General features: G+C 37.1%; 4 protein-coding genes and 1 long non-coding RNA gene across 8 annotated transcripts; 1 reads left to right on the top strand and 4 right to left on the bottom strand.

Annotated features, from left to right (window-relative positions):
- Window positions 1-5182: 5182 nt before the first annotated feature.
- tac1 (tachykinin precursor 1) lies at window positions 5183-7837 on the top strand. 2 transcript variants are annotated; one of them, XM_065294503.1, is made up of 5 exons: window positions 5183-5668; window positions 6323-6425; window positions 6567-6590; window positions 6844-6941; window positions 7317-7837. In XM_065294503.1, exons 1-4 carry the CDS (start codon window positions 5555-5557, stop codon window positions 6939-6941), a joined length of 339 nt encoding a protein of 112 aa, XP_065150575.1. In that variant the 5' UTR covers window positions 5183-5554; the 3' UTR covers window positions 7317-7837. The 2 variants fall into 2 exon arrangements, with proteins under 2 accessions (XP_065150575.1, XP_065150574.1); XM_065294502.1 differs by having other exon boundaries at window positions 5188-5668; window positions 6844-6900.
- A 232-nt stretch (window positions 7838-8069) lies between these two features.
- Window positions 8070-17117, bottom strand: asns (asparagine synthetase). 3 transcript variants are annotated; one of them, XM_065293954.1, is made up of 12 exons: window positions 17005-17117; window positions 15974-16229; window positions 14878-15115; window positions 14600-14785; window positions 14392-14493; window positions 14183-14310; window positions 13969-14095; window positions 12753-12859; window positions 11018-11118; window positions 10862-10943; window positions 10568-10723; window positions 8070-10484 (listed from the first exon to the last, which is right to left on the bottom strand). In XM_065293954.1, the coding sequence occupies exons 2-12, from the start codon at window positions 16220-16222 to the stop codon at window positions 10275-10277; spliced, it is 1686 nt and encodes a 561-aa protein (XP_065150026.1). In that variant the 5' UTR covers window positions 16223-16229; window positions 17005-17117; the 3' UTR covers window positions 8070-10274. The 3 variants fall into 3 exon arrangements, with proteins under 3 accessions (XP_065150026.1, XP_065150008.1, XP_065150017.1); XM_065293936.1 differs by having other exon boundaries at window positions 14392-14511; XM_065293945.1 differs by having other exon boundaries at window positions 14392-14511; window positions 15974-16226; window positions 17005-17101.
- Window positions 17118-18200: 1083 nt separating this feature from the next.
- Window positions 18201-22190, bottom strand: bloc1s4 (biogenesis of lysosomal organelles complex-1, subunit 4, cappuccino). Its single transcript, XM_065294423.1, has 5 exons — window positions 21824-22190; window positions 19969-20040; window positions 19287-19388; window positions 19072-19206; window positions 18201-18982 (listed from the first exon to the last, which is right to left on the bottom strand). Exons 1-5 carry the CDS (start codon window positions 22127-22129, stop codon window positions 18887-18889), a joined length of 711 nt encoding a protein of 236 aa, XP_065150495.1. The 5' UTR covers window positions 22130-22190; the 3' UTR covers window positions 18201-18886.
- A 224-nt stretch (window positions 22191-22414) lies between these two features.
- pard6gb (par-6 family cell polarity regulator gamma b) lies at window positions 22415-72884 on the bottom strand. Its single transcript, XM_065294135.2, has 3 exons — window positions 72586-72884; window positions 64021-64243; window positions 22415-25062 (listed from the first exon to the last, which is right to left on the bottom strand). Exons 1-3 carry the CDS (start codon window positions 72658-72660, stop codon window positions 24053-24055), a joined length of 1308 nt encoding a protein of 435 aa, XP_065150207.1. The 5' UTR covers window positions 72661-72884; the 3' UTR covers window positions 22415-24052.
- Window positions 36815-38141, bottom strand: LOC135784020 (uncharacterized). The gene is made up of 3 exons (XR_010545968.1): window positions 38066-38141; window positions 37870-37985; window positions 36815-37731 (listed from the first exon to the last, which is right to left on the bottom strand). It is a non-coding gene; the product is annotated as an uncharacterized lncRNA (long non-coding RNA).
- Window positions 72885-144179: the final 71295 nt, after the last annotated feature.

Below are 144179 nucleotides of genomic sequence, written 5' to 3' on the forward strand. Positions count from 1 at the left end.
TGGTGTTTTTTCTGCGCTGAGTGCCGAGAGTTTCTGTGAAAAGCTCAGCTTGTCAATGTCACTTGTCACTCTGCTGTCCAATCACAGTGGAGGAGGGGCGGGGCAAATATCACAACAACCAACCAGCGCATCGTTCAACGACTGATAAACAAAGCAGAAGTATCATAGCAACAAAAGCTCTTAGCTGATTAAAAACTGGCAAGCACCAGCAGTCGGCGTCCACCTGGCATTTTTCAGCCGGGTTTAACCGTTTTGGTGTACATCTGGTACTAATATACTTCTTTCGGGTACCAATAAGATCTCCGTTGTACCAATTTGTAGCTCCGAGGAACTAATATTAACTCTTTAGGTGCAAAGCTATTTTGTAAGACATATTTTGTAATCTTGACAAATAGAAACCTTGAATTGTTTTATAGCAATTGACTGCACTATACAGACTGACAGCCATAACCTGAACATCACGATCTCATCTAAAATACTCTGCATTTCATTTTAAAACTTAACATAGATAAGTGGCGATGGGCTGAAATGACTATAAGTAAGCCACTCACAGGGAAATTTCTCCAGAAAGTGTCTGTATTGTGTTTCTGTGATTCTGTCGAACAATCAGCCCGACATAGCAACCATGACTGAACCGATAGTATGAGTTTGGGACAGTAGCCTAAATTTCATTTATACAGTAAAAAATTGTCAATAAAGGGTCCCAAGCTGTCACTGGGGCCGTTCCCTTCAAAAGGTCCTAATATGAACTATTTAGGTACAGATATTTTGTACCATACGTACCTTAAAGGTACTAATGCTGTATGTACCTGCGATGTGTACTTGTACTTAAGCATATGTAAATTAATTACAATGTAGTTAAACGGTATGTTATTGTGGCTTTGTTTTTTTAAATGAACGAACAAAAAACGAACTAATGAATGAATAGTCCACCTATACACAAGCTCTTGTCATTTGCTTGTAAAAGCACTGAGGAAGGTGCTGATGTTGACAGTGCTTAACATTAAACTGCTTTCAAAACATGCTGCGCATTATGAGACCTTTTAAAGTGTTCTTTTTACTGTATGACAATAGCAATATAACAGAACACAAGACCTAATAATCGATGCCAAACTCTGTAAGCTCACAAATAAAAGCATACGACCTTTCCACACGCCCACTTTCCACACGCTCCATTATAACCAATAACGTGGACACCTGCAATAACGCAAGCTGGACAAACAGATGATCCACAGCGCCCATGCTTTACTATTGTCATAACAATTAAAAATGTATGATGTGGGGCTTGTCAAATATTATACAGTTATATTATTTTGGTCTATAACTTTTGCAATAAACTTATTTTATGGGCTTCACTTGTCAGGGTGCTCAGTGTACTGAACTGTACAAAACATATAAAGTGCAGAATTGTTTGGGTTTGTTTCATTTTCAGTGTCAAATACATTCAAAATACCGTATAATAATTATGCCTGGTTAATATTCATAAGATGATTCAACAGATCTGTCTTTATTTCAGAAAGAAAGTAACATTTGTGAATATAAAGCACTTCATTTACTGACTAATAACATTTTCTTTGCTATTAAAGTGAATTTACTTCATTTACTTTTATGTTAAAGCATAACAGACACACTTACAGAGTTATGCATCTGAACTCTTCAATTTCTTTCTTACATTTTCATCGCCTTGAACTTTTTTTTCACTACAAAGGATCTTTCTGCAACAAGGGTTATGTGGTTGTTAAAGCATAACACAAACTGTTTAGTAACCTTTCTTTAACCCATTTTTAAGAGTGAAGGGTCTCTCTCTTCCTGTTTTCCTCTGACACTCAGGCAGCAACAAATCGAGGTCATTTGTCAACTAAAGCTGGGTGATGACTTAGAATGCATTTCCAAAAAATCACCTGCACTATGTGGATTTGAGTGGATTTTGCCCTTTTGTATTTTAAATAGGTTTTTCATGATGACTGTACAGGTACATTCACAATGTTAAAATGACACATGAGAGTAGTCATGTAGGAAAATAAACAAGGCTGCTCTCATTCAAAACAACTTAAACAGAGTAATTTAACCTGCAATCTTCTGAAACATATTTTGTAAGCAGGCATAAAAGTAAAATTGAGTCTATGACTAAAACAACCTGCCAATTGTTTAAAGAAAATAGGCCATACTTATTCTCTTTGGGTAAGGGGAACACTGACCGTATTATTATTTTCCCTTTGAACATATCTTTTTATGAAAGAGAAAGAGAAAATTGTATTGTGGGGGTCAAACCACGAAGCTCTGTGTTCTCGAAAATAGAAGAAAATTGAGACAAATGGCAGTTCGGCAATTTTAGAAATAATAAACACGCATCACGTTTCTCCGTCTCTCTTCATCCTCTCCATGTAAGTAATGGAGTGTCATGTTTCTGAATAGACAATTTCGGGATAAAACGAAGAGTTTGTGATAAAGAGCCTCTTCAACCTACACTCATTTTAACTTCTCATAATGTATGATCTGTGTGCAACATCTCTGCTGTACGCTAAAAGAGATGTCAGAAAATAGGTTCATATCCATGACAGCTCAATCTCAAGTGATTTTTAAATATTTGCAGTCTTTAAAATCAGTGAAATATCAGACAGTCAAAGGCTACAAGTCTTCATCATACGCTTCATTCAGTCCTCCACCATGTTGAATCCAAAACGAGGCTGTGATGGGTGAACGTCCATAGCGTGCACTTTAAACTTATTGTTTTGTAACGGGATGCTATTCATTCAGCCATCAAAAGACAGAAAATGCTAAAATTTTCCAATTTCTTTCCACAGGACAACGAACATCAGAAATCATGGATTGTTTAAATGAGAAGGGACATATGACTTAATTTTGAGATAAGGGCAGCACAATGTGTACATACAATCTGTTGGCTAATCATTAATTTCTAATGTTGTGTGCATGTTTACTTTTCTTTAAAACCCTAATATTATAGTACCATAACTAAGTACATAACTTCAATTCATACAGATTACAAAAACGCAAGGCATGAATACGTTAAAAACTTTCTTTGGTAAGTTTTTAAGCAAATTGATTAGAATCAACAAAAGCAGGATTCATTTCCAACTAATTACACTGTAAAAAAATTCCGTAGAAATCGCAGCTGGGTTGCCGGTAATTTACCGTAGATTTACATTTATGTTATTTACTGGCAAGAGTTTGTTCAAAGTTAAATGAACATTAAACATTTACAAGTCTTTGTCTTTACAGAGTAAAACTAAAAAAACAGCATCAAGCAAAACATTCTGGGAAACAAAATCTGAAGCAAAAAACAGAAAAAGGTTGATGATGATTTCTGGTTCCCAGAATGCTTTGCATTAAGCTGTAATTGTATAGTTTTATTCTGTAAAGATAAAGACTTGTTAATATTTAAAATTTATTTAACTTTGAAAAAACTCTTGCCAGTAAATAACATAAATGTAAATCTACGGTAAATTACCGGCAACCCAGCTGCAATAACATTGTAAATTCTACGGATTTTTTTTACAGTGTAACATTTGGACACAACTTTGATGGTTCACATGAGGTTTTACCTCTAACAATACTTGAACAAAAAACTATCACGTAAACAGTTTGAAATCAAGTCAATCACACGTTATTAAGTCAATGTTCATGTCTTGAAAAAACATAACAGAGGAAATACATGGGACATACTCATATGATCAATACAAACTGGAGATGTATACTTAGTTGTAGTCATAAAATATTATACTGCTGGACTATATTGGTGTTTTAAAGAAAAGTAAACATGCTTATATCCAAAACAGATATTATGTACACAATCTCAAATTAGGTCATATGTCCCTTCTAATTTTAACAATCCCCATTTTCTGAGTTCGTTTGTCCTGTGAAAATGTGTAAAATGATGTATTTTCTGTGTTTTGATGACTGAATGAGCATTATCCTGATACAAAACAGTAGGTTGAAAGCGCACGCTCTGGACGTCCATCCCTTACAACCTCGGTTTGAAATCAACATGGCGGCGGACTGAATGAGGCTATTAAAAAAAACTGCAAATTTAAAACCTATTGTCTTGGTTGCTCTGTTTGTGTTGGACAGTCTCAGTGAGAAATAACATTTGCATATGATATTAACACATGATTAAATAAAGAGACATCATTGTCGCTAATAAAGGCACTTGAGCTATGAAGTGTTATTTGGACATCTTTGTGCTGCAACAAGAGTCCTTTCTCATGGAAATCAGTTCTGTTCGCACTTCCTCCGTGGGTCATCCACCTCCGAGCCTCCTCTCCCTGCTTCTCATCCAAAACACACATTTAACCCTGTGCATATGACTACAGTCTCTTCAGAGATTCAGTGGGGTAAAAATGACACATCTGATAAACAATACTTATCTGAATAACCTATAATGTAAGTAGGCCTATATCCCAGAGCTTTGTATTTTTATTCTTTAAACAACCATTCTTAACGATGCTATTTATCCAAGAATGGTTCTTTACCTTTTTGAATTTGGCAGAAACTTTGGTTCAAATAACTTTAAATATGATTACTAAGAATCTAACCCATTACCGTAAAAAAGCAATGCTGTAGCTACATTATTGTACATTATTATAGCTAAGATAAAAAATAACCTTTTTTGTATTAAATGAACAATGTCATGTTATGTTATGTATAACATTTACATTGATGTATTTGGCAGACTCTTTTATCCTACCCAAAAGCAACTTACAGTGCATTCAATCTATACATTTACATGTGTATGGGGATCAAATCCTTAACCTTGCACTGCCAGTTGAGTTTCAGAATACAAAAAGTTGTTTAAATTAATCTAAAACACTCAGGTTATTTTACTCAAATGAATGAATCATGTTTCCATATTAAACTCAACCATGGGTTGAAACCCAACGTCTTTAGAATGAGTCTGACATGTCTATTTTATTTTATCGCATGCTTGTACACGAAATGTGATGCGTTTTGTAAGTCTAGGGAGAGTTTTTAGATTTTGGGAACACACAAAAAATATTCTGTTGCATTTTTATGTTATAAGCCCTGAAGTTCCCGTCCTTTGACGCAAAAGTAGTCATCTGCATTCATGAGTTTGCTCAAAAAGAGCTAACTTCGTAATACTTGCGTCGTATTAGTCGATTACAACGTCACCAGTGTCTGCAGTCTACATACAGCACAGATCGTCAGAGGTCCAGAAAATGACATTTCAACTCCAGACACGCTGTAGCAATGCCAGCACAATATTAAAGCGCAGTATTAGTCACTGTGGGTTCTTAAGGCAATCTTACTAATAAAAAATAAGTTTTATTGATTTTAAACGTCGGAAGGAAGCTGTCACCTCCCTGTTGCTTTGCTATAAAGCCGTGCGCTCCACTCTTTGGGTTTGACACGGAGACGCGCAGCGGAAGCGCGCATTGAAGAACTGTATTATATGTGGAGGATAGTGTTCACATACACACACAGCTGAGACAGAACACACACACATACGATTTTAAACCAGATTTATTCGACGTTATATTTTCAAGTGCTTTGGGGAAAGGAAGTTACTGGTTGCAACATGAAATTTTTCCTACCGGTTGTAGTTGTTTTTCTTGTTTTGTGCCAAGTTTTTGGTGAGGAATTTGGTCCGAAAGAAGACCACGATTATTGGACAAGCAGCAATCAAATTCAGGTGAGATCTGAATATTGTCTTTCAGAACAAATGTAACTTATTTTAACAAAGATCATTTGAACATTTGAATTGCAATATAATCTTACTTATTTAACTATGGTTAATGTTATATTTATGCTACTTTTGTCATTGTAACGAAGCTTGATATAGAGTTTAGAGCAGAAACTTTATTGGTGTATATAAAATTATAAACGTAATTGCGTGGAGCCGCTAAATGTTGTATTTGGTATGGTTGTTTTAATTATTCATATTATAAGTAAAAAATAAACTGCAGTAATATGCAATATGATGTTACAAGTTAAGTGTACTAAATGTGTTAAACAGACCACACAGACTAGTTAGGATAAATAAAAGCATGAAGTGGTCGCTGTCCAGTGCTGAATCAGTACACGATCCTGTTGCTTCTTTTGAATGGAGCTCACGTTTCTCATTTGACATTGCGTGTTGGAAAACAGCCAGACGGCTCTTTTTCATCATAGATTAACGCATTTGTGTTTGTTTTATATATAAGTCCTGTTGTCTCTTGCAACTGTGATTTTTTGAAGAAGTGTAAACTGGTGGTTTAATAACTATTAGAGAAAGTTGTATTTATCTTATGCAGTGAGTGATTATCCTGGAAGTCTAATGCTTCACTAATCGAATCATGTGTTGCAGGATGAGTGGCTTCAGACGGATCCATTCAGAGAGATCCTTAGACGCATGACAAGGAAACCCAGACCACATCAGTTCATCGGTCTGATGGGGAAACGGTCTGCTGGTAAGAGCACCATTCCAGTTTCATTGTCTTGCATGATGTGAAATATAAGATGTGTTTTTGATATTGGATTACAGAATGCAACAAGATAAAGCATATGATTATGATTAATAACACATCTCTTGCACCCTTCCACCCCCACAGCCAATGCACAGATTACAAGAAAAAGTAAGTTGTAGCAGCTATAACAGTTTTTTTAAGACTTGGAAATGCAATTTTACAAACATTTGCAATAATATAGCTTTCAAGTACTTTAGAGTTTTATGCATATGTGATGCAGTGTATGTGCTGCAGTGAAAGATATAATTAACAGATACAATTTTTTTTCCCTATGGATAGATAAATAGTAGATAAAATAGTTGACCTGCATAGCACATGTGAAATGTTTCAAAATTAATTTTTGTTCTGAATTATATTTCAGGGCATAAAATAAACTCTTTTGTTGGGCTGATGGGTAAAAGAAGCCAAGAGGAACCAGGTGAGAGCTCCACAACCTTTCCTATAGGTTTAGGATCATAGGTGAATTTCTTAATTATTGACTGAAATAACAGTACTTTAAAATTATATCATGACAGCCCTAATTTTTTAACATTTCTACACTCTTAAAAATAAAGGTGCTTAAAAGGTTCTTCACAGCGATGCCATAGAAGAACCTTTTTTGGTTCCTAAAAGAACCATTTAGTCAAAGAACCATTTCTTTCTTTTGAAGAACCATTTTATTGCCATAAAGAACCTTTTGTGAATCAGAAAGGTTCTTTAGATGTTAAAGGTGCTTTAAAGAACCAAAAGCATCTTTTCTGGCATCGTGAAGCACCTTTATTTTTAAGAGTGTAGCAGGTTTCACGGCTTGTGCTGTAAATGTGACAATCTCTAAAGCTGACCTTTTCTCTCCAGACTCGTATGAATGGGGAACAGTACAGATCTACGACAAAAGGCGTTAACAGCTCAAATGGATCACCGTCACATCTGCTTCCGAAAGGACCATTTCATTCTGTGATTCTCATTTCCCCTTTTTTCAGGTCGGAATTCCAATAAAGAATAATAATTTCACATTGTGGTGATATGGCAGAGCCGCACCTGTGCCGGTTTATTTACGGATCAAACATCTTTAATTTACTGTGATCAAATGTGTTCATGTCAACAGTTTCCAGGTGTGGTGGAGCATTAAAGCAAAGCTGTGTTCTCTCAAAAGTTTACCCAGAGATTTGAATCAACAATGTCACGACATAGTGCCTCATAGTGTTTGCACCATGACTGATGATGTGCTACAAATACCGATGTACTACACATACTAACAGTCTGGGTGTGTTCTGATCCTCATAGACTGTGCATGTTTTGTCACTGCAGTGAGTAAGGGTTTTGGTATCTTGATATCTCTGTGTGATTGTAGCTTGATATTAAAACTATTTTCTTTATTGGTGGAACTTTTAATTCCTTGTTGCATCGTTGATGGTTTCATTGGCAAGCTACTGTAGTGCACCCACTCCCCCTGGTGGCCATGCATAATACACACACACACACACACACACACACACACACACACACACACACACACACACACACACACACACACACACATATCTATCATTTGAAATATTTGCAATTCTAAGCTAAAGATTATTCAAATGAATCTTAAACACACAGCTCTGGGTGATGGAAAAAGCTTTATCAGTCTTTAACAGTATTTCAATATCCAGTGCAATAAAGGCATTAGTGGTTTCTTTTAACATTGAATTGGAACTGAAATGTTACATTGGTTTAACATTCTTTGTTTTATTAGATACAGTGTTGGCCAGTGTTCGAATGACTATCAAACAGCATACAAACAAACATTATCACCACATGTTATTTCTGAGCACCTTCTACTTAAATAATCAATGCAATTGTATTATATGAAGATTTTAAGGCAAAATGATCATTCTGTTTTTTACAAGTGCCAGTCATTCAGACTGCCTTGGTATCGTGTATGGCACTTTTTAAGAAATTATTACAGTAGTTTAAACTAATAATTACACCTATTAAATGGACAGACAGTTCTCCACTAAAGAAATTTGGTCTGTTTAAGTGTAATAGGTAATCGATTATAAACCCAATCTCTCAGTAACCAGTCCAGATCTTAAAAAAAACAAATACTTAAGTATGGTTTGTAAATGCTTAATAAAGACTTTTTAAAGTTAAGCTGCGTGCACACCGCCAGCGACTACCAACAGCGTAATGACGCAATTTTGTTAATTTTAATGGAAGCTTGGCAACTTCAGAGCAAAGTGACCATTGGTGACCGGAACAGCCAAGTTTAACTTTATGCAAATGATGAATGATTTTAAGGAGCGACTGCCAATGGGAGCAAAGCAGTGGAGTTCAGGTCATCCTTCTCTCGTCAGTCCTGCAGTGGACGATACTTCTTTGTACTTATTAGAAACGCCTCATTGAAAAAGACTGGTGACACACAGCGAGAAAGTCACTGGTGGTCTGAACAAGGATTTAATGGAAGCTTGGCGACTTCTGGCAACACGATCAACAGTGACCATTGGTGACAGGAAGTGGGTGTGTCCAGCTACGCGACAAAGCTGAGAACAGTTTAACTTTATGCAAATGACGAGTGACGTTCAAGAAAAACTACCAATTAGAGTAAAGCAGTGGAGTTCATATCATCTGTCTTTCGTCATGTACTGAGAGGACGGTTACTCATGGGCATCAAACCCACTTTTTAAGACCAATGATATTGGACCAGCTCACTTTTTCTCTAATTTAGCGCATATGTCATAGTGCCATCAGTGAAATCCATTCTACTGGAGGAACACCTTAACTCTTTCCAGCCAGCACCAGCATAGCATTTTGTATGATTTTTACAAAAGTAAAATATATATATATATATAAACATACAATATATTTAATGAAAGAACAGACCCTCTGCTTTCAACAAAAAAAAAATAATAATAATCCTACCTTCTACCATTTGTTCTCTTTTTATCACCTTTTAAATATGGGTCGGTTTCTTAAAAAAACAAAATTTGAGATAATAAAAGCTGAGATAATTCAATTTTTGTGAAGGACTTCACTTTTGATAGAGATCAGATTCAGAGTGCGCCTCAAAACATACAGGGAGTTCTTACTGTTTGACCTAAAGGGTTGCTTCTGGGTTTTATAAGTTGGGTAAGAGTGCCACCTGGTGGATAACAGCGAAAATACGGATTGCCGTAAAAACTTGTCATTGGCAGGGAAGCGTTTTCTCTTAATTGACGAGTTAATTTGTCAATGGCAGGAAAAGAGTTAATAAATTAAACTCCATGTCGTGTTTTCACTACTTTCACCTGCTGCAATTCCGCCACTAATAATGCAATAAAAGGAAACAGAACACAAGAAATTGGCATCTACTTTAGTACCCACCTAATTTTTTTGTTTCCAATGCCCATGCGGTTACATTTGTTTATTTTTGTTATGAGGACAACCAGAATTAGGAACGCCTCCAAATGATCATTGTTGGGCATCACACAATGACAAAATCGCTGGCAGTGTATACACAGCATTAGTCGACAGGAATTTAAGTGGACGGGGTTACCAGTTTTATCTTCCCTATTCTTGAGAACTTTTAATTTGTGAAAAACTGACTCATATTTTTTTTTCTTTTTAGCAAAGAAAATTATCACCTAAAACTCAAGTGAATTTTACAGACAAAGTTGAAACACTAAAACATAGCACAATAATGTAACACTAGCAGCAGCTTATCACCAATTTACATTATGTTAACAGCCATCTTTAAGTTTATCTAGAAAACATTAAAGACGAATGTATACAGTATGTGCGGTGTTACAGTGAACATGATGTTTAGCTGAGCTCTGCCGGTCGGTTAGATTACTGGTCTTTATCTGGCTTGTATATGGACAGCGTTCTGGCCGAGGGATCCGTGGCATCGATCCATTGTGGCATCCAGTAATGCGGTGTCCACTCGCAGCGGCTGGGGTAACTCTTATCAAATATCTGCCGTATGTAAAAGCCCTCTTTGGTTGTTGGGGGGTTTATAGGAAACAGTTTAGCAGCCGTTTCTAACTGAGAATCGCTCACCTGATGAAGACAGGAATGAAATAATAAAGATATAAAATAGAAGATAAAACGATTTTTAGTTTGTGGGAAAGCATGTGTAGTACCTCAGACTCAATGTGCTCTTGCAGGCTCGTGTACCAGGATTTCTTTATGGAGGTAATGCCATCACTGAAGGCCTCTTTTCTCCTCCAGAGGATCTCATGTGGGAGCAGGTTCATGTCTCTGAACGCGTCCCTCAGCAGGTACTTCTCAACTCCATCCTGATCCGATTAAACAAATTAAACAGGACACTTACATATTTTAAGCTATTAAGCATCTGATGTGGAGGTATCACATGCAGTTAAGACTGATGTGAATAAGAAAGAATTATGGGAGTGTAAGGTTTGAGGAAAGCCCACCTTTGGTCCTCTCATCTCTTCAGGTAGTGAGAGGTAATATGCAGTGAACCTGTGGTCCAGGAAAGGCGCTCTTAACTCCAGTCTGGAGAGAAAGAAGATTCAGTATCACAGATGAACAGATATGTGGAGCTGAAGGCAAATGTGTGGCTATCTCACCCATGTGCTGCCGTGGTTCTGTCGGCTCTCAGTACGTCAAACAGATACAGCTCTTTCAGCAGACGCACACTCTCCTCACAAGCGGCTTTAGGTGATGGAGCCTGCGTCAAATATAGGGTAAATCATATTCATTTGAGCTTTAAAAGGACACGGAATGAATGAATTACTTTTTTTGGTCATTGCACAGCATTGCAATTCAAATGCATTTCCTTTTGGTAAAAATTACACACTTTAATAGGATACAAAAAAGTAACACACAACAACAAGCTTGAAATAGCGGCAAGAACAGATAAATAACTAAGCAGTGTATTGCACACATACGTTATTATAGCATAAAAGAATCCTATATGTATTAATGTATACAGTTTAGTTCAGTATTTATTTTTATTATTAATTATTTATTATATAATAATTAATACACTGAAAAAAAAATATTCATTGAATTTAATCAATTTTTTTAGGTAAGTGGTTGCAATCAATTTATTTAAGCTACATTTAAACAAAAGTTTTATATTTCATTTTACTTTACTAATCTTTTTTGTTTAAATGTAGCTTAAATTGATTGCAACCACTTACCTAAAAAATTTATTAAATTCAATGATTTATTTTTTTCAGTGTTGTTAACTCGTCAATTAAGAGAAAACCCTTCCCTGCCAATGATGAGTTTTTCCGGCAATCCATATTTTCGCTATTATCTACCAGGTGGCGCTCTTACCCAACTTGTTAAACCTAAAAGTATAAGGGCAAACAGTTCAAACTCTGTGTATGATTTGATCATCGCTCTGAATCTGATCTCTAACAAAAGTTCTTCACAAAAATACAATTATCTCAGCTTTTTGCTCAAAATTTTGTATTTTTAAAGAAACCTACCCATATCTGAGAGATGATAAAAAGAGAACAAATGAATGTACGATGAAACTTTTTAGTTTGAAAGCAGCTGTTCCTTCATCTGATATATTGTATGTTTATATATTGAAAGAAAAGCATTTTCTGGAAGGCATTTAACTCAAATCAATCAAAATAACTTAAAATCATTTTAAAAAATGCTGGCGCTATGTTATGTTGACAACTTAAAAAAAAAAAAGACGCTGTGGGGTAAGAGTTCAAATATAATATTATTTAGAGGTTTAATAAACCTTTAATAAATGGACATTGAACCAATAATATTTGACCATTATAAAGTATCTAATTACTTGAATTTTTAACAGCATGTCTTTTGTTTTATTATTTTGAAATCAAACATTTGTTTTGTAAAATGTATTTTTTAAAACGTCTGCATGAGCTTTCTTTCTTAAACCTTTTAATAAATGGTGTCCACTACATTGGGCAGATAAAAAAGCTACTGTAATATAAGGGCTGGGCATAGATTAATCTAGATTAATCTCACACAAAATAAAAGTATTTTTTGCATAATATATGAGTTTGTGATGTGTGAATATTATGTATATTTAAACACACACACATACATATGTTTTATTTAAATATCGTTTTTATTTATATAGAATATATAAAAATATAAATAAATATATATACACATGTAAATGTTTCTTAAATACATACATGAATGTGTGTGTATTTATATATACATAATAATTGCACACAGCAAAACTCATATGTTATGCAAAAAATCTAGATTAATCTATCCCCAGCTCTATGTACTATACATCATATATTATTTCTAAGTATTGAATTATCAGATGAATCATGGCTAAAATGAAAATACAATGACACAAACCTTATGAAAGTAGATGTATCCTTGTGTCAATTCATCCGAACCTTCACCCGAAAAAATCACAACGCTGTCTGTCTTCTCACGAATGTACTTTGATATCAGGTACATACCTGCACACAAAGACAAAACTGATCTGTTTTTGAATGTTCTTGTTCTTGCTACGCGCTGCTGCCATCTACAGGCCATGATGACTTTTAACACTAAAGGGATATAATTCAGCCAAAAAGGAAAATTCTGTCATCATTTCCTCACTCCCATGTTTTTACAAACCTGTATTAAGTTCTTTGTTCTGCTGAACACAAATGAAGATATTTCGAGCAATGTTTGTAACCAAACTGTTTTTGAGCACTATTGACTTTCATAATAATATTTTTCCTACTATGGAAGTCAAAGGTGCTTCTGTTTCCTGCTTGATTACAAATATCTTCCTTTGTATTCAGCAAAGAAATTCACATAGGTTTGTAACAACATAAGGCTAAGTAAATGATGACAGTATTTTAATTTGTGGCTGAACTATCCCTTTAAGACTTTACTAGTTCTTTTAGTACCATTTCTAATTAAATGTAAAAATCAAGTTTTTGTCATATGACTTTGGTAGACATTGTGTTATTTCCATAACCCATTTAGTTAAGCAAGCTGAAATTTGAGTAAGACCAAGAACAATAATAAACAGACTTGATTTGTCAGATAAAGTGCAATAACACACCAACATCATGTGGCAACGTACAGTGAGAAAGTGACTATTTAATGGGAGAGATTTTTGTTCAGCCCTATGGAGAACCTTTTGTGTTTCGGACAAACTTTCTAGACAGCATAATGCCATTTATAAAGTTAGCCAGACCACCATCATCCCTAATTCAATGCATTCACATCAATCCACACGGACAAATAAGCAGAATGGATTAATACTGAAGTAATTGAACCCACTTGTTTGGGTTCAGTAACTTTACAAATGTAATAGAAACTCAGTAATGAAATATCCAAACACATTTGGCTTACCTCTGTCTGTTAGCAGCATAAAAGGTTGTGGGTTTGATCCCAGGCAGCTTACATACTGTACAGTACAGCTACACTGTATAGCTAGTAAATGCAATGCAAGTCGCTTTGGATAAAAGTGTCTTTCATACATTTTATGTAAATTCTCCGTTTGTATTCCACCGAAGGGTAAATGTCTTGTGTAAAGATATGTGAGCAAACACACATTTAGGTGAACACTCACCAACAGAGGCACGCACAGTAGTGATGTCATAACTTTCCAAGTGAAAGATGACTTCCTCTAGTGCATGGATGCCCTCCTCAGGAGTGAAGCTCACCTCATGATGCTCACTGCCTATGTGAGCTGCCACCTGAGACCAAAATGTGTTAAAACCCAACTGATCCACTTACAGGTGTGTGTGCCATTACAAAAAGTGTGCTTAAATAATGTCACTTGCCTTGCGAGCAGCTATTATATCTGGGCTGTCTTCAGTGCCTATGGCAAACGTCTGAATGGGATACTGGAGCTGCTCTTCTTTGGCCAGTTTCACAAGAAATGCAGCAACCAGACTAGAATCGAGACCGCCTGGACAAATACAAATTGTGGACGGGTTGAATACAATCCCCTAAATCAAAACATATGAGCAAATACGCACAGGTAGAGTACCTGAAAGGAGGCAGCCGATCCTTCTGTGGGCCATCAATCGTTTCCTTACAGCATTTTCAAACAGGATCCTAATGTTGTTCTTGACGGTCTTCAATTCAAAGTCTGAAACAAATAACAAAACTACTTTGACAGAAAAATTAAGCTTCACCAAACTGTATATGTTTAAATAAAGATTTTTGGAGATCATGTGTCTGCATTCCACATCTACCTGTGCCAAGTTTTTCCACGCCACCATAGGTGGCATGTCTGGGTTCATCTGTGCAGTTGTGAAAACAATCCACCTGAACAGACTCCACTTTTCCTGTAAGCTTCAAGTCAAACACCTCAAAGTGTCCCGGTGGAAAGGGGGTGATCTTTGCCGGGGTGGACATGGAGTGTTTAACTTGTGTCAAACCTGTTTACATTCAAATGATATGATGCTGTTAAATAAGAGGTGTTGCACCTGGTGAGCTGATATTTTAAAGAGAATAACATTACTGATTGTACCTTTTCCCTCAGAGCAGACAGCTAGAAAGCCATCATCGGTAATCATCTTGAATAAAGGTCTTACACCGTAGGTATCTCTGCCCAGAAAGACTTTTCTGTTAGCAGTGTCCAGCAAGATGAAGGCAAATACGCCATCTAGCAGAGAGGCCATCTCCTTAATCCCGAACCGATCATACAGGTGCAGAAGGATCTCTCCATCAACTTTGGTCTGATACTCAAACTGAAAGTGCTCCTTTAGCTAAAGAGGAAAAAATCCATGAAGTACTACTACTGTTAAATCTGTTAATTAAAAACTTATGACTTCTAACTTACAAATCCATGAAAAAGCACATAAGGAACTGAAATATTAGTTATTATGAGTTATATTAGTGGGTGTAATAAAAGTAAAGGAAAACACCACCGTTTTTTAATATTTTACTATGTTCTTACCTCAACTTAGATAAATGAATACATACCTATCTTTTTTCAATGCGTGCCCTTAATCTTTGTACAACGCATTGTGAATGTGTTAGCATTTAGCCTAGCCCCATTCATTCCTTAGGATCCAAACAGGAATGAATTAAGAAGCCAGCAAACACTTCCATTTTGTCCCTATTTAAAGACTGTTACGTGAGTAGTTACAAGAGTAAGTATGGTGGCACAAAATAAAATGTGGTGATTTTTTAAGCGGATAAAAAATGAGAACTAGTTTGCAGCACTTCAACCTCGTCGCGCAGTAGCATCATCCCTCCTGACTACTTCCCCTCTCGCTCAAACTTCTGTCAATATTACTGCGCCCGAGGTCGAAGTGCTGCAAACTCGTGTAACTACTCATGTAACAGTCTTTAAATAGGGAAAACATGGAAGTGTTTAGTGGCTTCTAAATTCATCCCTGTTTGGATCCTAAGGAATGAATGGGGCTAGGCTAAATGCTAACACATTAATGACGCGATATACAGTGATTAAGTGCACGCATTGAAAAAAGAAAGGTATGTATTGATTCATCAAAGTTGAGGTAAAAAAATTGTAAAAGATTGAAAAACGTTGGTGTTTTCCTTTAACGAAACTTTAAAGAAACGTGGAAAAAATGGCTGCCAAACTTTGGGTGCTTGCTTACCCTGAGGTAGTTGTAGATCTCACCATTATAACACAACCAGAGGTAGGGAAACTTCTTGATACGAAGAGGCTGCATGCCGTACAGCTGGTCCACAATGGCCAGACGGTGAAAACCAAAGCAGCAGTTGGTGAAACCGTTGACATTCTCAAATCGGAAAGCATCTGGACCGCGATGAGCGATCTTCATGGCATTACAGCACTGAACCGCCAGGCAATCATCGCTGCCAAACAAAGCCCATATACCACACATCCTGCTGCTGGAGATGAATAAAAGAGAATATTACAAGTGAACAAAATTATTTATATGTGACCATGTCTATAAAAACCCACAATAATTCCACTGTATCCCAAAGACCACACAATAAAAGCGTGGTATTAGCATCTAATGCAACACTACACTACACAGTACTTAAAAAGTAAAGCAACACATTCCATCATAAATAAAAAAAGTGTCATGTTAATTTCACATGCACAAATGTGAACACAAATTTTATTGCCCATGATAAAAAAGTACATATGCATGCATTTTGCTCAAAGAGTGACAGACATAATGCAATACATTAGACAAATGTGTAATGTCTAATATGTGCTGTATTTTACCATAAATCACATCATCTGACACTGTGCAACCCGTCTGAGGGGTTCAGCAACTCAAATAGCCCTGAGTGAACTATTATCATTAAGTGTCTTTAGCCTTTAAATGCCAGTTTATTTAACCAGTTAAACTCGTCTTGTAAAACATCATGGACCTCTTAACAGGAAGTAACCTTACAGTTTAACTGATGTAACAGCAGCATGACAGAATTACATTTTCAAGCAATTCATTTATGACACTAATATATACAAGCTAATATATATATATATCGACTAAGGAAATACGGTATTTTGTGGTTCATCATGTGGAAAAGAAAGCACGCTATACTCTTAACATTACACTATTATGACTTCTAAACATAATCTGTGAATCATAATAAACGCAGTTCGTTTAAAAGATTTGTAATAAATCGAAAGGCATAACTTGTTTTACAGTACCTTAAAATTGACCTGGTCTGCTTCTTTTGCTAAGGTCTGGGTAAGGTTTGGCTGATGAAACGCATGTCCGCTGTTTCAAAGTGTTGTCATCGCTTACGAGACGTAGAAATAATAATGGGCGGAGTCAACAGCTTTCATGTATTCATGAAGTAAGGTCACGTGACTGTTAAGTGAAAACGAAGAGCGTGTACATAGTTTGACTTTTAATAATTTTTAGGATTACGATTTATTGATAAAAATTACATTTAGTTTATAAATTCTTTATTTATATCATTCGTATTATTTATATAGTTCTTCTATTATCTAACACCTAAGAAATGCACTAATTCAAAACAGACTATGTTCGTGTGCTTTAAAGGAGGCATTTCCCAAGACTTTTTTAAGATTTCAGTAAGTCTTTGGTGTCCCTAGAGTGCGTATGTGAAGTTTTAGCTCAAAATTTCATATAGATAATTTATTATACAGTAGTATGTTAAAATTGCCACTTTGTAGGTGTGAGCAAAAATGTGCCGTTTTGGGGTGTGTCCTTTAAAATGCAAATGAGCTGATCTCTGCACTAAATGGCAGTGTCGTGGTTGGATAGTGCAGATTAAGAGGCGGTGTTATCCCCTTCTGACATCACAGGGGGAGCCGAATTTCAATTACCTATTCAATTTCAACATGCTTGCAGAGAATGGTTTACCAAAACTAAGTTACTGGGTTGATCTTTGTCACATTTTCTAGGTTGATAAAAGCACTGGTGACCCAATTATAGTACTTAAACATGGAAAAAGTCAGATTTTATGTCCCCTTTAACACTGTTGGCTTTAAGTTAAACTTAACTTGATAGAAAATTTTTTTCCCCAAGTTCAATGATTAGTTTTTAGAAACATTTTTTTCCCAAGTTCAAGGATTAGTTTTAACAAAAGGAAAACCTAAAATGAGTATTCTACAAAGTAGAGATGCCACCGATATAAAATGTCAGTAACATACATATACTGATAGTTTTGCTTTTTACTTCTTTTCAAAGTGTTGTGTTGTTGTTTTGCTGATCATGTAATGCTGTTTTTAAACAATGCTTTAATTTGCCAATACCGATTACAGGCCTACACCATAGACTGGCCTACACACTGTAAGATCCTTTCTATAACCTATATACAGTAGATGCATAAAATGCATCAGACACACACAAAGACTTTAATATTAGTACTGTTCAGCCACTTTATGAAATTTATTACAAACAATCAATCATTTGTCACAAATATCATCATCATGTATCATCATCATATAGTTGTCAGTGGACATTAGGTATAAAAGTAAATTGTCCACGGCCAACAAGATTTGTTGTGATGACATTGTTTGGCTGAGAAGTGTCACTAAATGCTATACTGTAATAATAACCCAGAGTAGTTTACACAGGTTATATTAATAATTAAATATCATGTGCCAGACACTGATATTAGACCTTATTAAGATAAATAGATCATTAAAGCAACAGTGAAAGTAGTGCAAAAAGATATCAAGCATTGGAAGAAAAGATCAAGGGCAAAAAATTATAACGTTTTAAATCTATATACAAGTTTGTGTAAAAAAAACATCAAAACATTTCAACTAATGTTCTGACATTCACAAGCATGCTTTCTCATTTTAGAAACATTGTCAGACTTCTTGGAGGCACTTTGAACAAAATAAAATAAAAACCAAAGCTTCTGTTGGTTATAAAACTAGCTGCCATTAAACAGACTACTAAAATAACACTTGGCATTGATCAGGATTCATTTGAATAATCTGACGATAAAGTGACTGTGAAATGTTTGTGTTTGTGATCCCAGCTGGGTGCATCTGAAAGCAGGCAGCACTGCTGATGTTGGCGTTGATAAGTGCTTTATAAAGAGTCTCTCTTTTACTGCTCAGACTGAGGTTTAAAATAATCTTCCGTCCTAAATACACTAGGAAGCTCTTGTTGCCTTTGTGATTGCCGCTTTGGACTAGCAGGTTTCTGAAAAAAAAAAGGAAAATAATTTGTTCAGTTCAGTTTGCTATTTTAGTAATATTACTGAAAAAACAGCAGGTAATGTGTTTGCTTACATTTAAAAATCCTGGCATGCTCATTGTGCGAAAGATCTTTTTGAAGGCACCGGGTAACGTTCCAACTTCACCTTCAACTTGGGTTACTTGTTCTTCCATCGCATTAACATTGACTCCAACCATTTTGACAAATGCCTGGAAATACAGTACAGTAGTAAAGTTAAGAAATTTAACAAATGAATCACTTAGATTCAGACACTGTTAAAATTAAGTACCTCAAGTTTGTCGATTTTTCTGTAAATCTCTCTCATCTCTTCAGATTTTCTTTGAATCTGTGGTAGGTTCTCATTTACGACCTGAGAGGTGTCATTTCGAATCTGTTCAAAGGTTTAAGATATAAACATAATAATGTTACTCATGCTTTATAAATGTGACACAACTTTGCATTTGTGATTTAAATGTAAAGAACACTGTTAAAATATAAGCTTGATATCTTTTTTATTGACTGAGTAAGGTCATGTCAAAGATGTGAAATCAAACTTTGATGCTCCTTATCTCAAAATTAGATTATGAGACTTTAGCCTGAATTTCACAGACAGGATCAAATAAAATAAAATATTTGCTGATCTTTTATATGAACACCTTAAAATGCATAAAGTTGAAGAGAGAAGGATGTTAAAAACTTTTTATAACATGAATTATTTAAGATCCAATATAATGGGCGGAGCATTTATCTGGTTTAAAAAATGTTTTGTACTAAATCAAATACTTGTTGTTCACTGCATATATAAGCAGCACGTGTGTGTGATGTATCTTTCTTCATTATTTCCTATATTAACATGTCATTTTGATGCTAAGCCTATTTGTCCTGTGCATAGCTATGTGAAACTTGGCAATGAATACAATGAACAAAAAAAAATCACAAGTGGTCATCATTGGAGACTCTATTGATCTTACCATATCAAGCATCCCAACAAACTCATCAACTCTCGTTAGCATTTCCTCCAGACTTTTCTCCAAGCATAGCGCCTGTAATATAAATAATGACACACCATCAAACACCCCACATGAAACAATTATGTAGTACAATATACTTTAGTATTTACAATAGGAAACTTGTCATATATTATAGTAATTACAACATTTTGTTAATGTACAATTAACCCCGCGTTAGTTTGTGTCCCGCTTTCCCCTACTACTGTATAAGTGACCCTGGACCACAAAACCATTTACATTATATGGGTCAAAAAATTATTAGAATATGAGTAAAGATTATATGTTGGGCTCAACATAAAGGACTGCCCGGTGGCCTGGGGCCAGCGTGTGAGATGCTCGGGCCAGTAAAAAGTATTGTCACTTGCCTGATAGGGCCAGTGCTTCGCCCTCAGTCATTAAAATATATTTTCTGCCTGTGGCCTTCGTATGTCTGTATGTGTTCTTATGCAATGTTACCATCGAGACACATTTAAGTGTTGCAAAAGGTAACTTCTCAGCAATGTCATGGGGTTTCTTCTATATTATTATTTTTTGTGGACAATGTTGCGTTTTACGTCAGCTGGTAGAGCAAAACGTTGTTAAAGCGGCGGTGACCTCTAATTACGAGGCTAAACCAAAACATATTTTTTACATCTTGGAAGACATTTATTTAGGGAAAACACGAAAAATAAATTATTAAATGTTTTGCAGTTTGCTGTCAGTTTCCAGGTGACAAGTCGCAAGCCTTTTTTTGTTGAAAAAGTTTTGAAATTTAAGAATTTACATTTTAAATGGACAATTATCTTAAAAAAATGACGAATAAAAGTCATATTTATATAATTATATTTGACAGTTGAATAACTATTTTAAATATGTTACCTAAAATCTGTTTATTTATTTTTTTGGTGGGGCCAGTGAAAATTTTGGCAGGGCAAGTGAAAACCAGAACCACTGGCCCGAAACATTTGTTTTTATGTTGAGCCCTGAAAATGTTCTTATTTCCCACCGTAAATATATAAAAATGTATTTATCATTGTTAATATGTGTTGCAAAGGACTTCATTTGGACCATATTAAAGGTGATTTTCTCAATATTTAGATTTTTTGCACCCTCAGATTGCAGATTTTCAAATACTCGTATCTCGAGCAAATATTGTCATATCCCAACAAACCATACATCAATTATTTATTCAGTTTTCAGATGATGTATAAACCTTTAAAAAAATGACCCTTGTGACAGGTTTTGTGGTCCAAGGTCACATATATAGGGGTGGTTTCCTGGTGAGGGATTATCTTAAACCAGGACTAGGCCTCAGTTTCATGATGAAATATATATAGTTTTATCAAACATGCCTTACTAACATTACTTGTGTAAATATTGAGGTAAAACAAAGGGCACTGATGTATTTTAAGATATGTCAGTGCAAGTTGTTTTCAGTTTGGACAGCTCTTATTTTAGTCTACGATAAATCTAATCCCTGTCCGGGAAACTGCCCCATAGTAAACTATATTGAATTAATCAACTCTGTAGTATACCTGATAATGTAGTATACTTTAATAGTTACCAATGTTTGGTTTATTTTGCTACAGTTAAGCATAGCAAATACAGAAGTATAGCATACTGCAGGATATTTTCATGTGCACATCATGTTAAGGGGCAAAATATGACTCCTGACAGAAAATCATAAGCTTTCATAAAGCTGTATGTGTTCTGTTAACTCTTTCAAACACCAGTGTAGTAGAGACAACAGGGTCTTTACATGAGCCTTGTCACGCTTAAAGAGTTAAGCTCGGGTGCACAGACAATACCGCATGACTATAAACGACTGAAACTTTACCTCCTCTTCAGCATTGGCTCTGATATACGAGGAGTAGGCGATGGCTGTGTGTCTCAGGAGCTCGTCGTCCTGTGCTTGCTCCGGCTCGCTCTGATCCCGACCTTCTCCCGCGGCTGAGCTCGGGCTCTGGGCCACCGCAGCTCCGAAGCTCGGGCTCTGTGACACTGTACCGCTGCTCAGGGCTTCACTTAGCATAGACAAGCTGCTGGCGCTCTGCGACACGATACCGCTGTCTCTGCTCACCTCCGCACTGGACTCCTCCAGCGGTGACAGCACCACCGCTGGCCTGTCAAAACGATACTCCATGTTTCTCTCCTCCTCAGCGACTGCAAAGACTTTTCTTGTTTATATGGAAGTAAACGCAGGCATACGTGCGCGCATGCGCGGGTTGATAAGCCAATCAGAAAAGACTTGGTCATGTGACATTACAGAACGAATAAAAGTCCTTTATTTTAAAAACTTAATACAATATAAAACGTATTTATTACATTAACTCTTCAAATAAATTCGCATTTAATATAATATGCATATTCAATATAATTTCATAAACTTATAAGCGAACGCAACATGGAAATAAAACAAAGTGCTGTGTCCATTTCAAATTTTTATTATATTTTCTTAAAAAGTTTGACATCAGTGTAAAAAAAACATATAGACAATATTCACATGTTCCACTTATTTTTGTATTGAAAGGGCTAAAAACTTATGTTGAACCCTCAAGAGGATTTTCACACACTGAACATGATAGATTTAATCTTACCAAATAAAAATCCAAGCATACATTTTACAGTCGGCATGAAATAAGAACACAGCGTGAGACATTATCAAAACACAAAATTGACCCTGAAAATGTCCTTGATGCCATATCACGACTCACGATAAAACACTGTCGTACCTATTGCTTTAGTAATCCGGTTCATTTTGGGTGGAATTTTTATCACATGTATGCAATTTTAAAACAAAGACGTACAAATAAACACAAAAATGTAATACAATAAAGCAAAACTTGATTACAGAGAAAGAGACGCGTTTCAAAAAGCGTCCAGCAGATGGCGACTCTAACGTGCACGTGTTCCTCCATTCCCTTGCTTTACTTACATTAAACGTAATAAAGATTAGATTTCCAGTGGTCACATCCAAACAGAGAGGGGCAATAAGGCACAAAAATGCTGGATATAGGTACGTCATTGTTTGACAACCCAATAACAATGCAGTCAACATAAAAGCAAAGGTATGTCCACAGTGGTATCAATTATACACAAAAGCATTCCACAGATTTGTGAGAAAACAAAAAATGAGCATCTTTAAAACAAAACAAAACTTTAAAACATAGTTGTTCCCAATTCAAAGAGGATGACTTAAGACTGCCCATTTAATACATTAGGTTTGACTGGGCATATAAATGGTCAATGCCTGCATTACCAGAGAGCTGCAAAGATCTTCAGTGGGTTTAGCTGTGTGGACATCAGAGGTCAGAGGTGGGGGTTCATTAACAGTGAGGTGACAGAAAAAATGTGTGCGGCCTACAAACGGGGCAAAGCGCATGCCTCGCATTCCACTGGATACCGGAGGTCTTTATGAAGAGATCAAAGTGTCAAATGCCTATATGTGGTGACTTAAACCTACCAAAAGTCAACATTTAATTACATATATGATTACAGCAGATGATAAAGACATCTTTTATGATCTCCCAAGATCTGAAAATCTCAGTAATATTCCATAATGTGGATTTAATAGTAGATATTTAAGGGAATCTGTTGTATTATACAGCAGAAATAATAATTGTAGGAAATTCATAATAGTCACCATCTTACAGCTCAGGCAGGACAAACTAAAAGATCAGGTGTTAATTCATTTTTGCATTTATGAATATACCAGGGTACTGTTTAAGTATTGTAAACAAAATATGACATCACACACACAGGACTAAACCTAATGGTCCCACGAGACATTTAGATAACATGATTAAAATTAAACAAATAAACAAGAACTTAAAGACATAAAACAAGTGGCGTGGAAAAAAGAAGGTCGCCACTAATCCGGATGCGTTTTTGACATCATAACACATTGATAGCAAACATTTAAAAAGAGTAAAATTTCCAGATAGCGTTTCTGTTAAATTATTCATTTTACAAAACCCTTAAAGTTCGGTGAGGTTCAAAGTCGAGTCTGATGTCCCAGGCTGAAAAATGTCAAGTCTCTGGGATGCCAGATTTTACGGTGTGTGTATTATAGAGTGATGACCGTGCCATCCTCCTCCACCCCCCCTTTGGGTAAAGCCAGGCTGTGACGGGGGTCTGTCCTCAGGCTGCTGAGGATTTTGTGTAGGCTGCCGTTGCTATCTCGCATGGTGGGGTTGCTGATGTGGTAGGGGTGGTGCTGGAGGTTAAGGTCCTTGTGAAGCTTATAACTCAAACTGTTATGCGGCGTGCCATTATAGCTCTGCTGAGAGTGGAAAGAAGCTGTAGACACGGTGGACGGGGGTCTCGTTTGGGGCCGTGTAGGGGGACTGGGCGGAGCCAGCGTGGCTGTTTGAGCGTGGGTCCGGGATGCTGTCGATGCTACCGAGGCATTGGAGCGTCGGGATGGCCGCTTGATGTTGCTCTCGATTACAATGTCCGACTCCTCGTCGCTCTCCAGATCTTCTGGGCCGTAACCGTGACTGAGGGCGGTGGCACCGGTGGGTACGGTCATGGCAGGGTAGCCCACTGAACCGCTGCTGTCGGACGACTGACCCGAGCTGCCCGAGATTCGGCTGCTCCGCACCACGTTGTTGCGCTGGTTTACTGGCTTCACGGTCACGATAAGGTTATGACTGTTTGCGATCATCATGTCCGTGACCTGGTCCAGCGTTTTCCCGGTCACTTCGATGCCGTTGACCTCCAGGACCTCATCGTTGACAGCCAGGAGCCCTGTGCTCTCAGCCAGGCCTCCAGGTACCATACGGGATATGAAAATACCCGGGACCTTTTCCAAGCCGTGGGGTGTTACACGGACGCTAGTGCCGTCACGGATGTAGAAGCCAAGAGGTTTGTCCGAGCCGTGTCGATAGAGCCGGACTCTCCGATGGGATTCAGGAAGGATGTCCACGTCGATAATGGATGACACAGGGCGGAAGTCCTGAGGCATGCCAATGCGGATGTGAGGACGCTTGCGGTTCAGGTCGTTGCGAAGAGTAACCACAGGCTTCTTTTTGCGGGTCAGAGTGCTGGTGCCAAAGTCGCTGTAGTCAACCTCTTCTGCAGGAGTAATAAACAAAAATGATGACCGTTAGTACTTTATGCATTTGAAGGGCGGATTAAAGGAGAACATTATAATTTATTTCAATTGAAAGCTTCATCCTCTAATGACACAGCATGACTCATAAGAACAAACAAGGGTTTATTTCCTAGACTTTCTTGCATGGCAAAGAAATTGATAAATTTAAACCTTTACATAAAATTTATGGATGAGGATAAGCACACAAATGTAATAAGGTGTTTCATACCCCTAGCAGATGCTCAGCAGACTATAATGCAAGATGTTTTATCAGGCATCTTGTTGCATTACAAAAACATAACCTCAACTAATGCAACACAACAGTTTTTGTTGAAAGTATGTAGTAGAGATTCATGTACAGGTAGCTACGTGTTTGATAAGTACTGGTAGAAGTTCATGCTACTGGTAACACACAGATTAAGAGATCAAGTACCTTACGACTATCCAAACCGCACCCGAGCGTGTTTGCCCCCAAAAGCCTGGGGAGGGAGGACAATCGTGTTTGTGCACGGTTCAAGGCAACAGTGCCTTGGGGGGCACTCACATTAGGGATGGTTGCCTTGAACCGTGCCCGAGTGCAATTGTATCCCCATCCCCATAGGTTTGCACTCACACTGGTCTTTTATCAATCCGTGCCAGAGCACGTTTTCACCACTAGGATGGGATTGTTTTGAAGAATACAAAAAGTAAAGCCCTCTCTCAACACTGGAGCCCATGGTAATTTTACATTTGTGGCTTTGTTTGGGACCCAATGACACACAGCCCTCTCACCACCATATTGCTTAGTCGATACAATGCTTATGCCACTTCAAATAAACATGCTGCTTGCATCCTAAGGTTTTTATGAAAGTTTTTATGATGGTGCACAGTGCTCTGGCATGATTTGCGCCACATTGTGCCCACCTCTGCAAGCGGGCCAAGCGCGATTAACCAAACCGTGCCCAGGTTTGGTACAGAGCGATCAAACTAGTCAAACGAACCAGGCTTTGGGGGTTAAACGCACTTAGGCGTGGTTTGGATAGTGAGTGCGCCCCAATATGAGTGCGCCCTATACATGGTATTGCAGTGCAGAGGCATACATTTCTCCCAAAATAGATAATGGATGGCAAGTGCCACAGTGAAATGCCCCATATGAACGACAATGGATGCAACCTTAAAATGATAATGAATGGATAAAGTGGTTTAAACTTTGACTTACACAACTATGTCCTGAATCTGTGAACTACAAACCATAGCCAGGCCATTCGCTGCAGATACAAGATGCAGATCTTGGTACAAGTTCAAGCCCCTACCCACTGTGCCCAGCATGGGTTCTCAAGAAGTAACACTCAAAAAACACCACCTTCTGTTCAATTACTCTCCATTCTACTTTAAAAATGCATTTACAAAGCTCCTGAATTGTCATCAAAGCAGTTGTTCGTAGTTTAACTCTCTGGCAGCCTGATTATTTTCATCAAGTCCAGACAGACTTTTATTATGTACTGGAATTTCAGCCACAACTGCAAGTCTCTTGATAGAAAACACATTGAAGTGTTCCTGCTTCTGGTCTTTATTAGGAGTGAAGTTTCTCTCCAAATGTCCACCCTCCTCAATCCTTCTCATGAGAGGAATTTGAACACCTAACAGAACACTTTCGGTTCAAAATCTTAGGTACTAGGAGGACATTAATTTAAGTTGATCCAAAACTTGGAAAGGATGGAAGCTAGAAAAATAGATTTTTTTTAGGGTGCTTGGCAGAAACCAGTGGATTTTCCAGTCATTCTGGCTGCCAGTGACCAGTCCAGACTGGTATCGGCATGGACCCAGCATATCCAGACAAATCTGTTGAAGTAGATTCTGAAAGTGTAAGGGCTCAAGAGTAAGAAAGCTACTTAGTCACTGAACTCAATCTACTACTGACAGAGTAATACAGCACTGAGGCATGATGGGGAAAAACATTCAGCTCACTGATCAAAGAGCAGCTCAGCTGCCTGTTCCAGACATTTCTAGTGGAAAGTAAATGGCTCAGTGCCAACCAGACAACGTCTACAGGTTAAATAAAGGCAACAATTGTGTTCCGGTATGTTTTTAATGTTAGAGTATTCGTATAAGAGAAGCATATGATAATACATACAATACCGTGGGTCGCACACCAGACGAGAAGTGCTGCGTTGTGGACAACTCGGAGGTATCACCAGAAGTGCACATTAAATAGTGCGAGCTTAGTCAGATAGCGTCTACTTTAAAATGCTAAATATGCGTTAGCAGCCAATGTTAATCGCTACCGATTTGGGTCAAATATGATGTTATTTAATGATAAACTATGTGAGAGGGATTTGAACAATGTCCAGAGTCACAGTGGACAAACGGCGACAGTCATTGCCATTGTGTGTACACTCATAGAAAATAATGTGTTCTGTTTTTAGATTCATGGCGCGATGCTTCTAGTCCGATGTGCGACCCCCTTAAGGCTGCATTTACACTTTAAATCTTAATGCACAGATCCGATCTTTTGACCATATCAGATTTTTTTGTCCTGCCTGTTTACACATACGCCTCATATTCGATGTTCGTGTTTACATTAAACTCCCACCCAGACAGAATGCTAGCTTAACTGGGTATAGTGTTAGCTGTCTAACGTTAATATGATCATCACTTATTTAAAGTAAAGGCCATTGTTAATGATTGCCTTCAGAAAAACTGTTGAGAACTTTGAGGGGTCGGCAGCTAGGTTTATCGCCCAAAATTCACTCCAGTTGCTCATAAAATGGGCAAGTCGTTCTGTCCTGAATACTGCAGTTGTTGTGATCCTTAACTTCCTAATATTTGGCTTTAATGCTCTTTATTTTGCGCTGTCATTGCAGCCAATGATGACGTTCAGCGCAATCCATCATGTAACACTGATGTCATAATCAAGCTGAATCGGATATATGTGTTTAGACGCAATTCGGATGTCTGCAATATCCGATACGTATCCGAAAATCCCCATTTGGAAGTGACTAAGATCGTATAGGAAAAACAGATCTCAGTAAGTTTTTTGTGTTTACACAAATGCAGCAATATCCGATCTGAGTCAGGTGTGAGCACTAAATCCAATTTTTTGTGACAGTGTAAATGCAGCCTAAATTATAAAGTTCATACAATATTGAAGAGCACAGCAACATACGATAACTTGCTAAATAATGTGACATACAATATGCAATGCAATAAAGTGCTTACATGCCCACTTATTGCAAATTACATCATCATACTTCACATGTTTTGATATGATTATATGCTTGCTACGATTATGAGCTTAATCACATTTTTATCAAAGTTTTGTGTTTACATGATGTGTAGTCATAATATTGTCGAAATCTAATTATAATCACATTATTTTTTAATACCTTTTGGAGTATTAAAATAATTCGGTTACTGCAAGCTGTTGCAATACACATTGCAATATGCATATGCAATATTTTGATATTGTGCAGCCCTAACCAACATCAAATAAAGCAACAAAAGCATGCAATTATTTGCAAACAATAGCCAACAATACATGGTATAAATCAAAATGATATTTTTTAGGCCAAAAATCATTAGGATATTACGGTAAGTAAAGATCATGTTTCATAAAGATATTTTGTGCATTTACTACTGTAAATATATATAAAAAAATATTTATCATTAGTAAGATGTGTTGCTAAGGGCTTCATTTGGACAACTTTAAATGTTTTTTGCACCCTCAGATTCCAGATGTTCAAATAGTCGTATCTCGGCCAAATATTGTCCTATTCTAACAAACCATACATCAATGGAAAGCTTATTTATTCAGTATAAATCTCAATTTAAGAAATAATTGTACAACTATTGTACAGCTAAACCAAACAACTATTACAAGTCTTCAAAGTCTGGTACAAACCTATCAGTAATATACAGAAATAAAGTTGAATAGTATGTCTCAATCTTGTGCCTGGCCCTACAGTCACCTGATTGAGGGGTCAGAGGTCACTAGAGATGAGACCCTACATTCTTTCAAATAGATGCCTCAAGTAAGAGTGCAGAAACTGCCTCACATCTTTACACGAGATGACCAGCACATGTTTGAAGCATAACTCATCAGTTGACCGTAACGTATTTTCCCCTTCAGTTGCCCGCAGGCGGGTGTGGGAAAGAGCACTGGGCGAGGACCGGGTCCTTTGTTCATTGCGTCCCACCTCTCGTTAACTTTCGCACTGAATGGGACCCTTTTCAAGTTCTGGTGGATTTTTACAAACGCTCATAAAACGCGGTCCTCAAAAGAGTTTTACAACCAATCATTATACCTCCCGACAGAGTTTATTTTCCCATTTTCTCCTGCATCTCCTCCTGTGTTCTTGGGAAGCTACCGGTATGATTCACTCTTAACCTTTCTATTTGCACGACACCCACACTAGATTCCCGTCTGGGATATTATTTGCTCATTTTTGTCACTGGTTTGCTGGGATTCATGTACTAGTGCCAAAAGCGGTGACACACAGCACTGAGAGGCAGATAGTGCAAACGTAATTCTGCATGACAAAACCCTGCACCGTGGCAGAATAGGGCACCCATCTCATGCAGAATACAGACAAACAGAAGATTTCATTTACATAAGCTAAACACGCCTGGCGACATAAGGGAAACTTTGCACTGAACTGCATAGATTATCATATTATTCACGTTTAAAGCAGACACTGGTATTTTGAGGTTCACTAAAGCCCTTAGTAGAGTTCGTCTGTATTTGCTTTAAACCATTGCACTCGAATTTCCCTGAATGAGTGGTGTGATGGATTTTGGCTTCTCTCTGTAGCCCTGAGTAAGATTAAAGAAGAAAGCCCCTCCTAGGTAGTGCATACTCAGCAGAGCTCTATTCAGGCTGCTGCACACCCGTTTAAATTTAACTCGTGCTACCCATGGTGCATTGACATACACATCTGGGAAAAGTTAGTGGGCTGCGAATGGAGTGGGTGGAGGATAGTAAGCTCAATTACCATCTTTTTGCAATGTTGCATAAGGACGGCTTTAAACATACAAATTACAAAAAGTTGTTCTTTCCGTTTTTGTAAAGACTTTTTTTCCTCAAACGCACACAATTCAGTTTCTGATTTCAGTTTGCATGCTTAAAAACTCAGCTCTACACAAACCAACATGTGCTTAGTATTTAATTTTGTGCTCCACCCCCCATATGTTCTGCAAGCGTGGCCAAGTTTAGGACGTGGCTGTCTGTGGTCCTTAGGTCCAACACATAACCAAGCATGAGCCATCATGATATAAACACTGTAGCTGGCAAAAAGAAGTAAATAAAGGTTATTAAAAGCAACTACAAGGAGCCCAGAGGCTAAAGGTAAATATTTGGTTATGAAGTATGTGCGGAGCTGACACCAGCCATAGGAAGGAAAAGATTTGTGTTACTGAGGATGACTGTCAGGAAACAGGACATGGGTTAGGGTGCACTGGTTGCTCTCTTCACTTTGTGGCGTTTTAAGGGTCCAATGCACATCATTAAGATCAGTTTTTGTTGCACAAAAATATCCCAGGTTTAAGACTTGTCACTTTTTATAAGACAGTTTTTAGCTTTTGTTAGGGTTTCTGGGCATGAAGGCTTAAGGTGGAAGTACGGTCCATTTTTTACACCTACGCGGGGGTCCGTGTGCCACTATTTTCGCACACTGTATGCGCATTGCGCAACATCAGGTACATTAAATGCGTAGGTGGCATATACGCCTACAGGAGAGATGCATAGCGCATGCATCGAATGTCGGTGTACACGTACGAGTCAAATAAACTATACTTTGCACGTACATGTAAAAACCAGGCTATACTCCAGGGTTTATGGGTAAAGCTTGGGATCAATTGTGAGAGATTGGCATCACTATTAGGGATGCACCGAATCCAGGATTCAGACGAATACTGGGCTTTTTAACGGGGTTCGGGTGAATCCTAGATTTTTTTTCCACCGAACCCTAGGCTTGCGTTACGCTGGTAACAAGTTTTTTCTTCCGGTGAGCCATAGGGGCGGTTCACATTTCGCGGACGCACCTGGAAAAACGAGCATGTCACACCGCATCGCTTTCATTATGCATAGGCTTATGGTAATTGTCAAAATAGTTTTTCCCACTTGTCATCGTGGGATAATCCTTTTTTTACAGTTAAAATTAAATCAAATTAAAAATACACTGCTGTGGACGTTGTTTACTTCATTAATTGTTTTTTACTGTGTTAATGGAATAAGGATGTGGGTAGGATTCGGTATTCAGTTTCGGCCGAATCTTAAACAGTGGATTCGGTATTCGGCCGAACCCAAAAAATCTGGATTCGGTGCATCTCTAATCATTATGCTTGGTGACGTTAACCTTGTGTTTGTTGCCACCTGTCACTATCTGTACGGTTAAAAATCCCTTTCTAGCCTGGAGCAAAGCAATGAAAAAGTTGAAATTAGTAAATAATCATAAAAGTAATAAAAATCTTAGGAACATAGATCTGGTAATACTGAAAGAAGGCAACCAAATACATGGGAACTCAGTACAATTTAAAAAACCTACAATATATAATTTACATTCTTACAATTTTGTTTCATTGTAATGTTAGTTGCATTGAAATACAGTATAGGACTGTTCAGAGACTAGTAGCAAAAGTGCCAACACTAGTCTGACTTTAAGCGCAAACGTGGCGTAATGATGGGGTCACAAATATGCTAAATTAGTACATTGCGAATTGATTCTGAATCAAATCGGCACGCTTAGAATCGATTCTGAATCGAATCATGAGGGTTCAAATGATTCCTACCCCTATTACCTGGAGTGGTCCACCAGATGAGGAATGACAAATAAATGTGAACTTCTCAGTCCTGGTGACTAGGGCTGCAACGATTAATCGCATCTCCCATTAAAAATGCCTCTGAAATCGATTCAGAATTGATTTTGCACAGCTTGTCGGAGTCATTAAAACGTGCATTTAAAAAAGCAACACTTGTTGTTGGGCGGCAGTGGCTCAGTGGTTCATGTAGGTTGTCTACAAACCGGAAGGTTGGTGGTTCGATCCCCGGCTCCACCGGACCAAGTGTCGAGGTGTCCTTGAGCAAGGCACCTAACCCCAGCTGCTCCCGACGAGCTGGATGGCGCCTTGCATGGCTGACACCGCCGTCGGTGTATGAATGTGTGCGTGAATGGGTGAATGTGAGGCAACATGTACAGCGCTTTGGATGGCCATAGGTCTGTTAAAAGCGCTATATAAATGCAGTCCATTTTACCATTTTTTTTTTTTTTTTTAAACAAAATCATTCAAAATATTCTTTATTATCATGAAAATACCTGAAACAATCTGAAGAACAGCGATTATAAATATTCTTATAGACATTTCCTGGAATAGTGTTTGTAATGCTACTTCTTCTGTGGCACAAAGGGAGTTTCTGCATGAGAGCGCCCCCTGGCTTTGGGGTGTGCTGGGATTTCACTGTAATTCATTAAAATGAATTAATTAAGAAAATGCGCATTTGCACGATTAATCGTTACAGCCCTACTGGTGTAACACAGTGAAACTACAGACTACTAGGATGTACTACCGAGAATTCATTACCAACTAGGTAATATGGGATGAAAACTGGCACACTTACAATTTGCTAACTTTGTTTGGTTATTCATGCACTGTTAAAATATTTCAGAATGGAAGACAACACAGCATTAATAAAGTCATGTGGAAATGCGAAAAAAAACATCAGTTTAATCCACTGATTGGCTACACTGTCCTCCTGCAGTGTAAACATAGAGGTCACACAATGTGTGTTTGAATCATCAGCGATGGGGGGTGTCCCAATCAGGCTCTGACCTCATCTTGTGTTTTAGATGATAACAACCCCCTCAACAAGCTGCTAAGTGAGACGTTCCAGATCTGCTCTCTAATCTCTCACTGTCATGGATGACACCAAACAGCACTGGATTTAGGGGGAGTGCACGACTGAGGGAGGATTAAGGTGTTATTGACACCCACAATCTTTCCCTTTAAAGCTGTTTGTGGAGGAAAGAAAAAATAGACTAAGCAGATAACATGGGTGAAAAAGATATCTTGCATGCAATGCAAGCTAACGAACAATTGGGGATGTTCACTTTGTTTAAAATGGTGAGAAGGTAGGAGATACAGGGTAATTGACTCCACATTGTAACCACTGACTTCCATAGTAGGAAAACAAATATTATAGAATAATGAAGAAGATATTTTGATAAATGATGTTAAGCACACAGTAATGGTACCCATTAAAATCCATCGTGTTTGTTTTATTCCTACTATGGAAGTCAGTGGTTACCATCAGCTGTGTGCTTACCATCATTTATCAAAATATCTTTGTGTTCATTAGTAAAAAGGTTTGGAACAACAGGTTTCAGCTGGTGTCAGAAAGCTCTCTAATTTTCAACCCCTCCCCTCTCATCGAGTCACAATTGAAAAAAATTGAACTCTAAACTCTATATATTCGTCAGGCCCATATCATATGACCATTACACTAGCCGCAATGACTGTGTAAACAATAACATGGAGATGGAGCGTGCAGGCTTTGGTTGCTTTTCAGCTGTTCAAACGCTGTTTTTAAGCACATTGTTTGTTTATAAAATGACACAAACACCCAAAACAAGTGCATAAGTACTACAACAAACGGTTTCATCACTAATGCGAACATATAACAAGATAAACGTCTTTAACATGATAGTGCATCCTTTTTAAAGTGAAAGTTTGAACTAGAGGTCTTTTTGGGTCCAAAGAAACGTACTCGACCTGAAATGACCTGAATCACTTTATACCCGAACTCGATGTGCATTTTTAAAGAAAAACCTGACCCGAGACAGACCTGAGAAAATTAGACCCGAGTCCGACCCGAACCAGTGGCATTTTTTTTTTACCAGACTGGACCCGAATGTAAACAGCACCGATGTGTGTGCAGTCTGCAGCCTTTAATGCATCAGTCAGACAGAAAGTAACCCCAGTGGTCTCACAACCCATTTGGCCTGCTGCTGCTCCATTTATTTTCCTTTGTTATCTGATGATGACACCGCTAAAAATGAACATTTTAAATTGATTGACCGGTGTGTTTTTAACGAAAAATGTACCTACCCCCTTTGCAAACAGAGGAGGGGTTGAAAAGAGACATTACAGCACACAAGCTTTGGGTCGTCTCGGGTCCGTTCGGCAAAAACACATTCATTTTAAATTACCCGAGACCCGTGGTGCTATTATTGTACCAGACCCGTGTCCGAGGCACACGTGAAACTTTTAAACCCGAACCCGCTCGTGTCCCGGGTTTTCGCATCTAAGTGGACCCGTGAAGACCCCTAGATGAGGTCCTTAGATGAGGATCGTTTTCATTTATAAAACAAAAATGCTTTAATGTAAACATGTAAAAATGTCGCATTTCATTTCATTGAATTGATCGGTCATTGCTTATCACTTTCGAATATTCAAGTACACGTCCTTATAAACTATCCCAATGTTAAACATTCAAAATAAGATATTTGCTGAAACAGTGGTAAACAGAAGAAAAGGATTCCAAACCACAGTAAGAAATGCTTTCACAGCAGTTTGCTCTTCTGGAGACTGTAAGCCTCGAGTTAAACTGTGGTCTGTGAGAAAACAGCACTGCAGTCTATACATAAATAATAAGAAAATACTGCATCCATGACATGTTAAAACTTATTCGGATGAATCAGTGTCGCATTTCTGTTTACTTTTGGAGTCGTATTTCCACACAAAAATGCAGGGCTGCAAGTAAATGTATTAAGTGTCTTCAACTAGAAATAAAATACACATGACAACTTCTGGACACAAACAACTTCTGTAAAGACATGTATAACAGATTTATAGCCGACCCCAGGAGCGCTGGCCGCATGAGGCAGTCACGTCTCGTGTCAGGACGAACTCTTTCGCCCCGCAGTTATTGAGAAAGACTGAAGGTCGGGGCAGGTTCAGGCTGGTCTTCCACACCTGTACTCATCACACACCTTTTCACAACCCACTTCCTGAATGACAGCTGCTGAAAAACGTGTGCCAAGATCTCAGATTGCACCTCGCTCCACTGCCTCTGTTTGGTGAAATGACCCTCACGTGTCTACACATATAGCGTGTACGTGTGGAAACACACACCCGATCACTCACGCAGATGTCAAACAGCTTCTCAACTGGAATTAAAACCAATAGCCAAATCGAAATTTTGGAATTCTTTTACCCCGTGCTGGGTTAAAATGACCCAATGTTGGGTAATAACCCAGCAGTTGGGTTAAAACGAATGGAAGATCCCTCCACAGATCCTGCAGTTTGTAAAAGATCCTGCATTATGGAGAAGGATCTAACAATATGTTTTTTCTTTCATTTATCCAACAGTATAGGATGTTAGAAATGATGGTCACATGATTTGAAAGCATCACTGCATTCAAAATTTTAATTAGAATGAGTTAGTCCCAAATAATTTTACGTTACTTAGTTAATTGTGTATTAGTTAATTGTGTATTATTGCAATGATGCGCGAACAAAAACATGAAATTTGGCAATAAACTGAGCTATATACATTAGTGATGCACCGATGTATCGGCCGCCGATATTTATCGGCCGATTTTTGATGAATTTGAAAACATCGGCATATCGGCAATAGCACGAGAAAGGCCGATACCGATTGTTTGTTAATTAACTGCATAAAGAAATCCATTATATGTAAAAAAAACATTTAATGTTGTTAATAAAATAAATGCTGAACAGCAAAAACCACCTTTGAAGGTTGTCATGCTTTCTTATTATATTAGTTTTACCTTAATTTGTGTCTCTCTTATTATGTTGGTCAGTTGAATGTTAATTAGATCAAATCCATGTTCAGTAAAAATAATTTGATGCAGAAATAAACTAGCAAATAGACCAACTGTATAGTATTGTATACAAGTGTTTAATATCGGTATCGGCATCGGTATCGGCCAGAAGTTGTCTGTTTAAATCGGTATCGGCCTAAAAAATCCTATCGGTGCATCCCTAATATACATGCAACTGCAACAAAAATGACTCCACAGACAACAAACCATGTGTTATCAAAATAGAAACTGTAGTACAAGCGTCAAAGCAGAAAGCTCACTTTTGATTGTGAGCTGTGATTTGAACAAGAACAAGACCAATCCGATCATCCTAAATGACAGGTCACCGGCCTCCCAGCAACCAATGAGATTCGAGCAGAGCTCCGGTGCCTTTATTTCTCATTTGCCCTCACAGCGTGGGGGGGAGCTCATTGTTTTAAACATCTCTGACCCATATACGCGCCCTTCATTGGTGTCCCGCCATTCACAGGAGTCTAATTGTTTGTTTAAATGAACGTCCACAATGCGTCCATCCCCAACCCCCCTTGCAGTCCTAAGCCAAATTGGCTTACAGATAATCCAACAGCAAATCACTAACAAGACCTGTATAAATTCAACATTACATCTTGTAGGAAGGTTTAAACAATAGACTGCAAAGAGAGAGAGACAAAAAGTATAAGGAATGTGGTCCGTCGAACCACTACAGATGAAAGGATTAGAGAAGGATTTCCTAAAAGCCATTTCCCAACCCCCTCATACACAGAGACAAACCAAACAAAACAATAAGTTTAGATTCATTTCCCATGTTTGCTCACATGGGGGCCACTGTCTGTGGAGCATAAAACGTGGAGACAATGCTACATCAAAGTACTTTAAGACATTTTATTTATAAGACATTATATGTTTCTATAAATGTGAAAGTACACAGCAAAATCACTGGTGTTAAAATAACACCCAGGGTGTCAAATTTAACACTGGAAAAGTGTGTATATGTGTCCACACTACACTGTGTTAATTTAGTCAAAAGTGTAGTGTTAATTTAACAACACTCATTATATGTTAATTTAACACTCAATATTGTTAAATTTTACACTTTGTTCAACACTATTCATTGTTGTTTCCACACTACACTGGTGTTGGCACAGAAATACAGTGTTAAAAATTAACACTCCTAATTTAAAGTCAACACCGGTGTAATGTGAATTCAACAATGTTAAGTGTTAAAATACTGATTAATAGCCACTTTTGTTGCTAATGGGTTGTTTCTATAAAAGACAAATGACAAGAAATATTGCAAAACCTCTTTTTATTAAAGTACATCACATTTAATATTTACATTGATACACACAACACTTTGCATTTAACACTGCTTATTTAAATACCTCAGCTACAATTAGAAACAGAATACAGTATGGAATAATGAAAGTTATCTTATACCACAGCGCAGTGACATGAAAACCACTTATTATAAGGTCTTTAATAAATCAAATGAGAGTTTAAAAAAAATTTGCCACCCTACTCAAAACTTGAACATTAAAATACACTGCAATTACCTTACTGGCAGGCAGAAATGCTTATCCTTCACAATACTAAAGATTTTTCCATAACAAAACAGACATTTCAATTCAAAAGACATTTCATTTTTCTTAAATACGTTCCAACCTGGTATTTAGTTCTGTAGTTGTTTTACTCATGATGTAGCGGAAGGCTGCATCAGTGGTCTTCATCATGGAGGGAATGGCTTTTTGGTCCAGAATGATGCAAAAAATTCTGGATGCAACTTCTGTTCCCAACGCAGTGCAGGCAGGGCTGTGCTGATCCATCCCCCTCAAAGCATGGATTGATGCTCATCACCTAAGTGTTTTAAAAGAGTGTATTTGATGAATGTATTTGATGTGTATTTATGAACTTGTATGCATTTATAATGGGGTGAACAATGCAAGCAAACTAACTGCTGAATAAATAACTAGAACAAAATACTAAAAAACTTACACAGCACAATCAGTAGCTTCAGTTGCACATTGACCCTCTTTCTTCTTTCTTCCTTTCACAAATGAAAGGCAAGAGGTGAATGAGCCAGGGAAGAGCTGCCACATCACTGTCCCGTCCTAGCAAAACAGAATTTAAACACCATGAGTATACAGTTAAACTTTAAAACCGTAAAAGTAGCAAACCCATGTACACTTACCATATTTAAACTCCTGTTGACCAGACAGAGGGTCATCCATATTGATTTATGTTGGCTATTTTGCAATACATCACCTTAGCATATTTCTGCAGATTTTCAAAGACAAAAAGAGTCAAGAAAATACCAAAAAGGGTCCAGTTTTAACCATTATTTGAATCAAAATCATCTCAGTATAATAAATCATGTTAGAGACAGTGTACAGTACAAATGTACTGTGTGTACTCACATAACTAGTTGGTAAGCTCTGATCCTCCAAACTGGGTTAAGGAATAACAGTTCCAGAATTCATGGGTATGCCGTATTCAAATATAGTCTGGTAGGGTCCTATCACAAAAATGACAATAAAGACTCTGAAAACTCAACATTCTTTTTATATTAAAAACAGCACTCAAGACAATATGAATCTTCATTTATACATTTTCAAAATAGTAATCAATTTGATTGCTATTTAATATGACATCAATAGCAAAACGATGTATGAGAAGATAATATATTTTTATTAAAGTTGGCATCAGGTCATGTTAGATTCTTTCCAGATTAATAATAATAATAATAATATGTACAAAACTACATATACTAAAAAGATTGGTTAACTGTTCAGTTATGTCAAATAAAATGATTTATATGTATAAATATATAAACTTACCTTCTGTAATGAATTTATATAAGTATTAGCAGTCGTTTCTCATTGGAAGTCATCCATGTCAGGTCTTCTTTAATAAACTGCCCTAAAAACAGCATCTCTTTTGAATGATTTGAAGCACTCAGTGTGAACTTTCACCAAACTAGCATCTATAATGACAGAAAAAACAAATGTTCGCCATACACGTTTTACACTTTCGTATGTATTTGCCATTTGCATCTGTCTGACATCTAGCGCCACGAAAAGCTTACAACACACAATGCATCCAATCTGTGCATACAAATGATGATATATTGTGAGGTTTTGGTCAAATTAATTGTTGGTTTGGCGATATTTCCCCTGTTTGCATACATCTTAGAAAAACACATGACGATGCGGTTGCGGTTTTCTCCGCGTTTTTCAGTAATTTGAATAATTAACCGATATCCGTGCACTCACGTGCATGTAAACGACCTCGTTAACTCACGGTATCTAGCCTATATGATTACCTTATAATGAGCATCATATGGTGAATAAACGAGCTTTCATTTAACTTAATTTCATACCTTCAATTTGTAGTGCATGTCGCGTTTTATCATGGTTCAATTCTTTCGTTCATATCTCCTGTTAATATTATCCTTCTTGGTTTTAAACTTTTAGCTAGCAGTTTAACTTTATACTAAACTAACAAGGGAACAACGTAACACAAGGTAGCTCTGATTAAACTGAACCAAATAACGAACAAAGGGGAAATAAAATGGGAAAAATATCTTATTTAGGTTTTTTGGCATATGGCTGCGTAGAGTCAGACAGAGAAATAACAGTTTAATTTAGCCAAACCATGTGAATATTATGAGACTGATTTACCTGATCTCTTCAGTCCTCCTGTGAAAGAAAATGGCGGTAAAATCCCTGACAGGATATGTTTAGTGGAGGCATGGCTTGATTTACACCGCTCAGAGTGAAATCTGATAACACCCTTGTTTTACACTGACACTGTCATGAATATAACACTGGCCTAGCAATGGCAGTGTTATTTTATTACCAGATAGTGTTAAAACAGCATCAACACTGTGTATTTAACACCATCCCTGAAAATTTAACACTGGTGATTTTGCTGTGTACACATCGGAAAATACACGGAAAATGCATCCCTGGATTTGTCCGGGATTGTTTGATTTTGGTTCATTCACAGTGCCAATGATGTTCCATAATCTGTGCATGCTTTGCACACATGCAATAAAAATACCATAAAGTCCTGCAGTTGGTAGAATGATAATCTTCATTTAAATCCTCCAGTATCAAAGAGCTGATGATAACTTCTTGTTGCGATCACACGCACGTCCTCACTACGGCAGGCTCTTACGGCCTTGTTTTGCCTTTTGTTCACACAGAATGCTTATCGTAAAATGTTACGGCAACGTTACTTTACGGGAGTGAACCACAAAGCTAATATGGAACATATTTGACAATTTTACAGGATCAAAGTGCCGTGTGAATGAAGTTTTCAGTTGACAAAGTGACAAAATCACTTTTCTTCCGAGTCAAGAGTTCATGCCTCCCAGATGACAGCTGAAGGCTGCTGTCAATCAATCTATAGCAGGGGTTTTCAAACTGTGGGTCAAGACCCACTTGTGGGTCACACAGTGGGATGAGGTGGGTCACGCAAAGTTACTTGTCTGTTGTGATGAATGACACAAGAAACAGTTAAGTCTAATTAATGACAATGCAATGACAATAGTTTTTATATATTACTGTAAGATAGTCAACTAACTTAATTCATACAATCATAAAAAAAATTAGTAAAGAGATTAAAACTATGCTTAACTAAAAGAGTATCAATTTGTTTTGTTTAACCTAAATTTTACATATTTGCATGCAAGTATTTTGGTGAGTCTTAAGAAAGATTATACATGTCCAGGTGGGTTTATAGTATGGATCTATAGTATGTTAATCTAAAGTGGGAAAATTAAAAGGGATAGTTTACCCAAAAATAAATTTCCTGTTGAACACAAAACTTATTGACGCTTCCCATTCACTTCCATAAAAGGGAACCAAATACTATGGAAGTCAATGGGTACCGTCAAATGTGTGCTTACCATCATTTATTAAAATATCTTCTTTTGTGTGTTCAACAAAAGAAAAAAATCATACAAGTTTAAAACAACATGAGGGTGAGTAAATGATGAGAGAAATTTCATTTTCAGGTGAACTATCACTTTAAAACTCAACATGGCCATTTGTACATTATACTGAATTCATTCTGTGTAAATAAACAGGCAGATTTAACTACTACATGTGTACTGTATGTGTAGGTTAGCTGATGTTGCATGTCAGATAGGGGTGCGCGATATAATGATATTTGATCGTGAACGATTAAAATGTCTCCATGATCAACTTTTTCGGAAACGTATCATGATTCGTGCGGACATCAAGTACGCAACAAGCGGCGCGCTACATGAAGCCGAGATACCCTTTTTCCACGTCTGGCTTGCGCGTGCACGCGTCCAAGAAGCTTTCAAAGTATACTCACTGCGGCTACGCGTGGATGGCCGTTTTCGACACATACGCAATACAAATGATTCTTTTTCAAATTATAACTCTACCAGGCCGTCAGGGCAGCACTGATTTGCAACATTAACAGTACTTTAAAAAATTTAGGATAAGTGAAGAAAAGTAGCCGATCCATCATTGCAAACAAAGTTTCGAACAAACATCAAGAAAACAAAGAACAGGAATCAAACATTACGGTGACGAAAATGCTTCACAGCTTTCTGTTCTTGGAAGTACTGAAAATAAAAGAAGAGAAAACAATAGTGTGTGTGCAAATGCTGTCTATTTCCTTTGTGTAATTTTTTTAGTGGAGTGACCGGTCTCAATATTTTTTTTGCACATGCGCTGAAAGTCCGTGCACTTTCCGCGCATATATTTGTTACCTTGTAGGACTGCATTCTTAAATGGGGGCATTAGTATGGCTGTATTAAGACTCAGTAATGGCAAAAATAGTATTTAAAAAACAACACGAAAAAGAATCATGATAAAACCGCGACTTTGCCCAAACCAATCGTGATATGATATTTTCCCATATCGCCCACCCCTAATGTCAGGGTGGGCCAAGCTTCAAAGTACCAAATTTGGCTTCACATGTAAACATAGGCCTAGTTTTGACATCAATACCATAACTTTTCACATCTTTGAAGCTTATTTTCTATTAATGGTCTTGGACGGCCAAGCCTTTGGGTTGTAAACATCGAAGTAAACATAAAACTTTAAACATCTGTGAAGTCGCTTGCATGTCATGGCTGCGCTTTAATGCAGATGTTAGGAGGATGAGGAGGATTCCAGCGATTTCATACTGGAATGATGAAGGGAGGGGGGTGGACTGAGGCAACTGCTGTGGTTGGGATGTGAAGCCAGACTTTGCTGTCAGCAATTAATACTTTTCAGCCTCCCAAAAAAACAGGATGCAGGAGGACAGGGTGAGCCGAATGGTCCACGAACCGTCCATAAACACCCCTCTCACTGTCTGGGTGTGTCTGAGTAAATGTGGGGGTGTAGAGTTTTCTTTGTAATTAAGTCTTCTTGAATGAGTTTGGTGGCAGAGGCGGAGGCAGGGTCCCTCCTGCAGTTCTCACGACCTCATGTGCACCGCAGACTCCAAGATTCAGACTTTAGAGTTATTAGAGAGAAATAGAGATTAGGAAATAGACATAAGTCATCCTAAGCACTATAAACTATGACAGCAGATTGCAGATCTCGAGCGGCAAATCTACAATGTGTAATAGAAATCATGATGAACACTGCAGAAATCAGAGGTTGATATGAATGACTATGAAAATGTAATATTTGTTGTGTGCCATCCTTATCCCACACTCCTATCTTAAAACAAGAAAGATTTATGATAAATGCATAAACCAAAACTGCATAATTTAACAAAATATCTGCATAACAAAACTCTAAAATTGGGACAAAACACAGAACCAAGGTGTTCCCTGCAAACATGTAAAGCGCAGCCAATGAATAGTCAGTGGTGCTGGAGCCAAGTAGGCAAAGAGTGGGCGGTCTTTTGTGGCTATTCAAACACACTGGACTACATGAGCATCTACACCACAAAAGCAATCCGTTCAAATGCGCTTTCAACTACCACTGAATATGGTTGCTCATACTTCTATACTATATAGTAGGCAAAAAGCAGTAGGCGAGTAGTATATCCAAATTCATAGTATTCCAAAAACAGTAGGGCGAAAACCCGGATTACCTACTACTTCTGGTAAGATCCAGAAGTAGGGATGCTCATATCAGTTAATTTTCCCGACCGACAACCGTAGCTTCTAAACCGAACATTAACCGTTAACTGATAAGATTTTAATATGAAATTGTCATTGAGTAAAAATACAGCTGACGGTTGTCTGTGAACTAGTAAAAACAAAACATTTAATTTGAACGTGCAAACAGCAGCCACAGATCAACAACAGAACCAGGATTCATACATTATCAGATATTCACGCAACATTACTTTATTAAAAAGCACGCGATCGGTCCAGTAGATTAATATCCAAAGGACAGATTGTCTCCGTTTCATCTACCACAGTGGTCATTTCTAAAGCAGGACGCTTTTCAGAAAGTTTTGGTTTTGCGTCGTCTTTGGTTTTACGTCGTGCAAACAGCAGCCACAGATCAAAAACAGAACCAGGATTCATACATTATCAGATATTCACGCAACATACCTTGTTAAAAAGCACGCGATCGGTCCAGTGGATTAATATCCAAATGGCAGATTGTCTCCGTTTCATCTACCACAGTGGTCATTTCTAAAGCAGGACGCTTTTCAGAAAGTTTTGGTTTTGCGTCGTCTTTCTCCGTTTGTCCAAAAAGAGCTAGATGTTTATGGTTAGGGTCAGAGGCCATCAGCGAACGTCTGTCCGGATGTGCGCAGACGGACCGCGTCATCTTGCGGACACGCGCGCGTCTCCGTTCAGCTTCCAAACACGCATACAAATGATTTCTCATACAAATGATTACTTTATCAGACCGTCAGGGCAGCAATCATTTGTGTCATTTACAGGACATTCACAAATTAAAGATAGAAAAGTGGCGAAATGTCTGTCGGCTCATGACAACACACACCATGTATTAACAAATATTTTTTATTTTAACTGATAATGTTAATCGGTCATAATTTCTTACCTTCGGTTAACGGTTAAACGGTTAATGTGAACATCCCTATCCAGAAGTGTTTATTCAATGGACCGTTTACGATCCAGTGAGCCCCCAGGAGAGGAGTTATCCAACAAAGAAATAGGAGATAAGTTGTTTTAGTAAAAAATGTCAGAAAGCGGTAACGCTGCTCTATTCAAATGTAAATACATGAATTGAACAGCTGTTCAATGTCATTCAAGTTAACGGCTAACTTGTTGTTATGATGATGTACTGTATGTCACATGATGTATCAACATGGCAGATGAAGTACGTGCAAATTCATTCATACAAGCCATTCCTACTAAATAGTAACTATTGTTTTAACGATCGATGAGTAGTTACTTCATCTAATTCAGTACCTGGGTCAGTGACAAATACGGTTTTGAAGATGAGAAATTAGGGGTGTAACGATTTACCGTGCAAATGCACGTTTTCTAAATAAATGAATTTGAATGAATTACGGTGAAATCCCGGCAAATCCGAACTCCAGGGGGCGCTCTCGTGCAGAAACTCCCTTTGTGCAACAGAAGAAGAAGCATTACAAACGCTATACCAGGAAATGTCTACAGGAATATTTATATGCTGTTCTTCAGATTGTTTCAGGTATTTTCATAATAATAAAGAATATTTTGAATTATTTTTATTTAACAAGTGTTGCTTTTTTTAAATGCATGTTATATAGACTCTGACTCATAATGATTTTAGATGAATAAGGACTTCCTACTGACCAAATGCAGTAGTACACACACAAGCTGTGCATAAAACAAAGAATCACAGCCTTGCAATTCAGAATCGATTGCAGACAGGCATTTTTAATTTTTAATAAGGCAATAATTTAATTGTATGCCATAAAATAATTACATTTGCACCATTTTTATGAAAGTTAAGACTGAAAAGACCTGAAAATGTCAAATGGTGTAACCGCCAATTGCGCCAAAGAATGAGAAATATTACATTTTTCATCCACATTGATGGCATGTAAGCGTAATCATAAAAGATTACTTCTTTTTTTCTGTTATTTCTAAATGCAAATTTAAAGCGTTTTTGTAATATTTAACTTGACATATGCTGAAAACAGCTCTGTTTTCTACATAATCTTTGACAAATGATGTAAAAAAATATATATATAAAAAATTATATTACATTAAACTAGATTAATATATTTATTCCACATTTTTTATAAATATATTTATATTTTCATTATAAAAAAATACTAGTTACACCAATTGACACAGACCAGATACACCACATTGACATTTTTGCAATTATCCCCCAAATATTCTGTCAAAATGAAAAAAAAAAATGTAAAAATAATTTTTAAACTTGGTCCTCAATGCAAGTGGAATGTATGCAAGTAATCAGCAAATTTATTTAGAAATGTTTTGACCCTTTTACATTTAATTGGACCATATGGACTAAGGGTGTCATTGAAATTAAGTCACAACCTCGAACTTCGAATTAAAAAATGGGATCGTCGATGCTGCCACGCCCCCATGTCACGTCCGGTCGGCTTGTCAAGCGGGGGAAAATAAACTTTTCAGAGGTGCCTTTAAAAACATTGGTCCAGCGGAACGCGATTTATATTTTAAACACAAGGGATGTATTGCTACAACTCATTGTTATGCATATCATAAACAGGATTACTACCTAGTGATCTGCCTTTGGACAGAGCCCAGCTCTCTGCACGTGCGCGAGGGAGCCGCCAAGATGCAGCAGGTTATATTTTAAACAAAAGGGATAGTTTGCCTCAGCTCGCATGAAACGCATAAAACTGAACAAATACGTAAGGATTACTACTTTAGTTTATGTTTAGACTTTGGACAGATGCGAGAGCGCGTGCACGTGAGACAGAGAGAAGCGCAGCTGCTTATGACGCACCGGCAGTCCAAGACGCGCGCATTAAGTCCATGTGCGTGCAAGAAGAAATCCTCTCTCTACAAGCTCTCTCGCGTAAGTAAAGCCCACAAACCCCCATGCGAGGAAAAGCATGCAATGTGCATGTTAATGTGAAACTATAATAATAATAATAATAATAATAATAACATATCATTTTTGTCTTTCAAAAATCTAATCAAATCGTGGCCTTGAATAAAAAAAATGTAATCGAATCGAGGATTTGGAAAATCTTGACACCCCTAATATGGACACACGAAAAAATTAATATCACGTCATTGACCCACCTACTGTCACAGTATGCAATTTTGGACACTGCCCAAACCAGAGATCGAGGGCCAAACACTATCGGTCCCCCTTTTTAGTGGTATAAACAGTAAACACTAGGAAAGCCACAATTCTCAATATAATATTGAGTTCGGTATTGCAATTAAAACCATCTCACTGTTCCTGTCGCCTAAGCATAGACAAAAGTAAAAACACTTCAATGGGCTATGCCATCAGAACCAAACCGAAAAACCGCTGTGTAAAAACACAGATATGTATTGAACCATAAATTAACTGTATTGTTGCATCTCTAGTAAACACCATTATGTAGCAAAGTAGCACTGCATATCAACAGTCGAGTGTGGCCTTTAAAATGTTGTCTTTCTTGAATCAATAATGAATAGCGTTAGTAAACCTCTTACGTAGCTTGGCAGAAAAGACATAAGGGCAGAAAGGCAGCAGCTGTCAGGTTTTTCCAAAAATAGGCAGTAATGGCCCAGACTCCCCATCTACGAAATAAAAATGCTAAGAATTTCCTTCAGGTATGGTCAAGTCCCTAAACCTTTTTTTATTTTTAAATAATGCAAAACATCCTTATAATATAGGTGCTATTAGTCAGGAATTTTGTGATTGATAAGAATCACAAAGCGATACAAAGACACCTTTGTGAAGGTAAATGAATTCCATGTTAGTCATATGTCTAAAAGGTGCTTTAGACAGACAAAAGTTAAACGGATCTGATCACGCTGCCAGTTTAAGAAAACACATCAGGTATGTTTTTCAATTCGCCCGATTTAAAACTGACCCAGTTGTTTGTTAAATGGCATAGTCGTAATCCCAGATAAGCAAGCAGGCACATGCCTTTAAAACTCTGAATCAAAGTGAGCAGATCCCTTGTAGAGCAGCGCTGTGTTAGGATAAACAGCTCATGTGCTCCGCATGTCTGGTCTAGTCCAGAAGAGCAGACGTAATTAGCAGGGAACTGGATTTAGCTTTGCCAAAACCAGCTACTCTTGCTCTGCAAGGCGCCTCCAGTAAAAATTCTGTAGAGTGGTTAAACCACCTTCACCCAGAATGCACCTCTTCGGATCAACACACCCTTGAATGGGGCTGTGGCTTTAAATCTCAGTCCAACCGCACAGTACTGGGCCGACTCCAGAGGCCACAAAGTTCTGCTTCAGGCTATAAACAAGTATAGCCTCCAGAAATTACGGAAGGCCACTTCCTCCCGCTATACAAAAATACACACGCAGAGAACGCTGGACATTCGTGAGATTCATTCTTTCTGAGTCAGTTTCTTTTTTGAGGAATGGGCTCCGGAGATATGTATTGTACGTCTCCAGTCGGGTGGTGTCGAATGATCCGTATGCAAGGGAATTAGCACAATGTAAGGTCACTGGTTCAAGTTCTCAGGAGGCTGCACTTAACTATACATGGTTTCGTTTCGTGTACACTACCAATTTCTTCCTAAAGCAAATGAATCCCTTGACCAAACGGACTTCAAGATGGGCCAAAAACAGCAATCTTTTGAAAGCTGGCAAAATTTCTTTCCGCCAGTATGCAAAGGGAAAAAAGACATTATAGACCCCATGGCTGGAAGATTTTGATGTTGGAAGTAACGTAGGCGGTAGAACAAAGGCCCTTTATATAAAAAATCAAAGTATTATTTAAAATGCAAGTCCAAAAGGTGAATCTGAAATCTCATCCATGCTTGTGACTGTTCAAAAACTCCACAAGGAAAATGTGTGTCAAACTTTCCGCTGAGATCCACCTGTATGACACAAAAAACTCACACAGCTTGTGCTCCGCCTCCCACCCTCTCTCTTTTACTGCATCCTTTACTGTACCACACACGCTGGACCACACAACACAGACACATTTTACAGCAGTCATCCAAAGGCTTGAGCAAAGCCTAAGCTTGGCAGAAGAACACAGAAAAAATCTCAGTGGCAACCAGCACAGTATATCAACCTGATTCAGCACGGCTAAATCTGTCCATTACAGTACAAAAAAAGGTGGAAAAGAATTGTGCATATATGTAAGCATAAATTAAGGGTCAACCAATGTCACATCAAGAAGAAGGCACCAACAAAGTCAATTTTATGATAATTATGATGAGATTTCGATGAAAGACCTGTTAGTTTCTGTTTTAGTGGCTTGTAGTGAAAGTAAAAGTGTGACACATTTTCTCAAGAATGGTAACCCATACTTGAAATGTGACCTTTGCATTTAACCCATCCCAGTGAGTAGTGAACACACGTCGTAAACACATACACTCGGAGCAGTTGGCAGCTATCACTACACCCCCTGGGGTGCAATTGGGGTTAAGGTGCCTTGCTCAAGGGTACCACAGTCGCAAACCTGTCAGGCGTGAAACTTGGTGACCTTTGGATAACTAGCCTGACTCTCAAACCACTAGGCTGAGTTAGAAGCAGAACTACTTGTTAAGTTAACCAACAGAAGATGGGGGTGGACAGGGAGGTGCCTTAAATAATGACCAAATCAAGAATGAAAGCCTACAATGTAGGTATAATGACAAAATTTTCAAAAACCCCAAAACTCTAAATTTATCACATGACTAGACAGAGCAGACATTCCCATTTGCAAAGAAACAAGGATTGTAAAAATCTATTGAGTATTGAGAAAGTTATGATATTTTTAATATTAGAAATCAGGGGAAAAAGTTATATATGGATGTCTATGGAATGTGTGTGACCGAAATGCTGCTTTTTTACAAGTTTTTGCTTGTAACTTTCTCATTTTATCAGATATTTGCATGAAATTTTAACAGAAGGTAGAATTTTGTTAGTACTTTCAAAATAAATTATAAACATTTACTGTTTTAGTTGGAATGGGCATCAAACTTTAGTTGGAATGTGCATCAGACCCATGGTAACCATGGTTTTAAGAACGATACCTGCAGTGGACGTTCTGACAGAACGTTCACTGTAGTCTATTTATAGATACGCGACTACGAAATTTCCGCGGTTTATTTAAATACCTTCTCCACCATAGACTATGAGTAAAATGTTTCAGGACCAAGATAAAAGATATTTATTTGGGTCCATCTACCTTTCATTAGAGACCAGAGCTTAGTGGAAGCACACCGCCCAGTTGAAACTGACACAAATGTTTAAACAGTTGCTGTGAATTAAAAACACCTCCGAGTTGAAAGTTAAAAATATCAAACGCTTCCGGTGGTCGGACTTGACCTATTTATTGTCGTATTTAGTAAAAACATACTACAACCTTGCGGCGAGAAGTGGATATTGCATGACACACATTTAAAAGTACTGCATGGGCTGAAACAGATTCTTCGACCCAGAAATTCGACGCGCGTGCCCGCGATGTCAGCATTGCTATACAATGGCCCAGAGGATAGTTTTTTTACGTGTATGCGAAAGTACGCCGGGTGTGCCTCATACGTCTAATGCTGTGTTCACACCAGCCGCAGTAGAGGCGTCAAGCACGAGTGATTTCAATGTTAACACTCTGGGGTCGGCTGCGGCGCGGGCGCCGCAAACTCTTTATTTTTCGATCACTCCCCAAAGAGACTTAGATAACTCTGCTGATTTTTGACATACAGATATGATTTATACATCATTTAAAACGTTAAATTGTGTAGTTTTTTTCTGTCCACTCCCAATAAAAACACCATGTTGTGCTTTTCGCAAAATTAAGAAAATAAACATGATGCGCGTTTTGTTCTCTCTCCCTCAGTGAAGTCCTTTCAGAAACACGTCAGAAAAATTAACTCTAACTTAACGAATATTTGTCATATAAACAAAAGATAAATGTCTACATAATGCTTGGAATGTCTGCTTTTGGAAGATGTAAGTGAAATCGAAAACAAATATTGTAATTCGTTGTTAACTGTATTAGAAGAGAGAGATGTACCGTCTTTCTTCTGTTGCTTCATTATCTATAATGAGCCACGCCCCGCTCCATTGAAGAAAAGAGCAGAGATCATCCATATTCATTAGTCAACCCCACAGTCAATGGACATTCCATTCCGTCTCTGCAGCCAGCCATTCACTGCTGTGTTGAGTTTTAATCCGAGTGCTGGAAACATGACATCTACTTGTTTACTCGTGACTGTAACTAAAGTTATCTCCAGACGCGAGTGTGACTCGATCGACGTCCAAACGCACACACAAACACACAATGCCTCATATTTGAAGCGCTTTGTGGTATCATTATAAAAGATGCGATTACACACATCACATACTTGTTTACTCGCGCCTAAATCTCCAGACAGACGCGAGTGTGTGTGCTTCGTCAGTGTGACGGGATCGATGTCCGACATATAAATCCTTATTTACTTGCGGATGTGTGTCAGTATCTCCAGACGCGAGTGTTTTCTTTGTCTTCCGTCAAACAGCTGAGGTGACGGGAACGCACATACACAAACACGCGAGTCAGGAATCTCGACGCGCTTTTTGGTATTCTTATAAAATACGCGATTGCAAACAGTACAATCCTTATTTAGTTGCGTCTAAGCGCATATCTCCGCACAGCAAGTTTATTAAACACAGGATCACTCGCATGTGCACACATTCACTGCTTTCATGATCAACACGTGAGGTAATGGCGGCGGCTGTAAACAAACATTGATAAGTTTATCACGCGTGTCCCTGGTTGTGTTTCTACTATAATGATTACAAAAACACAAATAGGAGTCCAGACAACGATAGGCAGTTGTTCTTTTGAGCTTTTTACTGCACAAAAGTAAACCTCTCGCTGGCCAACCAAGCACTAACCCTGGGTTGAAGTGTGTTCATTTTACGATGGCCAAACAGTATCTTTACCAGGATTAGGCTACCATGGATTTTAAAAGGTAACTTATACTTGTGAAATGAATAGAAAATATTTCAATAGAAATATATATATATATATATATATATATATATATATATATATATATATATATATATATATATATATATATATATATATATATATATATTGAAAAGTAAACCTTATGATGGTTTTACTACAGAGGTAGTTACATTCCTGTTGAACATCCCCACAAGGCTCATTATTCAATTCTTTTGTCTCTCAGCTGTCAATCACTGATTATTCAGGAGCTTTCCCGCCTCCACGCATACAGCCTCTGTCAAGCAAAAGTGTCTTAGAAATTGTAAATCAATATCTTGCTTTATGTGATTGAGTAGGCCATATGATTTTCACATCATTTTGAAGAAAAAACTCTAGACCACTAGATCCAGTTTGGAAAGTCTTGGGAAAACATGTTTAGAATGAGTTTTGTGGAGTTATATCAGTGACTTAAAAATTTTGCTTTTTCAAAAACCACGCATAAACATTTTTCTCTCAAAAATACAAACATGTACATACATGTTGATTATATGATATTGTAGCCCAGTTTGTGATGAACACAGTGTTATGAGACTTTTGCCATTAATATGTTTTTAAGCAACTGAAAAAAGCACAAATGTCAGTGCATGTCAAAACTTCCCCAGGGCCCTAAAAACCCCTTAGACCCCAGAGGGTTAAGTCAATGTAAAGATGCGTTGGGGCGCGTCTGGAGGTGTTGCGGCGCGAATGAGGCATTTAGTGGGGCTTGGTAGACGCGTTTCCGCCTCATTCGCGCATCTAGTTCACGCAAATTGATCGTAGCCCGGGGAATCGAGTGAGTTGAAAAATCTGAACTTTGGCGGAAAAACGCACCGCGTTATCCAATCAGGAGCTTTCTCTATTCGTGACGTGATTACAGGAAGCAAGAGGAGTCGCAGAAGCCCATTCCATTTCGTGAATTTCCGCGTGAATGTCTCAATGACGAGAATTTCATGCGTAGCTTTCACGCACGAATGAAGCGAGTACACTCAAAAATTTCAAGCGTCCAACTACACGCGGTAGACGCGAATTTGACGACTCAAACGCGTCTGGTGTGAACCCACAGTTAAAAAATGTGAAGCCTCTGGCTTTTGATCGCCCCCTGGTGGCTAGCTTCAGTACAAGTCATAAACCCCGCCCTCTCCATGCAAAAGAATGGGACTCTGCTCTAAATAAAAAAATTTACACTTCCAATTTAAAAAAATTTTAAAAGGTGGTTTTGGTCCTTTAAGGTAGTTGTTATTACGCTTATATATATATATATATATATATATATATATATATATATGTTCAATTGTTAATTTTTGTGATATGTTTTATTTTAGGTAGTTATTTGATGCTATAGAAACGGGGTGTGTCATTATGATTGGCGTGGTTGAATAGTGCGTGCGAGCGTTTGGGCGGAAGTTTGATACCGCGGCTCAGCCTCTGGCTCAACAGACGATTCCTTTTGCGCATGCCTTGGCTCCAAACAGACGTTTTTATGTAACATGGCGATGACCATGGTCCGACATTTTTGGCTTTAATTCATTACAATGGATGGATCGTCCATCTTTTTTACAGTATGACGTACACGCGTGGTTGTTTATTTTACTTGACGTTCGACGCATGCGCATTGCAACAAAATGTAATTCATTTCCTGGGCTACATGCTACATTCTCCTGTACGCGCGGGTTTAAAAAATCTGCACTATTCTGATGACAAAAATTGCGTCAAATGCACAGTACCTGGACACACTCGCATACGCATAAAAATGGACCATACTTCGGCCTTTAGAATATTTGAAATGGGCACTCAGAGTAAATGGATTAATCTGGAAAACATGTCAGTCTGAAGTTTTGTGGAAGCCTTGCTAATCCAAAAAATTCAAAAGCAGCAAGACAAAGATGGTTTAGCATAGAACAGAGCAGGGACCCCCATTTAAAAAAGTCAGCCCATTACTGAAAAGACACAGCTGTATCAAAAAGAGGCCTGACAGCTGCTGTTTCCCTTTAAAAAATAAATAAATAAATAACAGCAATCCATGAATAACATTTATTGTACGATGTTTCCGAGAATCATTGCTGCTAATGGCAGTGCCTCGAGCTCTACTTGCTATGCACACAAAAGGGGCATGTTATTCAAAGTAAGCGCTGACAAAAGAGAATGAAGCCATGCTACTGTGAATACAACTTTAAACTCAGTCAGAATAAAAGGAACACAACCTCTAGTGATGTTTTTCATCCTTCATTTTTCCCCTTATGAAAGAAGCAACACATGGTCCGGCTAGTACCACACATGCCAAAAATAATCTCAGCAAGATCCCGGGGCCCAACCGAATGCATATCTGCTCGCCAGCGGCACGTGAATTGCATAATCCACAGACGTCGTTACGTAAGAAGACAGCACAGAGAGAGAACTCGGAATCAAAACAATCAGGCATGTAACATAAGCGAAAGGGGATTAGTTTCTGCTTTAGATCCTAATAGCAAAAATAGATTTTTTAGGCCTGCTTTCGGTGGCAACACGGTGAGAACAAACAGCTGTGGGTGAGGTGTGTGTGTTGAAGGCCAGGCATTCTCTCATTACCGAGTTCCCAGAAGCCCCTGGGCTCTGCATCGTCCAGCCAGATGTGCGAACGCTTCCCTGCGGTTGGCTGAGGCAGCAGACAGACGAAGAAGCCGAAGAAATAACAAAGCAGAACTTTCTAGAAGTATTAAATGCCCCTTGCGCTATAGAAAGCACAGCTATAGAAGTGATTAACTTATGAACCACCATAAAGCCTAATTTAAGGGCACATGCATTTAAAAAGTACTTAAAACAAACATTTTGTAGCTAAGATGCGTGAACAATTAAACCTTAATACTACAGAGATTAGTTTATGCGATTGGATGCTTGCCGGCTCTTAAAATAACACACCCGAGCAAAGAAGGGAGGAAAATTGGGACCTTATTAAGGATTCACACCCACTCAAATGAAAATCTAAACAGTTGTTGTCATATTTCTTTCATTATAGCTATGTGAAATGCTTAATATAAATAATAAGGCGAAAACACATCAGAGGCATCTTCTGGCGCTTTTCCATTGCATAGTACCCCACGGTTTGATTTAGGTCGGGTCAGCTTACTTTTGGGGGCTTTTCCACTGGGTACAATACATAGTACCCGATACTTTTTTAAGTACCACCTCAGTCGGGGTTCCAAGCGACCCGAGCTGATACCAAAACGTGAAGTAAAAACACAGTAGATCACTGATTGGTCTGAGATATTCGTCACTACCAGCATCATCGCTATAATGTAAAGATTAGCTTTACCTTCATGCTAGCTTGCGCTGTCTCGAGTAAACCTGTTGTCATTTTTGCTTTGCTATAAATAAACTCCCTTTTAGCGATGAAAAACATCCACAGGTTGAGAATCAGGAACACTATAACAGTTTTTTTCCAGACTTGCAGTTTGTGGTGGCACATTCGCGACACGCACGTCCGCATATGCTTAAATGCAACTTCAATGAGGCTCAGTTGAGCGCGTCGACCGACACCACGGGTGTTTGTACAGAAACTGTCATGTGAGACAGATGTAGTGATAAACGCGATGTGCAAACATCTATATTGTGGCGGACTGAAAAATATATAAATGTATGGAAATGTACAACGACGCTCTAACTTGTATGATGTCACAGCAGTAGAGCATTAATCAAAATGTAAAAGTAAAAAATTGAAAAACAACAGGAAGTGCTTCTGGACCAGTGTTGTTTACATCTTGCAAAGACAAAAACCCACATAGTTCTCCATTCCCGGTCATCTCTCTAGACTTAACTTATATCATAGACTGCTGTCAGGCTTTTATTTTTCTCTTCTCCCTGTGGAAGAAACTTTCAGAGTTCTCTTCTAAAATTAGCCTTGCAAAGTGCATAGAACCGGCAATGCCAGAAAATTCCATGAAAAACTATTTCCTGCAGTTTCAGCAGAACCATATAGATTAAAAGGCACAATTACAAGTGCATGCAAAGACATTTCTGTCAAATTCCATTCATTTTTGAGCATGAAAGGACACCACAATGTGCTCATTGTTTTATATTTTTATGTTTGTTTTTATTAAGTCAAAATGCTTTACAATTTATTGAGGTGTGATTGCTTTGGCAACACACAATGTAAGTGTATATGAAGAGTTTGCTTCCAAAACGCGATAAACTGCATTTTTATTTTTTATTATTTACCACCAAAATAAATATTGTATCAGGTCAGTATTAAAAATGTAATTCTTTATTTTACGCAAAATCCGATATCCACCGTGTTATTCTGTCATCTTTTCTCTTTTTTTCAAACAACGACAAACAACGGTCCTCCCTCTCTGCAGAATGCAATAAATCCGTTCTATTATAAATTCCAATATTTTACTCAAAGCCAACGAAAATGGAGCAAGACCAAAACATTTTACAGCTGATCGCTGTCAAAAAAGTTCAGCGACGATGTCCCAAGGATGACAGCAGCAATGACAGTGTTCTTTATATGACAAAGTAAGTGTTTTGATTAATGCCATTAATGTTAAATCAGTGTATACCACTAGTCAACTAAATGAATATAAAATGGCAAAGATGAATGCACATTTATGTATCAACTCAATAGATTTATAGCATTTGGGGGGAAACGTAATCGATATATTGCATTTTGCAGGGGGAAAAAACTGTTTTTATAATAAATCTTTGAAAATCAAATTATGGATTTGAATTTTTTATGTAACCTAAAGATGCTATGTGAAAGTTTGTAACAGAAAATAGTGGTTTTCATCTTTTCTTGGTAGAGAAAACACGTTTTTACAGAAATTAGTCAAAATGGATTTATTGCATTTTGAAACCAAACTCTTCTATATATATATATATATTGTGTGATTTCACCTTTGAAGAACATGTTTTTCTAGTTTAGTATATAATGTAGTTTTATTTTCTTTGGTTCAGCCTGTCTGTCTCCAAAAACAACAGAAACACAAATAGGAAACCTTCATGTTTGTTGATGTTCTGTATGTCCTCTACTTAGCCTCAACCCCATTTATACAAATCTCCAGGACTGTTAACAACTATAAAAGAAAAAAAAATGCATCATTTCAGATAAAGTTAGTTTAACTACTTTGCATTTTTATGCCGTTTTGAATGTTCCTCATCATTTTCATATAAATTTGAATAACAATTCGAAACTGTACAATAATATTTAAATAAACTGTTAGCAAACCGATCTGCCTGACCTGACACTTCAGTTCATTTCCAATCACATATAAGAGTCTGAAACTTTAACTAATTTTCAGCATCAGTCACATTACATCTATAAAACGTTATTCTCCATATTGGTAGCTGATATGAAAAGGAAACGCCTCTATTTTGTGCCCATTTTGGCACCATGTGAATTTTGATTTTACCTTATTTCACAAAGTAACAACACCTGAGATGAAGTATGCGTACATGTGTTTATGTACTCGCATAACGTTTCAGCCATAAAAGTGGTAGCCGCCCTTCTGGCACACTAGAACTTCAGACGGGACATGTGTTCTCCATCAACTTCATTTCTAATTTGGGCTTGAAAAACAAAGAACATGTGTCTGTGTTTTATCCTTGAAACTTTCACTGTAACAACAAAATACAAAAGCACTCCTGAATCAAATCAACAGATGTTGCATGACAAAGCTTAAGAAGTCAAGAGCTTCACAACAGGGCGGCGGTGTTTTCCTACAGCTGATTATTGTGTCACAAACAGAGACATGATAGCGGTGAATTATGCAAGGAAAACAAAACTAATTCCCAGACTCTCAATACGCTGTATTCACATCTAATTTGGAATAATTATCATATATGCAAACTGGATGGAGAGAGGAAGCAGAATAAGACAGTTGTAGTATTTTAAATATTACGGATGCTCCGATCGATCGGCTGTAGATTGGTATCGGTCGATCATTGCATTAAATGGCTCGATTGGTACCCGCTAATTTTGCAGATCTCATGGCCTATCTTTTTATTTACTTTTGTCATCATATGGCTCCTAAACGTGGCTGCAATTTGCACACAGTGGGTGCAAGCATTTTTACAACCCGTTACTCATGTGCGACCTTCAAATTCGGATTTCTCTCTTTGCCTTTACAGAGATAAGTGTATTTTCTGTGAGGACACGCACCGGTTTTAACAGTGCGATGCGTCTTCACATCCCAATGAAACATATATATCTATCGCGGACAATGACATGGCATATTTATGCTGAAAGTTGGTTAATTGCATGCGTTTTCAGTACAGAGTACATGGAAAAGATCTCTTTCACTTCTTAAAGCTACAGTAACCTTATTTATGTGTCAATAATATTAAAGAGAAAATCGCTCTCTGCATCCTGACTGAAGAACTGTTTTACTTTATAAGAATGCATCTATATTTTATTCATACACTGAAGACTGTGCAGTGTTTTATGTTCATTACTTTTAAATAGACATTTTAGCAGATTAAATAGCTCCGTGTAGAATGCATATTTGTTATACTTATGTATTTGATTCTCTTATAAAACAATAATATACCTAATTAAATAATATAACAAAGGTGACATCCGTGATATTACTTTACCTAGAAAAGTCATCAAAGAGCTTACATAGTAGCTTGAAGAGGCATTGGTATCGGCCAATCATGAAAAAAACTGTACTCTGCATTGGCTGCGGTAATCCTGAATGAAGCATCCCTATTATATATGTATATGTAACATCTATATGTAACATCTACCGCAACATTTGGGATGTATCTTAAAAAAAGTCTCAGATTCTGATATTAGTTTACTTTTGTTTACGGCAGAACGACATCTGCAGATACCGATAGATACCGATAGTTTTGCATTTGACTCCTTATTTTACTTCAATTCAAAATAGTCACGCAGTATGATGCGTTTTTTTGCCAACTTTGAAACTTTAAAAATAATTTACAACTTTATTTGCCGATACAGATTAGGGATGCTTAACGATTAATCGCAATTAATCGATAGCAGAATAAAAGTTTTTGTTTACATCATATATATATATATATATATGTGTGAACTGTATATAATAACTTTGTATAAATAAATGCACAAACATGCATGTATATATTTAAGAAATGTTTACATGTGTATATACATTTGTATATTTATTTATAATTTATATTATATATAAATATTAATACCTAATATATAAATATTTTTTTTTCTTATAATTATACATGCATGTGTGCATATTTATATGTACATAATTATTATACACAGTTCACACACTTATATGATGTAAACAAAAACTTTTATTCTGCTATCGATTAATCGCGATTCATCGTTAAGCATCCCTAATACAGATTATATTTCGATATATCGTGGGATGTCTAATGTTTACATATTGCTCAAGTTCACACTGATGAGAGCCTGTGAATGAAGCACATTGTGAAAATAAAAAGTTGCAATGTTTCTCATTGTTCTACTTTTACTTGGACAAATATAGCTTCTTGTTAACATAAAATTGTTTTGAAAAGAACCAAGCTGCAAGAATTCACTGCATTTATTTGTTCTGATCATTACACAGAGATCTACAGAACATTACTGTGCCTTTGGCCAATGACAGGTCAGGGCAGGTGCACATCAGGTGGGTCTTTCCCACAATGGGCAATTTAATGTGGAACGTGGAAGTCCCCGGTGTCTATCTCTACAGGGCATAGGTCTGAGTCTGGGTCTTAACCGAGTATAGGAATCCCATGAGTCAGTGTCTTGTGAATAACATGAAGTCTACATCTGACTGAATCCAAGAAAGGAAATTAAGGCAGACTGCCTTTTCTTCTGTTCTTTATGGAGTATTTAAATAAAGGAAGTCTCAACTGGTGACCTCTCAGAAAAAGAGAAAGGAGGAGGAGAATGAGTTTTAAGAGAAATATAAAGTTTTAGGGCTTTGTTGACTCCAGGGGTTATAAAATTATTGTTTTGTCTGCATTTGTTAAAACCATTTCATTAAAACCGAAGAAAAACCTTTGGGCTGTATCCGGTCTGTCAAGATTTATTGTGTGACTAGTTATAAATGTTTAGTTATGATAAGCACACAAAGTTACATTAAAGAAAAACTGTAGAGTCTTTCATTTTGTTTCTAATGTAATAAAATATAAAAGGTAATTGGCTTTTTTAACCATAAAGGTGGCACGTCAATATTGATGCCATATAAAATGCAATTCAAGATTTAAGGGTTTTATCGTCATATATATATTAAACTCACAAATAACATATAAACATATACATATATGTTTAAAAAACGCATCATACTTGAATTGAAGTAAAATAAGGAGTAAAATGCAAAACTATCGGTATATATCGGTATTGGCAGACGTCGTTCTGCCGTAAACCAAAGTTTGCATTTCATCAGCTTATATATATATATATAACATTTGGGATGCTCAGTATCTTAAAAAAAGTCTCTGATTCTGATATTCGTTTACTTTGGTTTACGGCAGAACGACGTCTGCCAATACCGATATATACCGATAGTTTTGCATTTTACTCCTTATTTTACTTCAATTCAAGTATGATGCGTTTTTTTTAAACATATATATATATATATATATATATATATATATATATATATATATATATATATATATGTTATTTGTGAGTTTTATGTTATTGTCATATATAGGTTTTCCTCCAAAGTTCACATGGTCTCCAAAATGGCTTTTCTGTGCGTGTACACCACTTTCATTAACCTATTTCTGACTCAGTGTCTATCTCTGCAAGTGTGTCTATATATCAGGACCTCATGAGTGACGGGAATGCTGAGACTCTCCGGTACCGCCCACCGAGCGCTGCTTGTTACGGGCTTACTCACGCTCAGGTTAAGAGAAGCCAAACCGTGAGAAAGCACCTCATTGTTCCACGTTCACAATGGTCACTATGAGCGCTGAATGGCACCCACAGCCACAAGCAAAGAAATGAATTAGCATAATAGTACAAATCCCACTGACCACTTAAAAGCTTGTGCTGTCGCAAGAAAACACGTCTTACGTAATCCACGACTGAAGCCAGGAGCACAACATTACGTGCTTGAACGGTCTGACTGCATTCCACTCATTTCACCTAAGCGTCGCTAAAACGCATTGACATCAAGAAAATCCCAGAAAAACTTAAGGCAAAACTCAGTAACATCATTTTAAGGGTTTCATGAGTGTGATCTGGGTCCTGCTATGAGGTTGCTAGACTGGTGGTTGCTTTGACCAAAGGGGCATAAGGAGTAAGCATCTAGTCTATTGATTTTTTCACGTAACATATGAAAAACATAATGCAATCACAGCTTAGCTCTCCTTAACAAACTGCATTATATAAGGTATCATGTGTGACCCTGGACCACAAAACCAGCCATAAGTGGCACAGGTATATTTGTAGCAATAGCCAAAAATACATTGTTTGGGTCAAAATTATGCCAAAAATTATGACTGGTTTTGTCTGTAGCACAAACGCACAGGAGGATTTATGCACCAAAGTCTGACACACCAAGTTAGTAGTTTGCTCAAATCCGTAATCCTGAGTATAAGCGAATGTTTGCCTTATGAATGCTCAAAAGAGCCTGAAGGCTGTTCACGGAAGTTTGACTTTGCATTGCGTCTTCCTCAAGGCATTAGTGGACTGCAGTTTTGTAACTGCAGAGATGCAAAGTATGCAAATATCGCAGAGTAGTCTTCATACCTTAAATGTGTGGTGACAGAATTTCCTTGAGATGAGTACAACTCAGCCTGATGAGGTCTGTTTTTCTCTCTTTTCACGTGGCTCTTTTGTTAGCATGAAATGCCTACCATGCCGGTAGTCTTGTGACCTGGTTTCTATAGGCGAAAGATCCTTTAAGAACAGAAAGATCTGAACCCACAAATGAACAGCCACCTGTATCAATAACATTCACACAACAATTTCTAATCAACTAATAACGTTTTTTAATAGCCTGATGTAAGCATTATCACAATAGCAGGAATGCTGCTGTATTGAGGCACACTGCTGCCTTTAAAGTGAACATATCATGAAAATCTGACTTTTTCCATGTTTAAGTGCTATAATTGGGTCCCAAGTGCTTCTATCAACCAAGAAAACATGAAAAAAAAAATAACCCAGTAACTTTGTTTTGGTAAACCATTCTCTGGAAGCATGTGAAAGATAAGGTTATTCTGATTTCGCTCCTTTTGTGACGTAGAAAGCGGGTCTTATTACAATAATACCGTCCCTTAATATGCACCATCCAACCACAGCACTGCCACTTAATACAGATAATTGACTGAGTTTCAATTTCACCAAAGTACAATTATGGTGATCAATGTTTGCATTTCATCAGCTTATTTGCATATTAAAGGATACACCCCCAAAAATGGCACATTTTTGCTCATACCTACAAAGTAGGGCTGGGTATTGGCAAGGTCCTCACGATACAATACATATCACGATATATGATACAATGCATCACAATACGTTGCGCTTTGCGATACATTGCAATACTTTCCTTTTTTTTATCAAAAATTTTAAAAAATAGAGCTGATTTTTTTTTTCTTAAAGGCACATGTCGGCTTTGAAAGCTGCAGGCGTTTTTACATTTTCTGTCATTTTCTCACTCTCGCTAACTTCTGAGACATTGGCTGAATGGTCGTATATGACAGACAAATGGACAGCGACAACTACAGCAGCGGCGGAGGAGGTCGTTTGACGCACACAGAGTTTTTTTTATTTTTTTTTTAAATATCGATATTAGAGATTGAAATATCGATACACCATTGTGGAAAAATGTATCACTGTAGTTAGCTGTACCGATATTTTTGCACAGCCCTACTACAAAGTGGCAATCTTTAAAAAGTCTTGTGAAATATCCCCTTTAAATGGTAGTTAAATATACCACGTCAATGTCTATTAACTAACACTTGTACACAATGTGGCTATTTGTTTTTCCACAAACAGTGTGGTCCATTCAGTAAACACTGATAAACAAGTACGATACAAACTTTATGATACAAAAGTAAAATGTTTCAATGCTGTTATACAAAATATCATCACTATATTACACTTAAAGTCACAATGAAATTGAAATGAAAAACTTTATTTTTTTTTTGGGGGGGGGGGGGGTATTTTGCTGAGTTTTTTTACAAATGACTTATCTGTGAGCTTCATAATTTTTTTTTAATGATGTGCCCTCATAATCTTCAAATCAAAAACAGTAATCTCCTTTCTTCCACGTAACAATCTCTATTTACTTCCGGTCACGAGGAATGCTGAGAGGGCGGGGCCCACAAAAATATCGCAGCGATTAGCAAATAGCAACATAACCCAACTTTCAACGATTCTCGATAGAGGAGTTCAAGTCCAGCTTTACCTTTTTGACGTTTCACTCAGACATACTTCACGACGAGGAAAATACGACAATCGCTACTTCCATTTCATTGTGACTTTAAGCAAAAATATGCATTAGCCATTGACAGAAGAAATATTTATAAAATATATAAAAATGTGACCCTGTCTGTAACATCCAGGGTAAAGTCTCAATCTAATAATGAGATTTGGAGATCAAAGTTTGATTTCAATCATTGATTTCACTTTAATTTCAATCTTTGGTATGATCTTACTCAGTCAATATTAAAGCTCCCATAACACACGCTGTTTCTGCATATCTCATGCTAATCTTGAGTACCTAGAGAATAGTATTACATCCTTCATATTTCCGAAGAGTCTTTAGTTTTATCAGATTTATAAAAAACAGATCTGTACCGATTCTTTCCCATAATGTACGAAAAAAATTGTAAGGGGGAGTTACGAGCTGCGGGAGGAGCGAGTTACACTGGATAACTTATGATTCACTACATTTTTGTGTCGTTTATATTATATGCACTTACGTGACTATTTCCAACATAACACAGAATTATTACTTACTACATGCATCTCATGACCCGGTTGAGACTTTCAAAGAAATCCAGCGTTAAAAAAACACACGCAAAACTCTGCTGCGACCCTGGATAAACAAACTATATCCATTGTTGCCTATGACTTAGCGTCCTCATTTCTCACTCTCTCTGTGATTGACATGTGAGCGTGGTTTTCCAGGGGAAGTGCCCATAAAAAGAAATGATACGTATGGCTTACCCCAGATATGTCAGCTGAACACGTAATCAAAAAAAAAAAAACTTTCAGATACTTGTACGAACCCTGGCGCTGTGCATTCGTCACAGAAATACAGAAAAAGCATGAGGAAACAACTCTTAAACTGTGTTAATAAGTCAGAACGGATAAAATACCATTGAACTTCTTTAAAGATATCAATGTAATATTTTCACAAAATGATCTTTACATTATATAATGAATTTATGTAAGAACAGTAAATCACAAAATATTACTTTAGCTGGGCTTTTACATACTGGGTCACAAATGCATTAGTCTATCAGCCATGACTAAAAAGCAATGAGAAAGGAAATTAAAGCATCACCTGACATCTGAACAGACTGTCAGACGACTGAACTGGTCAAACATTATCTAACAGCACACAGACATTGTAACAGTTTGGCTACAGGATGCCGATTTGTCTTTAAGGGTGCACTGGGATTTACAGGAAGAGTCTGAGTCTCTTTACAGGAAAGAACTGTCACTCTCTTCCCTACCATCAAAACCAGCAGCCTTCCTGTAGAAAGTTATCTACAGACCCCAGGCGATCTATCACGTACACATGAATGTGTGCTGGGCCATGAAAGAAACAACATGTGACAGCATAATAGCTGCACTTTAGGATGGCGTGTTTGTATACGTGTGCATTTGGATGCTTGAAAAAACACAGCACACAATCAGAGGTCACATGACTGTGTTTACCCTGTATTTTTGCCTGACCACAGGAGGCAAAAATGTAGGCTAAATCGGACTGGATCGCTTTGCAAATATGTACTTCACTCTGCATTCTGTTACATTTTAACCCCTGACAACCCAGCATGATTAACTTTCATGGCCAATTCTCCAGTTTCTTCCGACTACTACAAAGCAGAAACAACAAACAATGCTGCAAATAAAGGTGGGACATCCACCTCGAACAAAAAACAGCTGAAAGAAAAACTAGACGCAAACGGAGAACAAAGGGACGTGGGTGGGAAGGATATGAAGGGAGAGAGGTCATACCTTGTCTCTGTATAAAGATTCGCAGTAGGGGGTGTGCGGTGGACACGGCCTTGCTGAAGTTCTCGTCATTATTGATAGGGAGAAGGTCTCCGTGGATGTCAGCGTATCCGATCATCACCTCCATGTTTGCGATCTTGTGGATGGTCATGATGAGACTGTAGAATTCCTGAAACTTGCCAGGTTTTAGCCGATCGACGGAAAACCTCCGGAACTCTGCTCCATACTGCAAAATTTAAACAGGAATCAGTATGTTCATACAAACAAGTGACATGATAGTGTATTTAAGTGGTTTACGGACTACCAAACATTAGAAAACGAATGCTCGATAGGATTGTAAAATAAATCAAACTCAAGCCAATCCGAACGATCCGCACAGTAGATGCGGTAATTCGCTAAAAAGATTCAATTCAAAGAGCGATTTGCTTACACAATGGACATTATTATGCTAGCTATGACAATGTTGTACCCTACACAAAATCATTATGAACTCAACTACATTTTTTAGAGCGCAGTTTAACGGAAATGGAAAGACGTGCTAAAATCCCTCGGTATGTCAAGCGTTTAGCAACTAAATGTCAAATCTTCCTTTGGCACAGTTTAAACTAAATAGACATAATATAGTCTCGATTATGTCTGGATGTGACACTGCTTTATCAAAACAAAAGCTATCTTGTTTTTCATTCTCTGGTTGATCTATTTAGTCTTTAAACACACGAGGAATCAGAAAACAAAGACTTTGAAAGATAAAGACAGGCCTCCAACAGGTTTTACCAGGCAGATGGAGAATAACCACTCGGCTCTGCTGTCATGAACTTGGCTGCTGTGCTGTTTGTAATGAGGAAACGGAGGCAAAGGGGGTCTGAGAGACAATAGCATGAAACACAATGTAGACCGATGAGTAAGCAGAATAAATCTCGACAACGACGGAAATCACCCCATTACGTTCGTAACGTTCACATCTGCAGCTGAGATGTGACAAACCAAACAAATCTCTAAAACACACTATAAGAGCCATCCGTGCCACATGCGCTCTTACGTAAAAATAACAAATGACTAGGCCGCAGCATGTTGTAAGCATTGTTATGATGATATAGTACAACATGCAATATTACCGGTGACTTTTTTTCGAGGGCGCACGATGTGAAACACATCACATCATGTATTTAGCAGCTTGTCATGTCAAAATATGTGTTTGGCACGTCATGTAAACCTATGTGCATCATGCATTTGACAAAATGGTGAATAAGCATATTTCACAAAAAAAGTGGAGTGTCCCTTTAAGTGTCTTGCGAATTTTGTGAACGTGCGCAGCAGGCACGTATTTTGACATGATGCACGATGCACAGGTTCACATGACACAAGAACACATATTTTGACATGTTGAGCAACACACATGACACTCAGAATTTTTTTTTTTAAATTCGCTCCCCTCATAAGAGAAGTCACCGGCCGCCACTGTTATAGGCATCTAACAGCAGCATGCATGAGGTCAGCTTGAGGTTATATCTCTGATCACGTGACTGCATTGCAGATGCATGTCTTGACTGTTCCCATCCAGTCTGAAAACACAAACCTCGCATTGTGCTCCGCAATAGCGGTAACGTCTGCAGCTTCCCAGCAGTCATTTGTGGACAGGGTTGCTGTACTTCTGTAATTATGCCCTAAGAATGAAAGTCCTAAATTAGCCAATGGCAACCTGTTATTAGCATGGATCTGAAGCAACGGAAATATACTCCGAGGGTCTCCGGGATGGCAGGCATGTGATCAAACTGACTACGTGTGAAAATGTGCAAAATTTCACTTAAGCAAAAACCTCATAAGCATAAAAATGTAATCTATTCATAGTTATAGAATACAGTTTACAGAATAACGGCAGAGTGATTTGTAAAACCATATTTCTGTATTTAGTGATGAAACAGAAACTCTGGGCCAAAATTGAAACGAAAATTCTGGATGCACTTAAACAAAAACGAAACCGAAAATTACTTTAAAAAATATAAATATAAATATAAAATAAAATATAAAATATATTTTGTATAATTGTGTTAATATTATACATTTTAATCATTCATTTAATAAATCCAAGTTAAACTACTACACACCAATAACTAGAAACCAATAAAATAATCAAACTTTTTTTAAAGTAACCAAAATTACTTTTGGATTGGATTAAAAATATATATATTCTTCTTTTAGTATGCAACAGAATCAAATTTAACAGAGTTTTATCTAAATGATGTAACTTTCAAGAAAACTATTACAGTATATGCAAAACAGTAGTAAAGTAATGCAGCAACTTAGCACCATTGTTAATACTAGGTTTAATTAAGATACACAATCATTTTAATGAAAACAACAGACAAGACACAGCATGACAGTGAGCCTCTGTTCTGCTCATGTCAATGGGTTTAAATGAGCTTCAATGACATCAGCACCTGACATAATAATCCAGCATGAGCTACTGAAAACTGTGCACTTCATCATCAGTTACTGACAGATTTGGTCAACATTAACAATTATATTTGATAGCCTGTTGCGTTTCAGAGTCAATGTGTGTGATCTCCGATACTTGAGACACATTAAAGGGATAGTTCGGCCAAAAATGATATTAAACCCACAATTTACTCACCCCCAAGCTGTCCGAGATGCATATGTCCATCTTTTTTTCAGACAAACACATTTTCAGTTATTTTAGAAAATGTTTTAGATCTTTCAGTTAATCAAAGTGAAGTTATGGGGTCCAGTCCTTCAAGTCCAAAAAATGTGCATTAATCCTTCCCCAAAGAAATCCAAATGGCTCCACGGTGATAAGCAAAGGCCTTCTGAGGGTAAACCGCACCGTTTTGTTGTCGAAATATCCAAATTTAAAATTTTATAAACGAAAATAACTAGCTTCCTGTAACACTGCCCTCTTAGTCGCGTCCGCATTCAGCTTAGGGGTGAGTAAATCATGGGTTCAATATAATTTTTGGCCGAACTATCCCTAAACTATCCCGAACTAAAAAGCGAAGGGGCATCACACACAGAACTCGTGTCATTTTAAATATTTGCACACTTCTGGCATGGTCATGCTTTGCTGTGTTTTTCTGTGATACATGGTATTGTGTGCGTGAGAGGTGGGATGCCATTTATTTTTCGGTGTACACCACTGGTCTGTTGAATGCTTTATTCTGATTGGCTGAGAAATGTTCCATGGGTGTTGATTATTTTTCTGTAAACCACACACATAATTTGTCAAATGTCTTAAAAATAGAGAAGCTTTGCGTCGTGCCACATAAGTAACCACCTTGGGTGTGCATTATTTTCTTATAATTCAATTTCCCGTCATCAATTATTCCTTACTTATATTATCGTTAATTGTTTTCTTTCAGCCAAAAAACTGATAATGCCATTTTCGGCAAAAAAAATTGGCAGCCGAAATTTATGTGCATCCCTATCTGTAATATGACTAGGGGTGTAAATCGGACAGTTCTTTACGATGTGATACAATATCAATTTTCTGTCAGTGACACGAAACATCAAATTATTGTTCAATGCAATTACGATTTAGACAAGGTAGTTTTTCTTAAAAAAAAAAAATTATCCAACATGTTCAGGAGAGAGGACACTGTGTTTTGCCTGGACAATATCACCTGCAGTGCTAAACACACGCTCGTCTTCTGTGTCTTTTGCTGTGTTTTCGCTGCTACAACCGATTTGTTGCTGCATCGCAATCACTTGCCGACACTAGCAGACGAAATAAACGAAAATGCACGCTTTGGCAGAACTGCGTAGACAGGCGTTACGTCAAGGAATGAGGACACTGAGAGTGTCAAAATAAAGGTACCTCAAATCATTATTTTATGTGTGCCATCGAATCCTTATGAATATCAATTAGGGGTGTGACGGTCATTATATAACCGTGAGACCGACGGTTATAGTTGAACACCGTCATTAGAACTCTATAACCGCCAAAACCGTGTTATTAAAATATTTTTTAAAACATTTTTTATCATAAAGAATTTTTAAATACTATTTAAAACAATTGTTAACAGTCTGTGTTACACGCCCCCTCACGTTCTCACGCAGTGAAAAATACAGAGCGGAGCAGACACTGACAACGCGCTGACATACAGGACAGACCAGGTTACTTTTCGGTTACTTTTGAGATTTAACATATTAAACAAAGTCTCACCTTTCCAATCATCTCTTCCTTCTAGTTAATTTATAGCATCAAATAAACATGAATGACCATGAGAAGGAATGTTGTTTTAACCGCGGAAAGGCGTCAGTACACTCCGCTTTTCAAGTTCAAATCCTCCCATGCTAATCTACTAACTCTCTTGAACGCAGATTCACTGCTAGTTGTCTTGCTGTTAATTTTAAAGAAACGTAGAGCAAGTAGCTAATCAGTGTCTAGTTTATTCAAACGCCGGGTGAGCACTGTGCAGCGCGTCTGCGGAGAGCGTTTGCTGCGCGTGGCCATTGTGCTTTTACACCGGCTGCGTTTAATAACAATCTCAAGTTCACATTACTTTCTTTTACCTGCGCATTTATGAGCAAAACCTCTTCAATACGCTTTTAATCCACATTGTTTTCGTGCTGTTCTGGTCCATGTAATGACAGATATAGACACAATTACAGACATAAAAAGCCCAATGCACAAATCTGTTTCTCTGAAGATTATTAAAATAGATGATAGATAGAGGATTAATTTATGCTGGGCAGAGAGTGACAGCGCAGTCTTCTGGCAACAGTGTGTTTTTTTTAATATTTCATTGCTTTCTGTTAAATTGTTCAAAGTTATTACTGTTTAAAACACACTTGGCATCACATTCATGATTTTATGGTAAAATGACACTTTCCCGTCAATCCACGAGCATTTAAACGAGCAAAACGCCCCCCACCGACGGTTATGTGATGAACCGTCACATTTGACTCACGTCATAACCGTCATCACCAATTCTGAAACCGGCACACCCCTAATATCAATGTATCGTTACACCCCTAAACCATGTTTTGTTTTGTTTTTTGAGCACTGAGCTGCATTATGTCAGCTATTTTCCAGTATAATCTTTAAAACTATATTATATTCTTCTTTTATCCATTGACAATGATAGTCATATTTTAGTTCTAGAACAGTCCATGCTCGCTTTCTTTGCATATTGCATACATATGCATTCAAATCTCTCACATGGTTATTCATGCACTTAATCATGCTGTGCGTATCAGAAGCTTTTATTGTGACAGCTGAAGTTGAAAGAGGATATAATGTTTATGTTTAACAAGGTCCCTGATCATTTCAGTTTGACCTTAACAGTTTCACTGGGGCACTTATTGAAGGATGGAGCAGTGCATCGGCACAGTTTGCTCTCACACCATTGCGCCTAGTCAAATGAACCCAACTTTAACGTACTTGGGCACGGTAAAGTTCGCATAGTACACAATTACCTTTACAACTGTTGCTATTTTTAAAACAGCGCTGACTTTCAACTGAAAAGTTTGCACTGCTTTTTCCTTCAATAAGTGCACCAGTGAAACTGTTAAGGTCAAACTGAAATTATCAGGGACCTTGTTAAGCATAAACATTAGTCACTTGTTTTTAACGCTGGGTGTCAGAAACAGCTGTGGACTGTGGAGACTTCCCCATATCCTACTCTTATCTTTAGATAGAAAGTCAGAGCCATAGCACTGCATTTCTGGTCATTTCAACCAGCTTGTATACAGTGAAACAAAACAATGTTTCTCTAGGACCAAGGTGCTACATAAGGGCGCACTCACATTATCCAAACCAAACCGCGCTCGGGCGCGTTTGACCCCCAAAGCCTGGTTTGTTTGACTAGTGTGATCGCTTCGTTCCGCGCCCGGGCGCGGATTGTTTAATCGCGCCGCGGCCGGGTTGCAGAGGTGGGCCGGAGCGCGGTTCACTTGGGCTCAGGCGCGGAAGGCTGTGGTGTGAGCGCAATCGCGCCTGAGCGCGATTCAAAAGGTGAAGACGTCAGTTGCGCGACCACTCACCTTCATCTGCCTCCGTAAAAACCTTTTGATGCGCGCAGCGGGGTTACGTGAATGTCCGAGCTGCGCACGTGACAGATGAACTAAGCAATATGATGACATGTGAGAGGGCTGTCTGTAATCGCGTACCAAACGACTCCGAATAAAAAAACACAGACTTATCATTACGGTGGGTTCCAGTGTTAAGAGAGCGCTTTACTTCCTGCTTTTTCAAAACAATCGCATCTTAATGACGAAAGCGCGCCCGGACTCGGATCGATAAAAGTACAGTGTGAGTGCGTGCACCTGGGGGAGTAGGGAGGGGTGGCAATCGCGCCCAGGCATGGTTTGGTTTGGTTGGGATAATGTGAGTGCGCCCTAAGACAATACAAGACAGACACTTAACTATTATCTTAAATAGACTTAAAAGATTAAGTAGAAAGAACTAAAATGAGAACGAAGCATTTAACAGCACAAGACTACATAGTGCAAGGTGTACATTTTCAAGTAAAATTGAGAAAGGGACTGGAAATTCGAATGTTATACACTTTCAACTGGACTTAAATCTTCAGCACATGTGCAAACTCACGTGACATTACTGTTTGCACCACCTGTTATCACTGCTGCCTTAACCCCACGACACAAACCCGGCTAATTTGAAAGTACAAGCCTACGCAGAGCCTAACCTGGCCCAATTTCCAACATGAAATCCGGAGTAATCTGAGAACAACTAAAAACTTTTCATCAATCGACAAACCCCGGCAGGTCCGGGCAAGCTGAAACAAAGCGCTACAGCCAAATACACACTACAGATCTTCTGTTAAAATACCTGTACGACATTAGGCAGTACCCTAAACCTTATCTTATCAAGTGTCAGCATAGCGCACCATCAGAGTACTGAAATCCAGATAGATCAGGGAAGAATCTGGCAGGGATTGAGCAGTCGGGGGAGTGTTTCTGGAAGACGTACAAAGCCCTAGACACATCAGCGTGCTTTCTTTAGATGTAAAGTGTTTGGAGACAAAACCAGCTCTTCACAAAGAACATTGCGACATGGTTCACTTGGGAAACACTCTCTTCTCCCACACTCTTATCGCCAACAGAGTTCCTCTAAGAACAACCCTTCCTTGATTGGGATATACTGTACAGGAACCGAGTGACGACAATATAAAAACACAACAACATGTGATACAGATGAGTGACATCACAGCGATGACTCATGCACAACACATCCTTTGATACGATGTACTACTAAACATCATAGTTGGGAGATCATGAAGACCCACCCGTCAGCATTTAGACCAGAATTCTTGACTCACAGGTTTTGGTTTCACGCATTCACCTATTGATACTTTAGTTGGGGATTTCTAACAACAAGTATCGGGTCTTTAGGGGTTTAATGGGAAAGCGGGTTGATCCGCATCACTCCAACATTCATATGGAAGTTTCTGCCTTTTCCAAAAATGGGGGCCTCTTGTCTTTAAAGACCCCAAACAGTGGATCCTTTCATTAACAACAGTAGCGCGGCCTTTCAGTCGCTGTTATGAATTAGAGCATGGCTAAATAACAGAGACGAATAATAAGACAATGGCAACGTAGTCTGGATCCGGGAATGTCGCCCAAACATTCCAGCAATCAGGACCACCACATCCACATTATAGAAACTGTCTAGCCCAAGATTTCACAAAACGTTTCTCCAGCCACTCCATTTTGAATATTTTTTCAAGTTTTTATGATTTCTGAGTTTACAAGTGATGTCAGTCAGATATAAAGTGATTTCTGTTTTAACATTTTTGGTTGGAAGTTTGTCAGTCAAGCATTTCCCCATAAAAACGTAGTTATATGAAAGTTCTCGCTTTGATGAGGAATAAAAATATATAATTTGGTTTAAAATTAAACTCATGCTATTCTTAATAGGAACTACTAAATGAAACATGCACACGTGACTATAGACAGACATACAGATACTTTACCAATACCATATCCTATATGAGATACTAGGTAACCTTATATTAGTATATAGTATCAATTTCAAACAGTTATCTTCTAATTGTGAACCTTATGAGGTGTAAATGTGGTATTTAATCTGAATTTGAACTGATATGAAAAGTACACATTTCAGATACTATGCAATGCACAAGCAAAATCAGATAAGTAACGTTAAGGTCGCATCTGAAAGCCACATGCTGCATCCAAATGTACAAAATCACATTTTAAAACGTTTGTCTGTAGTTTAACAACAAAGACTACTTATAGCATGTATAGTTAAAACAAACTGATTGCAAATTATTCAAAGTTTTGAGTTCAGTGACAGTTCAGGCGCCGAAACGGTTATTGCACGACTCTATCTACTAGACTTAAGTTAAAGTGAACAAAAACGCAAATGCAACAGGATATCCTCATAAAAAATGTTTAAATGCATGTATTACTAGGTATTATGATCAGATCAGACTACGCGTTCGTGTTGAATAATATTAACTTGACATGATGGGCTAACCACAGTTAGCCATCCATACTTTTCCCAACTGCAAACATCGTACAACTATGCAACAAAGCGAAATATACCGTGCACGTCTTTTAGATAAAACTCACCTTGCTTTTCACTTCCACGGCAGTCATGTTCAAGCTACGCAAAGATTGCGATTTATTATTGAAGCTCCGGTTCATTTTGCTCGGTTTAAAGTTTTTAGCCCGTCCAGGATGAGGGGCTCAGTTTATAAATCCGTTCCGTTATTAAACTCCAATGTATGATTTCAAGATGTGGTAAAGTCTGTCTTCCAAGTGTCACTTTTTCTCAAGTCGGGGTCGCGATGTGTCTCGATCACTTCGTAAACTTCTGGTGAAAAATATGTGAAAGACAAATCAGCGCCTCTCACTAGGGGGAGTGGGGTAAGTTTTCGCATATGACATCATCCTTTCCTCGCGCTTAATCCTGAAAGCCCAGTTTAGGAATTGTACTATGGTGAAGGCTTGCCCTGTGAATATTCAATACGCAAAATGACGTTGGTCTGGTAGGCGTAACTGATTGGCTAAAAAGTAAACATTGGTAAGTAGGCGTTAAATAAATGAACAAATATTGAAAAATTATTTAAGGTACGGAAGATTTCCTTATTAAAGCACCCACGTTTTATTTCCCATTTTTTATTCTAATTATATTTTAGTTTCATCCCACATGTGGGCGTATCTTCAGGTGCTGACTCGTTCAGAAGGCGTGACTTGTGTATGAACCAAAAGTATCGTAGACTGGACGCTACAGGTTACCCAGCAACCAAAGAGCGATTCAATGCGTCCCGTCTTCGCCATAGTATGATTTGTACATTCCCTCCCAAAAAAAAATCATACCATATGTAAACGAATTATGACATTATATTTTAAGACAGACAGAGTAAGTATAAATGCACTTGTCTTTTAAGATTGTGATTTTTGGACACGTTCATACGGAATGCGTAGCATTGCAGGGAAGCGGCTGACAGGCGCCAAAACCCGACAGCTGCTCTGTCCAGGAATGTTTTTTTCAGTAACTTGTCGGGTAAACATACTACGTTTATATTTGTACGCGATCTCACAACTACCTTAAACTATTTAGAAAATTCAAGATGCTACTTAGTAAAGACCAAAATTCTCCCAACTAAACTTATAGATTGTTATTAATTAAAAATAAACGTTTCAGAAAACATTTGATTTACCTTTGAAGGTGTAACAGGAAGGAAAAGTCTTATATGGGCAATTCATCAATAATCACAGACATGCATGTAGTCTGATTGTTGTTTTTACCGCGACCGCTAGATATCGCTGTTACTCTATAAAACGAAGCCCCACGCTGTTAAAGTTTATTGCACTTATGGAGTTAAAGGAGACCCCAAACGTCACACATTAGTGTACTGTGCAAATAGTTTTACACCATCCCCACAGGACGAGCATTTCTTTCTTTAACAGGCTAAATCACTCAAGTTTTGGATTAACTTGGTTTATTTAGTTTTTGGGGACTAATACTAGCCGTGCCACACGTTATATTGACGCATGTGTTCCTGTAGCTCAGCTGATAGAGCATTGGGGTAGGAACTCAATCCCTATGGATCACACATATACATGTATACCCTATGTTGGATAAAAGCGTCTGCCAAACGTGTAAATGTAAAAAGTTTTAACAGATAAAGTATGAATAAATATGTTTACAATTATAGACACCAACACAGAGGTCTTCAACCTTTTTAGGACCCCTTAATTGATAGAGAGGACAAACAGGGACCCCCAATACATGTATCTGTTAAGACTGGATTTACTTTGTTATGAAGGTGGTTACATTACAAAGATATTAAAATAATATTTTTTAGCAGAACAGTTCAATTTAACTGAACAGATTTTATGTTTTTTTTCTTTTATTAGCATATTATTAATGCCTAATTAAAAAAAAATGTATTCCAACAATATTTGGAAGAGCCGCCAAGAACATCCTGTTAAAAGGGACATTTCACAATGTGTCAAATAAATCTTTGGTGAGCAAAAATGTGTCCTTTTAAGTGCAAATGAGCTGATCTCTGTACTAAATGGCAGTGCCGTGATTGGATAGTGCAGATTAAGGGGCGGTATTATCCCCTTCTGACATCACAAGGGGAGCAAAATTTCAATGAGCTATTTTTTCACATGCTTGCAGAGAATGGTTTACTAAAACTAAGTTACTGGGTTGATCTTTTTCACATTTTCTAGATTGATAAAAGCACTGGGGACACAATTATAGCACTTAAACATGGAAAAAGTCAGATTTTCATGATAAAAATCTGCACTAACCCATGCACTAACATGCAGTAGGTCAACTCCTCATGCTTGCCATCTTTTGGTTGACCAACCAAATGAACCTATTACCTGCGGACACCATAAAATCATAAAAAGCAGTATTACTGGCATTCTTGCCATTAGCCATTGCCAGCCAGAATTTATTTTCATGAAGCTACACATTTAGTCACATGGCATTTTTTGGCTCAGATAAAAATACTTTTAGTTCTTTTCTGTTAAACGGTATCGACAGCTGGACATACGCCTAGGAGTCTGTTTCAATGCACCCTCAAATATGCACTTTACATGAAACATTACATATGACATGCATTAAAAACATGAGCCGGATGATGCCCAGAACTAAGTAAAGAAAAGAACATGAGCCGTTTTCTTTGAGCGATAACTTTGCAAGGCCCCTTATAACTCCAAAAGCCTGTTTAAAATCGAATCCAGTCTAGGGTCTTGCACGTAGACCCTTTATGTGTAACCCGAGTCAAAATACACAGGGATCAGAGAGCAGTGCTCTGGTTGCCATTAGTGATGCACTGTGCCAGGATCAGTCATGCTTGTTGATGAGTAATGTCAGAGCATGTGGAATAAAAGAGAATGACTGATCTGGGATCTGCAGCACTGAGCGTAAATGTGTTTTGATTGCTTTCAAAGAGTAATTAAGTAGAGTTAGGGGCTTTAACCCCTGCAGTCATGCCTCTCTGCTGTCACTAATAGGCATATGCTGGGCTGCGTGAGCAGTGATGGGAAGCTCATCATTAGGTATATCAGCATTTAAAAGCTCGTTTCGAAGCCTACAAATACATGCAAATGTGCAATTGTATTATTTTTGGGATGTTAGTGCGAGAACTATTCACTTTACATTTTTTATATGTTGGACAGCACACAACGCATGCCTGAGCATTGGAAAAGTGTAACTTAAAGGTTTTTAAATTGTGAAATTAAAGTACAGTTTTAAATATTAAGATTTATTTGCTGAGAAATTCACCACTACCCTTTTTACACCTCTAGGGGGAGACATATCCCATAAAATAGAGCACAGCCAAACAAATCTTATGCCACAGCATGTATTTAGCCCATCGTGTGTGGCTCGTCATGTCAAAATCATGTAAACTTATATGCATCATGTCAAAATACATGTCTGCTGCAGATGCTTCGAAGGAGTTTATGAAAAAATAAACGCTTATGTTTGCCAGATCCTCGCTTAATCTCGTGTGTAATTACAGTTTAGTGTTAAGTTAGTGTTTTGCGAGGATTCTGTGAACTTGAGCGTCTCTTTTATCATAAATCCTTTCAATTATTCTGCAGCAGGCACGTATTTTGACATGACGCATGATGCACATAGGTTCAAATGATGCAACAAACACATGTTTTGACATGATGAGCAACACATTCTCCCAACAGACTTTACGCCCCTCGGAAGAGAAGTCACCGCCCGCCACTGCTTGTTGATTTGTTTTATCATTGTTTAAAATGTTGACATACATAAAAGAAGCCAAGCTTATATACAAATATGTAGTGAATATTTTGGAGACCACTGGCCTATGCTAACCATATGGAGACTTTTGATCCGGCTTACCCGTGGAATCTCACTTATGTCTCCACTGGACTTTCAGATATCTCACAAACTGAGATCAAGTCTTAAATCAAATAAAATCATATACTTTTCTTCTGCACTAGGGCAGATATTGTCTTCTTTGGATCTGTTGAAGACAATATTTGAGTGCCTCTTATACCAAAATGATCCTCGCCAGGGTCTGGACATCATGAGCTATTTATAAAAATGACTTTGGTTCATATAAATTATATTCCTATTCAGTAACTCCCGGACAAACGTTGCCTAAATTACAGTATGCATGCAACACCTAACTCATAATGAATCATATTTTGATAACTGGTTCTGTAAGCAGACTTCAGTTTGATTTTTATGATGTGCTGCAGTATACAGGATGAATATTAGGTTTGTGTGCACGTATCCGTCTTCCTTTTCATCTAGCTGTGCGAGTTGATAGATGACACTTTCAGCTTTAAAGGAATTGGTGGCCAGCTGCCCTGAGCTGCCACACATGAATGCATATCAAATGGAGAAGAATGAGGTGAAATTTTAAGTGAGTGAAGTTCCTGGAGATCTGACACTGCTCTTTCAGATTTTCAAAGGTATATATCGCCCAAACACTCGTACACATTCCCGTTGGAATTGAAAGTCAGCACAAAGATATAAAAGGAGTGAGTCACTGACTGCAAGAGAACGATTACAATCGAAAGAGAAAAGGGAAGAATTATTCTTTGAAAACGGCCCAAATCGAGTCCTTTTCTTCCTTTCATACCCTGATTAAAACCTTGAGAGAGTGTGTGGGGCATATGGATCATCTCAACATCTTTCTGCTGGAGGACTTCTCATCTGTAAGCACAGATATACTCTTACACAGGCTGTTGTGATTGGGAACACATTTGAGCAGATGCTTCGCTGACTTTGATTCTTCTTTATCCTGGTGCTTGTTCCCTGTCCTGACAGAGAGATGAAGCGGGCGAGGATGATGTCAGAAGGCTGTCGAATTACTCTCCTTTCTGTCCCCTCCCTTATAAAATGCTGTCTTTGTCTGAACATGCATATAAGTGAAGAAACAAACTAAACAAATGAGCAGTGATTGTATTTGTTTTGACATTTACATCCTTGGTAGACTCAGAAGAAGAGGAAGTTAAGGTCAGTTGGTGACGTGTGTCTGTATCCGATGTTATTACCTCCCTCTGATTGTGACATGGCAAGGGTTAAATAATCTCGGACAGAGAAAAGTTTTTTCCAAGGAAGCTGTGGCCCTTCTGTTTCTTATCACCCGTGCATAAGTGTGTGAACAACGCCCTCCAATGGGCGAAATCGGTTATTACAACAGATACAAGACTTTGGATTGACTTCTGTTTATTTTAATAATAATAATAATAATAATCTATAATTTATAATAATGAGAAAAATAATAATTTTAAAAATAATGTGACTAGTACATAGTACATTTTTTAGGCCTGACAAGTATATATAAAATAAAGTATATTAGTATATGCTAATCCAATTTTAGGTTGTGTTTGGATGGTTACTTCTGGCTCCAACTTACTGTTTGAAACCAATGAGACTTTTCCACAATCTAAAATGCAGCATTAAGTTAAAACAACTTGGTTTTTCAAGTCAATTCAACTTATTATTTTAAGTTTTGGTTTGTGAAAAGTTGACATAACTTATAAAATCAAGAGGAAATTGTTTAACTTAATTTTTTATGTTGATTTGAAAAAAAAGATGCATATTTTTTACATTGTACCTATTTTATCATCCACCACACAAAAACATTAGTCAGCTTAAAAATAAAATAGCATTCCTCTTTTCAGCAAGCCACACAAAATCGTATAATTTTGGTATGCAACACAAATAGTTTGGGGTGTTTAAGTGATGAATTTTAATGCACATGGTTAGGCGTTTCTTTAAAGGGGACATATCATAAAAATCAGACTTTTTTTCCATGTTTAAGTGCTATAATTGTGTCACCAGTGCTTCTATCAACCTAGAAAATGTGAATAAGATCAACCCAGTAACTTAGTTTTGATAAACCATTCTCCACAAGCATGTGAAAACATAGGTCATTGAAAATTGGCTCCCCTTGTGATGTCAGAAGGGGATAATACCGCCCCTTAATCTGCACTATCCAACATACATTGCCATTTAGTGCAAAGATCAGCTCATTTGCATGTTAAAGGACACACCCAAAATGGCATTTTTGCACACACCTACAAAGTGGCAATTTAAACATGTTATAATAAATGATCTATATGATATTTTGAGCTAAAACTTCACATACGTACTCTGGGGACACCAAAGATTTATTTGACACCTTAAAAAGTCTTGTGAAATGTCCCCTTTAATAACAAACCCCAAGTGTGAGCAGTAATAGTTGTGATGTTTGCCTAAGCAAGCATTAATAATATTTATATAGCACCTTTCCCAAGCTCAAGGTTGTTTATGAATATTTTCCCACTATACATGATATAATCTGCCTACAAATAAACAGCATGTAGATGTTTTTCTAATGAACGCTATGCACATACTCAAGCTGGAGAGACACAGTGTGTCTAGAAACGGCATCTAGGGTTTGTTCCCGTGCCTTAAGCTTGACGGTGTCAAAACACTCTTCAGTTTTTGCCGAAGAATGAAAACACAAGCCATCTGGAGCAGGGGTCAGAGGGTAATTTCAGGCATGATAATGAGGATGCTTGTAGCTTCAGGATGTGTGGAGCCTGTTTGCTTCTGGAGTGAACATTAAACATTAACAAATCTCTCTCTCTCTCTCTCTCTCTCTCTCTCTCTCTCTCTCTCATAGAAGGTTGTGCTAAAGGTTAGGCTGTGCCCCGCTCTCCCTTACATTCAAAGCATATTCATTTGATTCCACCCTAGACAATCAAAACCATTTCTCTTTGTTATTTATGCTCATTCTTGAAATTCAAATGAGTTGTTTTTATGTGAACATCCTCTGTTTTTTCCTAAATGTAGTTTAATTTGCTGAAGACGACGGTTTCGTCTTGTTTGGCACTTTTGGGACATGTGACACGGTTAGAAAGCAGGGTTAATTGGCTCTTTTTTGCCCTCTTGTAAATGACAAACAGACTGGCGAGATTCCTCCCATTCGCTCTCTGAATATTTCACTCCCTCATTCTCCGAGGAGCTCCGTCTGGCTCTTCCAGATTATCTTCTTCTCGGTGCGGCCTGCTTTCATTATCTTCACGACAAGCTCCCAGTCTCCAGACGCTCTCGTGGAGGCCGAAGCAGGCGCTGTTTTCGAGCGTAGCTTACTGTTGAGAGAGAAGACTTCAAAGCGTTCGCAGGGAATGTGTGCTGTATCACGAGTCAGTGTGTGGGTCAATATGTTAGATGAGAGGCGACAAACATCTCAAGGGGTGATTGTTACAAACAAGCAGCCAAGCCTGCAAACCATTTTCAAGATGCAACAGTATGGAATTGAATGATGAGATATAATGGGCTCTGTTGGTGCCCTCTTCAATTTTATTACAGGACATACACCGGAGAGAAATGTTGTCGCTTGTTCAAAGCTTGAGGGCCTTCAGATATCAGTTGTTGTTATTTATGTGTCAAATTTGATGTCTCTCTTAAAATTCCTTGGGGGAAATAAAAACATTTTAATTTTAAATGGTTGCAATGTATTGAGTTCAAAAAGCGCATCCCCTGTTCTTTTCTAGCCTATAAGAAAGAAAAATCATTGGTGAGATTTCTGTAATATCTCATTTTTTTTCCTAGACATCAAAAAGAATAAAAGGAGAACAAATGTAAGCAAACAGAAATCTTACAGAGGAGGTTCAGAAGAGATTTAACAAGAGCCCAAGTCTGCAAGGAAAAGTCTTTATTATAAATATTATTGAAGATTTCAATATGAACACAAACATTTCAAATTAAATGTACCCAAATTATTTTACTTACTGAAAAAAAGATTAATTCAATTTACTAAATTTTTTAAGGTTGCAATCAATTAATTTAAGCTACATTTAAACAAAACAAAAAAAAAATTATATATATATATATATATATATATATATATATATATATATATATATATATATATATGTATAATAAAAATAAAATAAAAACCTTTTGTTTAAATGTAGCTTAAATAAATTGATTGCACCCACTTACCTTAAAAAATTTAGTGAATTGAATGAATATTTTTTTTCAGTGTACAATGTACATTAATTGTATGCACTTAATGCATTTTTTTAAAAAATATCTCATTTGTTTTTATTTTTATTTCTTCTAACTAGTTTTAGGTACACTAGAAAAAACTGTCAAAATATTGAGGCTTCCCCAGCTATTACTGGTGCTGTACCCTTTCAAAAAAGTACAGCATTGCATCTAAATAGTTCATATTATTTCAAATGTATACATATTGGTACCTAATAGTGCATTTTAGGACTTTTATAAATGTTAATATAAAAATGTTGGTCATAAATATTTACCATTTAAGGAAAGACCAATACCATTATAAATAAGACAGTACTGGTGCACTTTTTTGGCATCCACCAATACTGCTTTGCTTTCACTATCTAACGATACTATTGACTTTTAACCCCTCCCCTTTCACATCGATACTTAATTATCCATTATCACCGCCATAAATACTCAGCACTGTTCTGCAATCAGTAATCAATACTGAATATTCATTATTCTTAATTAAATAATACAGTACTAACCAGTCCAGCAGTGGTCCGAGCTGAGGGCTGGCATCTATTAGAAATGATATAGGAGTCCTCGCCGTCCTTCACGCACACACAGACACACACACACACACACACCTCCAGTAATCTTCTCCCTAAAGCAGCTCAGATTCTACTGGTAGATTTATAGGACCAATAAAGATTTCAAGGAATGAGCTCGCGTTGGGCAAGCGCTCCAGGTAAGCACGGGAGACGTCATTGCGCCCACTTGGCAGGACAAGGGTGCGGCTGGCACATGCATTAATACTTACCCTAGTGTGTGGGACTTTGGGATACGCTGGGGCCAACTGTCAATGTCGAACGAAGGACGACAGGGTATACAGCCCGTGTTTTTGGAGAGGTAGTGAATGAAAGGACTCCTGTGCTTGAATTTATTGTTGAAAGAATGTGTCCGAAAATGTGTGTGTGTGTGTGTTAGCAGACTGGAGTGCGTCCCACACCGCCAGCCTGATTGAAATAAAACAACATCAATCTCAAGAAGCTCAGAGCTTTAAACAAGTACCCTGCTACTTTATGAGGGAAAGAAAGAGACTTGCGGAAAGCATTCTTTCGGCCTAAAGAGCCGTAGTCACTTTGCAAATCCTTTAATACAGCCACTGTATCGCACACAGGCCACCACTAAACACAGCGTAGCTCGGATCATTTCCACGCTGTCTCCGAACGGCTCTTGTTTGGGTTCTTTAAAGGAGCCCTTCACATGTGTTCTCCATTAAACCTGAATAAACATATGGCCATCTCCAATTGGTCATTCACAAAAGGTCAATTTGATGAGTTCTCCTCCACCAGTTGGCAAGAATTTGTTCACAACTATTGTATGTGCCACATCTGTTCAGAAACTCCACAATTGACCATCTTGATATTCACAAATGCTTGCGATCGTACAGTATGTAACAGTAATCTCCATTAAATTAGTTTGACCCCCAAAGCCTAGTTCGTTTGACTAGTGTGATCTCTGTGTAGCGTGATCGGGCGCAGTTTGGTAAAGTGCGACTGGGCCGACTTGCAGAGATGGGTTTGAGCGCGGTTCACTTGGGGTCAGATGCGGAATGCGCAGTGTGATCGCACCAGAGCGCGGTTCAAAAAGAGAGACGTCAATTGCACGACTCACCTTTATCTGCTTCGTAAAAACCCTTTGATGCGCGCAGCAGGGTAACGTGAATGTCCAAGCTGCACACACGACAGATCAACAAAGCAGTATGATAGGCATGTGAGAGGGCTGTGTGTTATCGTGCACCAAACGACTCAGAATAAAAAACACAGACTTAACATTACGATGTGTTCCAGTGTTAAGACAGCGCTTTATTTACTGTTTTCTTTAAAACAATCACATCCAAATGACGAAAGCGTGGCTGGGCTCAGAACAGTCAACGTATATTGTGAGTGCGTGCTGGAGGAGTAGGGAGGGGGAAAAATCGCTCACAGGGGCGCTGCTAAGGATTTTGGGTCCCATGAAAAGAATCTTGACAGGGCCCCCAACACAGCTGAGACTTTTTTCATATTAATTTACATAAAATCATGCACTTTTATGGTATTTTGACTACCAATGGGGTGAGAAAATTTTAAGAAAAAATAAATCTTATTTCACAATTTTTTTTCACCCCATTGGCAGATCATTTTGCTTGTTTTGAGGACAATTTCACTTAAATTGTATATTAATTTGTCTTAAAACTAGATTAATTTACTTAGGTAATTTTGCTCATCAAGAAAAGTCATCTTAATTTAAGAATTTTAGATATTTCTACTGAAAACAAGACAAAAATACTAAGTAAGAAAGTCATTTTTGCAGTGTTGAACGTTTAACTGTGTATTGTTATTTTTTCCAGCGTTTTCTTGACCTAACATGGGGAGAAAATTGAGTTCCCTTATCATGCACTTTTAACACTAGAACGGCCACCAGCAGTCATTTTAACCGTAACATTTAAACTTATGCATTGTAAAAAATTCTTTTCAAGAAAAGAAATTCTTAGAATTTTTTCTTGTTTTCAGTAAAATATCTAAAAATTCTTAAATTAAGATGGTTTTTCTTGATGAGCAAAACGACCCAAGAAAATAAGTCTAGTTTTTAGACCAAAAATATTACATTTAAGGGATTTTATGCATAAAACAAGCAAAAAAAAAATCTGCTAATGGGGTAAGCAAACTTTTCTAGAATTTAATGTTTAAGAAAAATTTTCAAGATTTTTTTTGCTTACCCCATTGGCAGATTTTTTTGCTTGTTTTATGCCAACTTAAACTTAATATTTTTGGTCTAAAAAACTAGATTAATTTTCTTGGGTCATTTTGCTCATCATGAAAAAACATCTTTATTTAAGAAATGTTAGATATTTTTCCTGAAAACAAGACAAAACTACTAAGAATTTTTTTCTTGAAAATCATTTTTTGCAGTGTGGTAATTATCTTTAACACTAGAACAAACAAGGCATCATTTTGACCGTTTTGAAATTTGCATAGTCAATAACTTTGTCTAAATAAATCATAAAGCCTTGCTGCTCCCTGACTTTTCCTAAAACTACATGCATTTTCATTAAAACTAGTTTAAATATTTATTGTGTGAATAAAAACAGAAATATAATCATTTCTATCTATAATGTCTACAGGCAGTCATTTTGCGCTGTTTAAATTGAGTTTTGCCAAGTTGATATTCTGCCGGCGCTAAAGTCAAGCTGTGTTGCCTGGATTATACAATTTGGGCGGACTGAACCATTTTATGTTAATTGAGAGGGGGGAAAGGGGCCCACGGATGTTTGTGTTTCCTAAACAAATATATATATTTTTTTGATACCAGGAAACAGCAAATAGAATAATTTAAAGTTAATAATTTTTACTATTAAATATTTTTAGCACCACAATTTTGGGGCCTTCTCTGGGCCCCCTCTTACTCGTGGGCCCCGAGAATCGTCATTGTTTACCCCCCCCTTTACAGCGCCCCTGATCGCTCAGGCAAGGTTTGGTTAGGTAAGGTTTAATATGTGTGTGCACTTAATCTCAAAGTGTGCTTAGATTTGCCAAGGTGTACAATAAGAAGTCCAAGGTATTGATGATGAAAATTTCCATGACCAAGTGATCCGAGTCATGTGATCCACACAAATATTTCAAGCTACATGCACCAAACTTGGCATATTTTTTTCTGACTTGGTTTCTATTTCTATAGATAGAATCTACAGATATCCATCATTACAAACAATTTTAACAAAATGTTAATTTGTAAGTCACTTTAAAGAGCTTAAATGCAAAAGCCGCATCAACGTCATCTCCCTTAAAAATTAGATAATAATGTTGGAGCCGATGGTGTAGTGGGAAGCGATCCGACATGTGGTGCTTTCGCACTTTCGGCGACCCGAGTTCGATTCCCGGCTCTAGTCATTTGCCGATCCCATACCCCTCTCTCCTCCCAGTACTTTCCTGTCCTCTCCTAACTCACTGTTAAAAATAAAGGCAAAATGGCCAAAAATATAACTAAAAATAATAAAACTAAAAAAGATAAAAAAAAATAGATAATAAAACTAGGGCCAGGACTCGATTAAAAAAATTAATCTAATTAATTAGAGGCTTTGTAATTAATTAATCGAAATTAATCACATTTTAATCACATATAAATATTTGACCTGAGAACATTGAGAAGTTATTTTTTCACATGGATTTTAGTATACCATGAATAATGACTGAATACATAAGCTTAAGCAACAAAATATTGTTTATTTTTGTTCAACCAAGTCGTTGTACTCGGAGTCCACGCTAGCTGCTATATGTTTTGCATTGAGATGATACTTGAGGCTCGATGTGATGCGGTGATATGTGAATTCCTTGTTGCATAGCTTACACACAACCATGCTCGACGCTTCCATCCGTTCGTTTTTTATAAAAGAATTTCCCATCCACGGGGCCAACCAAAGCGATCTCATCAGCTTCTTCGTTCATGTTCACTGTGGTTTGTTGTTGTCTGAAGTCATGAACGCTAGTTGGTGCTCCAGTATAATCGGTCCGCCGAAACTCATCCAATGAGAAATGTTCCGCGGTGCAAAAATAAGTGCGATTAAAATGCGTTAAAAATGTTTAACGCATTATTTTTTGTGTAATTAATTAATCTTAATTAACGCGTTAAAGTCCCGGCCCTAAATAAAACTGAACGACTGACCTTGGCATGTATTACATAATTTGCCTCAGGCCGTTTTAGAAATACCTCTTTGTTGGCAAAATTTGTTAAACATCAGAATGATTTTCCTGTAAGTGCACGGAAGAAGAATTACATGAACAACAGTGTGCTGCAAGTTTACTGAATATTGATCAAATTTTTTAGCCTTTTACCTTTAGTCAGAAAGGATGGTGAAGAATGACTGGAGGCCTTTTAATAAATGAAGAGTTTTGCATGCACTTAGAGAGTTTTGCGGCAAAAACAGTCAAATTTGTTGAATAGCAATGAAATGACTAAAGTGATATTTGTGAAAATAAGGCATTTCAATTACTGACTAATAACCTTTTCATTGCCTTTTAAGCAAAATATCAGATGCACATTGAGGGTTTTGTATCTGAGCGCTTCAAATATAAATTACATTCTAAAAAAACACCCATAGTGGTAAAAAGGGACAATCCCAACCAACCGTTGGGGAAAACTGACCAAATAAAATGTTTACATTTGACCCAACCATGGGTTGAAACAACCCAGCATCCAGGTCTTAAACATCACTCACAGCTCCATTAAGTCGCATAAGCTTTGAAAGAGCAATAGTTGAGACAAACATACAAGTTTATATATATATTGTTTTTATACAAACATTGAAAGGAATATTTTGAAAAATTAAAATTTCATCATCTCTTAGCCGTTGTTTCCTTTCCCCTTTATTCACACCCTCATTTGTACGGTTCACTCTGACATGCCGAGGTGAAAGTGTGCTGAGGAGCTGAAAACACTCGGCTGCATTCACGCAGCGCGAGGCCACAGCGCCTGAATGCTGGAACTACTGAAGCGTGCACTCCTCTTCTCTACAGCTCCTCCTCTTTTCTCCTTTGCTCCGTTCCCCTCCTGCCCTCGTCTTTGTTGCAGGGGTTTTTGGGGTACAGAGAAGCTGGTGCGGGGGTAAGGGTTTGTGTTGTTGTCTCACTGGGGCCTGACTTGCCATTCCTTAATGGGTTTCACAGTGGCCTCTAAAGAACAAAACAAGCCAGGGGTAGCACAGCTGAAAGAGGGCTGTGGACGAGTGAACATTGTTCATGCCGTTGTCCCCCACTCGCCTTCCTCTCTTTCTACCGAAATCCCTGCTGGCTTCCACAGACACGACACATAGCAGAGGCCCAGAGAGAAGTAAACACAGCCCTCGAATCTGTGCTTCTCGTTGTTTTGGTTTCATATTACTTTTGTTTCCACAACATTATGTCTTCTTGAATTGCAAATGCTGCAAGTTTTTTGGCTCAGGCTTTTGATGAAAATCTAAAAATCTATCACTTGCTTTATCGCCCATCAGGAAAAAAAACTTTGAGTAAAAACAATTGCAAACTTTTCCTGTGAACGCAACTAACAAATCCAGGGTCACCCATGATTCGCAGTGCAGACAAAGTGCGGTGAGTCGCTCCATAGCTCACTGTCACACCATGGGGCGGTCCGCTGGGTAAACGGGGGCAGCCCATATGGCCGAGGGCTCCGTCTACCCTTCCTCCAAAACACTCGACAGCCTGCAGACTCTGCAGAAAGGCAGAAAATGGGTCGACCCTCCTGACCACAGCTCCCCTGCTGAAACATATGGGTGTGAGCATGTGTGCGTACCCACACGCACACACCTCCAGAGAGTCTTTGAGTGTTACAAGGTGTCAGCGGTGGAAGATGGACGAGAAGAGTCTGGTTTCCATTAGCTGCACTGCTAGATCTCGACCGCATAAGTCGGTCAGGAGGGCAACTTCTTGAAGAAACCTCTAAATACTGGCTTGTAGACTATAGCATTACTTAATGTTGCTTTGAAACAACATGTATATGGGTCAAACCACAATACTGGTCTAGGCCTTTTGGTATCATGCACTATGAATCATTAAGACCGAACAACAGTACCATCTAGGCTGTTTTTTATATACATTTTTCAGATTCATAACTTTATAATGTCAAATGAGAAATTAATGGGCATGGTGCTTTTTTTCCAAATGGACAGTTGTTTTAAAGGGCGGGTGATGATATCTCTGTGGTTCATCTTCTTATGCAATAAGAGCACATATATAATTTAGCATATTTTATTTTTATATATATATATATATATATATATATTTCAACTGTATATGTGTACCAATATTGTGTTTTAATCTATATATTTGACTGTCCAACTTTAAACAATTGACATCTTTGCTCTTTATTACAATACTTTACTAAAGATGCATAAAAATGTTGTGTGCATGTTGCATTGGTGTGTGTAAGGAAATGTTTTTTTATTGTGACGGGACTCCTGCTTCCTAAGGCCGGCCGGTGAGCTGTTTTGCCAAATCAACGTGTGCACCTGTTGCTCGTTACTCCTCTTTATAAAAGTTTTGTGCTTAATGTGTCAGAGAGAGATTCCCGCTTGTTTGACTTATTTTTTATTTGATTTTGTGAGTAGTTCACATTCACGTTTTCGAAACATTTATACATGGAAAACAGTTAAACCTTTTAACTAAGCTAAGTACAATTTTTTGTGACACAATAACAGATTTAATTGTAATAAAATATTTTAGGTTTTCATATCTTTGAGCAGTTATGACAAATGTGGGGGCTCGTCCGGGATCTGAACCAGGAACCTCTTGCACCCGATGCGAGAATGCGATAGTGTGCATGTTGCATTGGTGTGTTTAAAAATGCATACATGTTGTAGGACTGTCAAAAGATTCATTGCGATTAATCACATACAAAATAAAAGTTTGATGTTGATATATATATATATATATATATATATATATATATATATATATATATATATATATATATATATACCACATGTATATTTTTAAATATATACATGCATATTTGTGTATTTATTTACATAAAATATTAACATAAAGTGCACACACATATTTTATGCAAAAACAGACTTTTATTTTGTATCGAATTAATCACGATTATTTTTTGACAGCACTAAAAATTTTGCTGCATTGGTGTGAAACTCAGCTATAATAAAGAATTAGAGGTTAACACAAGTTCATAAAGCCATGGCCCAGGACAATGACTACAAAATATTACTACAAAAGAGGATTACCAAAAAGAGAAATTTAAAGTCAATGTATTCTTTACTACTTGTGAGCCTTTTTTAGGCATTTGCTTTTAAAATATTTGAATAAAACCCAGATTTCCTCATGCGCCGTGGTTTGCCCTTCTGCCAAAATATTTTGTGCAATAAATACCTTCAAAGTTTAGTGTTTTGTACATTTTGTACCAAACACCTCATTTTGATGGATTGGGGGGCTTTTACATTGTCTGCAGAGCAAATATTGTACAAAGTTCCCTGTCTGGACATCACTTTTGTATATACATATCACACACACATATATATATATATATATATATATATATATATATATATATATATATATATATATATATATATATATATATATATATATATATATATATATATATATATATATATATATATATATATATATATATATATATAATTTTTGTTTATAACAGGTTCATAACAATGTACACAATAACATAACAGGGTCATAACTATGTTGAACACAACGTTTTCCATCCAGACCGAAAGTCCACATGAAGTGCGCCATTTGGGACAAGGCCTTAGACAGATTTGTGAACATTGTTTGACCTTTTGTGTCCATGAAAAAAGTCGTAGATCTTTGAGTTTGGCTCATGAAAAGTGGGGGCAAAAACAAAAGTGTTGCTTTTATAATTTTGTTGTTTTGTATATATTATAATGACCAAAAGTCAAAAGTAAGCTCAATGTTCAATAGCCTTATTTAATGTAAACTGTTCTGCTATGATGACGTTAAATTCAAAAAATCTGATAGCTTGTGATTTTGTAATATTCCTCTGAGCAATACCCTGGCCTCCCTAGTGCTATGCTCGACTGCAGCACTGAATCTGGAGAACATTACAACACCGTCTCACAAAAGCTCTGTCTATCTCCCATTATTCTTCAGCTTGAGAGCACTATTAAAACAACAGCTTATACTGCGGTTACCAAAATCTATTGCATTCCCAGAGCAGTCAAAGGCACGTCTCAGGGTTTAGCTGTATTTTATAACGTATAGGTTTTCTGTAGAGTTTAATAGCCCAATTGTTTGCTTAAGTTTCTGCTCTCTTATCAAACTAATGATTTTAATCATAATGAGAGCAAGTGAGCTAAATGATTCTCTGAACAAATGTGAACATGTCTTGAAGGGTTTTTTGTGAGGGTGTTGGTGTAGCATAAAGTCTAATTGTGATTTTATGTTGTTTTAGCTCTAAAATCGATTATTCACCACACGGAGAGAGAGAGAGAGAGAGAGAGAGAGAGAGAGAGAGAGAGAGAGAGAGAGAGAGAGAGAGAGAGAGAGAGAGGTTGGTCACAGTGGCTATAATCTGTCTGCCCTGCAGTGATCTGCACCCTTCCGCTCTGGCCTTTGAAGCATGCCTCTGTTTGTTACCTTTTCATTTTATCACTCCCTCCCTGCAGCACTTCACCTCTTTCATTCGCTCTCATCTCGCTCACCGGTTTCTGTGTGTATGTGTAGGAGCCCAGTTGTTTCCATTGGCTGACGTTCTCATGGGCTGAGCTTAATGTGTTGCCTTCTCTTCCTCAGGATGTGGCTGCCCATGAAGTTCCACTTTAGCGTTTCTCTCTTCACCCCACCGCAGCTGTGCATGTATGCGGTGCAGGTAGCATGTTAGAGTAACTGTCTGTGGAGAAACAAGAAGGCAATGATACTATTAGAAAATGCAATTTCAAAGCTGACAATGGCAAACATGCATTAAAGGGACAGTTAGGCCAAAAATAAAAATTCTGTCATCATTTAATCATCATCAAGTTGTTTCAAAATTGTATACATTTCTATGTTTTGCTAAACACAAATTAAGGTGTTTTGAAAAATGTTTAGCAGATCTGGGGCACCATTCACTTCCAAAAAAAATAATACTATGGAAGTGAATGGTGCCCCTGATCTGTTTGGTTACAAACATTTTTCAAAACACCTTCATTTGTGTTTAGAAGAAAAATAAATTTAAATAAATAAATAAACTTGAAGGCAAGTAAATGACAGAATTTTTGGGTGAACATCCCTTTAATATGTTAACCATTTAAAGACTGTAATATCAACATAGCAAACATCACATAGGAAAAACCCAGACAATCACCCAAATCACTTTATAACATAAAAGAGTATTTTTTTTAGGGGTGATCGCCACTCATTTTGTCTTAAGAGCATGTTAAATTGTTCAGTGGTGTTGTGGAGAAGTTTTGGCAGATCTAGATGGTTCCATCTGTAACCTGTAATACTGCAAATGAGTCACAAATCACTTTAATTAGAGGCTCAGGCTGTGGAGTGCAGAGTGCCGGAAAGCAGAGTGCTGTTTCCTCTTGAACAAAGAAAACGCATGTTTAAATTTAACAACATGAACACTACTTGTACAGTACCACACACACACTTAGACATCATAGGAAAGAAAAATCCATAAATGCTCGTGTTTTCTCAACGGATTCTCTTAGCGCTGAGCACATTTTTCTGTGTTTTCACTGTCATGTCTCCACTGGATTTTAAATAGATCTTAAACTGTTTTCAGATTTACATAAAATACTATCTGTAAAATTTTTATTCACCTTCATTTTATGGCTTAAGTTGTTTTTTTGTACATACTGTATTTGTGAATTTACAGTGACTGCAACGCTGTAAAAAATTTACAGCAGCAGTAAACAATTTTTTTTTAAAGTTAAATAAATATTAAACATTAACAAGTCTTTGTCTTTACAGAATAAAACTATAAAATAACAGCCTCAGGCCAGCATTCTGGGAACCAGAAATTTTCATCAACCTTTTTCTGTTTTTTCCTTCATATTCTGGTTCCCAGAATGCTTTAGTTTTATTCTGATAAAGATTTTTTTTAAACTTTATTTTTTATTGAACTTTTTAAGGAACATCCCCATCCCAACAATCAAACCCCTTACAACAGAGGGAGAGTAAAAATGAAGTAAAGAAGCAAAGTAAATAATTAACACAAATAATATTCAAAATTATAAAAAAAATGAGTAAAAGAAATGAAAATAAAATAAAAACTGTCATCAATACAGTTTCTTTGCAGAGGACATTTTTATACAAAAGGTAACAATTGCATTTATGTTGCAATAATTTTCCATACACATTTTTATGGCCCATCTTATTTACATGTCTAAATACAGTGAAATACGTTTCCGTCTTTGCAAAAATATATCCATCTTCATTTGTAGACATGCAGTCATTTTATAGACTTGTTTCAGTCTCTGAGTCCATTGAACCAGACTTGGAGGCTGTTCTTCTTTCCAATGCACTGTTATCATTTGATAAAGATTTGTTAATGTTTAATGTTCATTTAACTTTGAACAAAATAGTATATAAAATACATTTAAATCTACTGGCAAACAGCTGCCAGTAATACTATCATTTGTACAGAAATCTTTTACAGTAAACTTAAAGATATCATGGTTATATTTTAACAAAACGTTCTTTACATGATGATTTTATTTAGGCACTTGTTTTGTATTTGTAGTTTTGTATTTTATTGGTTTGTAGCGCTTTGGGCTTTAGAAAAGTGCATTATAAATCAAATGTATTCTTATTATTATTATGTAGCAAACAGTAAATCACGAAACATAACATTAGTTGATTCTGGATCACATTTATGAGAAACATTCTAAATTAGTTTAAAACTAAAACTTTATAGCAATTAAAATAAAATGTAAGTAATATAAAATTCATCTTGACACACACACACGCACACACTTTGTTACTGCTCTCACATCTTTTCATTACGCTCCTAGCTCACATATTAATTAGATTAATGATGTGTGGCTCAATGCTATTTTTACATAATGTATATATATATATCTGAAATGTAACCTCTACATTACACCTCAATTATCCTTTAACAATCCATGTTCCATTAATTAAACCCATTTCATAAACTGTCAGATAACACTTTTAGAAGTGAACAGGGATCGTATCAGCCATCCCTAATAGATTAATAAAATTTCACAGCAAGTCCGTCCTGGAGCTCCTTTCATTGGATTTGGCAGAAACAATTTTGCAGCATTAATGAGGATTTAATGAGTGAGTCCCATAGAAACCCAGTGCCTCACTGCTTGGGTCGCTGTAGGTCTTTACACTTCACAATCTGCTTTATTCAAATGTAAGGATTGAAGGCACTTGTAAGTTGCTTTGATTAAAAGCATTTGCCCAATGTTAAATTTAAATGTAAACAGTCGATCTGGAAATGAGATACTAACAAATATTATTTGATATTAGATATTATTTGTTATGATGGCTTGTGTTTATATGTAAAAAAAAAAATAATGCAGCATTTTTGTCAAATCAACATATATTAAAAAAAATGGCTGTGCATGCATTCGTTATATCTTGGCTAGATTATTGCAAATCTATTTACAGTGATATCCAAGTCCCAAATTGAACATTTACAGTTAGTACAAAACGCTGCCACCAGACTTCTTCAGAACTGTCGCAAACAGAAACGTTTTACTCAAACAAGATCCCTCTATAAAATTTAAAATCTATTAACATTTTTAAAAAAATCACATTAAAAATACTTAAATAAAGTATTTTTACTTTATTTAAGTTCATTCAAGTATCTGTACTTTCTCAGAGTGTTTTCTTTTACTTTTCTTACTTTATTCTGAAGCATATCATAATTTCACATTAAATATCATTTAATACTTACTTACATTTAAAATCTGGTACTTTACTGAAGTAAAATTAACTAAATGTTTTACTTAGGTAAGAGTAAGAAAGTACTAGATTTTTAATTAATTTAAATATTAAATGTAAATAGTTGACACATTTTTTTTGTATATTTTTAAGTTGAATTAACTCAAAATTTTAAGGCAAATTTTTTAAGTTAAACCAACAAATCTTTTTTTTAAATGTACAGTATTATGGTATAATGTAGTGAAATAAAAGATTTCCCTATGGGTCAGGAAACACCTCAACCCACATGCAACACGCTACAGTGCTAGCAGAAGCTTCAGTGGATCCACAATGGTGTTGCGGTCCACAGCAAATCCACTTCTAAGTCAAGCCATCTAAAGTATTTCTGTGTCTGTCTTCTCAAGACACCTGTCTGTCTCCCCCCTCGCAAACAGGGTAATTGGATATTAACACTGCAACAGAGCCGGGAAACAAAGGAAGCCGTGTGTGAAGTTAATGCGTGGCGCTGCAGTGGCTGCGCCCACCGGAGGCCCAATCTGTCTCTGGTTTTGTGCACCGGCCCATTAATCCACATTACTGCTGGATTAATTTGGTTTGCGAGGGAGATGTTAAATAAATGCACTCTGAGCGGCAGCATACGATTGATCACCCATGCCCACCGCTGTTAGTGCTAGCTCGTGTTGGCTCACAGAGAGATCCATCAACCCTTTGTGCTGCTTAAATACGGCACGTTTTAATGTCTCATAATCTCTTCATCTTCACAAGAACACAATCACTGCGAGTGCGCTCTTTGATTTTATTTACAAGAGCCGCTGGTCGCAATAACTTTGCGAGCACCTCAAGGACGAACAGAATGATGTCACAGAGAAATCTGACATCATCGAAATCAAACCGAACGAGTGGAGGAATTCTGTACAAATGCGGAGCGCTATTGAGTTTTGTAAAAACTGAATTGGTATTGAAATATCTCTCTCTGTGTGGTATCAGAAGTATTTCTGGAAAAATGCAGTTGTAGGTAGGGAACAAAGCTGTTAGCTGGGGATTTTGACGCCCTGTCATTCCATTTATCTTTGGAGAGGCATTATTGCCATCCTGCAGAAAATGCAATTTGGCCCTATCCCAAATGGCACGTGTACTTGCAGTCTCGGTTACTGATGGATGCTGCTTGCATATCTGTGAAGTCCATGGGGGGCCCATTTGTCATTTTATGCTGTGCCACCTTTGTGGCCACGTGCGCCCTTGACAAGGCCTGTTGCCCATGCTGCACTGATGCAGAACTCACAGCAGACTTCTTCCCGAGTGTATACGGCAATACAGTACAATATACAGTGCAGTATCACCAAAATGTGAAATCGAGGACGACCACTGGAGCTATTGGGGGTTGCTATATGCGATTTCAGACATTTTAGTGAGTTCCCCCATTTGACCTAACTTAAGTTCCCTTTAAGTTGGTCACTTTGACATCACGACGGTAATCGATGAATTGGGAACTCGCTTAGAGAGACCAATCTGCTTGGTGTGTCTACAAAAGAGCCAATGAATATCTGCATGCAGAATTTGCATACACTGGCAACGCCCGCCGGGTGAGTATAAACTGAGCAATCAGGTGCAATGCATCAGAACTCTTTCACTTCAGAGCAGAGCGTTCTGCTCTACCAGAAGTGTGTGTCTGCTGTGAGTTTTTCCTCCGCTGTTCAGATCTGATCTTTGGCAGAAGGCGTTACAGCGGCTGTCTCTGCCTGATTTTAAAACTAGTGTGCGGTGACCATTTACCCCTGTGTGCCTCATCAACCACAGAAGAGCTTGCATGGGCAGATCTGAGTCTTTTTTAAAGACTTTTTTCTCCTGTGTACATTGGTGAGTCAGTGTCTTTTTAAAGATGTCTTTCCACCCGTGTGTTTATTGGTGCAGCCATCAGAGATGGGCTAAGGCAGGGGTGGGCAATTCTGGTCCTGGAGGGCCACAGTCCTGCAGAGTTTAGCTTCAACCCTAATCAAGCACACCTGAAAAATCTAATCAAAGTTTTCAGTATCACTTGCAAATGTTCAGGTGTGCTTGATTAGGGTTGAAGCTAAACTCTGCAGGACTGTGGCCCTCTAGGACCAGAATTGCCCACCCCTGGGCTAAGGGCTATGCGGCTGTCCCAACGGTGCAGCGTCCAGTCGCGATACAGTTGTGTCCGGCCACTGCTGCTTCCTGGTGGGACAACCCAGCCCTGCCTTCACATACCTGTAAATACTCATCCGCACTGACAGGCAGTGAATACCGGGGCCTGCGGAGAGGCAAGTTGAACCCTGCATGCTATGGCGTTGCACTGAAGGATCTGCACAAGGGTGGTCACGATCCGGCAGTCCTGTAAGATCTGCGTGCGGCTACTGACTTGGAGCTCCATACAACCATAGTCACTGTGCAGTCCGTCGGTCGTGCGATGTCCTCGCGGACATAGGATGGAAGATAAAGCCCACTTTCTGAATACTCTGGTGTCCCAGGTTGGCCTCTTCTGCGTAGCTGTTGAGATCTTCACTGCTGTGTCTCAGTTTGCTCCTCGCCAAGGGCATTCTTCGGGGGCCGCCCCCATTCCCACGACGTCTCAGCAGCAACTCCCCTCGAAGCAGGGCGCCCCACCCGTCCAGTCCTCTGGAAAGCATAAGGGCAAGTGGCCCTGAGACGGGCAACCTGGAGATAGCAGGGACTGCTCTGAGGGAGATGATGATCGCACCACTCCCTCCCCCCTCCCCCAGAAGGAGGGCCAGGTAGAATATATTTTATTTCCTTTTGTTTCTGTTCCGCTGGCTTTCAGCCGGCACCCGCTTCATCAAAAAAGTCTCCAGAAGACGCAGGGTGTGACATGACTGGACGCCGGAGAACCCAGTCAGGTATGCTCACGATCCAGCAGTCCGACTATGGAGTCAGGTGAGTGCCTTACACACCCACGCCCCCCTTTGTGCACATAATCAGCACACGGCAACTGGGACATCTGCTCCGCTTAGCTGCCACACTGTGGGTACGTCTGTGATGCCCCTAGTCTCACAGTTCCTGGAAGCCTGGGTAGAGCTACCCAGCCCATCGTGATGGCTCATCCATACCATCAGACTCGGCTATGCGATTCAGTTTGCCCAGCGTTCCCCCAAGTTTGCCGGCATCCACTTCACTTCAGTGCCCTACTGGCAAAGGGCGCGATAGAGCATGAGGTCAGGGTTTTACAGTCCTTACTTCATAGTACCCAAAAAAGACAGTGGGTCACGACCAATCTTGGATCTGTGTCGTCTGAATCACACACTACACAAGATGCATTTCATGATGTTTTTGCAGAAACAAATTTTCCAATGCGTCCATCCCCAAGAGTGATTTGCAGCCATCGACCTGAAGGTTGCGTACTTTCATGTCTCGATTCTCCCTCGACACATGCGATTTCCCCACTTTGCATTTGAGAGGCGGTCATATCAGTACAAAGTCTTACCATTCGGGCTGTCCCTCTCGCCACCCGTCTTCACGAAAGTCACGGAGGCTGCCCTTGTTACCCTGAGAGAATGGGGCATTCGCGTTCTCAACTTCCTCTACAACTTGCTTATTATAGCACACTCCCGAGAGCAGTTACACAAACACAGTGTTGATGCTGTACCATTGCCGAGGTTGCCAGAGCTCCCAGGCTCGACTCCTCAGCGAAGAAGTACTGATGCATTGCACCTGCTGCTCAATTTATACGTCGCCAGGAGATGCAAATTCGGCATGCCAATATTCACTGGCTCTTTTGTAGACACACAAAGCAGATTGGTCTCTCCAAGCAAGTTCACAATTTGTCAGTCATTGATGTGACATCTCCGTTCCCTTCCTTCAGGGAACAAGGGTTACATCTGTAACAGAGACGTTATTTTTTCCCAGAAGCTCCGCCCATTGAGTGCATATTAAAGGGATAGTTCGGTTAAAAATGATATTAAACCCATGATTTACTCACCCCCAAGCTGTCCGAGTTGCATATGTCCATCGTTTTTCAGACAAACACATTTTCGGATATTTTAGAAAATGTTTTAGATCTTTCAGTTGATTAAATGTAATGTCACGGGGTCCACCCATAGTCCACGACCTTCAAGTCCAAAAAAGTGCGTCCATCCTTCACAAATTAAATCCAAATGGCTCCAGGTTTGATAAACAAAGGTCTTCTGAGGGTAATCCGAGCGTTGTTGTTGTAGAATATCCATATTTAAAACTTTATTAAAGAAAATAAATACCTTCGGGTAGTGCCGCCATCTTAGACTCCTCTGTATTCAGGAGAGAGTATTAGCGTAGTGAACGCACTTTTCTTAGTGACGTATGACAAAGGAGGGCGGGGGCACAGAGCAGCAGCAGAGTAGCCTCCGTAGGCTGCGTAAACTCTCATCCTGAATGTGGACGCGACTAAGATGGCGGCTGTATGGATGTTTTATGCATTAAGTTATACTTTTAGGGTCCCATTTTCTTGTGTGTTTATATTGGTGTCTTTAGCTACTACATACTTACATAAGAACCATACATTGTAGGCCTACCTAAATTTAAAGCAGCAATCTGTAATTTTTGTCTTTCTGTTGCCATTTCTTTTTAAAACTTTCAGGTTTATGTTAAAAACAACTGATTTCTCACGAATTTGACCCTGACAGCTCAACTAATGAATCAATATTATAAGCTTACTGTTGTGAATTAGGGTACAGTAAGGAGTGCTTTCAACACTGATTGTTTATGAACTTGCTCAATAACTGTTTTATTTTTATTTTGAACCAAATAAAGTTACGGATTGCGGCTTTAAGGTATCAGCATGTAATTGCACTCTTGATCCCTAACCCTAAACCTAACCAGAACAACACATAAGTACACAATAAGTACAATGTATTAAATGCACTTTCTTATGTAAAACACAGTAGTTAACAACAATTAATATAAAGTGTGACTGATTTTAGTAGATTCAGAGTTCAAAGTGATGTCAATTTGGCAAATAGAAAAACACTCAGTCATGTGAGAGTACAGTATGGTTGAATGGCATACCAATAGTGCCTGGTCAATGGTATATTAAAACATGTTTATGTATACTTGTTTGTTTCATATTGAACATCCTGTATATGTGTGAAGAGCTAAGGTCTTTAAACTATAGTTGAGCATGTGAGAAATGAGTTAAGTTTGCCTCTGGCCCTGTGGGAGGAAGAGCCTATCATTGCCTCTGTACAGCTCGCAGGCCAAACAGGAAGAGCCTCCACTTACTCCATTAAAGTTCACTGATTTAAAGGGAAATCTTATACTCCCTGATGGCACGTTTTCAATAGAATTATTCAATTAAGTTATCCGCAGATCACTCCACAGTCAATCTTACCGGATAGGGCAACATAAACGGATTTCCACAATGCACCCGGTACCCTTACGCAGAGGAAGGAGAGATATTAACCCTGGCAGTATGCCCACAGGCATAAAACATTCAGCCAGTGTCAACCTAAGCTGGATTTTTTCCCCATGTAGAACAGCTTACGTGTAGTTAAGTCACGTCACAATCAGTGTTAACTGCGACAATTAACGTTCTGTCATCATTTACTCCTTTCCATGTTGTTTGAATCATATGATCTCTTTGCTCTTGGGCACCATCTGAGAATTAGAGTAGTCTATACGGCTTGTGCGCTATATTAAAAGTCTTCTTAATCTATGAAACAGCTTTGTGTGAGAAACAGATTGTCTCATTACTTCTAATACACCAAGGAGCGGTTTCCTGGACAGGGTTTATACTATTCCAGGTCTAGGCCTAGATATAAGGGCGTTTGAGTAGTTTCTACAAACAAACCTTACAAAAAACAATACTGGTGTGCAATGGCACTGATATATGTTAAGGTTTTTTTAAATTAAGGCAACTTAGTTTTGGTTTCTTGTCGATGTCTCCTTGTTGGCTTGCTTACTGAAAGACTGCTGACATTAGCATATCTTAGGGTTTTGTAAATTCTGTTAATATAGCTTTTAATGGTCCAGCTACACTAAAAGTGTCACTGTTTTAATTTTGTAGGTGTGTGGTGCTGGGTTGCACTTAACAAGCGATCGATAATGTTTGCGTAATGCTGCGCAGGCATTTTGCATACACGGTCTTGGTTTACAATCACAGTATCACTCACTAAGACTTGGAGGAGTGAAGTAAGAAAAATGACCGTCAGTGGCTGGGTTTCCTTCGAAACGTGAAGCGAATCTTTTCATAATTTGCAATAAAAGAAAAAGGAACAAATGCCAATTATGTGCGTTTCCATCATGTTGTTCATCCGAATGTTGGTGGTATTGGTAACCTAGTAACCAACAGTAAAATAAAAACGGAACGCTTAGAAATTTTAAAAAGGACTGCATGTAGTCATGATGTGGTTAGTTAATCCTTTATAAGCAGTGCAGCTTGTAGGTGCCAAACTGAATGCTGTGCAAAGAAGAAGGAATGCAACATTTTTTATAAAGGCATAGCAGCAAGGACATTAAGATGACGTTGTGATATTGATTTTACTAGAAATATTCTAATCTGTATTGTACCTCAATTGATCACTTGTTTGGAAAGTACTTGTCCTGTTCTGAATAAAAAGTATTTTTAAACCATAATTAACTGTCTGGTTTCTTTTATTCAGTAGCAATTAAAATCTGCCTTGAAATTTGACACGAATGAATATTTGTCATTTATTGTGACAATTATTGATATCGACTGGTACAGAATGTTTGTGTTTGATACATTTTTTGGCCATATCACCCTGCCCCAACATCTTTTTTTATCATAATAATTGAGTACAGATTAGATAATCAATTTGAAATATCTTATTTCTGTCAGGAATAGCGGAAAATGAACCCAGGTGCATACGGGAGGTAGAAAAAAAAACACTTTATTAAACAAAAACAGCAAAACAAAAACCCACAATGGGGCAAACAACAAGAAACAAGACTTAAATACAAAAGACTAACAGGACTAGACTAAACTTGACAATAAACTAGAGACTTGACACTTAACTGACACTAGACTAGACTAGACTAGACTAGGTATAAATGATCACAAAAACTCACAAGAAGGACAAACGCACGAATAAAGAACATAAAACACAAGGACTTTAAATAGGGACAAAAAAAATTACAAACACCTGAAACAAATCACAAGTAACCAAGACCCAGGAAATGCGTGGTCAGAATAAATCAAGATCATCACTTAAAACATAGTACTGCCAGGACTCTGTCACAAAGACTAGATATAATTCAAGACAAGATTCTGACAGGATCCTGACAATTTCAATAGATTATAATCTGTTTATGAGGACAGTTAAAGCAATAATACTATATATTCTATTTACTATAAATTGAATAATTTCCCCGTCTTTATTTTGGTTTATTTATGGTTTCTTGTAAAGCTGCTTTGAAGCAATAAAACATAAAGCACTATATAAAAAATGTGTTTTCTTTACACTGTAAAAAGTGAAAATTGCATTAACTTAAAATTTTACTGCAATTGTTAACACACAAAAAATTATATATAAAGTATATTCACTTAAAGAGCACCAATTATGCTAATAAATTAGCACGTTAGCACGTTATTGTAATATCCCATAGTACATACATGTTATTAAAACTTGAACTAATGCATTGTGTGTCTTATAAATTGCTTACATACCTCACCGATTTCTGCCTGTCTGGAAAACGCTCGGATTTAGTTCCTGTCTCCACCTCCCAAAATGTCTAGTGTACTCGGATTGGTCAGATGACTACTCAACTGTTATTGGTCAACTGGGTTCGGCGTGTGTTTGAAAGGTTACGCCCCTGACTACGCGTTCTGACTGAGAGTCACAGGCAACGTAAACAAGCATTATATTTCTCTATAAACGATGGTGTCTGTACTGCCTTACCACTTCAAGCTCGATCCAGAGAGTTCAGACGGCCGTTACGATATAAACGATCTCCGTCAATGAACGCGATTGGATTTAACTTTTTTAGGTGTCCTTAGCTCTGCCAGAATGCTAAACGAAGACGAAAATGTGTTGCAAAGACATCTAAAAGGTAATTATAACGTACTACATTACTTTGCAAACTATATGGAAACATCAAATGTAGCACATAGAAAGTATTTGTTGAAATGATTATAAAACTATTTCACTTGTTAACATTATTTTACTATAGTAAACTTTATTATAAAAGACTGCTTACATACTATATTACTGTGCAAACTATATGGAAACACCAAATGTAGCACATAGAAAGTATTTGTTGAAATGATTATAAAACTATTTCATTTGTTAACATTATTTTACTATAGTAAACTTTATTATAAAAGACCGCTTACATACTATATTACTGTGCAAACTATATGGAAACACCAAATGTAGCACATATAAAGTATTCGTTGAAATTATTATAAAACGATTTCACTTGGTAATTTCTACATTATTTACTATAGTAAACTTTATTATAAAAGACTGCTTACATACTATATTACTGTGCAAACTACATGGAAACACCAAATGTAGCACAAAGAAAGTATTAATTGAAATGAATGTTCTACATTATTTCACTATGGTAAACTTTTTAATGAAAGACTGCTTACTTATAAGTGCTATGTTTTTACTTATTAGGTTTTAAGGAGAATGCAACAGGTTCCAGGGCCTCTTACCTGCGTGATTCATCATCCAGGTTTTGCACAAATTGTCTAAATCCCTACACACAGAACATTTATTGTACCGACTATAAGCCTTTGAGGTGCAGGACTAGAGTAAGTTTTATTACATTTTTAAACCAATAACACTTAAGTATCATTATAGTAACAAAGTACCCAAAAGAACAAAAGATGCAACTTTAAAGAAAATATAGTAGTCAGTCAAAAGTTTTTTTTATTTATTACAAATATATATTTAAATGTTAAACAATATACAAATAAACATACTTTAGTAACCATATTGTGCTCTTCCATTCATTTCTTACAGCTATCTATTCAGATAAATGGCATATCAAAGCTTTGTCAGCTGGTGCTATTTAAGACGACACTATAAGGTTATCATCCTGTCGTGTGTTGTTCTCCAGATATGCTTGGAGCTTCCTGATCAGATCGGTCACAATTTTGGCTTTCGACGACCCCTGCACTGAAGATGGCATGCAATCACGTCCTCCTTTGAAGGTCTCTCAAACATTGATGCCAGGTCCATTGGAATCGGGGTTTCCTTCAGCTTATCTTCAAATACCTCATCAAAAACAAGCCTGATCACATCCTCCACATAACTGTAGAAATATTGCAGTCAATAAATCTTTTGTTTTGATCATTTATTTCCCTGCTCCATACATTAAGTTTTTAATTATGAATGTATTTGAAATAAAACATTACTGCTTACGGTATGTCACTTGTGTGTTTTGGGAACATAGCCTTGTACTTTCCCTCTCCTGCTTTTGTTACGGCTTGGTGACATTGTAATGGATGGCTGCAAGGTACAACCTGTAAAAATATAAACAAGCATACATTTATTGTAAAAGTAAATACTACTTTATTTAACAAAGTTACTAAAATACTTAAATACCTGCACAGCATTCCAATAAATGAGAAAATCAAATTTTTTGCTGCAAATCTGAAATCTCAGGCTACGGACGGCAAAGGCATCCACTGATGATGATGATGGAAACATTGTGAAACGATGCTACTGCCTGGGTTCCTATTATTATGCAGAGAAAAAAAACTTTGTCATCATCAGTTATACATTTAAGACTGGTAGTGGTTTCACTAGCTAAATACATCATATGTGTTACACACCTTTGCTCCTCATATGCCAGTCTGACTCCTTGTACTGTGTGTTATGATGTTGCATGTTTGCATACAGTGTAGAAGGATGTGTCCAGCTGCGAATCTAGGATATAGACAAATAAAACAAACATGTATTCAGTCAAAAAGACATATTATAGCAGTAGAGTACCATGACTATAAATCGTTAGACTATTCATTAAAACGTTAATGTATTACATATTACATGGCCCAACATTAGCAACACACATTACGTGTTCAAAATCAAAAAGTAAATACAACAGTAAAATACATATAACTTTAAACAAATCATCTGTACTTAGAGTTTCTTGAGTTTGATCATGAGAACAAATTTTACCGGTAACAGTTTAGCTGGTAACTTAGCAAGTTTGTAAACATGTCTAAACCAACATCGATAAAAAACGATAGTCTGCATAATTCAACATACACGTGTGTAAATATTAGGGGTGTCCTCGACTAAGGATTTACATATTCGAATCAGAATTGTCGAATCTTTCCATAGTCGACCGATAGTCGAATCATCTATGTTTGTGTGCATGGGTTGGGAGGGGGCCAGACCAGGTACAAATTGGTAACTTTTATTTTCTTTCACAAGCAGCACACATAAACAACTGTCTGATAAAGTGACCAAAACTGTCTTTCAAGTAATAAACGAAGACAAAACTGAGGATGCATTTATATATATATTTGTTAAGGTAAAATGTAAGGCAACATTTGTTTAATTATTCCTCATAACATTTTAAAGCCACGATCTACAGAACATCACACAAAAATACATTTGATAACTAAATCTAAAAAAATAACAAAGGTGATCCTGCCTTGGAAACTCCGGCTACAATTAAGTGTTTTTATTTAATTTGGAGATATAGCGCGTCAAAGCAGTCATGACTAAAAAAACCCGACAAATGAGAAATGAGAAATAATTTGTGATTGTGACTGTAAATGATAAAAAATAATCTTTATATACAATTCATTAAACTTTAATTTATAACAAGAAAAACACTGAAATTAATGATTTTATAGACACTACGCGTTATTATTTAGCACAGAAATACCTGCTTGCTTGCTTTGACTTTGATCATCTCTGTATTCACTTTAGATACAGAAAGACCGGATGATATTATTTATTTCAGGAATCTCTTTGCTATCATTTGAAAGTGAACACCGACTGACCATAATATTAAATCACAAGAAAGACATTCGTGTCAGGCAGAAATAGGTTCGGTGCAGATACTAATTTCCATTTCATCACCGAAATAAAAAAACGGCTTACCTGTTTTGTAGTTTAACTTTAAGATAGACAATATAACCACTCTGTTTTAAATACATTTTAAAAACTTATACTCGTCGAAAAACATCCGTTTTTTAATGTTTAGTTTGATGAACTCCTAAATATGAGACGCATGCAGAGCACCTATAGCCCGTTCGGCTAAATTACATGCGCAAGCATGGCCAGCTCGCAATAGCGCAACATCGATACAACGAAAAGCTATCCAAAATGTACATACTTAAATTAGATCGGAATTTACGTTTATAATAAATACAATTTTTTAATAAAATAAGGTCAGAAGTAACAAAGTGAAGAACAAATATGCAAAATGCCTCAAGTGCACGGAAACAAAACACAAGCCAAATAGTTAAATCAGATAACCCAAAGTGATTTATAAATAAAATAAAATATAGAAATTATTAAAAGAACGAAAGTCATAGTTTAATTTGCCAGCTTTGTCTTTTAAATGTCGAAACAAAGAGGCAAGGCTTTATTAACATAGAGACCTCTTATGGACGTGAAGCCCGGTCACAGGGGTTGTTGGATTTATTAACGCATTTAAACAAATATTTATTGAAAGCTGCTACTTCACATATTATTTGCAGCATTATCATAATATGCAGTATATTAATATATTGTGAGAAAGCTGTTATATGTGAAATCAGATAATGTGTGCACCCATACGGCCAAAATTTAATGATCCTCATTTCATAACACATCTGCGACGATTCGACTATGAGATTGGTAGTCGAATCAGGCTTCTCCTATCGATGCATCGAATCTTCGACTATTCGGGGTCACCCCTAGTAAATATGGTACGTTGTTTATGAAATACAGTATTACAACACAAAACAATTAGCTTGCAAGCTTAGCTCTACACGCACATTATGTTAATCTCCGGTTACCGGTTACGTAACGTACAGTAAAAGGCAAATAATAAACGTGAATACTTACAGCCTGTGATCCAGAAGTGCACAGTAATCCAACTTTCAAGAGGAGACGTCGCGCAAATCCAGCTTCGGTTCATGAGAAGCAGTTATTGTGAAAACTCCGTGAACAACTTCTGACTGGATTTTTCCGGAACCGTATTAAACATGATGTCCTCTGTGGAAGTCCATAAAGTGCTATTTTGCCCTCGCATCTAAAGAGACAGCGTCTACTCGAGAGATTTAATCGCTTAAACGATGAAACAAGAGTTTGCAAACAGAGTAAAAGCAGGGACTCCCAACCTCCACCATTTTAGCTCTCTTCTGACTCGGTGCTCCCCACCCCCGTCTTTGAGGGCGTACCCAAGCAAAGCAGAGAGGGCTGAACTATGATAATGTTGGTCTTATCTACGTCACTAATCCCAGGAAGTAAACTGTTGCCTACAATCCGAGTGTTTTTTGTAGTCCTCGAACGTTAGAGACGATAACTCGCATCATCGTTTTCTTTGAGGTAGCCTATGTACTTTTTGAATATCGTTAGCATGTACTAATACACACTTACACACAAAAGGATGTTTAAAAACGTGTATCTCATAATAGGTGCTCTTTAAAAGTAGATATAAAGTGATATAATTATCGACTACAATGGGACTTTAAAATGTAAAGTTGAAATGACTTAAAGAGCACCTATTGCATCGCTAAAAACAATGTTATTTTGTGTTTTTAATTATAATACAATGTGTTTGCCTGGTTTATGTATCAAAAAACACATTATTTTCCACATACCTTACAGTTTTGTACCAGATTTCACTCTCTTCCTAAAACACACGGATTTGATTTGAAGCTCTGTGTCCATGATTGTCCACACTGTAAGAAGTTGCTGTAATTATGCAGCTGGTTGCCAGTAACTTACTGTAGAAGATAAACACTGAAAATCTTTCATGTTCATTTAACTTTGAACAAACTGTTGCCACTAAATAACATAAATGTAAAATCTACAGTAAGTTACTGGCATCTAGTTGCCAGGAATACCCAGTAATACTGTAATTTCTACAGACATGTTTTACAGTGCAGCTAATCTGTACGTTGTGATTGGCAAGAATACATCTGACGTCAGCTGGAAATGTGACGCTCCTTACCATGTTTGAAAGATTCAGTTGCTAACAGGAGTTAACTTACAGGCTATGAGTCTGAAGCGGGAGGATTATCCCAGGAAGTAAACTGTTGCCTACAATCCTTGTGTTTGTTGTAGTCCAAGAAAAAGATCACCATTTACTTTGGGGTTTGTACCTTTTGCATATAGTTAACATGTATTAATACACACTTCACTTAGACACCAAAGGAAATTAAAAAACGTGAATCGGATAATAGGTGCTCTTTAAGAAGCCATTTTTGATATGTATGGGTCTAAAACAAAATAGGACACACTATAATAAATGTGCAGCATTTTAGTCCAATCAACATATATTTTTATGTTACTTTAACTTGAAGTTAAACAATTTCAACTTAATTTTACACGTTATGTCGATTTTTCTCAAGGCAAAACTTAAAATAATATGTTGAACTGACTTGGAAAACCAAGTTGTTTTCTTTCTATATATTCTTGATATAAAGACCATGTCAGTTATCTACTGCTGTGATCGCACAGTATGATTAATGTTTATATAAAGATCCCATTTAAGACCAAGACCAAGGCCAGCATACCTCAAAACGCCATAAAATACGGAATGGGGCGTTCTCCAAAAAAGGGTCACTACAAGTTCAATCATAATTTTCGATTGTCTTGAAAGCGAACGTAAAAACTCGACATCTTAATCCTTTAATGTGCACGGAGTGGGAGTGGAAACAGAAACATGCACGTGCCAGACACTCTGGAGTGTTTCCAAAGGGGAATAGGTTTGCTCATGACTGACGATGTTGGAGAGGAGCAGAAGGGAGGGAGGTGGACAGATCATAGCCAGATCCTTCTCTCTCTCTCTCTCTCTCTCTCTCTCTCTCCCACTGAGGCCATCTGTCCACCAAACCCCAGGCATGAATCAGCCCGAGATATGAGCAGTAAGATCAGTCGAAAAAATGACAGATTTGATAGAGGAAATGCAGTATTAGTGTCTGCAACAAGTTCATGGCCTTTAGTGGGGCTCAGCGGAGCTACATATGTATCAGAATAAACTTTTTTGAATTTTGTGTTTCATACATAAGACATACGTGCAAGCTTTTTGAGAGGTTTTTGTCCTTAAAATGCAATTGTGAGTAGGACTCATTTCTTATGCATCTCATCTAAAGCCTCTATTGCTACAGGAACTCAACAATTTCATTTTGCATGTGCGTATTTATGTATTAATTTGTTCTAGTACTTGTTTAATATATTTTTAGGAATGTAACAAAAACAAAACTTTCTTTACTGTGTTTATTTACTGTGTTTATTTTCTTCTCTTTTTTAAGTTAGCCTACTTTCTTTCTGAAATCTTTCAAATTGATTTCTTTCGCTACCAAACATGTATTTATGCTTTATGTGTTGAAATTTAATAAATCTGTTATTTCAACATCTCATTGCAACTCGAACGTATTTTAAGAGGTGACTAACTCGTACGACCATTTTTATTTGACCCGTGACGTTGAGGGCAAGGTTAGCGGTGGGGTTTTGTTATTATTCATTTTTTATGATAATTGTAAGTTTAAATGTGTACAAATTCATACAAATAAGCAATCTTGTAAAAAATGTGATCAGGCTGGTTATTTCAGTTAAAAGTGGCGTAGTGATATGGAACTGTAATGTCCACAGCCTTGGAACTACTTTCGCGACCCCACATCGGTGTGCCAAACATGTGAAACGAAATCTTGTCTTTCAATGAACAGTCCCATTATTGTGTTATCACAAAAGCTCAACATATCTTAAAAAAAAAACATTTTTATTCTCGGCCATGGTAAAAATGTTCAGCACCATTTTTTGAAAAAGCAAGACTCCAGCTATAGATTAAAAATGACTTTCATAAATAAACCTACCCTAAGAAATATTCACTAAATAAAGTGCACTGCAGAGCCTGACAACTGTAGTCCCAGGATCCTGATATATCGTAAAAAACACATTGTTTTTAAAGTCATATATCACTTCAGCTAAAACGTATGTACTAGGGCCCTGTCACATGACTTCCATACCGTGCCTTTGTTTACACTTAAAAAACACCCCATTTATATTCTGTTGCTTCTGTATCTTGTTACCTTTGAGACCTTCTGGAGTGGACAGCTCAGGCGAAAAACAGAGAGTTAATGGTTTGTACCTCTACATAAAGCCACATTGTCTAACATATGCAGAATGAGGCTACACCTTTACTCATAACACAGGCTGCGTAACCTCACACGCCTGGGAACGCCTGCTGGGAGCGTGTGGTTTCCATGGTGACAGGGCCATACCCTTTGACCTTTTAGATCCTTCAGAGGACTCAGGTCATCAAGAGCTAAAGGAGGCCCTATTTTTTGTGTCATAAGGAATTTTGAATGAAAATGGATGGATTGGGGATGTGAAAAGGGGAAGTGGGATAAGAGAGACTAAAATGCATATATTTGAACATGTGACTTAGGTCATGCTCTCAGAACAGGGCTTTACATTTTCTTGATTACAGACGTGAAGCAAAGACTTGCGGTGCTCATGCATTGAAAATCCTGCCCCTTCTGCGGACACAGTTCTTGAAAATAAATTTATTTGCACTTAATGCTGCACAAAAAGCTTCCACTACTTTTTCAATTTAATACAATTTAATTTATGTAGTGCTTTTTACAATTGTTTAATTGTTTCAAAGCAGCTTTACATTAATAAAAGCAGAAAAAAACACAGAAAAACCAGCGGACAACTTAAGAGTAGGATAGTACAACAGCTAAAATTAATTAAGTATAGAAGAAAATTCTAAGTACAGCCAATATCAGCTGAAAAAACTCTCTTGAGAGAGAGCCAGACAGCTGATTCTATAGAGGATATATTACTGTATATATTAGATACTATATTATACCATTTTATGGGAATTAAAACATATATATATATATATATATATATATATATATATATATATATATATATATATACATTAGGGCTGTCAATAGATTAAAATGGTGTGATGAGCTTCACAGCAGCAGGAACTACATGACAAAAGATATAGTCGTGCAGCAATTCTGTCGCTTACTGTGTACCGTGTGAAACGCTCAAAAGAGTTATTATATTTAACCAAGGGTTACTAACTGACCACAGTAAACCTATTTTGTAACTCCAGTCTTAAATGTGTTAGAAAGTGTTACACATTAAAGCATGTAGGGTTGATTAAGCTGAGATACTGGAAACAAACTTTGATATTTTTGAAGAGGATGAGGGCTTCGTACATCTGCATCATCAAATTATTTTATACAAGATCAGAATAGACCAAATATTTTTGTTGATTCTTTTGTGAATTAAATAACAGGTGTCAATTTTGCTTGCCGTTTTATTACAAAACCAATAACCAGGCCACATTTCTTAATACTGCAAGTAACTTTGTAGTTTTTTGTGTGTAATTTTATTCCTGTTTTTCTATTGTCATGATTGTAAAACAACATTTTAGAACTGATTTATAAAACAATTAAAATAAATATGCATTACTTCTTTGTGAAATAATCAGAGGCTTGGTGGACTTACAGTGGCTTGTGTATACTTCTAAAAGCTGGAAAAGATAAGATGCTCTCGGTCTCCCCATTTTGAATCTTTTCATTATAAATGGCAAATTTTTATAAAATATTTTTACTATCTTCAAATTTTACTTTTCGACTGAATTCTTTATTGCACTGTAAAAAATGCAGCATGCAGTTAAAACAACTTGATTATGCAAGTCAATTTAACCTACTATATTATTTTTTGACCTGTGATAAGTTGACATAACTTACTGTATAAAAACAAAGTTGAAGTTGTTTAACTTAACTTTTTAAGTTAAAGTAACATAAAAATATATGTTGATTTAATAAAAATGTATTACAGTGTATCATTGCCATTTCTCCTCCCCTAAGGGTTTGTTTTTTTCCTCTCTCTCCTTTGCTCTCGCTCTCACTTCTGTTGTTTTCTTTGTTGTACAAATTGAAAAAATGTATCTTCATTATGTCTGTTGAGATTATCATGTCTTTTACTTTCTTCTCAATAACAAAATAGAAAAAAATCAGCATAACAAAAGCCTAACAGTGCAACAAAAAACAGGACATAGTATATGTATAATACTATATTTTAAATGTATAAATAACATTTCTTTAATATATACATTTTGTTTCCTATTATAGTAATGAGAATGAGATTTTTGCATTATGGTAATAAGAGGTAAGGGAGAAACTGAAAATAATGTCACAAGTACAATGTCTAATTTCTTTCATTTATGTGTCCATGCGTGTGTGTGTGTGTCAGGGGGAATGTGTGTGAAATATATTCTGCATATTCTCTTGACACATTTTGTGAGATTCAACCTTTTACACTTTTGTGTCTCTATGCGTAGGTGTAAATGTGTACATTTAGTTTCTCACAGTACACATATGTGCTTGTAATTGTGTTTGTGTCTAAGACAGCAAAAACCAGACAGACAAAGAGAGAGAGAGAAAAAGAGAGAGAGAGTGAGCAGGAAAGACTGTTCCTAATTTTGTCGTCAACAGGCAGCGAGTGTAGCGTGTGTTTTGTAAGCATCTGCGCAGGGCTGCTTATAATAACTGTGAAAAATCTCATTAATTCAGTCAGGTTAACACCTTGTATTGTCACTTATCCCTGGGCCATTTCGAGTGCCTAACTAGCATCATCTCCATGGTGACAGATGAGCAATGCTTTGCACATGAACTCAACTTTTTGGTGTCCCTGATAAAGCTTGACAACAACGCGTGACTTGAAGGGTTTGACTGAGTGCCTTGGTTTTTATGTTTAATTCACACGTGGTTCAGGTTCAAATCTAGGAGCAGCTATATTCATTTTTTAATCATACTGTGGCGCTTTTGCAGCGGACTGGGGCTGTGACCTCATTTCCAGCCTCTTGCTTTCACACATGAGAAACCTGATGAGAGGTGACAGCTGGAACGATTTAGTTCAATCACAGCTGAATCTATTGAGTAAATAAAGAATCAATACCTTTAATTTATGCAGCCCAGTTTATACAAGGTTTGCATCTCAATGTCCTCTCCTCCTGCTTGAGTAATCATGTTTCTGTTGCTCAATTAGTAGAGCATTGCATTAGCAGTGCAAAAGGTTGTGGGTTTGAATCCTAAGGTACATTTAAAAATGCTGGGTTATTTTCAAAAAGGGATGAGCCCAACCAGCCTAATCTCACGAGAAATCATAAAAATTTTACGAGTTGGCAAATTCGTATCAATTTATACGAGGTTAATTGTGCAAAATTGTACGATTCTCATAAAAAAACGGAACCGAACCCATAACCCCGCCCCTAACCCCAATGTCACAGGGGTCAAGGCAAATCGTATCAAAACTTATGAATGTGGTTGTATGAATTTATACGAAATGCCAAGTCGTAAAATATGTACGAATTCGCGTGAGATAGTGTTGGCCCAGGCGTTGTTGGGTTGATTTAACTGGGTTGTTTAATTATTGGGTCAAATAAAAATTTTTTTTGAATTAATTTAACCCAATGGCTGGGCTTGTCCCTTTTTGAGTCAACACTGGGTTGAAAATAACCCAGCATTTTTTTTTTTTTTTTTTTTTGTATAAATTGTTTTGAATGACAAATTCATAAAGTAAATATTGTAATAGCCTAATAAAAAATAAAAAATTGAAAAAAGTTAAATGCTGTAGCCGGTTTGCATAAATAAAGCCGTGAAGTTACCATTTGTAGACCGACTAGCAATAAGTTAGTGCTAATAATCAGTCTTACTATATGGATTTAAATTAGACTAATCTACCTTTTTATGCAACTTAGTCTTAGTCTTAGTAGTTTATGCAACCGGCCACTGCTGGGTTGTTTCAACCCATGTTTGAATAAAATATAGACAACCCCAACTGTTTGGGGTAAATTAATTATGGACGTTATGTAAGTGTATTTAACCAAAGGGTAGGTTTGTCCATGTTTTCCCTAACCACATGTTGAGACATGTTTTACCTAACACATGTTAGATGCCTTAACAAACACCTCTAAGAATTATACACTCCAAAAAAATGCTGGGTTATTTTTAACCCCGTGTTCACCCAACAAGGGGTTAAAACATGTTTTACACAACCCAGCATAGGTTAAATTACAACCCAATGGGTTGGGTTCGTCCCTTTATTACCCAACACTGGGTTGAAAATACCTTACCGTTTTTTATGTACTTTTACATAAATTTTTGCAAACTTTCATGAATTAGGTTTAAATACTACCAAATTATCCAAGAATTATTCATGTAATTAATCAAACTAAAAACGCCTAATTACATACACTATAAAAAAAATAATTGGTGGTTTCAACCCATAGTTAGGTCAAATATGGAAAAACACAACTGGTGGGTTATAAATAATCCATATAGTTTCAAACCCAACTATAAGTTGAAACAACCCAGCATTTTAGCATGTAAGAAGATATTTAAAAGATCAAAGTGTACCACAGCTAATGAAACAGCATCATCTTTAACTACATTCAGTTGAACCCAAGGGTGTGTAATTGCACTAAAGAGTGTGGTTAAGTGTGGATGTGTAAGTAAGTTTCACACATTGTGAATGTTACTATTTTCACACAGCACAATTCACGCAAGGGCAACACATCAATGCACAGGGTAAAAAAAAACTTGTGAACTTCCACTGTTGAGTTGTAAAGCAAGCGCAGAACACATGAGAGGAGATGAATAATTAACTCTGAAGATCTGCATTATGATATTTAATGTTATAAAAATCTGACTAAGTGACACGACACCGTCGTACATTTAATATTTATGTGGTGCTTCATTATGTATGGATTAGGATACTGGTTTAATAAATGGCATGTTAGTCTTGTTTTGAGGTTTCATCACTGAAAAAAATCATTCATTCAATTTAATAATTTTTTTAAGGTAAATGGTTGCAATCAATTTTTTTAAGCTACATTTAAACAAAAAAATTAGAAAGGTAAAACAAAACAAAAAACTTTTGTTTAAATGTAGCTTAAATAAATTGATTGCAACCACTTACCTTAAAAAAAATGATTTAATTGAATGAATCATTTTTTCAGTAATATTGACCCTAATCTACAAATCTACCAACAATTCACCAAATCTTACAATTTAGTACATACAATACACAGCAAAAACAAGTTTGTATAGTGACAGATCAAATCGATTTTAAAATCAGATTTATTTCTCTAACACTTTTAGAAGTTTGCATTGTTGTAAAGCAGCCTGACAGTAAATACTCAATTTCTTGGCAACCTTAATTTTTTTTGTTTAATCAATTCAGATAACAAGTCATTTTAACGTTATTTATCTAGACTAGAGATGACTTGGTACACTGAAAAAAATGATTCATTCAATTTACAATTTTTTTAAGGTAAATGGTTGCAATCAATTTATTTAAACAAAGAAAATTAGAAAAACAAAACAAAAAAACTTTTGTTTAAATGTATAAAATAAATTGAATGCAAGCCTTACCTTAAAACTGAGTAAATTAAATGAATAATTTTTTTCAGTGTTTAACTTATAAAATATAGTTAAATATATGTCAACTTAATTTTATTAGTTGTATCAACTCATCTCTTTTTAAAATAAATAATAGTACTTTTTTCATTAATCTATACTCGGTACCCCACAACTACTAAACTGAAAAAAAAAAATTATTCATTCAACTTACATTTTTTAAGGTAATCGGTTGCAATCAATTTATTTCAGCTACATTTAAACAAAAAAAATTAGAAAGGCAAAACAAAACAAAAACCTTTTGTTTAAATGTAGCTTAAATAAATCGATTGCAACCACTTACCTTAAAAAAATTGAGTAAAATTGAGTGAATCATTTTTTCAGTGAAAAGTGAAAAAAAAACAGATTTTTATAAATGACTGTCAATTTTTTTTAAATGAAAAACTCAAATATCACATTTACACAAGTATTCAGAACATATTAAGTCATATTTTTAAAATAATCACATTAAAATGATTATTATTAAAAATCATCTCACCTTACATAAAAAGTAGCTATGTTTTGTCACGTTTTGTTATATTTCTACGAACACTCTGAATGAATTATGAGTTAGGGATTGGACTTATTTATAGCATTTATCATTTAGTTCGTATATTGGTATATTACCAGGGTTACAAAATACTTTTCTTTAAAAGGAAAAGCACATATTGACAGATCTTTTCTAATGTTGGGCATGTTGATTCAACTACGCTTTATACTTCCAGAAGAAACTGCATATTTTCAAACTTCCAATAGTTGTAAACATGTTAGCAGGCGCTGATGTTATTCAGTCGAAGCAATTCATCAGGCTCAGCTCTACTGAAAAGCTCTTTTGTGGTTCCTACTACAACTTTTCAATGGGGGGGGGGGGGTGTCTGAACTGACATTCCAGTCTTGCTTAATTAACCCTGGGTAGAGATAAAGCAGTCATGGCTTTCAAACTAAATCTCACTTCACCCTAATGACTTCCAGGGTCTCCAGTACCATAAAGACCTCCACCGGTCCCCAACCAGAACCCTCAAGGAACGTCTAGCAAGCCCTCACGGTCTTTCTTTCTAGATACACCAATCAGATTTCTCACACGTGAGCCACTTGAGTTCAGAGTGAGTGGTATTATTATTATTAGCATGAGCATTCCTGAGGTTTCTCGCCTTGCTTCAAGAGCCCAGCTGATGCTTTGGCCGAGAAAGAGCTCAAGCAGTTTCTTTTTGAGTTTATCGCACCATTTTTGTTACCAAACACAACTTACAGTATATCAGTCTGACTTTTATATCTTTTGATGTGATGCTTTTATCCAAAGTGACATTGCATTCAAAGTATACTATACAATTTGTCAAACTGAGAATCAAACCCATTGTGTTGTTGACATGATGCTTTACCAGCTGAGCAGAGTTTTATTTTTACATGGATATCTCCCAGCAAGCAATAGCCGTCATTCACTGTCTAGGTTTATAATAGACCCAATATAGTCAAGCGATGAGTAACCCACTTCTAGCCAAAATAAACTTGAATGTTGTTACTTTCAAAATAACTTGCGATGTGATATTCCATTGTGTATTTGTGTATATGTTTTATTTATTTCCTAACAGTCAAAAGTTTGCCTTGCTTTAGCCTCGACATCTGGGCTGTGTTTGGACGAGTATTAGACATCTTTTCAATGCAAAATTGCTTGCCGAGCTAAGTGAGTGTCTGTACAACCTTAAACTCACTTAGACAGCTCAACGACAACACCAGACGAACATGACTGTCGTCTCTGTCATTGTTCGAGTGATTTCAGGCCATCTGTGTTTACAGGAATAAGATGACAGAAATGACCCTCTCTGGTTTGAGATGAGATGTCAGGCCAAGAGCGACAGAAACAAATGTGGGCCGAACCCGGGCGTGAAATGAATCGAGATCTAAAAACGTTCCTCTGGCAGAACATCAAGAAATCTCGTCGTGCTTCAGGAGTCCTGCTGAAATCTCTGACAGATGTAGCGTCTCACAAACGAAAACAACAACAACCGAAGAAATGTTCAATGAAATGAAACTAAGACGCGCTTTTTTCGTACTGGAAGCTGTCAGCACGGTGCCTCGCAACACTGCGCTTCATCTGAACGTCTGGCAGGAGCTTGAAATAGACCGATTTTGAATGAGTCAGCGATATGAAAACTAATATTGATTCGATTTCGGAGATATAAATCTTTATATCTCGGCCCTTACAGATTCTGCATTCTTTGTTTCATCACAAGAAAGCGCTTTGAGGGGAAAAACTTAATGATTTAATGGTTTAGAGTTACAGTGACTATAAGAAATGATGACACTTTAATGAGGCGCGAGCGAAGCCATTTACAGAATGTGTAATTATAGCAACACGAAAAGAAACCAGAAATAAACTCGCAAAACCGATTACTTTATCATTTTCATTTGACTCAAATAAGCTAATCGTTTGCATTATTTACAGTGGTGATGAGTAATAAAATACAGCCTGACTTATGAGTGTGTGGTGTTTATTAGCCGGTTTTCCCTTCAGTAAATACAAAGGCTATTAACATTGAGTTGTGTTGTTTGTCTTTGCTGTGTGTATTAACTGATCCACAGTCTGCCATCTGTGCACTGCCAGGTGCTCCTACAGCTGCTGAGACTGATGAGAGGATGACGCATCACTTCCTGTGAGGTCATTTCACAACATTATCTATCAGGAACCACAAATCAAGGATGATACCTCTATGTTCATAATATAGTTTGGAATGGAGTGCCACTTATTACATTATTTAAACTCCAACTTACACTAAACCCAACCACTTCTCAACCATATAAAACACAACATGCAAGTAAAAGTAAAGTCAGGTATTTACTGCAACAGTATAAAAGTATGCCAAACCATTCGCATTGCAAACCTTGCGAACTGAAGCCATACGATTACTTTATATGAAGAATGCACAGTCAGATTCAAACATAAACCAGCATGACGTAGTCGATCACAAGAGCCAATAGCGCTTTACATTCTTAGCTGATGTAATGATGTGATCGGTCACGAGATACACGAGAGCCAATGCCTTTTCACAATCATAGATGACGTATCAACGCTTCATCTGGTGGCAGTTTTTGAATCAGTGTACACCGGATCTAGGGCTGGGTACTGATTCAGATGTTCCAGATCGATTCGATTTCGATTCACAAGCTATCAAAACGATTCGCTTCTTGGGAACATCGGTACACTTGGAATATTTTACGTATATTTTTAAAAAGTTGTGACTGTTTTGTATGCTGTGTTTATAGTAAATAAATGTGTACGTTATTTGCCCTAAATGCCTGAATATTGTAATGTGTAATAAAAATCAATTAATCCTGGCGGTTTAAATTGAAAATCTTATCCCAATACATGTCATCATTGCAAAATTATACCCCAAAATATCATTTTATACTCTAATATACTAAGTTTTGCCTGCTGCCGGTAGAGGTGCTAATTTACTAAATGCATCTTTTGGTCATATTTGGTGAAATGGACAAACAACCAAAACAATCGTATGGGTTGGAGGACACACTGTAAAAAGTAATACCTAGATCTAACTTATAAAAAGTGAGGCAAGTGACTGCATGGGAAGTTTTAGGTTGAGTCAACTTGCAACCTTTTTTAAGTATATTGAACACACTAACATTACTTAATATGAATGCAATAAAATTGAGTTGGGTTAACTAATTTTACTAGTATTACTCAGTTAGATAAACCTACTTTTCTTGGTACAGGTAACATATTCATGGTTAGTTGTTGTTTTTATGCCATGAGATGAGGGCTAGAAACGTTTATTCAAACAACGCACCCACTCGTTTTGGGCAGCTGTAAAGCGCGACATACTTCAGTATGCAATCTATGCACAAGCACCAGTCTTCTGAACAATGGTAACTACAAAACTCAAAGAAGAAACAAAAACTCTTTCAAATATCGAAGATAAATGAACATTAAACACTAACAAGTCTTTCTTTTTAGTTAAAAACAAAACAAAAAAAGTTTCAATTCAAATTTCACTCTCCAAATGCAGTCCCATGCAAAGCATGCTGGGAACTGCAAGTCCACTGCCTAGTTAGTTGTGTTTACTAAAATAATTCATGTAGTTTTAACACAAAATTATTAAGTTAATTTCTTTCTTACAAATTTAAATTGATTATACATAATAAAATTAAGTTAAATTTACTCAATAATGTGTTCATTTAGAATTAATCAATTTATTCCAATTTTTATTTTATTTTAACTCATATTTTGATTAAAAAAACAAGAATTAAATTTTTTTAATACAGTTTACTCAATTTATTTTTGTTAAATCTACTAAGGCACAGAAACACTTTTTACAGTGCATGTTGGTAAATTAGCACCACTGCCTCAGACATTTTCTGTTAAAGGATTAGTCAATTTTCTTAAAAGAAAAATCCAGATAATTTACTCACCACCATGTCATCCAAAATGTTGATGTCTTTCTTTGTTCAGTCCAGAAGAAATTATGTTTTTTGAGGAAAACATTGCAGGATAGAGCCCAACATTTAATACTTAACTCAACACTTAACGTTTTTTTTCAACGGAGTTTCAAAGCACTCTAAACGATCCCAAACGAGGCATAAGGGTCTTATCTAGCAAAACGATTGTCATTTTTGACAAGAAAAATAACAAATATACACTTTTAAACCACAACTTCTCGTCATGTAGATCCGGTTGTTATGCGCCAGCTGACCCCACGCAATACATCATGAGGTCAAGAGGTCACAGAGGACGAACGCGAAACTCCGCCCCAGTGTTTACAAGCGTCTTGAAAGTGGACCGTTTCTACGTTTTTGTATGTCAACTGATACTAATTAATGTCTTTGTGTCAGTTTATTGTTTAAAATGGTCCGCAAATATGCGTTTTATATATGTAACACACGTGACCTCCCTACGTCACTACGCATTTACGTTAGGTCGCGCTGGACCGGACCTAAACGAAAAGTTGTGGTTTAAAAGTACATTTTTTTTTCTTGTCAAAAATGACAATCGTTTTGCTAGATTAGACCCGTATGCCTCATTGGGGATTGTTTATAGACCTTTGAAACTCTGTTGGAAAAAACTGTTAAGTGTTGAGTTAAGTATTAAATGTTGGGCTCTATTAAAGTCCATTAAAATAAGAAAAATCCTGCAATGTTTTCCCTTAAAAAAACATAATTTCTTCTGGACTGAACGAAGAAAGACATCAACATTTTGGATGACATGGTGGTGAGTAAATTATCTGGATTTTTCTTTTAAGAAAATTGAATATTCCTTTAAGTTGGCAAGTAAACCCCTCCCACTGATTAACATAGAATTTGCATACAAGTTGACTTTGAAAATGAAAACAAAACCATGAAATAAAAGAGGGAACCATTTCACTTTCATTTCATTTTTGTTAGTATTATTGCATGAGGATTAATAAAAAACCTACAACTTTTTTATTTATTTGCAGTTTATTTTTCATATTTTCCTTTTAATTTTAAAGGGAACATATCATACAAATCTGACTTTTTCCATGTTTAAGTGCTATAATTGTGTCCCCAGTTTTTCTATCAACATAGAAAATGTAAAAAAGATCAACCCAGTAACTTAGTTTTGATAAACCATATTCTGCAAGCATGTGGAAAAATTGGTATTTGAAATTTGGCTCCCCTTGTGATGTCAGAAGGGGATAGTACAACACCTTAATCTGCAATATCTAACCACGGCACTGCCATTTAGTGCAGTGATCAGCTCATTTGCATTTAAAAGGACACACCCATAAACAGTACATTTTTCTCACACCTACAAAGTGGTATTTTAACTATAATAATATAATAAATTATCTTTATGATAATTTAAGCTAAAACTTTACATACATACTCTGAGGACACCAAACATTTATTTTACATCTTTAAAAAGTCTTGTGAAATGTCCCCTTTATATATAGTCTTGCATCGAGATTGTAGTGAAAATGAAATGTCAAATCGATTGCATTTTATTTTACAATTTGACAAAGAAGATGCATTATCACCTTGAAAATTAAAATGAAATCATTTAATTTAATTTTTAATTTTGGCACATATTATGCGTACGGTATTCTATAATGAGATGGTAAATCTGGTCTAAATTTTCAGTTTTATCATTAATTAATTGATTTAAAATTGGCAGTAAAAAAAAACTTTCATAGTAACATACACTTGGTGCTGGTCTAGATTTAATATATTGTTATAAATATATTATTATTGTTATTTATTGTAAATGTATTGTTAAACACGTATATTGTGCAGATATACAAATATACAAAAGTAAAAATTAGCTTGAATATAAAGTGACAGTTACGTCTCTCTGGTGGTCAATCAACATGATCATTATGGCGATTCTACTGTAGTTGATCAATCAGCTAGTTAAGCTAGTTCAAATCACCTGGTAGAAACACCAGCATAGCAGCAATCCATACTGAAGATCTGAATCCACAACACAACATATGCGAATGACCTTTTCATCAAGACAGCTATGTAAAACTGTATATGTCTGGAGAACCGTCCAGCTTGGCCTTTATAGCTGAAATAAGAGAACCAGGAATTACATCCAATAGAAATGAAAGGAGGACATTGCAGGTCCTGTCCTCTGATGCTCCTCTGGGTTCCTGTTTCCATCTCTGCCTCTAATTAGCCAGAGCCGACAGCTGGGAGCAATAGGAAACGACACAAGCTGAAAATGACATGGATCAAGAACACCACCGCCTAATAATATGCAGTGCACCACCAGCGACGCCACAGTCGAATAGAAGGAAAGAATAAGAAGAAACCAGAGATGCTGAGCTATACGCTGAGCCCGCCGTTAATACCTGTGATGATGAAGGCAGATACTTTCCCTATAAGCCAAACCTTCCCGTGGCTTAACGCTGAGGAATGTCTTTTAATTAAAGATGAAGCGAGGACTTCTTAAATAATAGATTATTCCTAACTGAAAAGATGAAATTATGCTGTTCACTATCGAAGTCAAATAAGCGTAATGCAAGTCTCTTCCTCATTAATCTCTTCATAGTGTTTAAGTATGCATCACACTCATTATTTTATTACATCCACTTCAAAACTCTTGAAAATGCTACTTTTTCTAAGAGCCATAGGTGGGTTTGAGCAATTAATAAGCGTTACAATGGAAATAATGAGGATTATGGGGTGTTAATTGGATTTATGCTCCTTGATATGACATGAAGAGTTGTCTTTGGGCGGCTGGAGCATAAATGGAGAAGGGATCCAAAAGGTCACAGGTTTGATCTCCAGGGAACACACAAACTGATAAAAGTGGTTTTAAATAAAAGTGTCTGCCAAATGCATAAATGTAAATGTCAATCTGCCAACATGAATAATATGTTTACCAGTGGCGGCCGATGAATTCTTTTTTCGAGAGCGCTCAATGTGAAGTTCGTCACAACATGTATGTCGCCTGTGTGGTTCCTCATTTCAAAATATGTGTTCTGCACGTCGAGTGATCCTATGTGCATCACGTGTCTTGTCAAAATAAGTGCCTAAAGCATTTATGATAAAAGAGACGCTCGCATTTGCCAGATACTTGCATAATCTCATGCATAATCACAGTTTACTGTTAAGGAAGTGTCTTACGTGTATTTTGTAAACGTGAGCGTCTCTTTTATCATAAACGATTTTGACGCGTGTGCAGCAGGCACTTATTTTGACAAAACACGTAATGCACATGGTTCACATGATGCAACAAACACATATTTTGAAAATGCAAGCAACACATATGACACTCTGAACACTTATTTTGAATTCACGCCCCTCAGATGAGCAGTCACAAGCTAATGTTTAGTGTGACAAAAAGCCATCATATCCTCGAAAACAATTCAAGGTTATTAAGATGTTAAGGCCTAAACCGAGAAAGATAAAAGAGTGTTTGATAAAACACAGAGCCAGAAGTCGTGAAGCCAAGTGCTGGAGACTACACAAAAATGTCCGGTCAGGGGTCATGATCTGGATATTTATATCCACCACAACCCCCTGGGCACCTTTTTGGGTAAGGCCAACATAGTCTGTTTGCGCTTAATTGTGATGAAAATAATGCTTAAATGAACTTACAGTTTATGCAAATACAAAATGTAGACTTTTCTGGTTTTATACAAGAAACGACTTTTTAAAACATTAAAATATAATTTGCGTTCCTCCATTTGCCTCTTACTCTTCTCTTCTGTGTCTTTTCTAATGAAGAACAGATGGTATTGACTCTTTCTCTCTCTTATGAGGGAAGCTGACCTGTGCATACCTGATCTGAGACCCCCGTCCTGCAGCCTTGCCTCGCATGTCGAGGTCCCTGCCCAGTCAGACCTTATTAAAATATACGAGCGGAGGACCATCCATCCTGCCTGAGCTTTAAAACACAAACATCCTGATAGTTTAATGGGCTGATTAACTTAGATTTCAGCTCTTTAACAGCAGTTCACAGTGGCGAGCATGGGGGTCGATGGCTTGTGCAACAGTAGATTGTGTTTTGGGGATTTGTGTGTCACAAAATCACACTTCTTGTAATCTCACTTCTTTCTGCATCACTAGTGTCACCAATGAAATTTAAAAAGAAATGTTTTCGCTGCAATTGGTCTGCAAACAGATAGCCCTCCCCCAAACTCAAGCAATAGGTTGAGCCGATGTTAAAATAGGCTGGGTAGGCTTTGTTTTGAAAAAACCACTTAGCCAAAAATTGACAATTTATCTTCGAGTAAATTCTGTGTTTGCATGTAATGGTGAAAAGGATGTTTGATTAATCTGTGACTACTGGTTAATGATAAACACCCTCTCTCTCTCTCTCTCTCTCTCTCTCTCTCTCTCTCTCTCTCTCTCTCTCTCTCTCTCTCTCTCTCTCTCTCTCTCTCTCTCTCTCTCTCTCTGCTCCTCTGAAATGATGGGATGTGTCATTACTACAGAGGAGGAGGTCAGTGGCCATGACCTTTGACCCATAGCCTTTCAGCTTTGAATAAAGGATCTAAACAATGCACTGTGGTTTAAAAGATTTGCTGCAGAAAACAAATTTTGATTTAAGTTCAACTAAAAGCTTTTTCGAGCTTCTTCAATGTTTAAGTAAAAATATAGGTAAAAATTTAAAACATAAAAAACTGTATGTAAAAATGACTTATAAATCCATTTGATTTTACTCAAAATTTTAAGGCAACCAAGAATTTCTTAGAGTCTATTCTCATTCTAGTTATGTTTCACAACTAAAGAGCTGCACTCAAAAAAATGATTCAAGCCCTTCTTAGAAATGACACATTAAAATTGTGTTCATTTAATTTAAAATACCTCATTAAGAGCAATAAGTATATATATTTAATTAGTCTAACACAAAATGAATATGTACTAATTTATTGATTTCTTTTTAATTGCGTTAACACAATTAGTTTGAGTTTGGGTTCTGGAAAAATAATTTCCCAGCATGCTTTGCATGCACTGCTTTTGGAGAGTATTTTTTGTAATTAAGGGTTATTTTATGCATTTTTAGGTAAAGAGAAAGACTTAATAGTGTTTAATGTCCGTTTATCTTATTGATTTAGAAGCGGGGAAGACGAGAACTTGTGGTTTAAAAGTGCATATTTTTTATTTTTCTTGTCAAAAATGACAATAGTTTCGCTAGATAAGACCTTTATGCCTCATTTGGGATCGTTTAGAGTCCTTTGAAAAAACTGTTAAGTGTTGAGTTAAGTATTAAGTGTTGGGGTCCATTAAAGTCCATTAAAATGAGAAAAATCCTGGAATGTTTTCCTCAAAAAACATAATTTCTTCTCGACTGAACAAAGAAAGACATCAACATTTTGGATGCAATGGTGGTGAGTAAATTATCTGGATTTTTTTTTTAAGAAAATTGACTAATCCTTTAATTGTACATTGTTGTAATATGCTTATGACTTGCAAATGTAATGCTCCGTTAACTGAAATAAACCAGGCTTGATGACGTATGCAGCCAATAATAAACCTAATGTAAAAAGCATGAAAACAAAAGCCTTCGATTAATTTGCACTCTCTTCCTACCTGCATGTTAGCTTTCTGTACCGCAGACAGCACGAATGCGTTTCAGGCAAATGGAGAGAAGGTTTGTGCCGTGGAGAGTTTACATGATTACTGATTTCCCCCAGAGGACGGAGGCGCGGTGAGAGCTTGGTCGTTTTGATTATGGAGCGGGAGGGCCCTCGTGGCGCTCCAGACGGGCCGACGGCGCACAGGGGGGCTGATTTACGCTCTTGTTGTTCCTCAGCGCTCTGTTCTAATCAGACCAGCTATCATTAAAAACAACAGCAGCAAGTCTCTGTGTGTAGAGAGAGCCACTCAAGATAAACGCTTAACCGCTCCTTCAGAAGCTGAAGAGCCTGTTTGATTCCCGCCAGATTATTTGATACATTTTAATGAACGTGTCAAAAAACGCGCAAATCTCACGGAAATTTGTCGGCGGTTGTGAAGTTTATATTGAAGTTTAAATATTGATGACAAACCTTTGAATGGGGGGCATATCGGTATTAAAATTCATGAAGGAAAGGTAAACTCAATAAATCAACACTCCAATGGGAGAGTGGCTTCTGAGAGACGCAAGTGGAACGTTTTTATACAATTGAGGAGCGTTTTGTTGGGAGTTAATGAGCATCATTCCTCACGAGGAAGAGAAGGAGAGAAAAGTCATGCAGTTGAAACACGCAATCGCACAACAATGGCTTTGTTTCTTTTAGATTTGATTATTGGAATATTCCTGTTTGCATCAGCATATTCTGAATAAATAAATAAAAATATATTATTTTTAGGGGCGTGACAAGATCTCACAAGATTAAAAATGTCTCGCGAGATTAATTATATCATGCGATTTCTCATGGAGGTGAAATGCGGTCTCCTGTTATCAGCATAAAGTTTAGTTTGTGGCAAACACTTTTAAAGTGCATGCACTATATTGTCATTTATATCGCGGGTCTGTTGAATGCTGTATTCTGATTGGCTGAGAAATGTTCCGTGGGTATGCATTAATTTCTGATAACTGCACACCTAACTTGTCAAATGTCTTAAAAATAGGCACCAGAGCAATATTTGTGGTAACTGTGGTATAAGAGGAATAATTGACTCCGGTCCTTTGAATTATTTTAAAATAATGCACACCCAAGGTGTAACGGTACTCCGCTTTGCGTTTTGCGCTTTGCACCTTCGGTGTGCATTATTTTCTAATAATTCAATAGCCCGTCGTCAATTATTCCTTACTTAATGCATGTGCTTTTCTTGTTTGGGTTTCTAATAATGTTAGTTTGGGAACTTATATAAAGTCTGAGATGGGTTGTGTTTCTCTGTTGATCAGTGGCAGATGTAAAGTGTCTCAGCAGATTAAACCCTTACTCTGAGGCCTAGTCCACACGTACACGGGTGTTTTTATAAACTCAGTTTCTTCCACCTTCGTTAAAATGAAACACACGAACATGCAAAAACCTGATATGAAGCGCTGTCAATAGCATGACAAACCAACAGATGGCTATATATCCCTAACCGTAAAGCTATGTTGGCCAATCAGAAGCTTTTGCAGAGTTTCCCCTCGGCACGTCACAGGCCAAAATCTCTGGTTTCAGTGGCTACACCACAACGCTGCTACCGGAGTTTCCAAAAATCTTCACCCTGGGTTGCATGCGGACGAACGGCCAAAACACACAGAAAAGGGTACAGTTTTGAAAATACCCGTGTATGCGTGGACAGGGCCTGATTTTACATGATTTTATATCTCCTTGCTCAAAGAATACAGTGGGTTTCAAATTTCTATTGTAAAGAATTGGACAAATATTAAAGATTTAAATGTATTTAAACGTTATTAGGCCAAAAGAAAGTGTTTTTTCAACCTAAAGTGAAAGTAAAAACAAATCGTGAGTCCGCTGGTGCCCTCTGCAGGCATTTGATATAATACACAATTTTTAAAGGATATTGCTCACTTAGGTCTATTTTTATTCCCAAAGAAACATCAAATTACTTCATTATCAATAACTAAAATAATTGTGAGGGACAACATTATGTGATTTCAGTTTCCCATTCATATATTTTATCATTGGGGATTTCATAAAAAGTGTAAAAATCTCTTCTTATTATCGTGAACATAATCTCGTGTCTCGTCTTGTGGAGTAAGTGTCTCGTCACACCCCTAATTCTTATTATAAAAATTATGAATTTATGCCACTTTCTTGTGGCAACACTGGTGATTTTTGCTCTTCTAAATTATTGAAGTAATATTGGCTTCGTTTTAAAAAAAGTTGCCAGCCAGCACCAGCATTTTTTTATGATTTTGATAGTTAAATGGCCTCCAGAACAACAAAAACAAAACAAAAACAACTATTTTTATCACCTCTCAAATATGGGAAGGTTTCTTCAAAAAGACCAAATTTTGAGCAAAAAGCTGAGATAATTGCTTTTTTTAAAGGACTTTTTAAGAGATCAGATTTAGAACGATCTCAAATCATACACGGAGTTTGAACTGTTTGAATTGATCCTGGGATTGCTTCCTGTGAGGGGACTTAGTAACATCGCCTTAACATTCCTGGAACACAACAATGTAGTTATCATTTAACTCTTTGACAACTGGGGTTTTAAATGCAAATCAACGTTCACAACAAAAATGTCTAAAAACTGAAAAGAAGCAGGAAACTCATCAGGAATTCGGAACCCTTTCTACGTACTAGAAAAAGCAATAATGAAGCCCAAAACATAAACCTGCCTTAAACCCAACCTCACTGGGCCAAAAGCAGATCATACAAAAACAACGAGATTGTACAAATTCAAACGATCAGCCACCTCGTAAAACAAATTTACAAATTGCAGGAAGATTATATACACATAATACTATAGGATTTGTTTGCAAGCGTACTTCTATAAAAATGTTTCATTTCAAACTTTAAGAAACACCGTTTCTCCACTGAGATGTTGTCTGCTTAAGGCGAGTGTGGTTGAGAGAATAGAGGGGTCCATTGGGAGCATGTGTGTGTTGATAGGGGGGTCTATGTGCTGGGAGGGATTTCGGACTTCTTTTGTTTCCTTTAGCCTTTCTTCTGATGTGCAGTCGGCACTTGAGGAACATCCTTTTTCATCTGAAGCCTGCCAGCTGTGAGGGCAGTCAATAAACCAATACTACCCCATTACCGATCCACCTCCCACCCCAGGCACACACGTACACCCCCTCGCATGCCTTTGTCTCTGCAACTGTGTTTGACTATAGGTAAAATTAGCACAGCACAAGAAGCAAGTCATAAAACTCAACCGCTCCACCTCTTTTCCCACTCCAGGTCTGAGCTGGCGGTGATCCGCAGAGATCGGAAGAGATTCACGACTTTCTAACCACTGGACATGAATACTCCGGTCTCTGTCTCTCTCTCACTCTCTCTCCGAGCCTTTGCCCTCCTGGAGTGAAACACAATCGCCCCAGGGCTACAAGGTCTGTTTCGACATCGAGATATTCTTAATCTCTCTGCTCAGCGTGTCCTGACTTCATCTGAAGCAGAATCACAGCGCACTTGAGTGCTTTGTTTCTGAAAACAGAGTGAATTCAGTTCTGTTATGATACTGATGTCACACCATCCCCTCGCATCAGAGGAGTGTCTCCGAAACACAGGACATGCCAGCTTGTAACACATCCTGAACTGTTTGCCCATGACTGATACTTCAAACTGTGTTGCTTGTTCATTAGAAGCAAACTAATATTAAAGGAACAGTATGTAAGAAATGTATATCAATAAATCATAAAATGGCCCTGATATATCACTAGACATTAAGAAATCATTTTTATTTCAAATACTTATATCACTGACAACAGTGCTCTGGCCAGGATATTGTCATTTAAAAAGTGGAGATGCAGCCCTCAACTGATGTTTATGTTGTCATTTTGTGTATTGGCCACCAGTTGTGTGATTGCAGTACCAGTTTTAGCCACAAGTTTTGTTATTGCAATACCAGTTTTGGCCACAATCCTACATACTGTTCCTTTAAGACATTGTACTTGCCTGGAGGATAAAAAACTGTATGGCTTCATAAAGGACCTCTTTCAAACCATCTGAGCTGACCTCTGCACTAAATGCCAGGGTCATAGTTGGATAGTGCAGATTAAGGGGTGGTATTATCCCCTTCTGACATCACAGGGGGAGCCAAATTTTATTGAACTATTTTTTCAAATGCTTGCAGAGAACGGTTTACCAAAACTAAGTTACTGGGTTGATCTCTTTCACATTTTCTAGGTTGATAGAAGCACTGGGGGCCCAATTACAGCACTTAAAACATGGAAAAAGTTTTGCATGATATGTAAGTTAAAAAAAAGGTGAGACTATACAAAGATAGAAAAGGTTCTTTAAAGGAGCCTTGACTTAAAAGGTATTTTTTGAGAATTGCTTTTTAAACCTTTCTTTTTTTACTTCTTTCTTTACAGCAGTGTCAGAACAGGTAAGTAATAAACAAATGTTTATTCTGTTATTTCTGGAAGCTTGCAGGAGCAGGAAATTGTTCTTATTGTTCTTGATTTGACTTTGGAAAACTGACAAAAGTCTGCAAACTGTACTTGAACAGTAAAATGACCCGGACTACCTGCAGCTCTCACATCTTTGTCTGTCTCTTGCAGGATGTTTTCATTTGCTTCTCTCTCAGCTCGCTGCGATAGGAATAGATCCACCTCAGTGGCCTAGCTTGCTCTCACATCATCAGCCAGTGGAGAGAAAAAGAGCTTCCTGCTCAACACAAAAAAGAAAAAAGAGAACAGGCTACAAAGAGTCAGTGGAGCCAGACAGAGGAAATAAAGGGGGGTGTTTGTCGGCCTCCTTATATTAGAGACCGTTTAAGCAAAATGAGATAGTAAAAATGCCACAGCTTTAATGGGCAGCCACAGGAAGTGTGGTCATAAAAGATGCCCACCCGTCCCCCACCCATCCTAAGGTCTCTCTCTCTCTCTCTCTCTCTCTCTCTCTCTCTCTCTCCCTCTCTCCCTCTCTCTCTCTCTCTCTCTCTCTCAGCAATCTGTGAATCTCTGCAGCATGCTGAGAGTGAAACGGACTCAAGTATATGAAGACCTTCTTTACAAATATCATAGTAATCTCATGAAAACTGGTCAGGAACATAAACAGGTTATATTATAATTTGCTTAAGCAAAATGAAGCCTGTTTGAAAATACTTTATAGATTATCATTTTCATTATGTTCTTTTTTACATTATCTATCTATCTATCTATCTATCTATCCATCTATCCATCTATCCATCTATCCATCTATCCATCTATCTATCTACCTATCTACCTATCTACCTACCTACCTACCTACCTACCTACCTACCTACCTATGTTTTATTTTATTTATTTTACTTAATTTTTTATCTTCTTTATTTATTTATTTTTAGCTTACTTTATAGATGGTTTCAGCAGTAACAACATAAACAAGCGGCTGTCGCGGTCCGCACGTAACTTCCGGTATACTCCGCTAAGAATAAATAACAACAAAGTACTTTAAACGTAGTTTAACAAGCAAAACAAGCAAAAAAATAACACATAGATTACCTAGGAAACCAAAACATTTGTTATTTTCGACGAGGCATTTGTTAAAAAAACGAAACCGGAAGTAAGGTTCGGATCCAGACGTGTATCACGTGCGTCTGATGAAACCGTCTATATCTATCTGTATTATTTGATCTATACATACATCTATCTTTTTTTATTTTTTTATTTTACTTTATTTTTTATTTTATTTATTTATTTTTTCAGTTTACTTTTTTATGTTCTTTTATATATATTTTATTTTCTTTTATTTATTTATTTTTTCAGTTTACGTTTTTATTTTATTTTATATAATTTTTTATTTTATTTTTATTATATATTATATTATATCTATCTATCTATATTTGTTTTATTTTACTTTATTTTTTATTTTATTTATTTATTTTTTTCCTTTTTATCTTATATTATATTATGTTATGTTATGTTATGTTATGTTATGTTATGTTATGTTATGTTATGTTATGTTATGTTATGTTATGTTATGTTATGTTATGTTATGTTATGTTATGTTATGTTATGTTATGTTATGTTATGTTATGTTATGTTATGTTATGTTATGTTATACCGAGCCCCTAGAAGGGGACATTGGAGTAAAAAAATCTATAGTTTAGTTTCATGTGCTCACGTGAAACTTTCATGTGCTCGCTTTTCTTTCAAAAAACACACTGTATAATATAAAGCCATGATTTATTTCTCTGAAGAGATTAAACTGTTTATTAATCTGATTTAAAGTTTTGTCAGTACAGGTTCATTAGACTGTATCAGTGTAACATAGTATTGATGTGTCTATAGTAAATTGTTCATACAATCTCTTTTTAAACTATATACTGTACTTAACTCGGTCTAAAGAAAAGAGACTGCGATTGTTGTTATGGAAACTGATTGTCATATGGTATCATGTGTATAATGGTGGACTTATCCTAACACTAGTGTTCATTAAAGATTTGCTTCTCTGTGGCCCTTTGCACCCATTTACACCCACATCCTCGAATAATCACCTGCCATTGCTAACCATAATTTCTGTTTAAAAAGTAGTTGCTACAATTGTTGGTACCTTTGGTAACTTTGCATTAACCCCACATTCATCAAAAAGAAATTAAATAATTGCCTAATAAGATTATGTCGTTAAGGACTTACTATCATATTTAATGATTTTAAATAAATAACAATATTACTACATTTTTGTTAAAAACTGGTATTTTTGTAAATAAAGTGTTGCATTTGTTACAGCTTTTTCATCTCCTGCCGCCCCATCATGAGTTGGACACGGATGGGTATCACTGTTTGCCCTGGGCTGTATCATAACAAGCGTGCACTGTTATATTACACAAACGCTGTGTTGATTGGGCGACGCCGGCAACTCGCTCGAAGAGTGACTCTCGCACGATAACAGATGACTGCCAGAAACAACTGCACGAGTGTATCTGTTTCATTCAGGAAGAGCAAGGGATAAAAGCAATCAATACATCAGTCGGGTGAAAACCGACCATTAAATTGGGATTATTTCTGGTGGGCTCAACAACAATAAACAACGCGCCTCGGATAAAAAAAGGGCTCTAGCAGGAGTTGAGCTCCTGATCGCATCCGCTGCGGAAAGCAAAGCGTTGAAGGTTAAATTTGAGCTCAGAATAGATACAGGCCTACATATGGTGACTGTCTATGTACGACATAACACTAATCGGGTTCTTCTTCTCCATCTGCATCTTCAGAAGCATCCAGAACGCTCCATAAAATCACACTGACATATTGATCGGCCACAATTAAGCTCCTCTATTCAAAAGGTGCCACCGGGAGGAATTAAGCGCAGAACTGCAGGTTGCAAAAAGGAGGATTTTGGTGACGTTTTGGCTCCATTTGTACATGGAATTACAAAGACTGGTTTGTTTGCCGACAGCTATGAGGGCTAGAGAGCATAAAAAAAACACGCGTAGAAAGAGGGTGATATCACAGCACATGATGCTGGCACTGGTACGGTACCAGATGACTGCTAGTCCTAATGGTTAATGTCAGAGGCAAACCACTGTTTGTGCTGTGAAACCACAATGCCTATGATTGTAAGCGCATGTATGTATCAGTGTGTGTGTGTGTGTGTGTGTGTGTGTGTGTGTGTGTGTGTGTGTGTGTGTGTGTGTGTGTGTGTGTGTGTGTGTGTGTGTGTGTGTGTGTGTGTGTGTGTGTGTGTGTGTGTGTGTGTGTGTGTAGCTAAAAGGCTACAGCTGCAGACTCGCTCGAATGCTGTGACTCGTGGCCTTCTTTTTTTGTCTGGTGTCCTGTAGACTTGGTTTCCTGTTCTCACTTGTGCTTGTCTTTTATCAATTTCCTTTTGAGTCACTTTTTTTCTTAGTTATTGTCCTTAAACACCCAAGTCTTTCTATTTATAAGGCCCTTTTACACCAAAAAATCATTCTCAGTTTAATGGAATAAGGCATCCACACCACAACTCCAGTATAACGATAACTATAGCCTACAGGTTAACAAAATCAGTTTTGCATTTTATGTCTAGCTGATGACATGGTCAGAGAGAAATGGTTTGCGCATTTTAAATGTGAAAAAAATGGAGTGTGTGAGCTTAGAATCAACAAAGTTATCATACAACGGTGTATATGATGATAAAGTTATCTTTATGCAGTTATCTTTATTGTTAACATTCTTGGGGCCAGATTTACTAAACATGGCAAATTAGCTTAAGAGTCCAAAAAGTATCAATGCAAGTGGAAATTTATTTGGGTGATGTGAGTATAATCGGTTTATTCCTGTGTTCACAAACATACGCACATGATTGAATGCACAACCTTGCAAAGTATAGTTTGAGTCTCCTCCTGTACGTGCATGCGTGACCTACGCGTATAATGTATCTGGGGTTTTAAAATTTCAGTGGTGCGTATACAGTACGGGCGCACTCTTCTGATGATGAAATTTGCGTTACGCGCACTGTAAGTGGACCCTCGCATACATGTAAAAAGTGGACCATACCTCGGCCTTTACTGACAAGGCGCACGTTAAAGAACACGTGCAGAAACATCTTATTTCCAAAATGACCAAGTAAGGGCACACTCACACTATCCATACCCCGTCGGCCCCAACTAAGCAATATGATGACATACTGAGAGGGCTGAGTGTCATCCTGCACCAAACGACTCGGAATAATAATTACATTACATTTGGCTCCAGTGTTAAGAGAGCGCTTTACTCCCTGTGTTCTTCAAAACAATCGCATCCTAATGACGAAAGAGAGCGCCCTGGCTCGAATCGATAAAAGTACAGTGTGAGTGCATGCTTCTGGGGGAGTAGGAAGGGGGGACAATTGCGCTTGGGCATGGTTTGGTTTGGATAGTGTGAGTACACCCAAAATCTACGAAGAGCAGCGCAAATTAGCGTAGTTTAAAACATGCTTTTTAGGCGTTAAATAACAGCGCAAATACCAGTTAACTGATGAGCATGAACCTTAGTAAATTATGTTGTGTGAATCGTTTAAATAATATCCTCCCATCAATTTTGCATCTGAAAGGGAAACTCCTACAAAGGCATATGCAATAAAGTCAGTCGCACCCTAGTTTATTTCAGTTTTTAAATGGCACAAGATGTTGGTAAATCTGGCCCTTGGTGTCAACATTGTCAACTTTGAAATAAAGATGATTCTGTCCCCTACACTTTTCAACTCAGTGCCATCATATTGGCTGATGTTGTTTTGTTTGTTACTTAGGCTTGAGTGAAGTAAAATATACCAAATCACAAGTGAGCGTTACAAGGCAAATCACCTTTTGCGCATGTAGAGCTGGTTGAGCTTTAAAGTTAAAAGGACGGGAGCGGGAACAGTATGGGATTTAAATCCTGCCAGGATTCAAAACTGAAAATAAAGCTCTGAAAGGTTGAAATTTAGTGTTCACAAACTCAAAATCTTACAAAAAAAAGTTTTGCAACATCGAAAATTAAGATTTGCAAGCTTGCAAAATGTAAAAAAATAAAAATATATCTGCAAACATTATGTTGTTTTTGAGATTTCCTTTTTCGGAACCGCAACATCTTTTTTACGATGTTGCGCAAACAATTTTTCAGAGTTTCAAATTTGTCAGTGTTCTCCCACTGTATAGTTTGTTTTCCAGGTTTGAAACCTTGTAAATGGTGATCTGAAAACTGGTGTGCAAATAGGTTAAAAAAAGTTTTGAAACTCTGAAAACTGAGGTTTGAAAGGGCGAAACTTATAACATTACATTACATTTGCACTCCTTTGCAGACTATTTTTTCAGAGCTAAGTTTACAACACCCACTTTGCGGAGATACGCCCACAAAGTTGCGAGCTTGCGACTCACGTGATTTGTGGCAGCGTTGTCACGCAGCTCTGCTCTGAAACTCTGAAACTCAGACTGAGCGAAAATGAAGCCTCGCAACCTCACAACTTAAAAAAAAGCGTGGAGGGAGGGCCTTCTGCTCTTGGCCAATGCTTTGCTGTCTGCTGACGTACAGTCCAATCACAAGTCGTGTTTACTGGAAAGGTGGGATTGACCGACTTCTCCGCCAATGACGAAAGCGCACAGGATACGCAAACAGATGCACGGCTCTCTGGCCACAAATCGGTCAATTAACGCCACTAAACAAACCAATAAACCCATTTTCTTCAATTTCTTTATTAAATAATAAGATATTAAACATCTGTTTACTCTTGTATATGTAACTGTGTTGAACTGTGTACCGCTGGTTGCGGTTGCCGAACGGACTGCGTACGTGAGTCGCGAAAGCAGCGCGTTAAAGTAACTAAAGGCGTGAGCCTCGACAATACATTTCCGCTCTTTTATATTATTATTCTAAGGTATGTCCTTTCAATTTGGGAAAACTAATCTGTTGCTGATAACCAATGAATTAAAAGGAAATCCGTATTGCTTTAATACATCATGTAACAGCTGAGCTAAGCCTGCGTGCTATACTGTGGCCATTGTGGATCCGTTTTTGATTGTTAATTAAACATGATTGCCCATACGATTATTTTACTTATACTGTATACCCTCCACTTGCATGCTTGCCTAGACTATTTATAATAGAAAAATCGACCTTATTCTTTTAACCAAAGAAAGGAATGCTGAATGAATGCTTAGGTTCCCTTTTCAACAGTAGATAGATAGATAGATAGATAGATAGATAGATAGATAGATAGATAGATAGATAGATAGATAGATAGATAGATAGATAGATAGATAGATAGATAGATAGATAATTCAAAAACAGAAAACGGCTTACCCGCGTAACATTAGTCCGTTATTAACATTAGTTTAAATGCAGTTGCTTTCCTTGCTTAAAATATTATAAACAGCAGCTATGCTAATTATTTATCTTTCTAATTCTACAAACTGCTTCAACTAGGTAGGTAACTATAGATTATGCCAGCCCAGCCCCCACTACAGATCCAGCCTCTTATGAAGACCTTAGATGAGCCATCACCTGCGGAGAGATGACGCCAGCCAAGACGAGAAATCAAGATGAGCGTGGATCTGGCCCATATTACTGTCATATTAATAGACGTCTTTTTAATCACACGGTAATTACTTTAAAATGCACATTAATTGTGATAACCTTACAGTGTATTTTATGTACTGTATAACGGTGTCATCATATTTAATTAGGGAATTTCTTTTGCAAGCCTAAAACATTTAGGGATTTTAACCCTAAAACATAAGGCAGTGCCTCAGTCAAAGTATAAACAGTAAGACAAATAGGACATGCCTATTTTTAATGGCTGTAAATAATTTGTTATAGCCTGTGTTTTTATTATTTTTGGTTTGTTTTTGAATTTGTTCTAATGCATCACATAAATTTATAATAAAAGCAAATGAAAAATCAAGCTTTTTATGATCAAAAAGGGAGGCATATCATCTAAGTACAGCCACAGGAACACACACGCTTATTATTTAAAATCTTTCTAATTCTATTACAAACTACTTTAACTAGGTTGGTAACATTTGGTGGCGTTACATAAAATGACATGGTTACCCAAACCCGACTCTAACCCTAAGGCCAGGCGACAATGGTTTAAAAGAAAAAAGAATGAATCAGAAAAAAATGTAAACTGGCTACTTAAAGTGACATCCTAACGCAAGCACCAAATCTAACCCTAAAACCGAAGCACAATGATTTGAAAATAGGGAAAAGCAGTTGAGTAACCAATCCGTGACAATGACACGGAAAAAAGTCTGTGATGTGTCCACGGAAAAATGCGGAGATCCGTGACAATGCCACGGAAAAATTATCAAAATATTCCGTGACAATACCACGGAACTTTGTGAGATTTGTAAATGCACAGGGGAATAAAGACACGCCACACATAGTTCAATCAGTTAACCCTGCATGATCTACAAATTAAATAAAAGCATAGAAATTATTAAAATAACGAAAGTATAGCCAGAATTGCTAACTTTGTATTTTTTACCGCAGAAACGAAGAGAGAATTGTATTGCAATACTTTATTAATTTTGAAGTATGCATTTACATTTATCAATTACAAAACTGCAGTAACTTTTTGTAAAAGTTGTTCACGAAATCCAAACTCACTTTCTTCAAATAGCAGAGTTCGACACAATTGATTTTTGGAAAAAAAAGTAAATATAATTTAAAGTAAATATGGATTTTTTTAAAAGAAAGTTAAAGAAGTTACTCAGTCAGGACTAGTGTGTGATTTTATTTCTTTAGTTATTTAAATAACTTTAATGTCTTATTATAAGACCAATGGAATAAAATGTTTATTCTTTTAAGACATACAGTAACCAATTAGCTATGCTCACTAAAAGTTTTTACAGTGTAAACTAAACATTCATGGGGCTTGTTCCGTTTCTAAAACGTTTTTTTTTTTCTTTCCACCTAGGATTTCATGAAATAAACAAATAGCCTATGCATATACAGAAATGTCATAACACCTTCCGACAATTGTAGTTTTTTAGAAGCAAAATGATTGCAAGCAACACAGACGCAACAACGCAGAGGCACAATAATACTACTGATGTGATTAAGTCACAGGGTCTATTTTTCAAACTATTCATAGCGGCTTTAAGGAGGCTAAATCATCATGGACATGAAATAGTCATATTAGCTTATATGCTATAAAAATTTGTTTGTCATTTTCAAATCACATTTAGTAGCCTAATGTGTCAATATTTATTTATATTCTTATCATTTAGATATATATAGGCTAATAATAATAATATTTATAGATAATAAATAACGTCCAACACATGCACAAAGGAGCCGCATGTTCGACCTTTTCATTGAAAACAAATACATTTCCCCTTCCCCATGATCTTCGTCCTCATCTTCTCAACCTGTATATGCCGTGAACTTGGACATTTTTGCTAACAAATTTCATTGACGTTCATCTTTACTTTTCGCTACTTTTCTCTTTTTATTGAATAGACAACATTTTTAATAATGCTCACTAATGATCATTGATTGCACGGTTCAGTAAGTGAGAGATTTTCTTGCGCAGGAACTGCATTCACGCACGGACATTCAAAGTAAAGCGATGATGTGTAATTTTAAAGGGACTATAAACTTATTATGCGGTGGTTATTTTTTTTCCGGCATCACTGCCCCTCCATATTTTACAAGAATAAATAAGGATATTTATTAGAAATAATTTGTTAGTTAAAATCTTATTTTATTTGATGTATAGGCTAAACCTAAATAATATCTGTACATTTTACACAAAAATATCTCTTAAATTTGGGGACAAACCAAAATAAATGACAACAAATTATTTCTAATATATATCTAAAATCACCTACTGACATTAAGAGATTTTAATAAGTTTCTTTAGTCTTTTATTTTAGTGATATTTATAAAGCCACTGAATTATTTCTTACAGTGTAGTTTAGGTGTTATAACATTGTATAGGACATATTACTTTATTACAAAACATAATGTCTTTCGTTGTGTCACATCACTGTGATATGATAAACAGTTGTCACCGGCACATTAATGTGTTCCAGTGGCTGGCCTCCCTTTTTGATCATAAAAAGCTTGATTTTTCGTTTGCTTTTATTGTAAATTTATGTGATGCAATAGAACAAATTCTGACAAAAACAAACCCAAAATAATGAAAACGCAGGCTACCCAATAACAAATGATTTAACTACTTAACTATTTTTTTTACTGTTTATACTTTGACTGAGGCATTTGCCTTATGTTTTAGGGTTAAAATCGCTAAATGTTTAAGGCTTGCCAAAAAGATGATGCCGTTATACAGTACATAATATACCATACGGTTACCAGAATTAATGTGCATTTTAAAGTAATTACCGTGTGATTAAAAAGATGTCTATTAATATGACAGTTATATGGGCCAGATCCGCGCTGATCTTGAGTTCTCGTCTTGGCTGGCGTCATCTCTCCGCAGGTGATGGCTCATCTAAGGTCTTCATTAGAGGCTGGATCTCTATCTATCTACTTTTGAAAAGGGAACCTAAGCATTCATTCAGCATTCCTTTCTTTGGTTAAAAGAATAAGGTCGATTTTTCTATTATAAATAGTCTAGGCAAGCATGCAAGTGGAGGGTATACAGTATAAGTAAAATAATCGTATGGGCAATCATGTTTAATTAACAATCAAAAACGGATCCACAATGGCCACAGTACAGCACGCAGGCTTAGCTCAGCTGTTACATGATGTATTAAAGCAATACGGATTTCCTTTTAATTCATTGGTTATCAGCAACAGATTAGTTTTCCCAAATTGAAAGGACATACCTTAGAATAATAATATAAAAGAGCGGAAATGTATTGTCGAGGCTCACGCCTTTAGTTACTTTAACGCGCTGCTTTCGCGGCTCACGTACGCAGTCCGTTCGGCAACCGCAACCAGCGGTACACAGTTCAACACAGTTACATATACAAGAGTAAACAGATGTTTAATATCTTATTATTTAATAAAGAAATTGAAGAAAACGTGTTTATTGGTTTGTTTAGTGGCGTTAATTGACCGATTTGTGGCCAGAGAGCCGTGCATCGAGTTTGCGTATCCTGTGCGCTTTCCTCATTGGCGGAGAAGTCGGTCAATCCCACCTTTCCAGTAAATACGACTTGTGATTGGACTGTACGTCAGCAGACAGCAAAGCATTGGCCAAGAGCAGAAGGCCCTCCCTCCACGCTTTTTTTTAAGTTGTGAGGTTGCGAGGCTTCATTTTCGCTCAGTCTGAGTTTCAGAGTTTCAGAGCAGAGCTGCGTGACAACGCTGCCACAAATCACGTGAGTCGCAAGCTCGCAACTTTGTGGGCGTATCTCCGCAAAGTGGGTGTTGTAAACTTAGCTCTGAAAAAATAGTCTGCAAAGGAGTGCAAATGTAATGTAATGTTATAAGTTTCGCCCTTTCAAACCTCAGTTTTCAGAGTTTCAAAACTTTTTTTAACCTATTTGCACACCAGTTTTCAGATCACCATTTACAAGGTTTCAAACCTGGAAAACAAACTATACAGTGGGAGAACACTGACAAATTTGAAACTCTGAAAATTTTTTTGCGCAACATCATAAAAAAGATGTTGCGGTTCCGAAAAAGGAAATCTCAAAAACAACATAATGTTTGCAGATATATTTTTATTTTTTTACATTTTGCAAGCTTGCAAATCTTAATTTTCGATGTTGCAAAACTTTTTTTTGTAAGATTTTGAGTTTGCGAACACTAAATTTCAACCTTTCAGAGCTTTATTTTCAGTTTTGAATCCTGGCAGGATTTAAATCCCATAGAACAGCATTGACCAGTCACAGCGCTGTCTCAAAAGCAGTGCTGTGTTGGCACAAGGAATCATTTCACATGCTTTCAGGTATTGCCAATTTAAATATTTAAGCACAAGAAGACACAAAACACACTGTTTGAAAATAATATAAAAGAAAAGTAAAGTTCCAACTGTTCATTGGATTCACAAGCTATCAAATCAATTCGATTTCGATTCTCGATTCAATTTTCAATTCCTGTTCTCGGATCCGTTTTTTTATTCTCGATTCAACTCAATGAATATAGATTTAATACTATATTAATAAAAAAGAACAGTAAACAGCAGTTTACAATTGGGTAATTAATAAAAAGAAATTAAAAGCCACAAAACTATCGTCGTCGTCTTGCTTGCGAAATCTAAAAGGCTTCCATATCTCTGACTTGATGGTAACATCTAGTGAAGAAGACTAGTAATTAGATTAACATTAATCTTACGGTCAATGTTTGCGGAAATAAATCTGAAAGAAAAAAATTGATTCTGCTCTTTGAGAATCGATTTTAAATCGACCACGTTTAAAAAAAAGATTAATCGAAAAATAAATTTTTTTGCCCAGCCCTACTTGTTATATAAATAAATTACTTTAAAATATATTTTTTAAGCGCAAAGGTCTTAGGCCACCACCACCAAACTTCTTGTTTTGGAAGTTTTAATCTCCATCCATATTTATTTTTAAATCTATTTTATTAAGATACAAACAGAAAATACAGGAAATATGTACACACACAAAAAAAAATTCTTCTTCAGCCATCGGTCAGTATTTTGTGTGACCTCTCTTGGCACGAAACACATCTTGAGCTTTTTTTGAGGAGACTGAAGTCCTGAAGTCATTCGATTAGAATTAGAAATTAGGATTTCATTTTATTTAGGTTTAAGAGATCCTGAAGCTGTCTGCTATTGCTCAAGTGGAAGGGGAGTTTACCCTAAAAACTTCACACTCCAGCTTAGACTTTTATACAGTTTTTAATACTACATACACATTTCCTGTATTTTTTTTGGTTGTATTCTAATAAATAGACTGAGAAACAATTATATATGATGACTATAACATTGCAAAAACAACAAATCTAATTCAGGCATGATGGCCTTAGACTTTGGCACAGTGCTGTATATATTTACTGACAGCTCTGACCCCCCCCAGACACACACACATGCACTCACTTTTAAGATGCCAGCTACACCATTGCTTGGTGTAAACATTTACAACTATACGATCTTATATTTAAAGGAACAGTATGTAAGAAATTTATATCAATTGATCATTAAATGGCCCTGAAATGTCACTAGATATTAAGAAATCATTTTCATTTCAAATATTTATATCACTGACAACAGTGGTATAACCAGGATATTGTCATTTAAAAAGTGGAGTTGCAGCCCTCAACTGATGTTTATGTTGTCGTTTTGTATATTGGCCACCAGCTGTGTGATTGCAATACCAGTTTTGGCCACAATCCTACATACTGTTCCTTTAAAGGTTTCAATAAAACCAAGCAAAGTTTAATAGCTCTGATACCAAGGGAAAATGCTGGAAGTTCATCAACCACCTTTAAGTAGCCAATGGGCCTTGTTTTAATATGTTAATAGCATCCAAACAAAGCTCATACTTTTAGGATAAAACAAGGCAAAATTTCATCTGTCAGTAAAAATTTTATAGACGTCTAAACATAGTCCAAAAATAAATGAAATAAAATAAATAAATGAAACCAAACCCCTTGTAATCACTGTTGACTTATCTTACATAATGGAATATCAGACATCTCACAAGTTATTTTGACAAAATTACAAATTCAAGTCTAGAAATTGGTTACTCATAGCCGTACTATATTAGGTCAGACTAGATGAAAAAAAGATCGATATTGATTGCTGCGGCAGTAAATAAAAAACTCAAGTTACTGTAGTAAAGGTTTGGGGAACAATAGCAAATAATTATAGTTTTGAAATAAAAGAAAAGCAATACTATTGGGCTACTTTGTGATGTTCATGAGGATAAACTTTAAGTATTCTTGAAAAAAAAAGGTTCTTTGCTGATTCTTAACTGCTGTAGAAAACATCTGAAGAACCTTTATTTCTAAGTGTGTATTGCAACAGACACAACAGTTAGTGACGTTCTCCACACTACATACATACATACAAAATATGTGCTCTCTTCCCTCTGAGAGTTTAATGTACTTCTGCCAGCGTGGCACATTAACACACACATTTTTCAGTACACACAGTTCATGTCCGCACCGCTGGCGTTGCCTTTATAACAATCCACATCACTAGTCTGGCAGGTGCAAGTTTATAGGCATAACCCCAATAAAAGCTAACGATGCCAATTGTACCTTGTAAATCGAAGCGACCGCAAAGAACTCTCCAAATGTCAGTACTTTTCATCTTTTTATAAGCATGTCTTCGTCAATGAACTTCACATTTCCACAGTCTCAACAGTGCAAACGCGCACAGCTGCTGGCGCTAACACGTTCAACCGTGTGTTTAAATTTAGCATGGCAGAAACCACAAAAACTCTCTTAACCGTCCTGTTGAGGTTTGCAAAGTGTTAGTGACATCTCTTCCATAACTGCACTTTTTTCAACAACAGTGTTTTTTACTTCATTTTAAATCTCACAGAGGGACAACGATAAGTCCAAAATATCAAATGCCAAAAAAGTTTTTTATTTTGGCAGACACTTTTATCTAAAGCAACTTACCGCAATACAAGATATATTTTGTATATATGTTTTTCTATATACAGTACTGTGCAAAAGTCTTAGGCCACCATGCCAGAATTAGATTTGTTGTTTTTGCAAAATTATAGTGATCATATATATATTTGTTTCTCAGTCTCTTTATTAGAATACATCCAGAAAATACAGGAAATGTGTATATAGTATTAAAAACTGTATAAAAGTATAAGCTGAAGTGTCAAGTTTTTAGGGTAAACTCCCCTTCCACTTGAGCAATAGCAGGAAACTGCAGGATCTCTTAAATCTAAATAGATTAAATTGTATCTTAATAAAATAGGATGGACATTAAATAAATATGGATGGACATTAAAAAGTCTGGTGGTGGTGGCCTAAGATTTTCCACATACTATGTGGGAGTTTGAATCATAATCATATGCTTTACCACTGAGCTACACACGAGCACAAATATAAAACAATATTTGGCAGAGAGGCAGTGTCTTTAGGAAGTTTGCAATAGATTTTTTTGTCAAGTGTTGAAAACAGGAGTCACAGTACATCTTTTACAACAAAACATCAAACAGTTGAGTCAAATATATTTTACGTTTCATTCTGCCCATTTTTACAGTCTGGTTGATTGCTTTGCCACTGCCTCAGGAAAGGAATATGGTATGTGAACGTGCATGTAGAGCTATGATATCATCACTACACTTCTGACTATCATGGTTAGGCCATTACTGTCAGGAAGCCTTCCAGATCGCCGGTCTAAGAGCAGTACAGATTGAAATTGGCCCCTTGTGAGTTAGTCATTAAATATACATCAGTCAGAGCATGCCTCTAATTAGTTTCATTCTTTACTAAACCACTGACCTGAGAGATGTTGTTCTCCTATTGCTACAAGACATAAAAATGTATTACATACTAATGAGATCAAACTTGGAATTGGATTCAATTAATTCAATTAATTTCAAATTTGCTACATATATTGCGCTAATTGCATCACAGCGCAGGGAGTGGGAAATTACGACAGTTCCAAGTGTCCCCAGCGACTCTAGGGGTCGCTGTTTGACAAAAACGCCGAAAATGCGCGCCTTTAAAGGTGCATTGTGTAACTTTAAGAAAGATCTTTTGACAGAAATGCAGTATGCTATATACATAACTACATTATCAGTGGGGTATGCAAACCTTAAAAAATGAATGGTATGCAGTGTGCGAATTATGTCAAATCTTATGGGGGTCCCCTAGCTAAGCCCCACCCCCCGGCCAAGCACCCCCCTCCCTCCAATATAGGGTCGCTGTGATTTCAAAAAGTAAGATGTGATCCTGGATCAACAAATCATCCGATCCGGGTTTTAATCAAAGAAACCCCAAAATACCCTTAACTCAAATCCTAACCATTTTTCCCCCTCAAATTAGTGTGAAACACTGGCAAGGCCAGAAATTTGAAACAGAATAGGGGTGAAATACGGTGGACCTCAATGATGTCTTTCAAAGTATATAATTTTACTATATAGTAGTGGTTAAATGGGAGTGCTTTTTTGAGTCATAGATCAAATAATTTTCGGATCAGCAAAACTGGGGGCGGGAAAATAAAATAAGAACAAATAAAGAAATTATGGGCATATAAAAATAGAAAAGAACAAAGTTACAAATAAAGGAAGATCTAACAGTATAGTATTTAGGTACATAAATAAAATCAAATGAATAATAACACTGTCTTATTCATTGTATAAATTAAATGTAATTAATCTTTTTAAAGATACAGAAGTTTGCTGTTGTTAAATAATATGAATGACACAAACATATAGAAAGGCTACTTTTAGAAACAAAGATCTGATTTTTTCTGAACTGTTTGCACTGATTTTAAGACATAACTGAATGTTTTTTTCTGAGAATAGGTGCAAAGACTGTGGTATTTCGAGATCGTTCTGTGTTTGCATGCTTTAGAAACGCCGTTCTCCGTTTGTCCGCGTATGAGTGTGCGTCCATTTGAGTATGTGTGTGCGTCATTGCCTGTGCGCACACACAACAGCTCACTTTAACATCTTGCGCTAAAATTTTTTTAAATCGCTTGCATGTTAACATTTGCAAGGTCTAAAACCACACATGCAAAACATAAGCTTTCTAGTTATTTATTTCCGAATGATGGGTGACAGTTGCAAAAATAAGACATTTCAATTACAATAAAAATGCTAATTTACAAGAAAACAGTTCAGATGCACCTAAAGTTTATATATATTTAAGTTTATAAATATAAGCTCTCCTTCCACTTAAGCAATAGCAGGCAGCTGCAGGATCTCTTAAACCTAGATAAAATTAAATCCTAATTTCTAATTCTAATCGAATGACTTCAGTCTCCTCGAAAAAGCTCAAGATGTGTTTTGTGCCAAGAGAGGTCAACACTAAATACTGACTGATGCCTGAAGACATTAAGTTCTGATATATAAATAGACCATTTCAATGATCCCCGTCAGTATTTCTAGATTTACGATTTAGATATGTGTTTAAAGGGACAGTAAGTAGGATTTTAAGTGTTTTATAAATCAAAATCAATGTCTTTATTCATAAATATTTCCTCATTGGTGTCAAATGACCTCTGTCAGTGATCTGACTTTTCTTTGTAAGCTTAGAATTTCTTCTCTTTACTTACATTGAACGACCAAGGAGGCTTCCATGTCATTTCGCCGTATTGATAAACTATAATAGCAGAGAGGGACAAAAAGCACTAGCCTACCAATGCGTATCCACAACGCATTTTCGTTCAGAAGACGTGAACCAGCT

Source organism: Paramisgurnus dabryanus, chromosome 19 (assembly GCF_030506205.2).
Source record: "Paramisgurnus dabryanus chromosome 19, PD_genome_1.1, whole genome shotgun sequence".
NCBI lineage: Eukaryota > Metazoa > Chordata > Actinopteri > Cypriniformes > Cobitidae > Paramisgurnus > Paramisgurnus dabryanus.

Excerpts from the sequence above, each read along its gene's own strand:
- pard6gb (XM_065294135.2), bottom strand. The coding sequence starts at position 72,660 with ATGAACCGGAGCTTCAATAATAAATCGCAATCTTTGCGTAGCTTGAAC. Across the intron at positions 64,244-72,585 it reads CCGTGGAAGTGAAAAGCAAG|TATGGAGCAGAGTTCCGGAG; the intron begins GTGAGTTTTATC and ends TAAATTTTGCAG. Across the intron at positions 25,063-64,020 it reads AATCTTTATACAGAGACAAG|AAGAGGTTGACTACAGCGAC; the intron begins GTATGACCTCTC and ends TTACTCCTGCAG.
- asns (XM_065293936.1), bottom strand. The coding sequence starts at position 16,222 with ATGTGTGGTATATGGGCTTTGTTTGGCAGCGATGATTGCCTGGCGGTT. Across the intron at positions 14,311-14,391 it reads GATCGGCTGCCTCCTTTCAG|GCGGTCTCGATTCTAGTCTG; the intron begins GTACTCTACCTG and ends GTATTTGTCCAG. Across the intron at positions 14,096-14,182 it reads ATATAATAGCTGCTCGCAAG|GTGGCAGCTCACATAGGCAG; the intron begins GCAAGTGACATT and ends TTTTGGTCTCAG.
- tac1 (XM_065294502.1), top strand. The coding sequence starts at position 5,555 with ATGAAATTTTTCCTACCGGTTGTAGTTGTTTTTCTTGTTTTGTGCCAA. Across the intron at positions 6,426-6,566 it reads GATGGGGAAACGGTCTGCTG|CCAATGCACAGATTACAAGA; the intron begins GTAAGAGCACCA and ends CCACCCCCACAG. Across the intron at positions 6,901-7,316 it reads AAGAAGCCAAGAGGAACCAG|ACTCGTATGAATGGGGAACA; the intron begins GTGAGAGCTCCA and ends TTTTCTCTCCAG.
- bloc1s4 (XM_065294423.1), bottom strand. The coding sequence starts at position 22,129 with ATGGAGTATCGTTTTGACAGGCCAGCGGTGGTGCTGTCACCGCTGGAG. Across the intron at positions 20,041-21,823 it reads GAGCCAATGCTGAAGAGGAG|GCGCTATGCTTGGAGAAAAG; the intron begins GTAAAGTTTCAG and ends TTTATATTACAG. Across the intron at positions 19,389-19,968 it reads TTGTTGGGATGCTTGATATG|ATTCGAAATGACACCTCTCA; the intron begins GTAAGATCAATA and ends ACCTTTGAACAG.